The sequence below is a fragment of the Stegostoma tigrinum genome, chromosome 30, assembly GCF_030684315.1.
Source record: "Stegostoma tigrinum isolate sSteTig4 chromosome 30, sSteTig4.hap1, whole genome shotgun sequence".
Classification (NCBI taxonomy): domain Eukaryota; kingdom Metazoa; phylum Chordata; class Chondrichthyes; order Orectolobiformes; family Stegostomatidae; genus Stegostoma; species Stegostoma tigrinum.
The window spans coordinates 12428236-12572414 of NC_081383.1; the positions used below are offsets into that span (position 1 = coordinate 12428236).

General features: G+C 40.8%; 1 protein-coding gene across 1 annotated transcript; it reads right to left on the bottom strand.

Moving 5' to 3' along the window:
• Window positions 1-6146: 6146 nt before the first annotated feature.
• Window positions 6147-117340, bottom strand: LOC125465704 (guanine nucleotide-binding protein G(q) subunit alpha-like). The gene is made up of 7 exons (XM_048559445.2): window positions 116719-117340; window positions 40263-40447; window positions 31005-31159; window positions 16130-16258; window positions 13180-13309; window positions 12700-12853; window positions 6147-9439 (listed from the first exon to the last, which is right to left on the bottom strand). Exons 1-7 carry the CDS (start codon window positions 116852-116854, stop codon window positions 9249-9251), a joined length of 1080 nt encoding a protein of 359 aa, XP_048415402.1. The 5' UTR covers window positions 116855-117340; the 3' UTR covers window positions 6147-9248.
• Between the last annotated feature and the right edge of the window lie 26839 nt (window positions 117341-144179).

The window sequence follows — 144179 nt, forward strand, 5'->3', positions numbered from 1 at the left end:
GTGTCAAGAGGCGATTAAGTGTCAAGAGGCGATTAAGTGTCAAGAGGCGATTAAGTGTCAAGAGGCGATTAAGTGTCAAGAGGCGATGATGATTAAGCTAGCTGAACAACAGATGTAACACTACTCCCACGATCTAACCATTTACATTCCAAGTGGCATTTATACTATTTTATAGTTCGGGAAGCTCTATGCCTTCCTGTGACATACAAAGTGCTAAATAGATTATCCTTGCTAAACTGCACTTGGTAGCAGATAAATATTACTTTATTCTGTGCAAGGCCAGATACTCTGCAAAACATCCCAACACAAAGCAGGCTAATTTATTATCCTTTAAGAATCACACCTCATCAGTAGATGTCAGAATGCAACACACTGCTTGTTCAGTGAGAAACTGGTTTTCCTAGAATCAATACAAAATCTAGTTAGACCACAAAATACTGATCAGTTCCTGTATCCAACTATAAATATGGAACGTAAAGATAACTTCAGACAGCTTTTATCTCCTGCCAGTTTTCTTAGATCCTCCTGCCTTCTCTAACCTCACTAAGTGCAAGAGTTGCTTGTGGATTTCCAACAGGTTCCATCCAATTAGTTTCCTTTGCTGCTTCCCTCATTTGAGCAAGTCAAACATCCTCAAAAATGTCCCCAACGCCTACCATGAATTGGTATCTTTCTCTAGATATGCTTCCATCTTCCCCCTCACCCTTTCAAAGCTCGTCTTGCCCGTGAAATCCACCTCCTTGGCGTGGCTTCATGCTGCTAAATGACAGACCATTCAATTTCAATACCGGACTCTTAAATAGCTGAACAACAAACAGTGGAGCATACTTTCCTTGCATGTTGGTGTTAGAAAGTGGGTACTCACTACAGTTTGATCGGAGTACTGGGACATTTAACTTGTGGTCTTTTTTGGCTACTGTCTAGCCATACTGTGCTCTGTTTGCTTTGTTGATGGTTGTTCTGTGCATGGTCACTGGAAGTACATGTCTATTCATACTCCCAATTTCATCTTTGGGATTTCACATCAAGCTCCATTGTATGGCTCTTAAATTACGAGCAATTGATAACAGTTCCCATTGACAACTGAATATTTATTCTGATTTTTCTTTCAGAAGTCTAGAGGATGTTGTGAAATGCTGCACCAGAAAAATCAGAACATGAAACATGACTGACAGAAGCACTGAAACAGAGCACCTTTGAACCTGATTAAAAGCAGGAGTCAGACTATCCAGTTAAATCTTTAAACAAACTCAAACCCTCAGTGCAGAATAGCATATTTCTACAAAATATGGTCAAAGTTAATGGCTTCAGTAACTTCCCAATTAAAATGCTTTGTTTAAAGTGTATGTACATCACAGGCAGTACAGCTCAAATGTTCAATTTAACACCTAGAGAGCTTCACACAAACAAATGTTATGTACTTAAAAAAAGTTAAGTAAATAAAGACAATATTCAGAAATAGAGGCAGGGAAGACAGATTTCAGAACAGCGAGATTAAAACATTTCTTGAGAATGGACAAAAGGTTTCACATAAAACAAAAATTGTCGATGGGGGCATCCAAAATAATCAATGCCCACAAACATTTTTCTTGGCATATTTAGAAAAACGTTTAATAGGATAGACTCGTCAGTAAGATAATGATTGCAATGTGAAATAAATGTCCACAGCCTATCCTACCTTGTGTCCACAAAATGTCATCATGCTTCATAACATTTTGGGATGTTTGAAACACTGAAATCTTTTTCTTCTTGATCAGCAAGTGCTGACTTCTAACATCTTACATAATTGTGTAGTAAAATAATGACAACTTGCAAGCGATATAGGAACAAAATTTATTCCAATTTCAAACAGAGAATTTCAGGAGAAGGATATGAAAATCAAGTCCATGTTTCCATGAGGGTCAAGCAACAGAGGTCAAATTAAACTATTACAAAATTATGGCCAAAAAATACTGTATTAATAACCAGTAAGACCCTTCTCGGGTAATTATTGTACAAGGTTTGTTTTGTTTCAAAAACTATGCCCCTCCCAAACAACAATACATGCATTAAAATGACAAATTTAAAAACAGCAGTTATAGCTCTTAAATAGTTTAAAGTTTCCTTTTAACAGGACTTAATATACAAGTCCAACCTAAATTTCCACCACATTGGCACTTGTAGAGAGTCTGGCACTACAAAGAAGGGACTTGGCACACTTTAATTCATTATTCTACATAATTTACATTTGGTTTACTTAAAAAAAATCTGTGAAAGATCAGCAATACATATTTCAGTTCAATACACCACTGCCGATGGCTGCCATGCTTCAATTTTCTTCAAAAAGTTACAAGCATAGAAATACACAACAGAAGATGAAGTTTGAAGATTCCACCAAATGAATACTAAAATGTTAACAACTCAGATCTATGGCAGAACATTTACTTTGCATGAGGCCAGGACATCTACAGAGGTATAATATTCATACACAACTTTACTGAAGCCCAAGATGACTTTTCAGCTCAAAATGCATTATTCCCAAATAACTGAACAGGCTTATTTTTCCACATTTAGCTTTTAGTACCTTAAAAAAGCAAGGATGTTTCTATATGCTGCGTTTAGGCCAAGTCAAGTAAGATTGTCACCTCCAAAGTCTCCCTTCTGCATATATCTCCATTGACGATGATGCCCATTAGTGTTATTTGCTGTCTGGGCAATAAGCTACAAAGAAAGATTTGAGTTCTCCTGTCATCCCATTGTCTGGCTTACAAAATGTCCCTATTTATCAATGCAATTTTGAAAATGAAGACAAACCAGTTGTTTTGTGGCTTTTCAGGAGCTAGCAATACCATTTTTATATTAAAAAATTCAACCAGAGATGATATATTAAGAGTTCTCTCCCACTCACTCCTTTCTCGATAGCTAAAGAAAAATGATATGCAATTGTTTGCTTTTCATACGCACAGCACAAAGGCGTTCGGACAAATTCACATCTTATTACTAAACTTATTAGTTAAGTTCATGTCTTGCTCCTCAAATGCTGCGTTTATAACAGTGGTGCTCACTAACATCCCCACACTCTACAACCTCAGTCCGACTTACTCTTTTTACATTTCAACTCTCTCTTTATAGCCTTCAAACCTTGTGGAATGTTGTCACATTCACATTTAGTGCTGTTCCCTTTCTAAAATTGCAAGGGGAAAAAAAAACAAGCTATACTAGTATTCACAATACAACTGTAAAGCTAACATTCAAACAATGTTGAATGTCTAATATCATAAAATCATTCTTAAACGTCCCCGTGCAAGCTAGCATGGCTATGCCCCTAATTATTACTGCTATAATATCACTGTACTTAAGTACATGTGACAATAAACCTATTTCTAATCCTAATACGCAGAAGCAAAGGCGAAATCCAATAGACAGACCAGGAATGTGGAGGGGGGCCTGGAAAATAAGGCTACTACAAAGAAAGTTAAATGAAAGATGCCAGTTGCTAAACGAGAAGAATAAGCAAAATAAATACTCATTTCACCACTGTTACCAGGAACATCAAATTTCTCTCCCTCTTTTTTACGTATCTTCTCCATTCAGGACTGTGGGCTTCATACTTATTCTAAGGTAGCACCGAAACATTCTATTGAGACACTGAACTACAGACAAGTCAATCTGATTTATTATTAATTTCACTCTTTCTAGTGGGTGAATTGCTCGACCTTCATTTGGAAACTCTTCATAACATAATAAAATTGAGAAATTCCAGGTACAGGCCAATGTTTCAACACTCAGATGCAGTGCTTTGAATCCTGATAAAGTTAGTAACTCCTTTTGCAAAAGGCCATTTGGCACTTTTATTAGTAAATATCTTTCAACATAATAAATGTTACACTATAAACATTACCATCGAGTTCACAGCAAAACAGTCATCTGTAAGTTACAATGTGTAAGGACAACTTCATGCACATGAATTAAACATGGAATTAGACTTAAGCTTAATGAATTCACTGTTCCTGATGGAACAGCTAATGTGGAGGTGAGGGAAGAGAGATTGATTAGTGCTTAAATTGCAAAGCGAATGAAATTTTCAGCAATTATTAATCCCAGGTTATAAAAATGATTTTTGACAATTAACGACATAATAAGACAAATTAAAGTTTTTAAAAGTTAGCCAAAATAATTAATTGTACAATAGGTTTTAAGCTGCACTCATGTGCTTAAAAATGAAATTTTATTAGTCCAACAAACTGAATGCTTCAATTAAGGAACATAAAAACTTACATAATTGACTTTACCATTGTATGAAATGCTTTCACATATTACAGAAATAGTCCCAATCCTCTAATGCTTGCCTTCTTGTACACCAGTATTGCTACATGTTTATACCAAGTATTCCTTCCATCACAATCTAGATATTTCTGACCAACCTGTTCAGGGATGTGATTATACACCTCTGGAGAAGGTATGACTCGAACCGAGGCCTTCTGGCTCCAAGGCACTGATACCACCACTGTCACAAGAGTCCCAAAGCTATCAAATATGCAAGCAGTAAAAGAACCATGGCAGATGCAGTTAACACAGCTACTCAATCCCAAGTTCCCAAGATATTCACAAAAAAAATGGCAAAAGCTGAAGTTTGCAATAGCGAAAGCAATGTGGAAAAACAGCCTAGACAGTTCTCAATACTGTAGAACAGACAGCCAGGAAGATTACTACTATAATGCAATTACTAATATGCTAGTATATTTTTAAAAAATCAAGACGTTTTCTCGTTCTCAAATAAAACAAATTAACATAGGATTTCTGACAAAAGCTTGGTCCCCTGGTTAAAATACAATACAAAAAACATTTCCCATTTAATTTCCTATATTATGCAAGCAGAAGCTACATACATTTTATACATTTTTTGCAAATCTGGCTAAAAATTAAAACTACCTATCACCCTCAATTTGTTAAATTATTTCTCCTTGTACAGGGACCCATATTCACAAAAGTAAATGTGCAAAAAGTGTAAATTGGAATCCCAACTCTATGCATTCTATATAATCTTTTCTGACTATGGGCCCATGTTCTCAACAACATGCTTACAAGTGATGCGTAACAACAATATTACAACTGCACTGAACCCAGGCCAAATATGGATCACCCAGTTAGTTTAGAATTGGTACTTTTTCAAAAAACTTTTGCATCCTAAATGAAACGAATTCTTCCTTGGAAACTCTAGACGGCAATGGGTATAAAGTGAATTAAAATATTATTTACACAAGCTGGCTGGCTTGAAAGATAAAACAAGTTGCGCTTAGTTGTCAAATATTAAGAGTGAAAATTAATGTTTCGCTAACATTTGAAAATGAAATTTGAATTTCAACTGTGACATATATATGCTGACTTCAACGGACTAATCCTGACTGGAGATGGGAAACTTATTCAAAAGCTATATGTTCTGAAACTATCCATCAAATCCACAACTACTGTAAACATACTATTTTCTTTTTTAAAAAGTCAGTTTTTTCTTTCTAAAGGGACTTGGGAAGATGTTGGTCAGTCACTTTCAGGTAAAAATTCACTAACAGTCCAGAGTAGAACATTGCTTAGTGTAATTTAAAAATGAGATCATTCAAGAACATTTTTCTGCCCTCTGAGATTAAAATAAAACTCTATGCACAAAGTTCAGCCCCCAGAATTTTGCTAACTTTCTCTGAAATGAATACTCAATTAGAAAAAAATTATATTCTGAATTGTTAGATTTTGAAACAAGAAACATAATGCTGCTGCAGAAAGTCTAGAGTGATCTGAAGCAGTTATGATGCACTGCAAATTTTAGTTTGTCCAATAGCATTCAAACAAAGGCATGCATACGTATTATACACAAGATGATACTCATTTTTAATTAACTCATTACATGTGAATGGGTGAAAGGGCTCCTACCAACCAAAAGAGATGGCGGGGAAAATAAGCTCCTACTGCATTGAATTCTGAAAAGAAAGTCAGCTGTAACAAAGTGGATGCAGGTAACATATGTGCAAATATCTAAAAAGGTATTCTCAATTACAGGCATGCACATTCCATTATGTGGTATGTTTAACTGAAACTAAATTATATTACACGCTGACAAAAAAAGCTTTTACTGTATGGTAAGTTTGAGACATTTAGCTCGCTCACAGTCAGGATAACATTTTGAAATTTTATTGATCAAATCCAGTTTCCACAAATCTCTATTAAACATTCCACATCCCCTCAGTTAATTCAAACTTCATTACATTTTGGTTTCGCTCTTGAATTGCACAGATATCTTACAGTTAAATGTCAATTTCTGGATCGTTACACTTACAAGTTTAAATACAGGAGGAATAAAAAAAAAATCAGGGTAAGAATTTTGTTCTAGCCCCATAAAATAAAACTTAAGGGTGTATATTTACTGGCAAAAAAAATTAATTTATGATTAGGTAAGGCACTCTCCACTTCATTGTCACAGAATTCAACACAGATAGACACTGGCTTTTCTCTCCCCCAGGCAATTTCCAAATGTTCATTTTAAGGTTAATTTCCTTTAATTGAGCAAACTTAAGTATTCACTAAGTCTAGTCCTGTCAAAACTTCCAAGGTCTTTCATGTAAACTTAAGAGTAAGGAAACCTAAAGTCATAAATCCATTTTTATTTAGTAAAACAATGGCATTTAGTTTTTTACATGATATTTTTGCAGGATACTGGAGTGTTTAGCAATGGTATGTAGTGTACAGAGTATTTGGCTGTTTTAGCAGCAGCATAATAGACTAAAGACAAATAAGACTTAGCAAAAACAATCGGAATTCCCTTCTATCATCAGCCTTACCTGACAGTGAAGGTATTTTAAATGAAATCAAATGCTTATGGCAGGTACTATTCCCATATGAAAGAACTCTGGAAATAATTTTTTGCAAAGAGCTCTATCAATGTTGTCTTGGAATTTTCAGATTGCTTAGATTTTCTAAGGGTAGGCCTACAAGATGTGGCAAGGTAAGTCAAGTTAAACGGTGCCCCATTTATACTCTACGTGCATCTGTTCAGATATGGCATACTTCTAATTTTAGAAGACCGTTTGCAAAAGAGGGGATTGAACTTAGTGACTGTATTTACAATGAATCATAATACTCAAAAATAATCAGTAATATAAACATAACTGTTACTAGATTTGACAGTCAAATACTAATCATATTTAATAAAGTTGAATTAATATTATGGGTAGGAATGACAGGTTCTTGCTGCCGCCTGTTTTAGCACAGATCTGCCAATCAAAGCCTTTAGCACCTGTCTGCTCTTTCATTCAATATAAATAAATTATGTAGACATGACAAACATTTTGAAACAGAGTAACTCACTCACCATTAAATTTCATTGTATTAATTTCACAGCTGACAAAAATCATAATTTCAACCACATTTGAAAAAATGTCTACAATTTGAGATTAACTTATTGTTTGAATCAATCTGGGATTCCATTATTACAAAGTAAAACAAATCAATGAGCTAAGGTTATATTTTTGAACAGTGATACTTGAAAAAGCACTTGAGATTATAGTCAAACGGCAAAATGCTGCATCTTTTAACAACTGCTGCTCTACCTCATCCTAGTCTTCTTTACATATCCCAGTTGTTTCAGTGTGATTAAAACTATTCAGTACTAACTCAATTATGATAATTTTGGATATGAAGCCCTTTTTGTTGCCAAATACCTGGAGCAATGACAGGGCACCTCCTGCTGGTGAAGTCAGTAGCTACAATGAAAAGGTATCATTAAGGAGTATACATGAAGTATACTGGATAGGTGGCAGCATAATGATTTGAATGCAGGACAAATATGCATCACCAACTACATTGAAAGAAAGAAAAGAAAACCCACATGTATCAGCATTTTCTTTAGATGCCATTTCTGCCCAACCGCAGTATTTAAATCACTAGTGTGTGATGTAGCAATTTTACCAGAAAGGCTGCCTACAACTTTTAACATTACAAAGTAGTCCTGATATTTGTCTGGTGAGGTCAAACCTTCTCAACTTAAGGTACAATATATTTATGGCACTCTGCAGCATATATAAAAGCCATTCTTTCACTTTTGTACAGAGAAATCACACAAATTAAGAGCTGTGTAGTGCAACTTTCTTGGCACCTGCATTCCTATAAAACATAGACCGAGGTCTTCTTTTCAAACAGGCCTGATATCATACCTATGCTTTTTAAAAAAAACAATAAAAGTACCTGACCACTTAAAACTAACTTGCTATTAAAAACTTTCAAGGTTAAAACCCCTCATCTGACAAAAAAAAACAAACTGTCAACTTTAATTTAGCAAGTCACCCTAAAAAACTCCACAACTTGCCACTGTAGTGTACAGCAGTTTAAAAAAAACCGAAGTTTGGCAACAGCTAAGTATCTGTAAACCAACTCGTATAGAAACATTCTAATATGAAATCAAGCCTAAGTATACTGGTCCATAAATTAGATAAATACACTTATTTCTTTATACTAGATTGGCTTCATTTGTTTGCCAAGTAATCATTATTTCCACATCTCAGGTTTCTAAGTACTTAAGCAAATTCCACCCCCCCTCCCATTTCCCATGATATTTGCTCAACCTGCTATTGCTTAGTGAGCTCCCATCTTTGTAGTCCATGGCTGAAATACAGCAAGTAGCAAACTATATGTATAACATCAATAATTTACTTTTTTAAAAAAAATCAAAAAATAAATCACAGTATCAATACGTTCTCATTGATCAGAAAAAAAAACAAATAAACCAGAAACAGTACATCAATTATGCAAGTGATGGCTTGGTTTCTGTCAGACAGAGCCCTGAAACATCATCACTGTGCATCACACAGCATATCTGTGATCAGACAGCAGAGTGCCAGCAAAACTGAAAGAGCAGAAAGAGGGGATGGCATTGCATTTTGATTTGGCAAGTGGAATAACACCTGCTATTCTTCATTTGAACAAGCATTAAAGAGACCATAGCTCAAGCCAACTATCTGTTATACAGCTAGTTATTAAGTGACATTTGAAAACATGGAAATGTAGATTGGCACCCAAAAAGATGCACATTAAAAAGGTGTCTCCCTGCCCCTCCCCAACCCTGCATTGAATAAAACCATTTTTTGTTTTAAAAGAAGCTACAACTCTGTGGACACACACAGACAAGAATCCAGGATGACAATTAGCAGTTTGCAAACTTCACAGATCATAACAATTGCGGTCATTACGGTTTAAATTTTCTTTTCTCCTTTTCATTGGTCTGATCAGACCAAATTGTACTCCTTCAGGTTCAGCTGCAGAATTGTGTCTTTGACAGCTGCAAAGACAAAACGGATGTTCTCTGTGTCTGTGGCACATGTGAAGTGAGAGTAGATGATTTTGTCACTATCTGGATTCAGGTCAACAAACATCTTCAAAATGAATTCTCGGGCAGCTTGCGCATCTCTCTGTGGACCTATAAAACACAGACAAATGGCAACTGTCTTTCCTTTTTGGCCAGAAGTAGAAGAAAATAAAATTGTACTATTCTAAAGTATTACATACTTAACACTAATGCCCGGTAAGCAACCAATACTTTCTTAACGCAAAGCAAGGTCATCTCATCTCAACAAAATTACTGGTCTACTATGGTGCAGTTCAAATTGTGGAAAGCTAAGCCTGAAAGCTGTTTTCCCCGTTTATTTTGTAACATGCAGCTTGCCCTCCAACACATCAGCCATACCTTGAGACGTGCCACTCCATGCATTTGCAAACTAGCTATGTGGGAGATTACGGCACAAGAGACGTAGAAGCAGTATTGGCACAGACAGCATCGTAACATGCATGTTTGACAATGCCAGCAAAGCAGTTTGCCTATTGACCTGTTGTCAAAATAAAAACCCAATAGGAAACAAATCATTTTTGCTGTTGGCAAGTAGATTCTGATTCGTTGGGAGACAGCCACATGAAATGAACCAGAAAATGGATATCACCTAGTCCCATGCATTGGAACAGACTGCCAACAACAGGTCCTGCGTATTAGTGTATGAAGTCTCCAGTATATTTAAGCAGACCATACTGCAAGTCCAGCTGATGGTCCTACAGTTATTTTCCGCATCATGCCTCACATACTTAGGATTACGGAACAAATGATGTCCAGTTGCAGAATGACATTTACAGTTGGACAACGTTGAACGTTTCCATGAAGGAGCTAGTTTAGGTATGGCCAACACCTTGTATTGCCCCCAACAGCAAAAGTGATTTGCTATTTGATATGATATGTCTGTCTTTAGAATACATGACACACTTATCTGGGATCACACCAGCACTGAAAATACAGATGTGTATTGGGCAGAATTCCTTATTGGCTTGACAGTAGCATTAGTTAATGGCTAATATCACTCATGTTATTACTGCATGGTGGGAGCAAGAAACAGCTTCACCTGCTGCTGAAACTTTTAAGATACCTTATCTTTGCATGGTATCTTGAGGGAGACTGCACTTTCCAGGGCCAAGAGTCAGTCTTGGGGTCATTTATTATTCTATGCAAAAACAGAAGTGATCCAATCATGGTGGCCATTATCTCTCAGGATGGTTTTGACTTGCCATATATTAGCATCAAACTAACACAGTGAACAAATGGCTCATTTGTTTACGACTTTCCTAATAATGTCATAGCACATTGAAATGTAGGAATCTCAACACCAGTTAAGGTAAGTTTACGGTAGACTATAGTAGAGAACTTCCTGGCTAGTTTCTTAACTAGGATATCAAAGAATTTAACTATTTGATAACTGTTTCAAAGATAAATTTGAATACACAGCACAGAGCCTATTAAGACATGAAAGAAATTCCTAAATGCAACAGTTGATTCAAATGTAGCGAATCTATTAGAAATATGCAAGACCTAGGAGATTTGATGTCATTCAATTGAAGAAGTTTCTCATAGAACCTAACAAAGGTGTTTGACTGTGCTGGGATCTTTGACAACACTATCTCGTCAACATACATGACATTGGTAAAACTGAACTGAGAGTTGCACAAGTTGAGAGATGCACAAGTTCATAAATTCTCTCAAAAGTGGCGGGTCTAGATCACCATAGCATGGTGTCGCATATAAGTGTCTGTAGCTTTCTCTAATGGTACACTGCAAATAGGCTAATGATGTTAAATGTGCACACGAACAGTGCAATGTTATCAATGTCTTTTATAGTCTTTGCAAATGTGAAGGAATCTTTCACTATATATCTGGAAAACTTGCTCAAAACTGATTTAGCAATTCACCCAGTCATATGGCCAGTTCATGTTGTGTGGAACCAGTCATAAATAAGCTCATTGTTCTTACACTAATCCAAACTGTTTTCTTTTGGCTTACTCAACAGGTTAAATGGATAAAAAAAATTGGACCAGTCATCAAGATTGTGTTTCTATAGGCATGCACGTTAAGGATGACATTTTAAAAAACAGATTCATCGGAGCACTGCTGGTCAGGTGAGCATTCGTTGACCAGAGGACAGTTAAGCGTCAAGAGTCAACCATACTGCAAAGAATTTGGAGTTGCATGGTGACCAGACCAGGTAAGGCTGGCAGATTCTTGCCTCCTCCCCTTGCCAAGAACATTTGTGAATCGTATGGTTTTTAAGATAACTGACAGTAGTTTAATGGTTGCCATTGTGCCAGTGTTTTATTCCAGATTTTGAAATGAATTAAAATTTCACCATCTGCCAGGGTAGGTTTCAAACCAACCATTAGAGCGGGGTTCTGGATTATTAGTACAGTAAAATCACGACTATGCTTCCCCCTCCCATTAGTTCCAATCCCACTCTCATGATTTCTGATGTCTCAGTTGACCTATAAGCCAGTCAGCACTGTCAAACATTTAAACTGCATTGGAAAATCAGACGAGAAATTTGGAACTCTGCAATATGTATTACTTAGTTCAGCTAAGCATGTTTTCCAAGATTCACCATCTTCAATGGATATAGGATGATGGCTAGTGTGCCAGGAATAGAGGAGTTAAAAGTCAGTGACAGTGCAATTCTTAGTTTGTAGACCATGTGTCCCAAAGACAGACATTGTATCAAATAGCACATCCCTTTGGCTGCTCAAAAGTTACTGATCCTACCCAAATAGCCCACACTTGTGAAACTTACTACAAAGTTTTCCATATTGGAAGCGATTCTGCAATTGGACAACATTTCCTATATAATCCTGTGTGCAAGGAATTAAGATTACCAGTTGGACTTGCACTACGAAACATATGCAAATACTGCAAGCTGCATATATTTAATACACAAGGCTCTATTCATTGCAGACAGAATGAACATGCACATACTGCACTTGTTTGAACATGAACAAACCGATGACACTGTCATTTTGTGGTTCAGTTCTTAGGGCAATTGCCAAAGTTTGGCCTAAACAAAACTTTAATTATTTATACGAAATTTGCAGTGCAAACAAGTGGTTCAAAAAATACAAAACTAAGGCTGAGATCTAAAACTAACATTTTCAACATCCTTACATTGATTTTTCTATACCTATAACTCCTTGCTGTCTGATTCTACAAAATTTACTTTTTTCTCCCATTTATCACTTGAGTCATCACGCAAGCAGCAAAACTCTGAGCCTTTAAATTCTCAATACACTATTTTCTGTTAAAGACCATTGCTATTTTTCTCTCCCCAAACTCTTCCAAAATCTCTGAAGAAAACTGACATGCAGAGAAACACTACTCACCATCAAACTCAGGGAAGTAATCGACCAAATGGGAGTACATAATCTTTTCTTCCAAGAGATCCTTCTTATTTAAGAAGAGAATGACTGAGGAGTTCTGAAACCAGGGATATGTAATTATCGTCCTAAATAGTGCTTTGCTCTCCTCCATTCGATTCTGGAAATATGGTTATAAGAAAAACAGTTGAAAGTTATACCAAGTGTTGTTCTGATGTCCGGTATTGTAAACTTCCATTCATAAATTTTCCGAAAGGTTTCAAGTAACAAGCAAAATTCAAAACTTATGCAATATTTAGCATATTATCACCACCACAGGGAATTAGTTTCCTTACATTTAAATACTCAAGTAAGAAAGCCTAAAATTTACAAGTACCAGACCACAAATAAACTATCTTCTTACATTTTCAATCTATTACTTTTCCCTTGACATGTTGGCATCTAATGCAACACTGGTTTTAAGACAGTCTTTAAAAACAGACATACCTCATTGTCAGATTCTACAAGAACCTGGTCGTATTCACTAAGTGCCACTAGAAACATGATGGATGTCACGTTTTCAAAGCAATGAATCCATTTCCTTCTTTCTGATCTCTGGCCTCCAACATCCACCATTCTAAAAAAGTTTTAATAAAGTAATATTTAGGAGCACGCACAATATTAAGTTGTCAATCAAAATCCTACAATACATTAAATACAAAGATTATACATTCACTCAGTATAGAGTGAGTGATCAGCTTTTCTTTTGAAAAATATATTACACAATATTTCTGGCTAGTTTGCCCAGAAAGATCTATCAATTGATAAAATAAAAGAGAACTAAAACAAAACAAAATACGTCAATTTTAATTCCAAGTTAAAGTTCTGTCTGCAGCACAGAGCTCCACATAACAGGGAAAAATGTACAGAGTCTTTAGAATATACATACTGTGAATGGTTGGTGAGAGAAAACATGAATATGAAAACTGAATGATCAGTTCTGATTTTCAGTTGAAAAATGCGCATAAGTGTGAGAGGAAAGTGTACAATATTAAGAAAGGATAAGACAAACTAGATAAAAGTAAGGCATTTCCAGTGTTTTAGGGGTCAAAAACAAGGAGCCACGGATAAGAGACATTAAAGGCAGAGTAAGGAGACAAAAAGTTCTTAAAATGATGGTTCTTACAAACATGGGGCTAATAAAAATCCTGAGGATAGAGTAGAAATCCCAAACAACATTAGCAAATACTCTAAAATGGTGGCCTCTACTTTTAGGACCTGGAATAGGACTAACTTTTTCTTCCTCCTGACTGAGAAGACCAGCTAAGGCTATCAAATTCTTCACATCTGCTCCTGGCTTCACGTTGTCATAATTCCTCATAAATTGCTCATAATTATTAACTCAAAATACTCAAGGAAGTGTAAACAATCAAATTCATATGAGAATGTGCCATTACATGTGAGCACGAGCAGTATATGGGACTTATAACGTGACTTAAGTGTATTTTTCAATTACCAATGCAGAGCAGGTCAAAAGGCACAGATTTTATGTAAGGAATTATTTTAACATCATAGTAAACATTTCATTTGGAGATACTATGAACTGTAGATGCTGGAGTCAGAGATAACAGTGTGGAGGTGGAGGAGCACAGCAGGCACCAGGGCAGTTCAGCTGACTTTTTGGGTTGGGACCCATCTTCTGAAGTGGGTGGGGCAAGGAGCAGCAGCTCTGAAATATGGGCTGAGAGGATAGATGGGATGGTGACAGGTGAGTCAGTACAGGTGAGTCAGTGCAAGTAGTCAATGGTGGGGATTGGTCAGTGAGGTGGCAGCAGAGGATAGGTGGGAGAGATGATGGACAGGTTGTGTCAAGTCAAGGAGGCAGGGAGGAGAGGGAGGATTGGTCGAGGGAGGAGGCTGGGGGTGTAAAGATTTTGAAACTGGTAAAGTCCATATTAAAACCATTGGGTTGTCGACTTCCAATATTCCATGTGAATTTAATTACTGCCAACATTAATGTTGGCTGCAAAATGTAAAATCAAACTTTTAATCCAAGCAGTTGATGTATTAAGAAAAAAAACTTAAATGTAACAACTTTAGAATTGTCTTAACACAGTCATATTAAATTGTTTATTCAATGTGAAACACCAAATGGAAGCAACACGAAATAAACATTTACGTGGTCTAAGATTTTGAGATGATTTAAGATTCTAACCCACAAATCTATAAAACAGCACAGCCAATTCTGTAATCATGCCAGTATCAAATAAAAAGCTTGAATGGAACGGAATTATGTTCTTTTAAAGTTAAATGCCCTTAACATTCTCATCTCTTCTTTTTCAATAATCTATTATTTTAATGTGTTGTTAATCAATTTCCTATAATTAAAGAGAAATACAGTTAGATTTGAAGCCTTTTGCCCCAGCCATAATGACATATTCCAAGAAGAATGCATTAGGTGAATGGTGGGCGGATACTTCATCACACTAAAATAAAGATGGCACGAAGTTCCACTGATCCTGTAAGTTTCCAAAATGAAACTCAAGCACATGTTATAAGTTGCTTGAATTTGTAACATGAAAAGGCAAAAAGGAGAAATCCATTCCCAATTTTTCTTTCAACTTTTTAGCAGCTGTTGCTTCATATATGGAACATACGGGACAGCAGCAGAAGTTGTTATATGTCCGCAAACAAAACCTGGCACAAGGTCAGGCCCTGTAATTTAAAGATTTCTTCAAGCTCTATTTATGATTAGGTGAAGCACCACTTTTTCCTCACTTTATACAAAACAATAATGCTGCCCACACATTTCCACCATTAATAGTACTATGCAAGAGGGCAGGCTAAACTTTCATCTGCCTGACAAAGTTTTCAAAAGCCAGAACATAAATGAAAACCAAAATTTCAAGAGTTTTAAGGGCAAAGAACAAGGAAATTTCAATACTAGCGTTTATTTTTTAATAAAGGAAAGAAAGCTTCTGGGCAGAGTGCATTTAGTCCCTGGTGTTTAGGACATGACAGCCTACAGGTTTGACAAATGATGCCTTGTAGTGGTAGACCAAAATAACACTACTGTAAACCAAATGACCTCATTTTCAAGGCAGACGTGTCCTATTTATCCACAGTACAGTCAACTTCAGTATTTCCAAACTAGTACAAATGTGAACTTAGTTATTATACTTCATATCGCTTGGTCAAATATTTTGACTTGAACTTTAAAAATTTAAATCAGTACGTAAATCAGCACCCAAATTAGCCAACTTACAGAAAATGACAAAGAATTAGGCATAAATTCACAGCAATATTTTTGTTTCCTTCTTAAAAAAGAAACGATGAAATTTGATATACAAAGCATTAAACTTATTTCAGTAATAGCACTTGCTTCCAGAATGAACATGCACAAAAATGCAATGCAATAGATAAAATCAGTTATTGATTTTCAGGAACCACCTTCTACCTGAAGATGATGCTTTGTAAGTCGAATGGGTATTCAATGATCCCTGTCGTTGGGATTCGAACTCTAAGGACATCCTGCTGGGTAGGCAGATAGGCAGGATCCGAAATACGATCCAAATCACTAAGATAGCTATAAATGAAGGAAAAACATATGAATATAAAAATTCAAGCATATGAACTCCCAATGATAAATGTGCAAATGAGCTTCCCAATTTTATTTTCTAAGAAACGTGGGGAGGGGAGGAGGGAATATTTTACTTTGTACCATTCATGAGATAGAAGTCACAAATACATCCCATGATACAAGAAGTATTCTCTCAGGACGACTCATCTACACATTTTGTTTCACCTGCAGCCACATACTCCATCACAGTTGACAGTCACCTCGACAATACTGTGCTCAATGCTAAGAAAAAAATCCTACAAGCTTTTAAAATTTTCCTGTTCATTACCCACAAAACAAATTTCTACAAAAATGAGACAGTACCAAAAAAGTTCAATGGAGAATTAGCTTTTGGCTAAACCAACATGAATGAATGTTGAGCAAAACTTTGTGGGGGCAAGTCAACTGTAAAAAAATTGATGTAGCTATAACTTGGATAAAGCATTTAGAATGGCCAAATAGCACAGCAGTTATCAGCTTTATCCAAGTAGCCACAAGACAGAATGAGAGAAAACAGGCTAGGAGTTGGTTCATCTTCTCACATGATCAGCTTCATTGAGTGAAATATTCTGCCATTCAGTTAATCAAATTACTATCCACATCTTCTCCCATGACATGGCTGTCACCTGCAATATTAGCCTATACTACCCATTATCCAGTGAAGGGGATGACAAATGGGGGTCATCTTCTTGAACTGTTACAGTACAAATAATGAATGTGCTGCTACATGTTTCTATTTCAAGATTTTTGACTCAATGACAGTGACAATGAAAGAAAATCAGCCCATGCCAGTATTAAGAGAACACATGCAGAACAGAACTTGGAAGTGCTGACGTTACCATGTACCTACTGCCTTTTTCCTTTAGTTGGCAGTGGAGATTCCCATTGAAAAGGAAATTTACACTGCCGAAAACTTTTCGTTGAAGTTGCATTTCTTTAACCAACAGCAAATTTCATAATATCTGCAGAATCACTGTCATATTTGAGCTTAAAGTTAGAGGGTTAAATGTTGACCATGCCTATGCACCCAGTGTAAGTGATTAGTTTGCACTAGAATAGTGCCCAGTCCTTGTTATCTAAAAATGTTCCAGAATCTGCTCATTAAATTTATACATGTAGCGCAATTTTCCAATATTTTGTTTGAGCATGGAGGTAGGCGTGAAAGGCAGTAACATGCCATCCTTATCATTCAAATTCTAACTGTTGTGCACTAAGCAGCTTAAGAGCCAAATGATGAGCCTCTCAGCCTATCGTAGGCGTCAACACATAGGTGTACATTATGGCACAATGGGCACTAGTTTCCCCTCCCTAGAGGTGACAAGTAAGTGAAATAATTGGGTAGGTTGGCTCAACAACAAGGCAATTACTTTTTACATTCATCTCTCTAGGTGGGAATTGCAAGGAGAATGAGTAGAGATGGTCAAGTGGTGGCTTTCAGAGGCCAAATCATTATTCTCCATCTGTCTCACCAATTACCCTGTCTGGGCAGTTGATAGAATCCTGAGGTAGCAGACAGGTTGCGATAGTTTTACAGTCAAGAAACTAGTCACCTGTCTTGCCTGCTAGGGAAGTGTGTCATTATTGGCAAGCTGAGGCATTTAGATTGCTATTATTTGACCACTTGGACTCTTAATTGATTTTTTTGGTGGGGTCATTCATGGACCTTCTAACTCAGAGCTTAATTAATTCGTGAGCGGGCAACAATCTCCAGGGCCAATGTGCCCAATTATTTCACTCACTTCCCACCTCTGGGGAGGGGCAATTAATGCTCATTGTGCCATAGTGTACACTACAGAATATTTTTGAGTGATAATGACATTGCTTTAGTCGTGTTAACTTTATAGTTCCTGGCAATGTAAAATGGTCTCACTCCAACCAAGCTGTTGATTTAGAGGAGAGTATATACATAGCTCCCAGCCCTTAATTGTCCTTTGACTATGTCTCAAGGCAATGGAAACCAAACCATTGAAGGGAAAACAAAAGGACCACAGCTACGCCAAATAGACCGTGACTTAAACCAGGGATGTCGACAACTAGAGATCAAAAGATCAAGTTTGGAGCCAATGGTCTTTCCTTATTCACAATGATCAGAGGGGTTCCAGGAGAAAATATTTGTGCACTGGTAACCATCAGAAGGAGGACTTAAACTGGGTCTATAATTCAGATGACCAAGACAATAGCTGACTATCCCAGTACATGATTCACATGCCCTTCTGCAAGCCTTCCAAAGGAGTTAAGAACACGATCAGACTGTTTGCTCAAACCACTCATCACTATGGTTTAGGGCTCATGTTATTGACTCAGATGGGGGCATGGGCGGCATATGGGATTAATAGCTACATGCTAATAGCTAGGTTGCATTGTGATGTGAAATTGCATATCTCAACAGGGACGAAGACTGATCAGAATTCAGCTCCATTAAGTCCAGTTCAACCATGGCTCTGTATATGGTCTAGAACACAGAACATAGAAAAGTACAGCACAGTACAGGCCCTTCGGCCCACAATGTTGTGCCGTGGAATAATCCTAATCCAAAAGTAAAATAACCTAACCTACATTCCCCACAATTCACTGCTGTCCAGGTGCACGTCCAGCAGTCGCTTAAATGTCGCCAATGACTCCGCTTCCACGACTACCACTGGTAAACTATTCCATGCGCTCACAACTTTCTGGGTGAAGAACTTCCCTCTGACGTCTCCTCCATACCTTCCTCCTAACACCTTAAAACTATGACCCCTCGTGGCAGTCAATCCTGTCCTGGGGAAAAGTCTCTGGCTATCGACTCTATCCATGCCTCTCATTACCTTGTACACCTTGATCAGGTCACCTCTCTTCCTCCATCTCTCCAGAGAGAAAAGTCCGAGCTCAGTCAACCTCTCCAGCCCAGGCAGCATCCTGGTAAACCTCCTTTGCACCCTCTCCAAAGCCTCCACATCTTTCCTATAATAGGGCGACCAGAACTGGACACAATATTCCAAGTGTGGTCTCACCAGGGTTTTGTAGAGCTGCAGCATAACCGCACGGCTCTTAAACTCTATCCCTTGTTAATGAAAGCCAAAACACCATATGCTTTCTTAACAACCTTATCCACCTGGGTGGCAACTTTGAGGGAGCTATGCACTTGAGCACCAAGATCCCGCTGTTCCTCCACACTGCCAAGAATCCTGCCTTTAATCCAATATTCAGCATTAAAGTTCGACCTTCCAAAATGCATCACTTTGCATTTATCCAGGTTGAACTCCATCTGCCATCTCTCAGCCCAGCTCTGCATTCTGTCAATGTCTCGCTGAAGCCTGCAATAGCCCTCAATACTATCAACGGCACCTCCAACCTTTGTGTCATCAGCAAACATACTAACCCACCCCTCAACCTCCTCATCCAAGTCATCTATAAAAACTACAAAGAGCCGAGGCCCGAGAACAGAGTCCTGTGGGACACCACTCAGCACTGACCTCGAGGCAGAATACTTACCATCTACAACCACTCTCTGCCTTCTGTCAGCCAACCAATTCTGAATCCAGACAGCCAAATCACCCTGTATCCCATACCTCCTGATTTTATGAATGAGCCTGCCATGGGGAACCTTATCAAATGTCTTGCTGAAGCCCATGTACACCACATCCACTGCTCGACCCTCGTCAACCTGTCTCGTGACTTCCGCAAAGAACTCAATAAGATTTGTAGGGCATGACCTTCCCCTCACAACGCCATGCTGACTCCCTTTAATCACGCTATGCTTTTCCAAATAGTCATAAATCCTATCCCTCAGAATTCTTTCCAAAACCTTGCTGACCACAGACGTAAGACTGATTGGTCTGTAATTTCCAGGGATTTCCCTATTGCCTTTCTTGAAAAGAGGAACAACATTTGCCTCCCTCCAATCTTCCGGTACGACTCCCGTGGAGAGTGAGGAAGCAAAGATCTTCGCCAGCGGCTTAGCAACCTTTCTCACTTCCCGGAGCAACCTAGCATAAATCTGGTCTGGCCCTGGGGACTTATCAATCTTAATGTTTGCCAAAATTTCCAGCACATCAACTTGCTCAATCTTTATCTGTTCAAGGCTGTTTTCCTGCTCCTCAAAGTTCTCATTCACAACAAGGTCTCTTTCCTTAGAGAAAACCGAAGCAAAAAACTCATTTAGGGCTTCCCCTATCTGCTCAGGCTCCATGCACAAGTTCCCTATGCTATCCCTGATCAGCCCTACCTTTTCCTTGATCATTCTTTTATTCCTCACGTCTGAGTAAAATGCCTTCGGGTTCTCCCTAATCCTTCCTGCCAAACCCCTCTCGTGCCCCCTCTGGCCCTCCTCAGTCCACTTTTGAGCTCCTTCCGAGCAAGCCTGTAATCCTCTAAAGTGGTGCTAGACCCTTGCTTCCTCCATCTTACGTATGCTGCCTTTTATCTTTTTGACAAGACGCACCTCTGTACCCGTCATCCAAGGCTCCTTAATCTTACGCCTTCTTACCTGTCTCAGAGGAACAAATTTATACATCACTCACAACAACTGCTCCTTAAACAGCCTCCACCTGTCTGCTGTGCCCTTTCTGTGGAACAATCACTCCCAATCTGTACTTCCCAACGCCTGTCCAATAGTGTCATAGTTTCCTTTACCCCAGTTAAATATCTTCCCCTGGTAACTGCTCCTTTCCCTTTCCATGGCTATGGTAAATGTGAGGCTGTTGTGGTCACTGTCACCAAAGTGTTCTCCCACTACGAGATCTGACGCCTGTCCTGGCTCACTGCCAAGCACCAAATCCAAAATGGCCTCCCCCCTCGTCGGCCTGTCCACATACTGGGTAAGGAAACCTTCCTGAACACACCTGTCAAAAACGGCTCCATCCAAACCATCTGCACTAAGGAGGTTCCAATTTATATGGGAAAGCTGAAGTCACTCATAATAACACGTGCCACGTTTGCACTTTTCAACGATCTGCCCGCCCATGAGTTCTTCGATCTCCCTACTGCTATTTGGGGGTCTGTAGAAAACCCCCAGTGAGGTGACTGCTCCCTTGCTGTTCCTAACTTGCACCCATACTGACTCAGTCGATAAACCTTCCTCGGCAACCTCAGCCCATACCACCTCAGTAGACGAATCCTCATCAAAAGTTCTTTTAGCCACCGTTATACTGTCCTTGACTAACAAAGCCACACCTCCCCCTTTTACCACCTTCCCTGACCTTAATGAAAGATCTAACCCTGGAACCTGCAACATCCATTCCTGACCCTGCTCTATCCATGTCTCCGAAATGGCCACAACATCGAAGTCTCAGGTACCTATCCAAGCTGCAAGCTCAAATACACTAACCTCAGTAAGTTCAATACATTTCTTATAGTTAATCTCACAAACAATGAGAAGCAGCTTCTCAGCAAACAAAGTGAGATGACTACAACCTTGGATATTATAAATTGCCAACAAATTGATCAACACCCTGAAGACGCAAATACACATTACATTTGATGCTATTGAAAAGTACTGTTACCCCACCAATTGTATTCTTAAATATATCTTGCTGCTCTCCCCCACTGTGTTTTGTACTTCAGTCACCACTGACACCTTTTAGTTGGTGCTTTACTCTGCTTCATTTTAGACTATAGCCCAATCTCTTCTATTTGCAGCATTGAATTGTGTATGTGTTTCCCTATTTTAAAAAAGGTTTTCCAGTCAAATTTCCTTCCACTTCAACATCAACCTTCATTAATACCGTACTGTGCAACAGTAGTTGGTATAAAGACAGCACAAGTCAGTCTTCCCAGGACTACAGCACTCTTGCATGAAATGACAGAATAGTTGCTACTGATAACATCAGAAAATTGTACTATGATCTTCCCTCACTGTAGGCATATAAAATGTGCATGCTTCAAGTTTGAACAGGACTACTCAAACTGACTGAGTGTAAAGAATTAAACAGTCTGTTAGAAGTGCTCTTTGCTCAAAGCAAAAATAAACAGATTGTATCTGCACAATATTATTGTGTGGCTTGTCGCAATATTTTCTTTGCATACGTGCAATGTGCACATGCTACTGGAAGCATGAATTAATTTAACACATATTGCAGTACAGAAAATGAAATCTGATGTAATGCCACTTTACAAGGCTAAGAGTGATGATTTTTGGTGGAGGATTATCTAAAAGTTTTAAAAAAGAAAGATGGACCCAAATAACAAAAAAGGATAGCTTGAGAAATAAAGACTGGAATTTTAAGCATACATATTTTCCTACATCATATTTGAATAAATACATCAGGATACAAAAATCTGTGACATAAGGAGGTAAGTTTGTTAACTGCAATTTAAATTTTAGTTTCCTATCGTAAGTCAAAAGTCTATATTTAAATGCACAAAATTGCAGTTTACAGCTGGATGAGCTACAAAGAGACCAAGGAAATCGTTTTTTTGCAATTACTGAAATTGGAGTCAACTGGTTTTAAATTAATTTGTAATAATTTATCTTCAAGTTCAGAATGTTCAGTTTCCACTGCTCTTTATGATAATTAAATGACATCACTTGTAGAGATGGTGCTACAAAAGATATGGCGAGTTTCATCTTCCTAAAACAAATGGGTTTCCAAATTGAGGTGAATACTTAAAATTTGATCAGAAAGTAGGAAGGCATTCAACATGACAAAGCAATTACCAAAGGCCCAAAGGACAGTGTATAAATAATCTGATTCACACAAATTCAATGTTCAATTCAATTTTAGCACATCTCTTAGGCAAAATAAATCATTTTAAAAAATGCATAAATCAATCAGCTCACAGAAAGCCAACAATACGTATGCTGCGAGAGCTCAGACACTAAAGCAGTCCATATCCAAATGCAACAAGATCTGGACAAATGATTCAGACTTAGAACATAGAACGAAGAACATAGGACATTACAGCACAGTACAGCCCCTTCGGCCCTTGATGTTGCATCGACCTGTGAAACCAATCTGAAGCCCATCTAACCTATACTATTCCATTATCAAAATGTTTATCCAATGATGCAACCTTGAGGGCTAAAGGGCCTGTTCTGCACTGTATTGTTCTATGTTCTAATGACCATTTAAATGCCCTTAAAATTGGTGAGTCTCCTACTGTTGCCGACAGGGCGTTCCACGCTCTTACAATTCCGGTCGGGATGCAATGCTTCTAGGAATTCTCGTGCGTGTCTGTTTGGCTTGTCCTAGGATGGATGTGTTGTCCCAATCAAAGTGGCGTCCTTCCTCATCTGTATGTAAGGATACGAGTGATAGTGGGTCATGTCATTTTGCGGCTACTTACGTACATACAGATGTGGGAGGACACCACATCCATCCTAGGACAAGCCAAACGGAGACACGCACGAGAATTCCTAGAAGCATGGCATTCTAACCGGAACTCCATCAACAAACACATTGGCTCCAAATCAATCTACCATCCTCTGAGAAAAAGAACAGGAAATGACATCACCAACACAGGAAGTGACATCACCAACCCAAGGGAACCTAACCAGATAAATAGAAAGCGGGACATAACACCAGCGCTTCGTCAGAGGCTCACTGATCATGTTACCTAGAATGGTGATGAAACGTCTGAAAACTAACCTTCCAGCTCAGCGAGCAAACTCACATCCAGAACTCTGTATTCCTGTTATTCTTTCTAAAGTGAATCATCTCACTTTCCCACATTAAACTCTCAGCCCAGCTCTGCAGCTTATCTATGTCCCTCTGTAACCTGCAACATCCTTCTGCACTATCCTCAACTCCACCGACTTCAGTGGCATCTGCAAATTTACTAACCCATCCTCCTACACCCTCATCCAGGTCATTTATAAAAATGACAAACAGCAGAGGCCCCAAAACAGATCCCTGCAGTACACCACTGGTAAATGAACTCCAGGATGAACATTTCCCATCAACCACCACCCTCTATCTTCTTACAGCTAGCCAATTTCTGATCCAAACCGCTAAATCACCCTCAATCCCGTGCCTCCGTATTTCCTGCAATAGCCTACCGTAGAAACCTTATCAAACGCTTTACTGAAATCCAAATACACCGCATCAACTGCTTTATCCTCATCCACCTGTTTGGTTACCTTCTCAAAGAGCTCAATAAGGTTTTGAGGTACAACCCACCCTCCACAAAACCATGTTGACTATCCCTAATCAAATTATCGATTATGAACCTCAATCTTGTCTAGTCTAATAGCGTGTATCTCAGTATTCTCCTCGACAACACTGTCTTCTTCCTGTGTGAATACTGACGAAAAATATTCATTCAGCACCTCTCCTATCTCTTTAGACTCCATGCACAACTTCCCACTACTGTCCTTGACTGGACCTAATCTTAATCTGGTCATTCTTTTATTCCTGACATAACTATAGAAAGCTTCAGGGTCTTCCTTGATCCTACCTACCAAAGAATTCTCATGTCCCTTCCTGGCTCTTGTTAGCTCTCTCTTTAGGTCCTTCCTGGCTAACTTGTATCTCTCCAGCACCCTAACCGAGCCTTCACGCCTCATCTTTACATAGGTCTCCTTCTTCCTCTTGACAGAGAGATTTAACTTCTTTAGTAAACCACGGTTCCCTTGCTCAACCACTTCCTCCCTGCCTGACAGGTACATACTTATCAAGGGCACGCAGTAGCTGTTCCTTGAACAAGCTCCACATTTCAATGGTGCCCAGCACCTGCAGTTTCCTTCCCCATCCTATGTATCCTAAATCTTGCCTAATCGCCTTTCCCCCAGCTATAACTCTTGCCCTGCGGTATATACTTATCCCTTTCCATCACTCAAGTAAACATAACTAAATTGTGGTCAGTATCACCAAAGTGCTCCTTACCTTCAAATCTAACACCTGGCCTGGTTCATCAGCCAGTATCAAATCCAATGTGGCCTTGCCTCTTGTTGGCATATCTACATATTGTCATGAAACCCTCCTGCACACATTGGACAAAAACTGACCCATTTAAAGTACTCTAACTATATAGTGTTTTCAGTCAATATTTGGCAAGTTAAATTCTCCCATAAGAACTACCCTGTTACTTTCGCTCCTATCCAGAATCATCTTGGCAATCCTTTCCTCTACATCTCCAGAACTTTTTGGAAGCCTATAGAAAACTCCCAACAGGGTGACTTCTCCTTTCCTGTTTCCAACCTCAGCCCATACTACCTCAGGAGATGAGTCCTCATCAAACCTCCTTTCTACCTCCGTAATACTGTCCTTGACAAACAATGTCACACCTCCTCCTCTTTTACCACCTTCCTTGATCCTACTGGAACATCTAAACCCCGGAACCTACAACAACCATTCCTGTCCCTGCTCTATCCATGTCTCTGAAATGGCCACAACATTGAAGTCCCAGGTACCAAACCATGTTGCAAGTTCACCTACCTTATTCCGGATGCTCCTGGCACTGAAGCAGACACACTTCAAACCACTTTCCTGCCTGCCGGTACACTCCTGCGACCTTGAAACCTTACTCATGACCTCACTACTCTCAACCTCCAGCACACTGGACCTACAATTCAGGTTCCCATCCCCCCCTGCTGAATTAGTTTAAACCCTCTCGAAGAGCATTAACAAATTCACCCCCCCCCCCCCCCCTGGATATTGGTACCCTCTGGTTCAGGTGTAGACCATAGCATTTGTAGAGGTCCTACCTGCCCCAGAATGAACCCCAATTATCCAGGTATCTGAATCCCTCCCTCCTGCACCATCCCTGTAGTCACGTGTTCAACTGCTCTCTCTCCCTATTCCTTGCCTCGCTAGCACGTGGCACGGGTAACAAATCAGAGATAACAACTCTGTTTGTTCTAGCTCAAAGCTTCCACCCTAGCTCCTTGAATTTCTGCCTTACATCCCCATCCCTTTTCCTACTTCTGTCATTGGTGCCTATGTGGACCACGACTTGGGGCTGCTTCCCCTCCCCCTTAAGGATCCTGAAAACACGATCAGAGACATCACGCACCCTGGCATCTGGGAGGCAACACACCAAGTGTCTCTCATTCCCACAGAATCTTCTATCTGCCCCCCCTAACAATGGAGCACCCAATTACAAATGCTCTCCTCCTCTTCCCCATCTTCCGTTCTCAGCAACAGGGACAGACTCTGTGCCAGAGACCTGTACCCCATGGCTTACCCCGCTAAGTTCCCCACACTCTCTCTTCCCCGCCCCCCTAAACAGTATCCAAAACGGCATACTTGTTATTGAAGTGAATGGCCACAGGGGATCCCTGCACTATCTGCCTGTCCCCTTTCCATTCCCTGACTGTAACCTACCTACGTTTTCCCTGTACCTATGATGTGACTGCCTCCTTGCAAGTCCTCTCAATTACCACGAGCCTCCCAAATGATCCGAAGTTCATTCCCTAACGCAGTTTCCGAGGAGCTGGAGTTGGGTGCACTGCCTGCAGTTGAAGTCAGTGGGGACACGAGTGGTGGCCCTTACCTCCCACTTTCTACAAGAGGAGCATGCAACTGCCCTAACATCCATTCCTACTGTTCTGAATTCCCAAACAAACTATTGAAAAAAGGAAGAAAAATAAACCGGTAACCTTACCAATTCGGTGCTCAGAACCTTTTTTTTTGGGTTAGAGGAGGAGGATGGGTGGGAGACACTACCTAAGTAGTGTTTCGGGTAAAGCAGCCAGCCAAATATATTACCTCACTTACTCAGCCGTCCCGTGTCTACACCTGCTCAGCGTGCACTCTGCCTATTCATGAGATAAGTTTTTAAATAATTAACTTACCTTCCTGGCAGCCCCCTGGTCCTCACTCTCACTGCTCCCACTGCTTTCTCCTGGACTCCCGCCGCTGAAACAACTGAAAGGCCGCAGTCACACGGAGGTAAGACTTTTATAATCGAAAAGCTTACCTTCCCGGGATGCCCTCACGCTTCCTCCCAGACTCCCGCCGCTGAAACAACTTAGGCTGGCACAAGGCAAGTAACATTTGTGCTACACAAATGTCAAGCAATGGCCACTTCCGCTAGAGATAATCTAACCATCTATTGGTATTTAATAGTGTCAGCATCACTGACTTGCCCTATCAGCAACACACTGGGGTTACAGTGGATCAGAAACTGAACTAGACTAGCCATACAGAGTGGCGACAAGGTGGGCGAGAGGCTAGGAATCCAGCAGCGAGTATCTCACCTCCTGACTCCCCAGAGTCTTCTGAAACCAAAAATCAGTATTGTAATGGCAGACTCCTCACTTACCTGGATGAGCGCAGCTCCAATAGTCAAGGAGCTTGACCCTAAGCAGGACAAGGCAGCCTGCTTGACTGGCACCATAATCACTAACATCCACCTCCTTCTCTGGTGATTCTCAATAGCAGCAATGTGTACCATCTGTAAGGTGCACTGCAAGACTATTAAGACAGCACCCACTAAACTCACGACTAACTCTATCTGGAAAGTCAAGGGCAGATCTATGGGAGTACCACCACCTGCAAGCTCCCCTACAAGTCATTCGCCATCCTGACATGGAAATTTATCTCCATTCCTTATGGACAAAATCTTCAAATTCCTTGTTTAGTAGCATTGTCAGAATAGCTACAGAAATGGACTGCGCAGTTTTTGGCACTAACTCACCACCACTTTCTCAAGTGAAACCACAGGCTGGCAATAAATGCTAGCCCAACCAGCAACACACATCCTATGAATAAACTGCCTTCGCAAACAGTAGCGAACTGAGTGCAGTACACCCACAGTATTGTCGGCAAAAAGAAAGTCATTCAGGATTTTGATCTATCAGCAGCGAAGCAGCAGCAAAATAATTCCAAGATAGGATTGTTTTGCACTTGTAGTTGGCAAGGCTCCCATGCTGCCATTGATGTTTCAGGTGGTAGAAGTCATAGCACTGTTGAAAGAGTCTGACTGAGATGCTGCAATACCTCTTGTGGATGGTACACACTTTGCCTTAATTGTCCTGAAGGTGCCTTTTTGGGTGTTGCCAGAGCTGCACACATTTAGGGAAATGTAGAGTATTCCATCACTTCACTGTTTTGTTTCTTCTGGATGGTGAACAGGCATTGAGGTGTAAATGATGCTAAAGATTGCAAAAGCATCAACAAACTTCCCTAGCTCTAACGAATGATGGAGGACAGGTAATTGATGATGCAGCTAAAAACATCTGAACCAGGATTCCACACTGAATAACTCCCACAGTGATATCGTAGGACTACGGCTGACCCCCAACAAATGCAGCCACATTGTTATGTGCCAAGGATGGCTCCAATAAGCAAGGAATATTTCTCTACCCATCTCAAATGCTAATGACCAGTTCTGCTAGGGCTCTTGGATACTATACTTAGTCAAACGCTAACTGAATATCAAGGGCAGCCTCTGTCACTTCACCTCTTGGTCCACGTTTGAAGCAAGTCTGCAACGAGGTCAGAAAGTGATTGGTCTTGGTTGAAGCCACATTCAACAGTTTCTTCTGATAAATAAATGCCAATTAATAGCACTGGCAGAGACCCTCATCATATGGGGAATAACTGGGAATAGACTGATGAGATGGTAATTGACCAGATTGGATTATTCTTGCATATAAGGATATCTTAACTTAAGGCTATTTCACTCATACTGGCATTGATCAAGACCAAGTTCTCCTCAAAAGTTGAAAATTTTATAAAAGGAGACAAGTGCATGGTCAGTGTTTTTGGATATGTCACGTATTTTATTTGACCAAATCTGTTTCTATCACAATCTTTAGCAGTGTGACTGTCCCACTGTATTTTAAAATGTAATTAAAATTAGAGATGCACAGAGAGAAAACAGTTCTGTGAAATAATTAGATCATTGTTAAGAAAATCAAGCAAAGTATCCAAAAACTCCAAACCAACTACCAATAATAATCAGAGATAATGAGAACGGCAGATGCTGGAGAATCCAAGATAACAAAGTGTGAAGCTGGATGAACACTGCTGGCCAAGCAGCATCTTAGGAGCACAAAAGCTGACATTTCGGGCCTAGACTCTTCATCCTCTCTGATGAAGGGTCTAGGCCCGAAATGTCAGCTTTTTTGTGCTCCTAAGATGCTGCTTGGCCTGCTGTGTTCATCCAGCTTCACACTTTGTTCACCAGAATCCAATGCTTACTCCTTTCAGGAGCCAGAATATCTAGTTCAAGAGGGTAAAAGATACAGCACAAGAAACCAGCTTTCTAAATGTCAAATTACAAAGCACACATTTTTAATATCCACTTGAGATATCGACTGACACCAATTTTGACAATTCCAAACAGAGTATCCCCTCATTATCTCTTTCCTTTATATTGTTGATACCAGAAATGCATAGAAGTTATTTTTCAAAAATATAAAAGGTAGGTATTACAACTGTCTTGATAACGTGACTTAGCAGGCATCACTCTTCATGACTGTATGAACAGTTCATTCAATATCTATTCTCTATTTGAAATGTATTGGCATAATTTTAATCATCTGCCATTTAGGGGAGCCCCAAAACAAAGGTCACCTCACCTCGGCATTGTTTGGGAATTGAAAAAAGATCAGAGAGAAACTTTGGAGGAAATGATTGTTGGTTCTATGAATGGACTTGACAGACATGTGTTGTTCAGGGCAACTGTAGATCTAAAATAAATGTAACAAGTCTCTGTACAAGAGAAGTGAAAAATAGACAATCACACCCAAGTCCATGTAGGACTTGTGGTTATATTATTTAATAAAACCTTGTGTGCCAAACTGATCCTATAGATGTAGTCCAAATTCAATAGAGTTTGCGATGTATTGTCTTCTTTTTACCTAAAAAGGTATTACTGAAAACAAAGCACATTTTGTCAAGCCCTTTGGCTTATACTTGTCAGGGCAATTTGTATGAAATAAGAAGAGAAACAATGACACTGTACTGTTCTGATGAATGCAATGTGAAAAACACCAACAAAATGCTTTTTTCCAACTGTATTCAAGTTCATTACTTTGGGTACAAAGCAGCAGATTCAAAATTATATTAACAGGTGAAACATTCTATATTAATTTTATGCTATCTACTTTTTAGGAATAGATAACACACTATATAGAACATGTCACACTACTCAATTAACTTATGAAGTTGCTATATGACAACTTTCCTGGTCAATTTCCAAATAATCATACATAGCCACGACTAAGAGGCTATTTAATTAAGTCTAAAGCCAAGTTATACCAAAATATTCTCAATGCAAAACTTGCTGCTCTTTGTTCCAACACTGAGGTATCAGCTCATTTTTAGATATTTACAATCATTTATGAAATTGTTATATTTGAAGTTAAGTCTATCACCAGACAGGGAATAGGACACATCACTTTCAATGGGTTTCATAAAATTCTTCAGACTGTGTTCCTTAAATCAAAGGAATGAATTCAGAATTATTGTTCTTAAAATTATTTGCAGTACTTTTTAGCCTCAAGTATTGCATTAAGGTTAAACTAGGAGATGTTGCGCATGTTTGAATTTGGAGCCTCATCAGATTGGTTTGTTTTCTCTATATATTTAAGAATGAATCAATTCTAAAACCAGTTCAGCGCTAAAATGCTGGATTTCACAATTGTGCAATGCAGATGACCCTGGCATACATCTATTCAGGTCAAAATAACAAAGTTACATAATTAAAGCAGTTACAAATATATTAATACACATGGGGTTGATCTTGTATTCAAAGCATCCAGAGATCATACTTATTGACTTTAGAAGTCACAAGAGTCTCAACTCCTGGTTTCACTCAAGTTGCTCCAAACAAGTCACGTACTTACTATTTAGCAGAGTCTGACAATTGATACTCTCGCCTTCGATCATAGCATTCTTGAATTCCTGGATCATTCCACAGAGTTTTTATTGCACTTGGATACGGGCTATTGAATGAGGCTACTTTTTCTACATCAACCTCTCGAATCAATTGGGCGTTCGCCTACAAAACAAAAAGAGCACATATATTAAGTTCTCTATTTGGCTCTTCAATGTAAGGAATTATCATCTATCATCCAAACTAAACACATAAAGCAGTGATTATGTAAAAGAAAAACTTAAGCATAAAACCACAAGTGACAAGGGCTGCTTCTTTGACTGCAGAACAGACAGGTATTTATTATCTAACTACACTTGTTTTGTCTTGGCCTTAAGGTTAAAAACACTTGTATGCCTGACATAGTCCAATCCTGCGTTAAGACCACTTGCTCTACGCTCTTACAATCTCAGTCAAGATCAAACTTATGTTACCATGTGGTTAGGGGCCAGTATCTTTTTAGGTTTTTAAAAAAAAGTTAAAAGTTTGAGACCCATCAAGAGAATAAAGTCACCAGAGCCCACAACTGTGAACAAACAAAACAAATGTGATTATGTCGGGGGTTAGAGGTGTGAAACAACATGCAACTTGTGCTCTGACATCCAAAATTAGACAAATATGTGTCAACAGACAAATCATCTAGAAAGGCAATGGCTTGGTGGCATTGTTGCCACCAAGTAATCCAAAGACCCAGGATATGTTCTAGGAGCAATGGCTTGAATCCCAACATGACAGATGGTGAAACTGACATTCAATAAAATGTCTGGTTTTAAAAGTCTAAAAGATGTCTCTGGGACCAATGTCGATTGTTGTAAAATCCTAACTGGACCACTCATGTCCTTTAGGGAAGGAAAACTGCCATCCTTACCTGATCTGGTCTACATGCGGCTGCAGGTCCAAAACGTGGTTGGTTGACTCTTAACTGCATTCTGAAATAGCCTAGCAAACCACTCAGTTCAAAGGCAAATGGGGATGGGCAACAAATCTCCCAAATCTTATGAACGAACAAACAATAAAAAAACAACCCACATACCACTTCAAGTAGGAGATGCAGTCTCAACAGACTCCATGGATTTCTTTGCAATCTACCAAAAAGTTAAGTGACCAAATCTTGGCCTCGCTCATTGTGGATTTCGATTCTTTAAGTCCAAAAATCCATCTTTGAAAGTTTCACAAAGCTGCTAATCACAGACTGATTGCTCACCTTCCAGTGATTGAATCTTTTTCCCTGCACTCCTTTGAATTCTGAAGGCTGCTCTCTAACATCTACTAACTTCCCAATTCCAACTCTTCACAAAATACTAGTTTCGCAAAGCCAATGCTTTCCTTGCATTTCTCTAAATCCCATGTTTGTGCGGGGCAAGTACCATTTGCAGCCTGCCTCCACTCTATCTTTAGCTTCTAAACATCTCCTGGGGCTTCAACGAGGTCCCCAGCTCTTCAAAGCTAACCACAACATTATGTTTGCAGAGACACTTTCGTTGGCTGCTCCTCTCTCTCTCCCAACACAGATCCAACAGTATTCCACCATGTCCTCAATGTTCCTCAAGCCCTGGTGGACTGAAGCCTGCTAACAACATGTATCTGCTAAGCGAAGCTTTTTCCTCTGGCTTATAAGTGCCTGTGTGAGCAGCAACCCGAAGGAATGACATTTTGCTTCGAACACCTGACTAAGTTCAATGAATTCCCCCCTTCAGTTGCTCCCCAGTACCATGGTCTCTTCTTTCATGTCAGCCTCCACAAGACATACACTACCATTTTGATCTGTAGGCCTTTCAGCTGTTTAAAGACAAAGCATGAACAATCTATCATGTTGCCACTCTGCATAATGCCAGAATTATTTGGTGGAGCCTGAAAGAATGCAAGTTCAACTGTCTTAATTCTATTACCACAGAAAATGTTTTTCCTTTATTTTAATAAATCCATTTTCTTTACAATTTCTTCCCCTCCAAGGTCATCAATCTTTTGAAGACAAGGCAAGGAATGGCAGCCAGCCAAGAAGCACAACGACACTGAGCAGAAGAATAAAGCAACTGCCAAAGGGTATCACAGACCCCACTAAGTTACCACCAAGCAGCAGACACTGCCACCAGGGACAAACGAGGGCCTCGGCAGCTGGCCCTGAGCATAATGAGAAAAGAAACCCTTTGGTGCAGACCCCAGATAGCAAAGCCACCATCCTGGCTCCACTCTAAGGGTTCACTGCAGGGGGCATAGTAAATAGAACTTTTCTTAACTATTTTTAACTGCATTTTATTTTAACCGTTATTTCATGTAGCAATGTAGGACTTCAGTCATTTAATGCATTGATGGTACTGCATTTCAAAGTAGTGTATTTTTTAAAAATTTTGACAAAGATCTCGAAGAACCTAACTCTGGTTTTAACATTAATTCCTATGGAAATCAATGCTTCACTTAAATTCTTTTCAATTAAAATTAATTTTCAGGACAACAACCCTGATTTTAAATAAGAACACCCTTAACTAAAGAAATAATTTCTAGTTTAAATAGACAGACATAGGCCACATACTAGATCTACATGATACTTCATTGCAAAGCAGTTAGTAGCTTGACAATGATTTTGATTGAAAACACATGGAACTTAAGATCAAAAGAACTACCACTTTTAAGAACATACAAAACAATAACAGCATTTAGGAAATGTTACCTCTGTTGTTAAAAAAAACTGCCAGACAGTTATGAGACAAAAAAAATACATCCTTTGCAAAAATTAATTTAAACAGAGGAATTAGCGTGGATTCTGAAAGCAGGCTTAAACTCAATGATGTGATCAATTTGTAAAAGGGTCATTTGGCAATTTCTTGCTCTCTCAGGAACTAAACTGACAGGTACAACCAGTTGAAGAACCAAGATATTAGCCATGATTCTCTAATTTGGAGTCCCTTGAAATTTAACTCAGTTCTAAATTCAGTATTGATAATTGGGATGTTTTAATGGCATTATGTCTATGATTGTTTATAAGTGCTATTACTAAATTTTGTATTAATAAGTCCAATAATGTTTTACAGGTCTACTCAAACCACTTGTTAAAAACAGTTGATTCAATAAATGCCTGGTGTGATTACCTAAACCCACCTCCTCTCGACAAAAAGAGTAAACTCAATAAGCAGGGGTAAATTTTGGTTTTCACGTTTGTTGCTAGATTTATTGCAGTTACACTAATCATCAGGTCCCGACAATTAAGTTTTGGAAAGCTTTGGACTTGTGGATATTTAGTAACTAACATACAAATTGCAAGAAAAACCATTAAACCTGACATCTTTATAGCAAGAATGAAAGACCATCTTCCAGCCAACTTGCAGGCTAACCTTTGCTTCACTTTACAGTGCATGTTTTATGAAATGCCCCCATTTCCTTACAATACACTGATCTGGAGTGGACTTTCAAATCAGCACAGACTAAAGCTGTCAAGAGAGCGCCTCAGGAAGTAGCACCAGTGAACAATGAGTACAATACAGTATCTGCCTTCAGGCCCAGCACATATATGCAAGGTATCAGAGTAGGCTAGTGGTAATCCAATAAGTGTAGATGAGCTAAATTCACACGAGCAGATGCAAGTGAATGCGCACTGTTTTTCATTATTATGTAGATCTCAATGAAGGAAAATATCTTGTCAATTTGTCACGGTGATATTAAAACAGGAATTTACTTACTATTGGTGACAACCTTTACGCCAAACATTAGTAAAAAAAAAAATCAGAGGGCAAACATTATTTACTAAAAGTTAAGAAATTCTTGAAATTTTTGCTCCTGAATATAACAACTTACCAAGTTAAACTGAAAATGAAAAGGTTCTAACAAGAAGGGTGTTATTTCAAACCTCATTACTGATTAAGAGATTAAACAGTATTATACAAACCCATATACCCTTAAAACTTCACATATTTGCTCATTTGCGATGTGCTTATGAATTTATTTCAGAGGAGGGGGTAAAGTGCAAAACACTGCTAGCTTATAACTAATTCCTTGATTCTTGAATATTTGTTCTGATTCATTTAAGTCCAAAACGAGATTTTCAAAGTTAGCCATCCAACTCTCAATTATTTAGATAACTAATCTACTGGATGGACTATGAGCCAGAGATAAGACAGGGGATGTCATCGGGCTATCCATCTATTGGAGGCACAAATTTTTGCAGTTCGACATTTTATTATTATGACGGGAATTGGCCGGACAGTCCAGACAGAATAACGTTTGAAAGCATGAAAACACCATCTGGCAACACCAAATTGAATGTTGATGATTTTGTCCTAATTACACTACAGCAAAAATGTTTGAGTGTTCTGGTGAAATTTATCAGTCCAGCTGATATATAGGTTTATCATATAGGAGATACAACTTGGAGGTTTCAAAACACTTGCACACCCCTCCTCACTTTAAGACAATAATTATTAATTTTACTCTTTGTAGAGGGCAAAGATGGTGAAGCATAGAAAGGCCCTGTTGAGTTAAAACAAGGATTTGGTGTAATTTTGGAAAAACAAACATTCCTGATACAACTGAAATAACAGTGCCTAGAATCAAAGCCAGGACGTCCTTCATTGGGGCTAAGGATAATTTAAAAATTAAGTATATTTACATTTGAGCAACAAACAAAAAATATATTTAAGGAGACTAAGTGCCTGAGAGTCGTTTGAAGGACAGTAAATAGGACTGCCTAAAGCAGACAGCAGCCCGGTGTTAAAAAGTCATCAAAAAGAGCATCCTGCATCATTACTAAGGAGAGCCTTAACTTCTGGGCCTCGTGGCGGACTTCCGCCACTCCAGAATCAGTATATTCAGTCAAATGTAATGCAGATGGTCATGTCTGACTTCAGCAAAGTTGTAAGTCTGCATTCTCATCATCTCTACAAATGGAAAGATGTTAACTAGAAGTAAACATGGTTGTGAATGTCTTAGCTGCAGTATCTCCATAGCCTAAGGAGATTCATTATTTAATTTCAGGCATGAAAAAAGGTCAGTTAAACAGAGGAGACTCATCTAGGAATGTACTGCATAAACAGATATGCATATTCTATCAATATATCAACAAGCTCATGAAACTAATCTTTTAAATAGTGCAGCCTGATACACTAATCCTGAAACTAGTCTTAATTACTAAACATTGTCAAGGGTAGGAAGCTAGAATAGGAAAACAAATCAAACTCAAACTGATATTTAATCTTCAAAAGGAAGCCATTGTTACAAGATGGTTAAAACATGGCACACTCCAGGTCCCCATATTCTATTATCCATTGACTTGAAGTCATCCAAAAGACTAGTGCTCATATTTAGCTCTGAGCTAGTCCTGTACTCCAATCTGCTCCTGCACCCATAGTAGCTCCCAATCAAGCAATGTCTTGGTATAAAAATTTTCATTCTCATTTTCACATCACCCATGATCATGCCTGTCTTCATAATCTCCTCTAACCCACAACCCTCAAAGATAGCTGCAACCTTCAAATTCTGGCTTCTTATGCAGTCCCAATGCTTCACCTTTGGTAGCCACGTCTTCAGATGCTTAAGCCCTGGAACTGTCTCCCTACATCTCTTGAACTCTCCCTCTTGCTCAACCTATAGAGGGAAAAGCTGGCACAACAGGAAAGACACTGTAGTAATTCACAGGCCCAGCGTCTGTAGAAATGGGTTCAAATTCCACAATGCAGCTAGTGCAATTTAACTTCAATTAAAACATTTGGAAATGAAGTTTTCATCTCAGTAACAGTGTCATAAAAAATGTAGACTTGTTGTACAAACCCATGTGGTTCATTAATTGCTAGATTTGAGAGTTACTCTCAACTGCCCTCTGACAGATTTGTCACAGCTTTGGCAATGGGTAGCAAATGCAAAAATTGCCACAACATACACATCCTATAAAGAACAATTGATAAACCACTTTGAAGCAAGCTTTTGATCTGACCTAATTTCTCCTAATGTGTTCTGGATCTGAGTTTGCTCGCTGAGCTGGAAGGTTAGTTTTCAGAAATTTCGTCACCATTCTAGGTAACATCAGTGAGCCTCTGGTGAAGCGCTAGTGTTATGTCCCACTTTCTATTTACCGGTTTAGGTTTTCCTGCACCGGTGACGTCATCACCAACACAAGGGAACCTAAACAGATAAATAGAAAGCAGGACATAACACCAGCGCTTCGGAGGCTCACTGATGTTACCTAGAATGGTGACGAAACGTCTGAAAACTAACCTTCCAGCTCAGCGAGCAAATTCACATCCAGAACCTCAACCTGAGCTACAAATCTTCTCAAAACTCGCTACCTCCTAATGTGTCTTGGCATACAACAAGCCACAATCATAAGTCATGACACCAGGTCATAGTCCAACAAGTTTATTTCAAATCACAAGCTTTTGGAGTGCTGCTCCTTCATCAAGTGAAGTTTTCGTAAGTTTGAGATTTCAAATAGACGTGTCGGACTATGATCTGGTGTCATGTCACTTCTGACTACCTACCCCACATCTCCTCAGAGGAGAGATACCTACAGATAATTGGAAACCAATGTGAAACAAAGTATCAAACAATACACTTTGTTTTCAGCCACTGAGCAAGTTTTCAATATTTAGAGAAGCAGATAGAGAACAGATAGAGAAACAGAGACCTTCATGGTAACCTCAACTGATATAGGAATTGAAGCCATGCTAGTGGCATCACTACATTATTGCACCATCTGTCCAGCCAAATGTGTTAACATCGAAGGTTAAGTGCTACAAGATGTGGAGAACCAATAGTTATGGGACTGAGCTACCAGACAATACAAGTTTAAATCCAACTAACACTTAAAAACTTGAAATCAAATACTAATCAGGGAGTTTTTGAAATTTACAAAGCCTCATATAGTTTACTACTGTCCTTTAGGAAAGGCAACTTGACATTGTTATCCATTAAAAGGATAGATTTCTATGGCGCAGCGAGGATGACACTTACAGCCAAGTGCTTTGCTAGACGACTTCTGAGAATTGTAACAAACTGCTCAGGGAGAATTCAAGGTCACAGTCATGTCCTAAAAGAAACTACAGATGGGCAATAAAAGCCAGCGCTGCCAGAAATTATATTTAATAAATAGATAAAGAGAACCCTGGCCAAAATGACATGATTCATTCACAAGAAAACAAAGCCAATTCAAACGTTACCTAAAAATTATTACAATCCCACTCCAAGTGGACAGTTCTGGTAGTGTCCCTACCCAAGTCAAAAAGCCTGGGTTCAATCCCTGCTGCTCCAGGTGCATAATATCTCTGAACAAGCTAATTAAAAATATGAACAGAGTCTTTCGTTAGAGATGTGAGGACATCACTATGGTGGATCGCAGAATTGTTACAATACAGAAGGAGGCCATTTAGCCAAAAATGTCTACCTTCATCCTCCAAATGAGTATTTGGCTTAGCATCATTCTCCCGACTTTCCTCATATCTCTATACATTAAACGATTCCATGAGCAGAAACTAGGTCTCTCTCAAGTGCCTGGACTGAGCCTGCCTTCACCACTCTTGCAGGCAATGCGTTTCAGATCCCAACTGCTTGCTGTGTGAGGAAGTTTCTTGCATGAAATCATTAAATCTGTTACCTCTTGCTGTTGTTCTTACAAGTGTCGTAAGTCTCTCCCTGTGGAAGCTGACAAGATTTCTCTGGATTTTGAAAGATTCCACCAAATCTCCTCTTTGCCTTCTCTCTCATGAAAACTGTCCCAACATTTCAAATTTATCCTCATAACTGAAGTCCCTCAACCTTGAACCATTTCTTGTAAACCTTTTCTACAATCTCCCCAATGCATTTGCATCCTTCCTTGAGAGCGATACTCAGAACTGCATTTCTCAGAATTTATTAATAATTCTGGATAAGGTCCACTTAAATGACAAATTCAATGTAACTTTTGCACTCTCTCATCTACTCTATGCCTGTATTATGACGACCTAAAGCACCACGCTGTTAATTGTTCTCTCCATCAACAGATGGTGGCGAAGGAGGACATTTCGGATGGAGCTCATCCATTTCCGTTTATCACCCCCACTTTTTTCCTTGTGTTTTGTACTTTTTTTGTTCCCTCTTCTCAATCCTTTTTCTTCTCCAGCTTGAATTCAGCACCGACCCAGGATGCTGGCCTCCCGGCTCTGTGTGGCAGTCTTTTGGCAATGTGTGGCAGTCTCTCAGCCCAGCCTGGCTACATTGTCGACCTCAACTCGAGGCAATTCCTTGAAGTGCAGTCCCACCATTGTTAAATACTTACAGACTGCAATGTTTTAACTTTCAGGTTTTGCTTTTTTATTTTCTACATAACACTAAGAAGGTGTCACTGTGATAATTACTGTGATATTTACCTTTTAAATTTGTTCTTTCTTTCTGCCTTGTTCTTAAGATTCTGTACCTACGTGCGTGCAGTGACATTATACACTTTTCACTGTGTCCGTGTATTACTTTTACTTCAGTACCCAAGGCAACAAAATCAAAATATACCTGTCCTGCCACCTTTGATGACTGGTGTACATATACATCCAAGTCTCTGCTCCAGTACACCTTTAACAGTTATACAATTTAGTTCATAATGTATCTCATACGCTTTCTACACAAATGCATCACCTCATACTTTGCTGCAGTGAACTTCAACTGCCACAAAATTCCCATTTCATTATTGTGCCAATATCCTTTTGAAGGAATACACTGCCTTCCCAAGTTTACAATGGTTCCAAATTAGAGGTCAATACATTGTTAAATCAATGTTACATGTGCACAGAATGTGAAGTGATTTTAATTCTAGATACCAGTTCCAGTGATCACTGTTCGGAGATAAATGCAAATGGCATAAATTCAAACATACCTTTATTACCATGCCATTTTGAGCTATTTATCACGTGGTCAATTTTTGACGAAACATGTTTCTGGCATCAGTTACATTGTCACATTAAGGCATCAAGTGAATTATCACGTTCTTGTAGGAAGGGGGAATAGATTACTCAAAAAAAGTCTTCAGGTCCAATTTTGTATAGTTCCTACCATTTAGAAATAATATTAGCTAAAACCTGGGAGTAAATTTGCTATCTGTCTGCTTGAAACTAAGAAAGCAAGAGTAAACTTTACTTTCATCAAAAGGAAGATTGATTAAAGAAAATGGTTAGCCAAAGTGAAAATCAGTGCAATGAGCAGGCTTTAACATTGTTCTTTTTATGGACAGTTGAATATGAAACACTGCAACAAGTGCTCTACCTGCATCTTAGAAATTTACCTTATTTTGCTCATATTTGTATTGGATTTTAAGGGTTTCCATGGCTCTGATCATGGATTGCATGGCAGTGAATATATTCTGGTAGACTAACTTCGTATAGCTCCTTTTGTCTTCGTCTGAATATCCACTCCCATGTATGATTCGCATCTGTTTGATGAATGTGCTCTTGCCACTTTCACCAGTACCTAGAAAGGAACAATTGCATAAGATCAGCAAAACAGACTGAAAATTTGAGTATATGACTATATCATCATCACTTCAAAGACAGTGGCCTGTTGATTACATTTATTAAAATCTATCCAATAATGAAGACATCGTCACTAAGATATTTCCATGAAGAAAAAATTAGAAGAAAAATAATTTGAGTTTACCACACAACATTTTTTGAAAATGTTGGGGGTTAAAAAAAAAAAATCAAACCAACTCTTACACATTACTTGATGGAACTGCCCAGCTCTGTCATCACAGACATTGAAACCTGACTAAATTTGTTTCCTCCAGAAAACAATACATTAAAAGTATTTTGAAAACAACCAAGAGCAAATTCACAGCAATCTAAGAGGTTCAAACAGTTAGATGTTATGATTAGTCTTCTTGTAGAGAAATAAACCAGGCTGGCGTACAGTCATTACCTCAGTTTCCAGAAGAACACATTCCAGTGTTACCAAGTTATGTACTTCATTTACATTAATCACTCATAACCCTAAGCATTGAAAAAAAACACAACTGACTATGCAAACACCACAAATTTGTTTCCCACCATACCCTGGCATAAGGCAAATATACCAACTCAGTGACAATGTAACATGAAAGCTTACTATAAATATCAAAAGTATTTTTTAAGCACTTTACAGACAAAAAAGTCAAACTGCTTTGGCCAGACATCTATTTGTCCTCTGGTAGTTTTGGATTACCACTGTCACAAATTCTACTAAACTGCATTTATACACAATGATACTCTTGAATGGGATTTTGTGTTACTGAAATACTGGCAAAATTCGAAGTGTACATTTTGGCTGCTAGAAAATTTGACGAGAAATAAATCTGCAATATTCTGGTTTGGCATTACGAAAGGCATTGAACGGGGTTAACGAACTGTGGCAGGGTGAATGTGGATAATGTTGGAGAGAAAAAGATTGACAGCATTTGCAATCATTAGGATCATAGATCAGAAACCCAACATAGATTGCAAACAATCTTAATGCTTTATTCTTCTGTATCGGGTGTGGGCATCACTGGCAAGATTAATTGTTATTACCCATCCCATAAACTGAGTGGCTTGCTGGGGCACTTTAGGAGAACCATTAACTGTCAAAGACATAACTGTGGATTTGGACTGTGTTACAAGTCAAGCTGATGGCAATACTGATTAAGTCAAAAGTCAGAATGAAACATGGCTTGATAGATCAAGTTTTATTTTTGCAATGTGGTTGCTGTGGAGGTCAGTCACTGGCCAATTTCACACAAGTCTGCTAATGTTTTTAAAATAAAACAGCTTCAGAACTAAATGAGATAATTTAGAAAGATCTTCAACAGCAAAAAGAAAATGGTAATCCTTTTCTCAGCACTATCCTTCATAGACAACCAATCCCAATGAAGCATCACTCATCTTCATGCTTTAGTTTACAGAATCAGAGTTCATTCTACACATGTACCATCCTCTGCGTAAAAATATTTTCCCCTTGTCTTTTTTCCAATCTTGCCCGTCTCAACTTTAAAATATGCCCCTTAGTCTTGAAATTCTCCATGCTTGGGAAAGACCGACCGCTAACTCTAGCTATAACCCTCATTATTTTATAAGGTTGTCTCTCAACCTTCTATGCTCAAGTGAGTCAAGTCCCATCCTATCCTGCCTTTGTTCCACCCTCCATGCGCCCAGTGTTTATAACGTGGAGGTTGTCTTCTGTCAGGATTATTAACTAGTTGTACCATAGGTACCTTTGATTTAGACGGTGGTTCCTCTAAAACTTCAAGACGACTACAAGAGTCAACGATTTTAATCGAGAATTGTTAACTCTGACAGATGGCAGTTCAGTTCAGTCTCCTGTCTTTGTTGAATTGCCTTTTTTAATACCCTTGATGACATTTAAATTTATTACAATAGGATTGGTCCTGTGTTGTCAAAACTATCAGACTTGAAATTTTCTTTTGGTATCTAAGTGCCTGGTTCAAATTAATTGGCTAAATTCAAAACTTGTCGTCTTGATAATGAAACAAAACTGCTGCTTAGCCTGCTAACTGCATAGCCTTTTGATACAAATGTTTCAATTCAGGTGCTCTGTGCTCCTGCAAACTTTCAAACTGCTCGGGCATCTTTCATAAATCTATAAGCACGGAAAAAGCACATCTTTTAAAAGGGACCAAACGTTCCTTTCCCTCCTAACATTTTACAAACACCAAATTGTAATGTGCTGCCTCCCAATCCACAAATATACCCCTCAACTTCACAACACCAGCAACATCCTGGTAAATCTCTTCTGAACTCTCTCCAGCTTAATAATATCATTCCTCTAATTGGGGGACCAGAACTGGACACGGTTTTTGAGGAGAGGCCTTACCAATGTCCTGTACAATCTCAACATGACTTCCCAACTCGTATATTCAAAATGACCCAGCAATGAGGCAGGCATATCAAAACACCTTTTTAACAACCCTATCTTAGATGTGATGCAAACCTCAAAGCATTGTGCCTGCACCCCTAGTTCCCATTGTTCTACAACATTACGAAAGCCCTACTGTTAATTTCTTAGATAAATGAAAGCTGCAAGCTTTTCTTTCCACAGTCTTTTTATACCATAAGATTGTCAAACATAGGAGCAGAAACAGGCCATTTTTCCAATCAGGTCTACTCCACTATTCAATTAGATCATAGTTAATCTGGTCCACCTCAATTTCACTTTCCTACAACTATCCCCATAAATCTTGACTCCTTTACTGATTAAAAACCCATCTATTTCAGCCTTGAATAGACTTATGTTTGTTTCAGCCTCAACAGCACTCTGATGAAGACTTCCACAAATTCACTAGTCTAAGAAATCCTGTCTCATTTCTGTCTTAAATGGGTGACCCTTTACTCTGGAATTAAGATCTCTGGTGCTCGCTACATCTACCTTATCAAGTATACCGTTCAATCTGGCAAATCTTCACCCAGTCACATAACCAGTCTGTATTCTGGGTGAGCACCATCCTTGAGCATTGCCTTCCGCCTTTATGGTATCCACAAACTTGGCTACAATTCTTTCACTTCCTGATCCAAGTCATCAATATATATTGCATATAATTTGGCTCCAGCACTGATCCCCCTGGCACTCCATTACAGATTGCCATTTTCAAAATGCCCTCTTATCCCAATGCTTGGTTTTTTATTCAGCCAATTCTTTAGCCATGTTAACACATTCCCTACAGCAATACATTAGCTCTTACCCTAATAAGTAGCCCAACATGCAGTACTTTATCAAATGATTTCTGAAAATCCAAATATATTATGCCTACTGCTTCCCTTTATCCTACCTGTTACTTCCTCAGTCGTCTAACAAACTTATCAGGCATATTTTCCAAATCATGATGCTATGCTGTTGCTGCTGCTTAGTTATTTAATTTTTTTCTAAATGCTCTGCTAAATAATTCCCTTTAATTGAGTATGATTTTTGTATTTTGCCTCCCTTCCTTTCTCAGTAAAAGCGGCAATTTTCTAACCATCCAGAGTCTAAGGGTTTTTGGAAGATTTTTCCCAGTGCTTCTGTAGCTTCTGCTTTCAAATCCAAGGATGCAACTCTCAGATCTAAGAAACTTGGCACTTTTAGCCCATTTTTGTTATTGTATTTACTTGCTCTCTTCCTTTTGTCCCTTCATTAACCTTATAAAAATAATGAATAATTGTATATTCCACTGCGAAAACTGAAGCAAAATACTCATTCAACTCCCCTGCCATTTCCTAGTTCCCCAGCCTCATTCTCCATGGGGTCCGTGTTCACTTTGGCCTTTGTCCTGTCATATAATTAAAGCTCCTGATGTCCATCATGTCGTCATCTGTAAATTTATCATGAAACTTTATGCCAGTTTTCCCATGGGTTCTCTCACTATTGTTTCTCTCCGAAATACATAAACACTGGATATTTCACTAATGTTCCTAACGTAGAACATAGAATAATACAGCACAGAACAGGCCCTTCGACCCTCGATGTTGCGCCAACCTGTGAACTAATCTAAGCCCCTTCTGTCTACTTAAACGACAGCATAAAGTTTGAAGACATCTTTCTTGCTAAGAAAGCCTGAACTGCCACAAACTAAAAAATTTTTCTGTTGGTATAAAACTGTTCTACTTGAAAGAAACCAGATTGTGTCCCCTGGCCTGTTATCCAGTATGTCAAAGATTTTCAACTTTGTAAACCTCATGAATCAACCCCCCCAGGTAGTTTATCTAGTCATTGAACTTCACACATGCTAAATTGAAAATTATCTTTGAACAGTGTTCATGAAGTTATTTTGAACAGTGAGCTCAAAGAAAAGGTCACCTTCACAGAACTAAAAAAAAATCAATTTACTTTTCCTCTACATGTGAATCCACACTCCCCAAATAACAGTATTCTTCAAGAACCTGAAACACAAGCGAAATGTGGGCTAGTCCAGGTGAAGATAGCAGATTTCCCTCCCTGAAGGGCATTACTCAATCAGCTGCAATTTTTTTCATCAAAAGTAATGCTGATGCACCATTGAGACTAGCTTTCCACTTTAAATATATTCATTGAATTATTAATTGTTCTTATTATTTAAATTCCACCAGCTTTGTCATGGTATTTGACATACCCCAACAGAATAAGTTTGAGCCTTCAGATTACTAGTCCAGTGATGCTACTGCCTCCAGAGCTAACTGTGCAACCTTGGCTGCCACTACTCCTATATCATAATTACTACACTTCAGAAGTACTCCATTAGCTGTGAAATCGCAAGTTTCTGAAACTTCTAATGTAGAAGCAATTTTGTTTTCAGAGATTGTAAATTGCTTAAAGTCAAAATGAACAAATTTCTTCACTGAAATGTGAATATAATGGATTTTTATGAAATTATTGATGGATGTTCATGTCTCTAGTGATTAAGGACATTGCATTGAATTGCAGGGTTCAAGCAATTCAGGATGGGTGAAGTAGCCACACCCACAGTGCAAGTTGGAAGAAAGTTTCAGGTTCTGTACAAAGTGGCAATAAGAGAACAGTTATACAGTTTCAGGTCCTAGGGGGATGGCAACACAGCACTGGTGGCTACGAAATTACCTAAGTTTTTTTTTACAGCTACCTGGTCGACTGATAACCTCTAAACAGTCGAAGGAAATTCAGACAGTATCGGCATAGTAATAAATAGGATCAGTGACTGGGCTGCAAATGAGGAAGCAAGAAGCAACAAAAGTCAAAAGAACTCCATGATGGCTTCATGCTTGTTGCAGATGAATGCAATCAGGTGAAAGTAACGATAAATCAATATGTGGGTTCATAAGATTTTTACAGATCAGTAGTTCCAGGGAGTCCCTTGGGGGAGCGTATCACTGGATGCCTTGATGGCTCGCATTTTTCATGGAAGAGCCAAGAGAATTGATCACAAGTACATATTTATCCAGGACCAGCAGAGAGCATGGAATGGCCTTGACGATGGGCATACAGCAAAAGATTCAGCACTGGAATAAATGGGAACATTGCAAAAAGCAGCAAAGCACATCATTCCGTAGCTTGAAGAAAAATTCACAGCAGAGTTGAAACCAGCAGGGACAATTCAGTAATATCATAGGGAACAAAGAGAGGAGTAATAGGCCATTCAGCCCCTCTAGCTTGTTGTACCATTCACTAAGATCAAGGCTGATCTACGGTCCAATTCTATATATCTGCCTTTGACTCATACTACTTGATATATTCACTTCACAAAAATATATCTACCTCAGCTTTAAAATTAACAATTGACCCAGCAACAACTGCAGTTGTGGAAGAAAGCTCTAAACATCTACCACCTTAGGACTCAAGCAACCTTGGAACGAAATGAAAACTGGCGGTATTAAGGTTCTCTGGATACAACAGGTTGAATACCCAGAAGGAGCAGGGTTACATTCATCCAGTTATGTATTTAGTTCATTTTTCTTTTACTTTGATTTCTCACAAGTTTGTCCATCCATTACTTTTGAGCAAATCTAACAACTTTAGGAGATTACAACTTTTACCTGTAAATCTTTGAAAAGAATAATAAAAATTAATTCTCAGCAAATTATAGGCTCTACAACTGCTAGCAAACTGACGATGTTTGTATTATCACATTAAAAATGCGAACTAAACAAAAATGTGAGACATGCTAAGAAATGAAGCAAGAGCAGAGAATGTTTAAAGAAATCCCTAGGACAAACAGCACCTGCGCAGAACACATTCTGGAGTGTGAACACTTGTTCAGAATTATCTTAAAATTCTGCACAAGGGCCAAATGCTTCCCTAACAGCAAGACCAAAGAATGCACAAGGAAGTTAGGGTGATTTTGGAGTCAGTTTACGTTAAAGATGTGACCCGGATTTTCAAACGTACATGCAATTCTCAAACTTCACATTAGTCCCCAAACATCACATTCAGAATTGAAGTTGATCATTTTCTCTCACTGGCTGTATACCTCCAGTATAAAAATATGCAATGAAGGTGGTGTTAGTGAAGGTGTGGGAGGTGTTTTCACTAACCCGCAATAATCTTCAATAAAACCTTTGCCTCTACAGTTTAAAAAAAAATCAGTTCATATATGGTAGGATCCATGGCCACATAATCGAGTTCGCGTTTTATATATTAGTTTTTCTGTAAACTCTTTGAAATTACTAGCATGTCATTTCTGTTTCTGACTACAAATCTACCTGAGCAGATAACACTGGAAGTTCAAACTATTTATAGTTACCAGAAAAATATTAACGCATTCAGGTGAAAAAACAAACATAGGTAAGTCAGTAATAGTTGATTAATAAAAATAGTAGCATATTACATTTGTCTCGCCTGCATCATCAATGCAAAGTTAATCTTGTAGTCATGCAAAACTGATGTAAATAACTTACACATATTTAAAATAGAACCAACTGCATGCCTCAAATCTACAGACACAAACTTCCTGAAAATTATCCACCGCATGATGTAAGCACATAGAAGAAAATGTTACACTTACAAAATGTAAACTTCTTATTCAGACCTGTTTAGCAGGATTTCCATGCAATTAAAACTGTTTCTGGCCTTTGTAGAACAAACCTTGATCATGTTTACAGGTACACACAAACACATTACTATCTTAATATATTTGAAGCCCTCTATGTATAGCGACAATTGTTCTGCAGTATTATTCTGCAACGCTTGTGGGTCACTCAACTCTCAAGCATCATTGTATTTGATTAGGTTATTTTTCCCAAATAATCAAGTGCAGCATTGTGAGGGCGCTGAAACATATGCATTCTTTTAATAAAAATTGAGAGAATAGAACCTGTTGGTGTTTCTCAGCATCTCTAAAGCACTTCATAAATAATGAAAAGGTTTGAAGTGCTCTCATTACAGTAATGTGGTAAATTGCTAAATGATGCATTGGAAACTCCTACAAACAGCCATTAAATAACCAAAATAATTTATTTTAGATGTTGACTGAGGACAAACATTAACCCGAGTGCCAATGGAACACTTACTGCTCTTTGAAACTTACTGTGGGATTCTTTTATACGTCACGTTAAACGTACATCTGAAAGATGGCACCTCAGAAGGAAAATTCCCTCAGTACTGCACTGAGATGTCAGCAGGTCACGTGTTCAAATAACTGGAATATGGTCTGACACCACAATCTTCTCAATCAAGCAGCAAACATGCCACAACCGAGCAAAGGTTAACTACCAGTCATTTCAATTGTATCTTCAAGGATTGATTTTCTGCTTTGTCAGTTAAGGATAAAACCTATGCTCTGTTGCATAAACGATTCAATTTTCCTCTCCTTTCATCTGAATAGAAAATTTCCCCAAATTGAATACTGGCAAGACGAAAGCCACCATTCTTTGACCTCCCAACCATTACACAAATAGTTGTTACCTTTGTCACCAGTTACATTACTCTCCCTGAACATGATGTCTTGCTGAAGTCAACTGTACTCTGAATGAGACTAAGCTGAAATTTTGAACACAAACTCTCCATTACAAAAGCTGCCCACATCCATCTCTGCCTGTGTCCATCCCTGCGTCAACAGTGCTGAAACCCCCACTCTTGATGTAGCTACATGCAGGCTAAAGCTCTCCTGACCTGGCTCCTTCCTTCCATCCCACAAAACTACATCTCATTTCAAACCTGGCTATTCCTACTTTAGTGAGCATAAAATATTACTCAATCTGCTTACCTCTGTGGCACTGATGGACCTACCTCAGCTGCAGATTCCTAATTTAATTCAATTTAAAAATCAGTATGCTGTTCAAATCCTTTCATGGCCTCATATCTCCTGATCTTTGCAGGGTCTTGCAATATAACCCTCCAGGACCTGGGCATTCCTTCAATAATGGTCTCAATGACAGCACCAGCTTATTTTACCCAGGAAGAGCCCAGCAAATCAGTGCAACAGATAAGGCAGTGCAGAAATCTTCAGCCAGAAGTGGCAAGTGGATGATTCATCTCTGCCTCCTTCAGCAGCCCCCAGTCTCATAGACATCAGTCTTCAGCCAATTTGATTCACTCTACATGATAAAGAAACAGTTGGAGACACTGCACACTGCTGAGGTTACAGACTCTGACAAAATTCTAGCAATGGTATTGAAGGCTTGTGCTCCAGAACTTGCTGCTCCCCTAGCCTGCTGTCCTCGTACTAGTTGCAAAACAGGCAACACCTGACAATGTGGAAAATTGGCCAAGTACGGGTTGTATGTAAAATTCAGGACAAATCCAACAATGGCCAATTATCTTCCCATCAGTCAACCCTCAGTCAAGTGATGGGAGGTATGATAATAGTATGATCAAGCAGCACCTGCTCAGCAATAACCGGCTCGGTGACACCTAGTTTGGGTTCTGTAAGGGACACTCAGCTCCTGAATTCATTATACCCTTGGTTCAAACATGGACAAAAGAGCTGAATTTCAGAAGTGAGGAGACAGTGACAGACTTTGACATCAAATCTACATTCCACCAAGTGTGGTATCACGGTGGCCTGGCAAACTGGAACTAGTGGGTACTGGGGGAAATCTCTCCAGTGGTTGCAGTCATTCCTGACATATAGGAAGATTGCTGTGGTTGGTGGAGGTCAGTCATCTCAGCATGAGTTCCTCAAGGTAGTGCCCTTGGTCCAACCATCTTCAACTGCTTCAATAACCTGCCCTCCCTAAGTTCAGAATTGGAGATGTTCGTGGATGATCATACAATGTTCAGCCCCATTCTCGACTCCTCAGATACAGAAGCACGTCAATGTCCAAATGCAACAAGATCTGGACAATATCCAGGCTTGGGCTGTCAAGTGGAAAGTAACATTTGCACCACACAAAGGCTAGGCAAGGCCATGGCTATCAACAAGAGACAATCTAACCACTGCCCCATGACATTCAATGGTATTACCATCACTGAATTCTCCACTCATCATCCTGGGAGTTATCATTGATCAGGAAGTCACCTGGACTCACCACATAAATTCAGTGGCTACAACAGCAAGTCAGAGTATCAGGATACTAGGGCAAGTAACTCACCTCCTGATGACCCAAAGCCTGTTCACCATCTACAAGACACAAGTCAGGTGTGTGACTGAATATTCACCACTTGCCTGGATGACTGCAGCACCAACAACACAAGAAGCCTGACACCATCCGGGACAAAAAACAGTCCACTTGATTTGCACTGCATCCACTGCCGATGCTCAGCAGCAACATTGCATACTATATACAAGATGCGCTGCAGAAGTTCAAAGATTGTCAGAAAGCACCTTCCAAATCCATGGCCATTTCAAATCAAGGAGGACAAGCGCAGCAGATATATGCGAACACCACCACTTTCAAGTTCCCCTCCAAGCCACTCTGTTCTGACTTGGAAATATATTGCTGTTCCTTCACTGCCAGGGTCAAAAACCTGGAATTCCCTCCCTAATGGCATTGTGGGTCAACCCACAGCATGTGAACTGCAGTGTTTCAATGAGGTAGGTCACAATCACCTTCTCAGGGCAACCAGGACAAGCAATAAATGCTGGCCAACCAGCGACGCCCACATTTCACAAAATGAATAAGTTTGGACACCTAAAATCTCAGAATTATGTAGTACTGAAGTGGGTCTTTGAAGGTGCATTGATTAAAAACTACTCTAAATCTATACTAGTCCCACTTTCCAACATGCGGCACATAGCTTTGAAATGTTATGGCATCTCAAGTCAGTATGCAAGTACTTTTTTAAGGCTTTGAGATTTCCTGCCTCAACTACCCTCCCAGATTCTTCGCATACTCCAGGTGAAAATAAAGTTCCTTAAATCCCCTCTAAACGTTTGGAATTTTACCTTCAAATGGTGCACCCATAATTTCCTCCACAGCTTCCTACAGCAACTTGGAAACGCACCCATGTGTAGAGAGTTTTGTCCACTTTTAAGCCTACCAAAGTCTTCAATATCTTCTCACTCCCACCATAAGACCATAAAGAATAGGACCAGAATTAGGCCATTCAGCCCAATGAGCCTGCTGCATTATTTGATCATGGCTGAGATGTTTCTCAACTCTATTCTCCTGTCTTTTCTCTAGAATCCTTGATCCCTTTACCAATCAAGAATCTATCTCTATCCAAAGTACAGTCACTGACCTGGTCCCCACAGCCTTCTCCAGCAATGAAATTCACTACACTCTGATTGAAGAAGTCCCTCATTTCAGTTCTGAAGGGTTACCAGTTCACTCTGAAGATGAACTCTCAGGTCCAAGTCTTTCTGTTGTAGTGGAAACATCATCTCCAAGTCTACTCTACCTAGGCATCTCTGTATTCGGCAAGTTTCGATCAGATCCGCCTTCCCCACCCATCCATTTAAACTCCAAACAAGTACAGACCAAGAGTACTCAAGCCGTTCCTCATATGACAAGCCCTTCATTCCTAGATTATTCTTGTAAGCCACCTATAGACTCCCTCCATTGCCAGCACAACATTCCTGATATGGCATCCAAAACTGTTCACAATATTCCAAATGCGGTCTGACCAGAGCGTTATACAGCCTCAGTAGAACATTCCTACTCATGTATTCTCGACCTCTTGAAATGAACACACTTGATCACCTGCAGAGACCTGTTGTTAATCCGCTCACAACATTTGTATGATCTTTTGATCTCTTGGGTTATAAAGTTTGTGCCTGGGTGCTCTCTTCATTTCACCTGATGAAGTGGCAGCACTCCGAAAGCTTGTGATTTTACATAAACCTCTTAAGACTATAATCTGGTGTTGTGTGACTTATGACCTTGTCCACCCCTGTCCAACACCAACACCTCCATATCGCCTTGAAATAAATGTTAACATTACATTTGCCTAACAGCCAACTGATCCTGCATATTAACTTGCAAGTCCTGAACAAAGTCCCTTTCTGCTTCAGATTTCCAAAGCATTTTCCTATTTTGAAATTGGTGCATGCCTCTATTCTTCCTACCAAAAAGTGCATAACTTGAAGGATCCCAATCTGAAATGTCAGCTTTCCCGCTCCTCTCATGCTGCCTGGCCTGCTGTGTTCCTCCAGCTCCACACTTATTTCTAAAGCACATAACCTCATCCTTCCATATTGTATTTCACCTGTCACTTCTTTGTCCATTCTCCTAGCCTGTCCGAGTCTTTCTGCAGCCTTTCTACTTCCTCATGATTGGTCTCTCCATCTATTTTTGCATCATCTGCAAACTTAGCAACAATGCCCCCAGTTCCCATGTCCAGATCATTAATGTGTAATGTGAGTAGTTGTGGTCTCAACATAAATCCCTGTGGAACTCCATTAATCACCAGCTGCCATCCTGCAAAAGAACATTTTATCCCCATACTCTGCCTTCTGCCAGTCAGCCAATCCTCTCTCCGATGCCAATACCTTGCCCCTAACACCATGGGAACTTATGTATGGCAGACTGCTGGACAACATCTTGTCAAAGGCTTTCTGGAGATCCAATTGGATCATATCATTGACAGGTATACAAATAGAAAGGGTTGAGGGATATGGGCCAAATGCTCGTAAATGGGACTAGGTTAGATTGGGAAGTCTGGTCAGCACAGATGTGTTGGACTGAAGGGCCTGTTCCCATGCTGTCCGATTATGTCCACCATATCTCCTTTGAGGTGGTCACAAGTAAGGTAGACAAAGAATTCCAACAAATTTGTAAGGCTTCATCAAGGGCAGATGATGCCACATTGACTCAGCCTTATTTTACCATGCACTTCTAAGCACTCCACAATCTCTTCCTTAATAATGGACTCTAAAATCTTACTTACAACCAAAGTCAGGTTAACTGTCTTATGGTTTCCTGTCTTCTGCCTCCCTCCTTTTTTAAACAGGAGTGTTACAAAAGCCGTTTACCAGTCCTCTGGGATCCTTCCTGACTTCAGTGATTCCTCAAAATCATCACCAATGCCTCTACAATCTCATCTATCTCTTTCAGAACTTTGGATATAGCCCATCAGGCCCACGCAATTCATCCACCCTCAGGCTTTCAGCTTCCCCATTACTACTTATCCAACTCACTGTCCAGGGGTCCAATGGCCATAGTTGTCTCCCTCACTTTTTAAGACATCTAAAAAAACTCTTGCAATCTCCTCTTCTATTATGAGCTAATTTATCCTCATATTTCATCTTCTCTCCTAATTGCTTTTTTGTCATCCACTCCTGAGCTTTAACAACTGTCCAATCCTCTTGTTCCCCACTAATCTTCAACACATTGCATGCTTTATCTTTTGCTTTTATCTTGTCCCTGACTTACCTTGTTAGCCGTTGTTACCTCATCCTTCCATTAGCATATTTCTTCTTTCATGCCTTCTGAATTACCTCCAGAAACTCTGGCCTTTGCTGCTTGGCCATGTTCCCTCCAATATATTCGAGCCAGTTCCTCCCACTTGTTTTTGTCACCTTTACTCAATTGTAATAACATTACATTCGATTCCAGCTTTTCCCTCTCAAATGGCAGGATGAATTCCATCATATCACTGACATTTAGACCTCTCAGGAGTCCTTTACCTTAAGCTCCCTAATCAAGTCTGCCTCATTACCCATTAACTAAATCCACATCTGCCTGCTCCCACGTGGACTCGACCACAAGCTGTTCCCAAAAAATTCTCAGACATTCCACAAGTTCCTTTTTTCGAGATTTGCTGCCAACCTGATTTTCCCAGTCCACCTGTAAACTGAAGAACTGAGATTGCTGGGATCATGTCTTTCTTAGATGCCTAATATATTTTCTACTCCACTTCCTGACTATTACTCAGAGACCTGCATGCCACTGCCATCCAGGTCTTTTTCCCTTTGTAGATCTTCAACTATACCCAAACGGATTCTATGCCTTCTGACTTTACATCATTTCTTACTATCAATTTAATTTCACTTCTTACCAATAAAGGCACTTCACCTCTGCCTGTCCTTTCAACAGGAATGTAACCCTCTGGTATTTAGTTCCCAAACTTCATCTCCTCACAGACACGTCTCTGTGATATCCCCACGCTACTTACCAACTTCAACCCACAAGTTCCTTTGCCTCGTTTCATACACTATGTATTTGTAAGTAGAACACCCTCAGTCCTACATTGACTGCGCACCCCTCCAACCCCTTCTCATTGTGGCCTCGTTATCTGCTGTCCTTACATTCCTGATCCTTTCCATACACTATCCTATTACTTGTTCTGGAAACGTTAACTTCGGCAGTCCCTATCCCAGTTTAACTTTTTCCATGCAACTGAACCTACCGCACTACATGTTCTGAAGAGCAGCCACCAGGTTTGAAACATAAATGCTGTTTTAGTCCTACTGCTGCTGCCAAACCTGCTGAGCTTCTCCAGCAACTTATTATTTCAGCATTTTACTCATGTCCGCTCAAAGGAATCTTCTCAACACTGAGTCTTTGGAGTTCTAGTTACAATTTCATCTCTAATGATTGAAAAGTGATCAGCAAATAAAGTGAGAGAAAACTGTCAACAGTGACCTCTGGGGGTTCAATGTCTGGAAGAGCAGTGAGTGAAGCAAGGCAAGTTCGAATGTTCAAAAGGTCAAGAATAAAGCAGAGAGAAAAGACAAGCCAGCAAATCTGCACCTTCTCAGCCTGCTGTCTTCAGCTATACAAAATGCAACAGAGACTACCACAGCAGAGTGCAGTTCCTTAATGGCAGACATTCAACAGATTTGACCACCAAGGTATAAACCACCAGCTCAAGATTGAAAGTAACCATCTCCCTCTCCTATCTGATCCTAAAATCTGTACCCTCACAGACTCAATTGCAGTTTCATGTGACAACTGCAAACAGCTTGGTAGATAAGTGATAGCTTTCTCTTTCAAACTGTGACATTTAGTGCTGCGTCACACAGAAGACAACAGCCCACCACTTCATTTGTGGCACATTAATCCTCAAGTATGTGGAAATGCATCTCAATATTTACAAATGCTTATATTTTTAACAAAATCATGAAATGTTATATACCATACTGCAAATTAGCCTTTTGTATATTATGAAATCATACACAAATATTCAGGATTTTTAAAGACTACACATAATGTTAACCCCTTTACAAAAATTTTCCATTATTTGGGTTTTTGCAATCTTTAATGGATCCCACACCCATTTTCCTGAACACCCTGACAGGCATTTATTTTCTCTTCTTTGGGTGGAGAAAGTTGAAAACAATTCCAGAAAGAGAGAGAGAGTTAGCAGAAATTTGCTCAGATGAGGAGATTATGTTATGTTAATTATATCCATAATCAAAAATACAGCTTGCTTGCAAAGTACAGACAGTGAATATTAAAACAATCAACTGTATAGTATTTTTCACAGGAAAACCACAAGCATCGGAAGTGAAACTGCGGTTTATTCAAAATGTAACTACATACTTCCTTATTGAACCATAGTTGAAAACCACATTTAACAGGAGTATTTCAGCAAACCTACCACTAAAGTCAATCGATAGGGAGAAAATCATGAACAAAATCATGAATTACAGTAGCACATACTACTCACTGGAAATAAACAGAAAAGACTTCACATCTTAAAATTATGCTGCGTATTGGTCATTTTACTTCGTCACTTACAATATCTATCATACAGAACACTTCCAGGTCACAGACAGTATAGTAATACAGTGTGAGGCTGGATGAACACAGCAGGCCAAGCAGCATCTCAGGAGCACAAAAGCTGACGTTTCGGGCCTAGACCCTTCATCAGAGAGGGGGATGGGGAGAGGGAACTGGAATAAATAGGGAGAGAGGGGGAGGCGGACCGAAGATGGAGAGTAAAGAAGATAGGTGGAGAGAGTATAGGTGGGGAGGTAGGGAGGGGATAGGTCAGTCCAGGGAAGACGGACAGGTCAAGGAGGTGGGATGAGGTTAGTAGGTAGCTGGGGGTGCGGCTTGGGGTGGGAGGAAGGGATGGGTGAGAGGAAGAACCGGTTAGGGAGGCAGAGACAAGTTGGACTGGTTTTGGGATGCAGTGGGTGGGGGGGGAAGAGCTGGGCTGGTTGTGTGGTGCAGTGGGGGGAGGGGGCGAACTACGCTGGTTTAGGGATGCAGTAGGGGAAGGGGAGATTTTGAAACTGGTGAAGTCCAGATTGATACCATATGGCTGCAGGGTTCCCAGGCGGAATATGAGTTGCTGTTCCTGCAACCTTCGGGTGGCATCATTGTGGCAGTGCAGGAGGCCCATGATGGACATGTCATCTAGAGAATGGGAGGGGGAGTGGAAATGGTTTGCGACTGGGAGTTGCAGTTGTTTGTTGCGAACTGAGCGGAGGCTTGCAGCAAGCCTCCGCTCAGTTCGCAACAAACAACTGCAACTCCCAGTCGCAAACCATTTCCACTCCCCCTCCCATTCTCTAGATGACATGTCCATCATGGGCCTCCTGCACTGCCACAATGATGCCACCCGAAGGTTGCAGGAACAGCAACTCATATTCCGCCTGGGAACCCTGCAGCCATATGGTATCAATCTGGACTTCACCAGTTTCAAAATCTCCCCTTCCCCTACTGCATCCCTAAACCAGCGTAGTTCGCCCCCTCCCCCCACTGCACCACACAACCAGCCCAGCTCTTCCCCCCCCACCCACTGCATCCCAAAACCAGTCCAACTTGTCTCTGCCTCCCTAACCGGTTCTTCCTCTCACCCATCCCTTTCTCCCACACCAAGCCGCACCCCCTGCTACCTACTAACCTCATCCCACCTCCTTGACCTGTCCGTCTTCCCTGGACTGGCCTATCCCCTCCCTAACTCCCCACCTATACTCTCTCCACCTATCTTCTTTACTCTCCATCTTCGGTCCGCCTCCCCCCCTCTCCCTATTTATTCCAGTTCCCTCTCCCCATCCCCCTCTCTGATGAAGGGTCTAGGCCCGAAACGTCAGCTTTTGTGCTCCTGAGATGCTGCTTGGCCTGCTGTGTTCATCCAGCCTCACATTTTATTATCTTGGAATTCTCCAGCATCTGCAGTTCCCATTATCTCTGATAGTAATACAGTAGTCAATTTTGCCCTGTAAAATTGTTGCACCATTCAATTAAATAATGACTGGCTTGTATTTCTACAATCTTTATATTAATGGTAATTTTATTCATTAAGTTAGAGTAGGTTCTGCACACAGGTTAACATTTTAGATCACGGATATAATGAATATTGCATTAATCCTTTCTGCCAAGTTTCTCTTTGCACCGCAGCCCTCGACACTCACCGAATAAATATCTGTTGATCCCAATCATGAAGATTCCAAGTGATTCTCTCTACAGAATGTTGCAGATCACCAACATCTTCCTGCGTGAAGTATATTTTCTAACAATTTCTAAACACCTCAGCTCCAATCTTATTATCCATTTTTATTCTGGATTCCCCATGAGGAAGAGGCCCTATTGTATCTACCCTACATAACTATCATTTTCAAGATCACAATTAGATTATCTCTTAATTTTGAACTTCAAAACTGATGCAACCTTTTGAGACCTGATGTAATTTCAGTGACTCTGTTGGAACTCCAAGAGTCTAACATGGTCACAAATTTGTGCAAACATGGATAAGATGTATTACCTCAAAGAAAATATAACTTGAACAACCAAAATCAGAAATCTTTTAGTCTAACAGAACAGTTCATACAAATCATCAATAGTTAAAATTACTGCTTTCACATCTTTTATCATGTGTTCCAGAGAATAGATTTGATTTGATTCGATAATAGTTGATGGGAGCCTTTAACACTAATACACACACACACACACACACACACACACACAACTTAAAGTATAGTTGATCAACTGCCAAAGTCTATATTTCTATTACATTCTATTGTTCTGGCTGCAATTTATGTTCTGAGTGGGTGGTTTCTTTTAGGGGTAGACTAAGGAACAAATTTAAAACAGCATCCCACTAAGGGCAACGTTTTCTGCAAATGCTGCTGGCCCCACAAAAACCATTCTTTTTCCCCATTCTTATGTCATTTGTTCTGATAGCCTCTGACAGCATTTATTCTCTCGGTTGAATTTCATGAACAGTTCTTTTAAAGTCATTAAGGCCTTGTTACTTACTGCATAACCGAACTGCAGCTCCTCTTCAACTTCACTTACTGACCTCCACCTCTCAGCCAAGTTCGTTGATATTGCTTTTTCCAATAAAGTCATAGGCAGGTACAGCACGTAAACAGACTTTTCAGTCCGATTCATCCATGCCAACAACATATTCTGAATTAATCCAGTCCCATTTGCCAGTATTTGGCCCAAAGTTGTCCCTCAGGTCCCTTTTAAACTTCTGCCCTCTTGCCCTTAACCTAGGCATTCTAGTTTTGGATTAAAAGACAGGAACAAATACAAAGTTGCTGGAAAAGCTCAGCAGGTCAGGCAGCAACTGTGAAGGAGAAAACAGAGTTAACGTTTTGGGTCCAGTGACCGTTCCTCAGGGCAACTCCAGTTCTGAGGAAGGGTCATCAGATCCGAAACTTTAACTCTGTTTTCTCCTTCACAGTTGCTGCCTGGCCTGCTGAGCTTTTCCAGCAACTTTGTATTTGTTCCTAGTTTTGGGTTCCTTGGCTATTCGCCCTAACCATGCCCCTCATGATTTTATAAACTTCTGTAAGGTCACCCCTCAGCCTCCAATACTCCAGAGGAACAAAAAGTCCCAGCCTATTCAGCCTTTCCCTATAGCTCAAACCTTGCCAACGTCAGCAATATCCTTGCAAACCTTTTCTGAACCCTTTCAAGTTTGAAATCTTTGCTATTGCAGGGAGACCCAGAATAATGTGTTCAATTCTGAAGTGGTCTCAAAGTCCTATGCAGCCACAACATGACATCCCAGCTCCTATACTGAATGCATTGACCAATGGAGGCAAGCATGCTAAATGCTTTCACACCACCCTATCCACCTGCAACTCCACTTTCAAGGAATATGCAATTGCACCCTAAGGCCTCTGTTTGGCTGCCCAGGGCCTTACCACTAGCCAAAAAAGTCTTGCCATGGTTTGCCTTACCAAAATGCAACATTTCTCACATTTATCTAAATTAAACTTCATCTGCCAGTCCTGGGCCTACTGGCCTATTTGATTAAAATCCTGTTGTACTCAGATAACCTTCTTCACTGTCCAATAACACCAATTTTGGTGTCACCTGCAAACTTACTAACCATACTTCCTATATACACATCCAAATCATTTATATAAATGACAGAAAGCAGCAGATCCAGCCCCAGTCCTTGCAGTACACCACTGGTCACAGTCTGAAAACAATCCTCTACCACCATCCTGTCTCCCACCTTCAAGCAATGATGTTCCTTGCACAAAGCCATGTTGACTGTCCCTAATCAATCTTCGCCTTTCCAAATGCATGTATATCCTGTCCCTCGGAATTCCCTACAACTTACCCAACACTGATGTCAGGCACACTCGTCCATAATTCCCTGGCTTTCCCTTACAAGCTTTCTTAAGCAATGGCACCAGATCAGCAATCCTCCAGTCTTCTGACATCTCATTCGTGGTTGTTGATGACACAAATTTCTCAGCAAGGGCCCAGCAACCTCTTTCCTAGCTACCTACTAAACACATTTTTGGATACTTTCTGACTTCAAATGGTGGTCTATTGAAAGGTGTGTAGGTCAGTCACAGGAGTCAATTCTATCACATTACAATATACTGCAACCTCATTACCTAGCTGTCTTGCTCTATGCCCCTTTAGCAAACAGATTCAACAAAACACCTTAGCCCAGAATTCACAGCCTTTTTGGAGGAACAGGATCTGCTGCACTGTGGAAGTAAATTCCAACTTCACTACTGAAAGAGTAGGAGTTAGACCACAAAATATCAGAGCACTATTAGGCCATTTGGCCCATTAAGTCCACACTATTTTTCAATCATGGCTTATAGGTTTCTTAACCCTATTATCCTGCCTTCTCCCTTTAACCCCTGATCTCATTAACTCAATAATCAATCAATCATCACTATCTTAAAGACACCCAATGACTTGGCAATTGGGGCAATGAATTCCATAGATTCACCAGACACTAAAAATTCTTCAACATTTCAGTTCAAAAGGGTCACCGACCCACTCGGAGACTGTGCCCCAGTTCCCTTCCTACTAGTGGAAAGATCTTCTCCACGTTCACTCCATCCAGGCCTCCTGTCTTTCTGTTTCAGTGAAATTCCCACCCCCGCCCCCTCACATCCTTCTACACTGCAAATAGTACAGACAGAGCTGTCAACGGGTCCTCAAATGACAAGACCTTCAACTTCAGAATCATTGGAAACCACTTCTGGACATCTTTCAAGGCTAGTCCACCCATCCTTTCGATACGCAACCCTAAACTGCTCTCACTAGTCCAAATGGAGTCTGGTCAGACCTTTATAAAGCCTCAGCAATACAGTTCTTCTTGTGTATTCCACAATTTAAGATTGTGCCATCTTGTCAGGAATCCCCTACTGAGAGAGAATCATAGTTCGACTGCATCTAACTCAGAATCTGTTTACCTGCCTCAAGTAGGTACTCTTGGTGATTCCATCTGTTTACTATCTTTGCATAATCCAATCCTCATTCAACATCAAGAATGTATACACACTAAAGCTGTCTACAAGTAATTCAATACCATGAAAAATAATCAGTATTATCATACACTTTGTGCATAACATGTGCAACTGTGAGGGAAGTGATCATTTAATTTTTTTGGTATTGCTCATTGAATACGTTACCAGATCAACTCCTCAGCTCTACTCCATACACAAAGTACTTGAACAAGCCATTACCGGCTTTCAGTTCAACATCTCAGATTACAATAATTTGCAGAGGTCAGCCATCACGCTGGCAGAGATTTCTGTTTATTTTTAAATGAGTGTCCCCGCTAAGGGATTAGGAACTGAACATTAAAGTTACTTTTACACAGGCCATAAATAGATGTTTTCGGCACCCATGTACACAGATCCTTGAAAGTTGCCACCCAGGTTGACAGGGCTGTTAAGAAGGCATACAGTGTTTTAGCTTTTATTAATAGAGGGATCGAGTTCCGGAACCAAGAGGTTATGCTGCAGCTATACAAAACTCTGGTGCGGTCGCACTCGGAGTATTGCGTACAGTTCTGGTCACCGCATTATAAGAAGGATATGGAAGCTTTGGAAAGGGTCCAGAGGAGATTTACTAGGATGTTGCCTGGTATGGAGGGAAGGTCTTATGAGGAAAGGCTGAGGGACTTGAGGCTGTTTTCATTAGAGAGAAGGTGGTTGAGAGGTGACTTAATTGAAACATAAAATAAGGGTTAGATAGGGTGGATAAGGAGAGCCTTTTTCCTAGGATGATGACGGCGAGCACGAGGGGGCATAGCTTTAAATTGAGGGGTGAAAGATATAGGACAGATGTCAGAGGTAGTTTCCTTACTCAGAGAGTAGTAAGGGAATGGAACGCTTTGCTTGCAACGGTAGTAGATACATTTAAGTCGTCATTGGATAAGCATATGGACGTACATGGAATAGTGTAGGTTAGATGGGCTTCAGATCGGTACGACAGGTCAGCACAACATCGAGGGCCGAAGGGCTTGTACTGTGCTGTAAGGTTCTATGTTCTATTTTGTCTTGGCACATATTCACTACTTGGTAGATAACAAGTAGTTCTATTTGCTCTTTTTACTGAAACTGCTTTCTGAGATAAATGAATTTGGTCAACCAGCTCTCTGAAGACAACCACAGTTCACCCAAACTGATGCAATCTGAGAATGACTTGATCTTTAATACAAAAATAATGCAATTGTTTTAAAGTAGGCCTATCCTATGATCGTATTGTCACAGAAGGCTGTGGACGCTAGGTCATCGAGTATATTTAAGACATAGATAGATAGGGTCTCGATTGTTAAGGGGATCAAGGGTTACGAGAAGAAGGCAGGAGAATGGGGTTGAAAAACTTATCAGCCATGGCTGAATAGCAGAGCAGATCCAATGGTCTGAATGGTCTAACTTCTGCTCCAATGTCTTATAGTCTATTTACAGTTCTTCTGTGATATTGACTTCTAGTAGTATGAGATGGCATTGCTCTTCTATTAGGCCATTCGTTGCTTAAGGTCTTTCTCAAATTTAAGATAATTTACCCTAGTGGCTTGGTAAATCTCTATCACTTGATCTACACACAGGAGTCAGTATTAAATGAATTAATGAAGGTGATTTATTTTTCTTTCTCATGCATCAATTGAGATGATTCATGTTGTGTCAATCTTAGGAAGCAAAGGTAGAAATTCCGTAAAACTCATTAGCAAAAATCATTTTCTCCCCTTTGCTGCAGAAACTCATGTTAAAATATATCCTCATCCTCTAAAACATTCCTGGTGAACCATGAGTCATGTCAAGCAGTTTTGGTATTTTACCCCATAATTTTATTTCCAATTAAAATTTTCTAAACCTAGTTCTTCCTCAATGTGAATGTAAACCATCCGTGACCGAAAGGATTTTGAAGTACAAGCCACAAGCTGGCCAAAGTGCAGGAAACATGCAAGCAGTCTTTGAGATGCCTGATGTTGTAAAATTACATCCTATTGAGGTCAAATTATTTTAATGCTGGCACTTGAAGGTGACAGATGAGGAGTAAATCCAGATAAAGCTGAAAGTCCCATGTAAAGTCAGTAGTTGCCACAATAACTTCCAAAATACCTTACGTGACTGAGAAAGCATCATAGACATTGCTTCAGCTATTATACAGAGTTGAGGACTTGTATGTAAACTTTCTTCTTGAAGTTCAATTGGTTAGGGATATATGGAAAACCAAGCACAACAACAACTTGACCATTTCAACACTGAACCACAAAGATCATCAGTAGATACTCTTCATCTAGAATAGTCAAGCCCTTTCAGCAGATCTACAATGGTATTTGTCAGATGCTAGATTAAAAGATCTCTAGTTTGAAGCGGACAGTGATTCCATTTAAGGGTTGTTTTAAATGTTCAAAGTCATCACATGCAAGCTTTACCATTCCCTTGAAAGTGGAGAGTAACTTCTAACATTTTTTTAAAAAGAGGACTTAGTGTTTAGGAACATGCTGTATTATTCATATTCAACTATCAGTCGTACTGAGGAGGTGGGAAAGCTGCAGAAAGATTGAGAGAGTTTAGGACAGCGGTCCAGGAAATGGCTGATGAAAATCAATGTGAGCAAATGAGAGGTTTTGCACTTTGGTAAAAAAGAAAACAGGCATGGGCTATTTTCTAAACGGTGAGAAAATTCGTAAGACAGAAGTACAAAGGGACCTGGGAGTGTTGGTCCAGGATTCTCTAAAAGTTAACCTGCAGGTAGAGTCCGTGATTAAGAAAGCAAATGTAATGTTGTTGTTTATCTCAACAGGGTTGAAAATATAAAGGCAGCGACATGCTTCTGAGGCTTTATAAAGCTCTAGTCAGGCCCCATTTAGAATACTGTGTCCAATTTTGGGCCCCACACCTCAGGTAGGGCATACTAGCCCTGGAGCGTGTCCAGCGGAGATTCACACAGAAGATCCCTGGAATGGTAGATTTAAACGTATGCTGAATGGCTAAGGATCCTGGGATTGTACTCATTAGAGTTTAGAAGGTTCAGGGGAGATCTAATAGAAACTTACAAGATAACGTATGGCTTAGAAGGGGTGGACGCTAGGAAGTTGTTTCCGTTAGGTAGGAAGACTAGGACCCGTGGGCACAGCCTTAGAATTAGAGGGGGTAAATTTAAAACTGAAATGAGACAACATTTCTTCAGCCAGAGAGTGGTGGGCTTGTGGAATTCATTGCCACGGGGTGCAGTGGAGGCCAGGACGTTAGATGCCTTCAAGGCAGAGATCGACAAATTCTTGATCTCACAAGGAATCAAGGGCTACGGGGAGTGCGCAGGGAAGTGGAGGTGAAATGCCCATCGGCCATGATTTAAATGGGGGAGTGGACTTGATGGGCCGAATGGCCTTACTTCCACTCCTATGTTTTATGGTCTTATCAGTTGCATCTGCTGAATGACTCAAATACCTAAAATTGGTATGCATCAGGAACTTATAGATGCGGGAGCAAAAACAGGCCATTCAGCTTATCAAATCTTGTCCAGTATTCAGCTCGTTAATAATTTAGTTAATCTGCTTGCTGTTACAGTTAGATAACTTGTTAATTGTAAAAGAGAGCGTGCACCAGGTTTATTTTATTTAACTAGAATTTGTTGAAAGCAGGTTACACTACTTTTCACACTCGTCAACAGATTGAAGTGAAATTACAGTTGATTTGATAATCTGACTCCTTCACTGCCTTTTCCCCCCGAGCATTCAAGAGTCTCATTGATTCAAAGGAACTGTCTAATTCAGTCTTGAATATACTTATTAAAGCAGTCTCTGCAGCCACCTGCAGTCAACAGATTCACAATTGTTGGAAAGAAATTCCCCCTAATTTCGATCTTTAATGGGTGTGACACTTACTTGGTCCTCAACTCTCCTACATGGTAAACAATCCCTCTGCACCTACCCTGGCAATTATGTTTTGCTAAGGTCACCTCTCATTCTTCTAAACTTCAATGATACAGAACCAACTTACTTCACCTCTACTCAAAGTCTCTTCAACCATGAACTCACAACACGGTTCAATGAAACTTCCAAAACAGATACTAAATTATTCTTCATGGCAACCTTTGCCAATTTGATTTTCCAAATCTGTGAAGCTTTAAGTCATCCATGATGTATGTTCTGCCTTTTGTGTCCTCCCCCATTAACTCACAATGTATTCTTTGCCCTACGCTGCAGGTATTGTTTGGGGGCCTACGAACTACTCCGGTGTTTCTGCCCCTTGTTATTTCTTACCTCCATCAATACGGATTCTGCATTTCACAATCCAAGATCATTTTTGTTGCATTTACTCTTTCAGTAACAAAGCTACCTCATGATCCTTTCCCAGCCATGTGATCCTTTGATAAGTCTTACAGCCAAATATTTCTGTTCCTAGTTCAGATATACCTGGAACCGTGTTTCTGCAATCACTTTAAGATTACACCTATAACCTCTTTTTGTGCCATTAATTCATTTATTGTACCCCAAATACTACATGCATTTCAGTAAAAAGCCATTAATTTTACCTTGTTACACCTGCTCTGACCTGACTTGTTGCTTTTTTCCTACGTTTCTACACTTCTCTCATCTTGTCCAAACTCTGGATATCGTTACCTAAATAACTACACTGAAGTGCAACCAAATTATGGGCGGCACGGTGGCACAGTGATTAGCACTGCTGCCTCAGCGCCAGGCACCTGGCTTCAATTCTACCCTCAGGCAACTGTGTCTGCATGGGTTTCCTCCCACAATCCAAAAGATGCGCAGGCTACGTGGATTGGCCATGCAAAACTGCCCATAGTGTTCAGGGATGTGTAGATTAGGCAGGTTATAGGGGGATGGGTCTGGGTGGGATCCTCTGACAGTTGTTGTGGACTTATTGGCCTGAAGGGCCTATTTCCACACAATAGGGATTCTATGACACTTTTGCTTTGTAAGGCAACCTTTCCCATCACCCAAATCCTCCAGTTTTAAACCATCTCTGCAGCCCTAGTTATTTGATTTGCCAGGACAGTGACCCCAGCATGGATCAAATGAAGGCCATCTCATCGAACTGCTTTCGACCAGAACTGGTGCCAGCGCCCCATGAAATTATATTCAGTTCCCCCACACAAAACTTTCTATGCATTTAACTCCTTGGCTTTGTTTACCCTATTCAGTTTGCTGTTTGTTCAGATAGCATTCCTGAGATTCGATTGAGGTTCAGCTTTTCAATTTAGTTCCTAAACGCTCAAATTCTTTCAGAAGCATCTCCTTTCTATCTGATCAAAATTATTGGTAGATGAGAGGTATGGGAAGGACAGATTCCCTCAATTCCACTCTTAAGTTCCTCTGAAATATACTTAATACAGGCAGACAACATTCCCACTGGGACAGATGCATGGCTGCAGACAAAGATTCCTATCTCCCTAATTGCCTTGTCGCCTACCATCAAAACACTATTTTCTCCACCAACTTGAATAGCTGACTGTACTTCAGCATTGTGGCCAATGTGCCTAGCCTCCCTGCAGTGTGTGCTTTCTTTCAAACAGCCGACAAGAACCTCACAGCTGTTGGGTGGTTGCAGGATCTGAAGCTCCTTGAATGCTATCCCTGGGGCCCCAAAACTGCCCACCCATAGTCACACCCTCCTTGCACTGATCACAGGCCAAATTTAAATTAGCTCTTCCGAGGGGGTGTGACTGCCTCTTGGAGCAAAGTGCCTACTTATCTTTTCTTATCTGATGTACCTCAGACTCCAGCTCCTCAACTTGGATCCAAAGTTCCTCAAGCTGCAAAACACTTACTACAGATATGTTTGCTCTTGATCCTGGTGTCAAGCAGTTCCAACATGCCGTAGTGGCAACACAGCAGCATCCTACTACCACTGTAATATTTCACTGAATTTATTCATTAATTGCTCTGGTATTCCTGTTCTTGACACTTGTAAATCTTCCGCTCTTTACACCTGATTGTAATTATCTTTTTGTTTTCATACAAATATCAATTTTATTCTGAACCAACTCTTTTTAAGACAAAGGGGAAAAATTGACTAGAGATCTAAATATAGAGTAAAAACTTTACTTGTAATTTAAATACAATAAATATTTGCCAATTCTATTTACCTGTCAGCTACTGTCCTTGCCCTGGTATCGGGTCAAAATTCATGTCATCACTCTACCACGGTGTAACTTCAGGTCGGGTCGCATTTCATGCTTTTCACCTTCTGCCGCTCAGCTCTCATTCAAAAAATATACTATTTGATTCTTAGGAACAGAATATACCTTAATGAGATATTCATTAACTGACCAGCTCCTTCTTTTGGAGCACTCTGAGAATTCTCAGAGGTTGAGAACAGTCAGACAAATACAACCAAACACCCCTTTGCCTTCCCTGCTTTAATTCTGTGCAGTGCTCAACTCTCGCACCGTTTTAAGTTTTACTCAAGTGATAAGCTTCACTTATTTCGCTACTTACAAATTATTTTTAATCAACCTGTTCGATTATGTTACAACATATCTCCAGAACAGGGGAAGTCAGATCTGGTATAGAGGTAGGGATGCAACCAATGTGCCACAAGATCCCTCCTTAATATACTAATACAAAAGGCCTGAGTCAGTTAATGAGGATCCAGTGTCAGCTGATTATTGATTACACTGCTCTCTTTCACCAGAACCCTTGAAAAAAGTCCTGGTTAAAGTTGGCAGTCATATAGAATTTCAAATGCAGCTTTCAGTCTATTGTCAACTACAACCTACAATCAAAACATATACTTTCTTATCCAATCTGAGGAAGGGTCACCAGACCTGAAACGTTAACTGTTTTCTCCTCCACAGATGCTGCCAGACCTGCTGAGTTTTTCCAGCCACTGTTTTTGTTCCTGATTTACAGCATCCACAGTTCTTTTGGTTTTTACTTTCTTATCAAATGATGCCTTCAGCTCTTCAAAAAAAACACTTTGCAAGTAGTTCTGTTCTTTGCATTTCAATTTAATTGAATATGAACAGAGAGCTTGAATCCACCGCCAATTTGGGATATCAAACAGCCTCAAGACTTATGGAAGTGCTTCCCAGAATGTTGTGCAGGGACACAAGCATATTGATGAACAAAAAAACAAACCAGTGTGATGTTAAAAAAAATTGGATGGTCATCAAGAATTGGAAAAAAAAACAGCAAGATGGAGAATGGAGAAGTTCAGAGAGGAATTCCACGTACCAGGTGATTGAAGGAGCAACAAATGCTCAGGCGAACAAGTTCTGCTAAAGAAAAATTAAGGCATCATGTTGGGAGATAGTTTAAAAGACAGCGTGGGAAAGTCACAGATGGATTTTAACACCATACATAAATACTTTGTCTTTTACATTATGTAGTGCATGAAGGCACTTCAGAGGAGTGTTACAAGGCAAAGTATAGCTCTGAGCTACAAGTCCATATTGTGGCAAATCATTGAAAAAATATTGGTCAGATGTAGATTTGACACTTTTCTCTCCCATACATAGAACCAGATTACAAAGTTGAATGGTTCAGGCAGATAATTCCAGAATTTAGGGTCCAGACCTCTGGCAGCATAGTTAGCATATATCACTTCAACATACCAGTGTTTTCTGGCTAACATTTCTATCTCAGGCCTGTTGTAGTGCTCCAGGTGATGCTCACTGCAAACTGGACGAACAACACATCTTCCACCTAAATACCTTATAGCCCTCAGGACTCAACATTGCATTTAACAATTGTAGAATGTGAACAACACCCACCCCCAACAATCCCAAGACCCTTTTTGTACAACTAGACCGTTTTGAACTATTTTCATTTCTCATTAGCACCTGCTGAGCATTTCTCTCCCTCTTGGCTTATCATCAATTGAACCAAGGATGTTCAAGAGGCCAGAAATCTATACGCACAAACTGTCAAACTGGAGGTGGTTAGGGAGATGGGATGAGCCCACAAAAGGAGTTTAAAGACAAAAATTAGAGTTTCAAAGTCAACCTGCTTCCTAAAAAGTAACAAAAGTGGTCAAGGAGCAAAGAGGCGATGGGTGAAAGGGAACTGACGAAGTTAATAGCATGGACGACAGTTTCGGATAATCTTGTTTATGTAGGGTACAGTGCGGGAGGCTAGTCAGGAACGGTTGGAAATAATCAAATTGAGAGATTACAAAGGCATCAATGAGGCTTTCGGAGTAGGTTGGCCAAAGCAAGTTGAGTCAGATGAGTTAGAGAGATAGAAATGGGTGAACTTAGTAATGGTATTGATGACTGTGTGACCAAAAACCTCACTTGGGGTCACAGATTACCGAGGCTGCAAATGGCCTGGATGAGCCTCACAGTGGTGAGGAATAGGAATGGAGTTTGCAACTACAGAACAGAGTCCATGGTGGGAAAGGAGATAAGAAAGACTGCAGATGTTCTATGATGGTAAAAGTATGCTTGACCTTGCTGTTGGATATTTCTACTCATCCAGAAGTCAGATAAGCAGTTGGGCAATTTAGCTACAACGAGAGATGTGTTGAGGGGTGGTGGGGCAGTAAAGATTCCCACTCAGTCAAATGACAATTAAAAGGAGAAGGTGGATGGGTGTGGCCAAAGGCTACTGACAAGGTGAAACGGATGAGAATGAATAGCTTACCTTTCTCACAGTTACAGTGGATGTAATTCATGACTTATGCAACTGTGAATTTGGCACTACAGCAAGGTCAGAAACAAAACTGAAGGGTTTCAGAAAAGGAATTCTGTTAAAGTTGGAAAATGGCTTTTGGAAGCAACAAGACGTTCAAAGGCTTGGGAGAGAAAAATAAGATTGGACTGTAGAATACAGGATGACTGAATCAAAGGGTTTTTTGAGGATTCGGTGAACACAGGATCAGACAGAGGGATACTACTTTAAAAAAAACTTTTTACCGTATCATTTAATGCTGAACACAAGTAGAGGAATTAGACAATCAGCAGCTCGGTGGGAATAGAATTTAAAAGACTGGGCGGCATGGTGGCTCCATGGTTAGCACTGCTGCCTTACAGCGCCAAGGACACAGATTAGATTCCTCCTCGGACAACTGTCTGCGTGGAGCTTGCAGTTCTCAGTGTCTGCGTGGGTTTCCTCCGGGTGCTCCGGTTTCCTCCCACAGTCCAAAAATGCACAGGCTAGGTGGGTGGGCCATGCTAAATTGCAAAGATATGTAGATTAGGTGGGTTTGGGGGAATGGGTCTGGGTGGGATGTTCTGTGGGTTGGTGTGGACTTGTTGGGCTAAAGGGCTGTTTCCACACCGTAGCGATCCTATGGAAGACGATGTCCATGAGCACCTTGCACTTTGATTTCAGGTGACAGAAGAGACAGCCTTCAAGGAGGTATTTAAGAACTGTTTGTTATTTTAAAAAATCTTGGGATTATCCTTGCACTCCCAAATATCTTGGAGTAACAAGCAGTTCTAGCAGACAAGAAAAGGACCCTATAATCCTTTACGTACTGCAGTCAGATCTGGCAATGAGTGTCAAAAGAAAGTTGTCCACTATCCCCTTTCATGCCTGCCTTCCTTGGATTTACAGGCGAGAGAGAGCGAGCGCCATCCCAGTAGATTTACTGGGGCTTGAGCACGAAAAAGGTGGAAATGAGAGTGCAGTTGAACAAATGCAAAGCTGCAGAAATAATACGGAAAACACAGGCAGCAATAAAAAGTAGATTCAAAAAAGCCTTTTTCAGGACACTGACTGAGAGGAGGTTGGGTTAGGACATTAAAATGGAAAAGTGAAATCACACAAAAGAGATTGTATTAATTTCAGAAAAGACTGCCTCAATGCAATTACTAAGGATACATGAAAAGTTATTGTTCAAGGGGTTAATATCACATTTGGGCCAGGAAGTTTGCATAAATACAGAGATGAGGCAGAAGAGGGTTTGCAAACTCAGAAGAGAGAGAGAACATGACGACGAGAGGTGGAGGCTATAACCTCTAGGGTTGAAAAGTCATTCAGTGTAGAGGCCACATGTGAAAAACCCTGAAGCTATTTCGGCAAGAAAATCATTTTTACATTTTGGTCAGCCATAGAGATGGAGCATTTTCAATGAGCACAGATATGAAACTGTAAAGAATTAATATGAATTTGCAAATAAGGTAGTGTACATTATCATGGGACGTAATCCAAAATCACATGACTGCTAGAGGATTCTCTCTCGCAGCCCTTTGGTGGACACAAAGTCTTGCTCTGTACTCACTTTTATTTATGATGTGTAAATAAAAAGGAACGTCTGCTGACAACAGACTCTTGCAACATTTTCCAAACCCTCTCTTAGGCCCAACCAAAGTAGAATAGCAGAAGCTCAAAACAGAAAAAAAGTTGAAGGGCAGCATGCGATAATTTGGTGCTAAGAGCCATACTGCCATTACGGCCTTGGTACAACAAGTGGTGAAAAGTATAGCAAGATAGGGATGCTTCATTTATGGTCTTGTTTCCATGTGAATGAACAGTCTGGGAGACATGTAGAAAAGGGTGCAAAGAACTGATCTATTATCAACAGGGCCAGAGTGGGAAGGTGACAGCAAACAGAGAATTATAAATGAGATACTGGAGTCATGTAAATCATTGAAAATTAGTGATGGCTGAGTAGGTATTAATATTGGACAGGATATAAACAACAAAATCTTTCATAAGTTAACATTTAGAAGTTGAAAGATGGTAGCAGCTCAGACTGGACATGACAAATGCAGTGACAAGGGTTTAATCAGAAGACGAATTGACATTGCTCATGGAGAAGGTGCACATTGACTTGTTTGGTGCATTCCAATATTGATATTCATCTTCTATAGATGAAAGGTCAACAGAGAGAGAAAGTGATCTTCTACAGCACTTCATAGCCAGTTTCCCTTTAGTTCCATTTTCTGAACTTCGAACTGAAAATCAGCTCTGTTCTCCACCACTTTACATTTCTGATCCCTAACAACAGCTCTTTCCAGTTTTAACTGTTCTCGACAACATAGGAGCAGAAATAGGCCATTCATTGGACAATTCAGAACTCTAGTTTCCTGGGTTTTGCCCTGTAGCCTTTAGGTCTTTTAAAAAAAATCTGTTTATTGCCGACTTGAATACACCATGACTCAGCCTTTACAACCCTCAGATGCACAGGTAGCTCTGTTATAATGCATGTTTTGTTAATGTGAGATATAGCAATTTTCTACAGTGATTTCCCGATAATGCAATTTTATATGGTGATTTTCTATACTGCAAGGTGACACAAGAACGCAACCATTGCATTATAGGAAAACAATCTGTAAAGATTTAAATAATAAAATGTGAGGCTGGATGAACACAGCAGGCCAAGCAGCATCTTAGGAGCACAAAAGCTGACGTTTCGGGCCTAGACTCTTCAGAGAGGGGGATGGGGAGAGGGAGAGGCGGACCAAAGATGGAGAGTAAAGAAGATAGGTGGAGAGAGTATAGGTGGGGAGGTAGGAAGGGGATAGGTCAGTCCAGGGAAGACGGACAGGTCAAGGAGGTGGGATGAGGTTAGTAGGTAGATGGGGGTGCGGCTTGGGGTGGGAGGAAGGGATGGGTGAGAGGAAGAACCGGTTAGGGAGGCAGAGACAGGTTGGACTGGTTTTGGGATGCAGTGGGGGGGGGGGGGGGGGGGGGGGGGGGAGAGAGAAGAGCTGGGCTGGTTGTGTGGTGCAGTGGGGGAGGGGACGAACTACGCTGGTTTAGGGACGCAGTAGGGGAAGGGGAGATTTTTGAAACTGGTGAAGTCCACATTGATACCATATGGCTGCAGGGTTCCCAGGCAGAATATGAGTTGCTGTTCCTGCAACCTTCGGGTGGCATCATTGTGGCAGTGCAGGAGGCCCATGATGGACATGTCATCTAGAGAATGGGAGGGGGAGTGGAAATGGTTTGCGACTGGGAGGTGCAGTTGTTTGTTGCGAACTGAGCGGAGGTGTTCTGCAAAGCGGTCCCCAAGCCTCTGCTTGGTTTCCCCAATGTAGAGGAAGCCGCACCGGGTACAATGGATGCAGTATACCACATTGGCAGATGTGCAGGTGAACCTCTGCTTAATGTGGAACGTCATCTTGGGGCCTGGGATAGGGGTGAGGGAGGAGGTGCGGGGACAAGTGTAGCATTTCCTGCGGTTGCAGGGGAATGTGCCGGGTGTGGTGGGGTTGGAGGGCAGTGTGGAGCGAACAAGGGAGTCATGGAGAGAATAGTCTCTCCGGAAAGCAGACAGGGGAGGGGATGGAAAAATGTCTTGGGTGGTGGGGTCGAATTGTAAATGGCGGAAGTGTCGGAGGATGATGCGTTGTATCCAGAGGTTGGTAGGGTGGTGTGTGAGAACGAGGGGGATCCTCTTAGGGCGGTTGTGGCGGGGGCGGGGTGTGAGGGATGTGTTGCGGGAAATACGGGAGACGCGGTCAAGGGCGTTCTCGATCACTGTGGGGGGAAAGTTGCGGTCCTTAAAGAACTCGGACATCTGGGATGTGTGGGAGTGGAATGTCTTATCGTGGGAGCAGATGCGGCAGAGGCGGAGGAATTGGGAATAGGGGATGGAATTTTTGCAGGAGGGTGGGTGGGAGGAGGTGTATTCTAGGTAGCTGTGGGAGTCGGTGGGCTTGAAATGGACATCAGTTACAAGCTGGTTGCCTGAGATGGAGGCTGAGAGGTCCAGGAAGGTGAGGGATGTGCTGGAGATGGCCCAGGTGAACTGAAGGTTGGGGTGGAAGGTGTTGGTGAAGTGGATGAAGTGTTCGAGCTCCTCTGGGGAGCAAGAGGCGGCGCCGATACAGTCATCAATGTACCGGAGGAAGAGGTGGGGTTTGGGGCCTGTGTAGGTGCGGGAGAGGGACTGTTCCACGTAACCTACAAAGAGGCAGGCATAGCTGGGGCCCATGCGGGTGCCCATGGCCACCCCCTTAGTCTGTAGGAAGTGGGAGGAGTCAAAAGAGAAGTTGTTGAGTGTGAGGACGAGTTCAGCTAGGCGGATGAGAGTGTCGGTGGAGGGGGCCTGGTCGGGCCTGCGGGACAGGAAGAAGCGGAGGGCCTTGAGGCCATCTCCATGCGGAATGCAGGTGTACAGGGACTGGACGTCCATGGTGAATATGAGGTGTTGGGGGCCAGGGAATTGGAAGTCCTGGAGGAGGTGGAGGGCGTGGGTGGTGTCACGGACGTAGGTAGGGAGTTCCTGGACCAAAGGGGAGAAAATGGAGACCAGATAGGTGGAGATGAGTTCGGTGGGGCAGGAGCAGGCTGAGACGATGGGTCGACCAGGGCAGGCAGGTTTGTGGATTTTGGGAAGGAGATAGAAATGGGCCGTGCGGGGTTGGGGAACAATGAGGTTGGAGGCTGTGGGTGGGAGGTCCCCTGAGGTGATGAGGTCGTGAATGGTGTTGGAGATGATGGTTTGGTGCTCGGGTGTGGGGTCATGATCGAGGAGGCGGTAGGAGGTGGTGTCGGAGAGTTGGCGTCTGGCCTCGGTGATGTAGAGGTCAGTGCGCCATACTACCACTGCGCCACCCTTGTCTGCAGGTTTGATGGTGAGGTTGGGGTTGGAGCGGAGGGCTGCCCGTTCTGCGGGGGAAGAGGTTGGAGTGGGTGAGAGGGGTGGAGAGGTTGAGGCGGTTAATGTCTCGACGGCAGTTGGAGATGAAGAGGTCGAGGGAGGGTAGGAGGCCTGGGGGTGGTGTCCAGGAGGAGGATTTGTGTTGGAAGCGGGTGAAGGGGTCAGTGGAAGGAGGGTTAGGTTCCCGGTTGAAGAAGTAGGCATGGAGGCGAAGACGGCGGAAAAACTGCTCTATGTCCAACCGTGACTGGTATTCGTTGATGTGTGGTTATAGGGGGACAAAGGTGAGCCCCTTGCTAAGGACTGACCGTTCGTCGTCAGTCAGTGGGAGGTCTGGGGGGATAGTGAAGATGCGGCAGGGCTCAGTGTGGCTTCTTCTCAGTCAGTGGGAGTGTAAAGATTTACACAGGTTCACAACCCTCAGACGAACTTCCTCCTCATCTTAAGTGTACAATTTCTTATTCTGACACTATGCCCTCTGTTGAACCCTCTGTATTTTAAGACAACTGCTTATGAAAAAAATCACTGACTAATCACATATGACATAGGAGTTTTTCCCCCCTCGGGTAGGGTAGTTCAAAACTAGGGAGCATATTTTTAAGGTGAGAGGAGAATGTTTTAAAAAGGTCACGGGGGGCAACATTTTTTACACAGTGGAATGAACTGCCAGAGGAAATGTTAGATGCAGGTACAGTTACAACATTTAAAAGACATTTGGGTAAGTTTACAAATAGGGAAGGTAGTGTTTTATACCAATAAGTGTCAAATTTCAGTAGAAAATGCCTTACACACACTTAAATAATACAAGTAAATATACTTCATGTTCATTTTACTTAATATCTACCACTATTCAATAACCAAGTAACTAAAGCACTTGGTGGTCAAAAAGCAGTTGCACATGGTTTATTGCACCTTGCCATTTATCCAACACATGCACCGAGTACACACGTGCAATTTAAGAAAAGTACTGAGACCACTTGTCCTATAAAAGCATTTTAAAATATATTTATTTACTAACCAGAAATGTAACTAGCTCCTTTTGATCCTCAGGTGCTGGTAATTAATGCACTGGACAACAATTTCTGGTAAATTCACAGCAAATGGTGTTTAGTTCTTCTACCTTGCAACAGTTATGTTCAGTCAGTGACAAACTTCAGAGATCCTTAATGTTCGGTCTGTTCAAAGAGTTGTACGCTTACCAATTTTACAAAACCTTCTAAGTGAGAAAGCTCACTCTTCCGCTTGAACGCAAAAATCAGGTCAGGCACTTCAGTGCAATATAGAAGCAGTGATGCACTGTTAGGAGTGCTATCTTCCAGACAAGACATTAAATCAAGGGCTAAGCTGCTTGCTCAGTTAAAAGATCCGAAGGCATTATTTTAAAAATAAACAGCAGTATCCAAACAAATATTTCTCTCTCAATCAATATTATTAAATCAGAGAGGATGCAGAAAAGATTAAGAGGATATTACTGGAACTGGAGGGCTTGAGTTATTAGGAGAGGTTGGAACTTTTTTCATTGATGGAGGCTGACAGGCGACCTTATAGAGGTTGGTAAAAATCACGATGAGTACTGATGAGGTGAATAACAATGGTCTTTTCTCCTAGGCAAGGAGATTTCAAAACTAGAGGGCATAATTTTACGGTGAGAGGAGAAAGATGTAAAAAGGGACCTGCAGGGCAAGGTTTTCACATGGGTGGCTTGTATGTGGAATAAACTGCCAGAGGAAGTGGTAGATGCAGGTACAGTTACAAATACAAATTTAAGACATTTAGGCAGGTACATGAACACAAAAGATTTAGAAAGATGCAGACCAAATGCAAGCAAACAGGACTAGTTTAGTTTGGGGAAACTAATCGGCAGTGATGACTTGGGCCGAAGGGTCTGTTTCCGTGCCATATGACTATAATATCACAAGATAGACTAATCGGGTCACAATCACATTGTGCGAGTTTGCCACGCATAAGTGCTGTTGCTTTTTCTACATTATAACAGTGACTTACAGCAGTTTAGACAAGTACTTTGTTGAATGAAAAAGTACTTTGAGGTGTGTAGTGGCCATAAAAAACACTATGTAAATGCATCTTTTCTCTTTTGAGATGAAACAAGGCAAATGTTTTGTCTGAAGGACAAAAGCTTAAACTTGTATCAACGTAGCTGCAGACAGGGCAAGCATTGCATAAATTGTGTTCAAAAACTATTTTCCAGCCAAACTGTTCAGAGATGTTGTTACACACCTCTAGAACAGGCAGGACTTGAACCCCGGGCCTCTTAGCTCAAGCATGTGAATACCATTGTATCACAAGAGCCCTGGAAGTTGTTCCCACAACTAAGTTCCCAAAGAGGTCCAGTGCATTTTACTTATGTTGGAGTGGGATCCTGCGATAGTCTCAGCTCAAGAGCTCAATGGAAAGTACCAACTCTTGTAAAGGATCTGATGGGTTGTGGATGAGAAATGGCTTAAGCACCACCCACTACAGTATCTTCATTAAGACTTGTGGACACAACTGCTTGGAATCTCAAAAGTAGTAAAATCAAGCATCTGATCCTCCTCAAATTTTCTGTAAGTGTCAACCATATCAACGTGACTTGCAACTTGTTACTAACATACAATAAACAATATCGTGTTAGCTTGTTAGATGAAGCCACTTCCTTGTCTAACATGCTAGACCTGTTAAGGCCCTGACAGTGATGGCTGCCACCTTCACCTGCCAGCTTGCTACAGCACAATGAGGTGTCATGCCCATATAACAGCGCCCTCTTTTTCACCTTTTAGACAGCAAAGGAGCTATTGTGGTAATGGTTCTATCATTTTGATATCAGTTCATCAGTTTAACATAAAAAAAATCTGCAGGTAGACTTGAACACAAAAGGGTAAATGAAATCTTGGAGCAGCAACTATAAATGATAGTTAATCATCTCCTATAGATAACAAAATAATGTCCCTAAAATAAAATTCACAAATGCATCAACTATGATTATGAAGGAGCAGTCAATTAGAAATAGTTAATTAAAAATAAGCAGCATTTAAATGACAAAATTTTGCTGAACCAACATAAAGTTGACTTCATAAGGTATGAATGAATGGTTTACAAATGGAAAAACAAACTGCACGTTCTGAAACTGTAATTAATGTTCTGCAAGTACAATAAGGACTGAAAAGTTCAAACCATACTGATGTAAAACAAGCATCATGTTAAAGACTTTGAGCATAGAAATTGAGGGTCTTGATTCAGTATCAAAGCGTACTGACTTTTGACAACATGTACATGAAAATCTATTCCTTCAAATCTCTTTTAGATATTGATGTTGGTTTCCATTTATTTTGTGGCCTCTGCTCATATTGATACAAGACATACTAAATAGCAAGTGAGTGGTATTTTGGAAATATCCAGTTACCTACAAAGCAAACATCAGCACAATGGCAGATGATACATCATCAATATTTTTCTGGATAACTGCCTTTCTTCCGACAGAACATAAACAACAATTGTGTTTCCGACAGTCAGATTATCAAATTAGTGGACCATCAAACTATTTATCATAGTGTTTGTTAGTGCAAGGAGAAGCCTAGCCAGGCATTGACACAAAAATTAACCCTAATCCAACGAAGTACACGTGGCTGGAACTTTGCAATTTAATAATGGCAAAACTGTCAGTATTTGCCATCTTTAGAGCTGTGAAAATGGCAACCATACATGTACATTCCATGCTGGAATCTCAACACTCTTGTTGTGTTGCCCTTGATCCTACAAGCATGAAGTCTGCACAAATGATAACCTTGGACATAATTTTAATAGACACATATTTCCGAGTTAACGCTCTTAATTTTGCTGTAAAATGCAGGAACAGTCGCAACTTTTGTTGAAAGAAGTGTAGCTTGGTTTTAACTCAGGAAGAGGGCAGGCATTGAGAACATTCAAGTCAAAAATGAATAGATTTCCATGAGTGAACGGCAAAGACATTGGATAGTGGGAGCCACTGGCACAGAGGTGAATGATGAGCCAAATCTAATTGATTAGAGGAGCAATCTTGATGAGCTGAATGGTCTTTCCTGATTTCAATGCTCTTATCTAAAAGGAATTAATTTTCCCCTAAATTTCATAGCTTGCAAAAAATAATTTCATCACACTGTCAACTTTTCTTACAGCAGTCTACTTTGGTAAACAATGAGCAATACATTTCATACTCTCAAGCTTCTTGGCAGAAAAAGACTTCATAACACACTGCTCAAACCACTATTCAGCAATATTATGCAAAGAGTCATCAAGCAGCACTTGCTCAGCAATAACTAGCTTGTGGATGTGAGTTTGCTCGCTGAGCTGGAAGGTTAGTTTTCAGACGTTTCGTCACCGTTCTAGGTAACATCATCAGTGAGCCTCCGGTGAAGCACTGGTGGTATGTCCCGCTTCCTATTTATCTGTTTAGGTTTCCGTGGGTTGGTGATGTCATTTTGCAGGAAATGACATCACCAACCCAAGGAAACTTAAACAGATAAAGAGAAAGCGGGACATAACACCAGTGCTTCACCAGAGGCTCAGTAATGATGTTACCTAGAACGGTGATGAAACGTCTGAAAACTAACCTTCCAGCTTAGCGAGCAAACTCACATCCAGAACCTCAACTACAAATCTTGTCAAAACTCGATAACTAGCTTATGGACATGCAGTTTCAGTTCTGCCATGGCTACAATGCCTGAATTCACTCTGGCTTTGGTCGTATCATGGATATAACAGTGGAACTCGAGAGGTGAGCTAAGAGCAATCAATGAAGCATGAACTATTACGGAGTTAGGGAGCCTTGCAAAATCACGTGCCAATGGGAATCAGAACAAAACATTCCACTGGTTGGAGTCATACCTAGGAAAATGGCTCTGGTTGTTGGAGGTCAATCATCTCTGTCCTGGGGCATCATTGCAAAGAGTCATACGAGCAGTGTCTTAGGTCCAACTACTTTCAGCAGCTTCAATGTTGAAGCATTGATGCTTCATCAGCTTCTGACTCATCAGGTACTAGAAGAGTCCAGTCCTACATGCAGCACATTGTGCACAAGATCTAGGCTTGGACTGATAAGTGACAAGTAAAATTCATGCCACACAATTGCAAAGTCACAGAGAACTTAACAATATCCCTTACTGACCACCAACAGCAATTTTGCGTTTTTATTGGGAAGGTGGGTGATCACTGACCAATGCTGTGGCTACAACAGCAAGTCAGATACTCAAGTTTTACAATGGGAAACTCAATTCTTGTCTGTCCAGTCCCTGTCCACCATTTACCAGAACTGTGATGCAGTATTCTCCACTAGGCTGAGCGCAGCTCTGACATTATGCAAGATGTTCTATCCCACCCAGGACATGGTGGCCTGCTTGAATGGCATCTCATCCACCACTAACTTTCACTCACTCCACCCTCAAGACACAGTGGACACTGTCTACAAGATGTGCTACAGTATTTCACCAAAGCAAACACTAAATCCATGACCTCCACCACCCAGAAGAACACAGCAGGAAGTGTAGAGGAACATATGCCTCCCATAATTTTGTTTATCTTAAATCAAATTCTTCCTTAGCCTCCTTTATTACAGATAAAACAAATCGGCAGGAACTTAGTAGGCTGCATAAGAGGCTTTTCATCCCAAGCAACAATCTGGATGAATCACCTCTGCACCCTCTCCATAGCAATCACTTTTCACTGATATAGTGTGGCAACCAGAACTAAGTACAGAATTCCATCCCTGGCTTACTCTACACTCAGGCTAATGAAGGCAAACATCCACTAAAGGTCTATCATAACAAAATGTGAAGCTGAATGAACACAGCAGGCCAAGCAGCATCTCAGGAGCACAAAAACTGACGTTTCATGCCTAGACTGTTCATCAGAGAGGGGGATGGGGAGAGGGTTCTGGAATAAATAGAGAGAGGGGGACGTGGACCAAAGATGAAGAGAAAAGATAGGTAGAGAGGAGAGTATAGGTGGGGAGGTAGGGAGGGGATAGGTCAGTCCAGGGAAGACAGACAGGTCAAGGAGGCGGGATGAGGTTAGTAGGTAATAAATGGAGTTGTGACTTGAGGTGGGAGGAAGGGATAGGTGAGAGGAAGGACAGGTTAGGGAGGTGGGGACAGGCTGGGCTGGTTTTGGGATGCAGTGGGGGAAGGGGAGATTTTGAAGTTTGAAGTCCACATTAATACCATTGGGCTGCAGGGTTCCCAAGCGGAATATGAGTTGCTGTTCCTGCAAACTTCGGGTGGCATCATTGTGGCACTGCAGGAGGCCCAAGGTGGGCATGTCGTCTGAGGAACAGGAGGAGTTAAAACGGTTCGTGACTGGGAGGTGCAGTTGTTTATTGCGAACCGAGCGGAGGTTTTCTGCAAAGCGGTCCCCAAGCCTCTGCTTGGTTTCCCCAATGTAGAGGTAGCCACACCAGGTACAGTATACCATGTTGGCAGATGTGCAGGTGAACATCTGCTTAATATGGAAATTCATCTTGGGGTCTGGGATGGGGGTGAGGGAGGTGGAGTGGGGGCAAGTGTAGCACTTCCTGCGGTTGCAGGGGAAGGTGCCAGGTGTGGTGGGGTTGGAGGGGAGTGTGGAGCGAACAAGGGAGTCATGGAGAGAGAGGTCTCTCCAAAAGGCAGACAAGGGTGGGGATGGAAAAATGTTTTGGGTGGTAGGTTTGGATTGTAGATGGTGGAAGTGTCGGAGGATGATGCGTTGTATCCGGAGGTTGGTGGGGTGTTATGTCAGAACAAGGGGAATCCTCTTGGGGCGGTTGTGGCGGGGGCAGGGTGTGAGGGATGTGTTGCGGGAAAGGTCTATATATGGAGGGTCAAGGAGATTAATTTAAAACCAAGCAGTAAAAGCAGATTCCTTGTTTTAAAAGAAAACAGGGATCAAGGTTAAAATGCACTATTGGAATTACCGATTACAACAAATGCCCGTGAACATTTGGAAAGTGGGTTAAATGGATGAATCAAGGAGAGGGGAATAATGGTTAAAGCAGGTAAGTAAATAAATGAAGACAGTGATCCACATAAAGCATAAATGTCAACACATCTCAATGATTGAAAAAGCTTGCTGCTGTTGCAATATTTATCATCCTGTGCAGTAACTTTATTAAATTTCATTGGCCAGGAGATCAAAAATGCAGTTCTTAATTTGTCAAATGTGTTGAATTGTTGCAGCATTCCTGGAAACTAGGAAGAGGGGGGAGTAGAGAAAGGAAAGGTAATTGTTCATGTTTCTTATTGTTATCTACCAAGTTTTGGTATTATCAGGTGATTAAACAGAAGAATCAAAAATCGGTGGTGATGGACCCCACAAAACAGTTGGCAACAATTATCTACTCAAATTTCACACAACATTCTTCTGGTATCAGAAACTCAAACTGTTCTCAGCAGAGCAAACAGTGGGAATAGTGATCACCAAAAACAGCAAGTGTGGAAAGAATAAGTGAGAATTTTAAGCCACTGGCATGTTTTATTTTCTGACTCAGTTGATCAGCTTAGCAAATACTTACATTGTAAACACATTAACATTTAATATATAGATAAAAGCCAAAGCTTGCCTGCAGTATGTCATGCTTAGAATTAATATACAAAGTCAATCATTTGTTATACAATTTAGTGCTCAAAGTCTCTCATTTAAATATTTTTACTGCTTCTGACAATTTTAGCATAAAATTGTAGTTCTTGAGTACTGAAGAGCACAACGTATTGCGAACTTGGATGTTCATTCGATTCACAACATCACTTAATAAAGGTCTTACTGATTACACTGTATAGTATAGATCGATGACAAAAAGTGTTATTTTAAAACTCTCAAAATCACAGAAGGACTGATACACAGTCTGCTTTCTAAAAGTTCAATAATTTCTGCACTGACAGCTCGAGTGACTCTACGCACCCATGCTTCTCTTATCTCCTGTGAAAAAACCCAGAGCTATTGATTCTGCTTTTCGTGAGAAGCCACTTCTGCACCAGGTTCACAACCTCCTCTTCAAGTGAAAGAAGACAGAACAAAGCCCTCTTAAAAGGGAAACATCGTCACACAACCATCATGCAGCATACAAGAATTCCCTACAATATTCTCACAGCATAGTGCTTGCTTTTGTAAATATTTAAAAATGAATTGAAGTATTCAATTAGTTATATCTTTATTTTATAGGGAGTGTGTGTAACAGGGCTTTGAGTTAGAGAAAAATCTGGGCTTGGCCTTAAAAAATTTAATTCTGTGTAAAACAAACTCAAATGTGTATTTTATTTGTCCAGATCATGCCTAAATCAAAATACATTGTTCACTCCATGCACAACAATATTGATTAAAACATGTGAATTTGTGTACAAACAGTAAAAGAAAATTCAACAGCAAAACGACAATATATTGCATGATATGTACAGTATTGGGATAATTTGTAAAGCAGTACTTAATTCTTCTCCCACAATGACCGTTAATCCTTCAATAAACAGCAGTGCAAAAACATCCCTTATTTTGCTGCAAAATAATAAGTAAATTGCTTTTAATATAATTAATTTCAGTAACACCAACACAAAAACCTGAAACAGTCGAGGTTTTACAAATTATTAGTTATTTTGTTAATATTCACTTTGGGTGCATCTTATATTGGATGTTGAGGAATGGGAACCCTAGTTGTAAATTAATAATACTGGACAAGTTGGGCCAAAACATCTACAAAAGACAGTCCAACTTCAAAATTTAAGAAAAAGGTTTACAGGAACGTAATCTAAAAATTTAAATTCAAGGTAATGACAATTTAAAATCAAAGCACAAGATGAAATTAGTTGAATTTTTATATCAATTCAGGTTTTGCTTTGCACTAGAAGCAGCTGACAATGATCCTAAATGCTAATATGTTCTGCATCACTGACAAAAGACATTCACACTGCAATTTTAATGAGCATGGCATCGGTAGTCAGTGTCAAATAGATTTGGAGATCCTGCATTGAAATTGCAATGTCCCAAATTGACAGTTGAGCAAATATTGAAGACTTCATCAGACATGCAAAAGAAAACAAATAGATACATGTCACTATCCAAAGTCTTGGTACTTTTCCTCATCAAATCATCAGGAACAGAAATCATGGCATACAAAATCAACAAGAGTTCCGAGACAGAAACGCAGGGCATATATTACTGTTAGGTGCTGCCCTATCTTTTATTCCTGCAAGTTGAAATCAGGTTTAAGGCCAGCCTGGCACAGCTAGAGAATCTGAACCTCAGAGTAAGTACATTTTGACTTTAAGCCTTAGTCGAGGTTTTGAGCGCATAATCTAATGATTGGGTGCTACATTGTCAGGATGTGCTGTCTTTCGAATCATTAAGATTTCACAGTACATGGAGGCCATTCAACCCATCAAGACTGTACCAGCTCCTGCAAGAGCTACCTATCCAGTCCCATTCTCCAGTCTGGCCTCATCACTCTCTAAATTAAATCACTTTCAAACGTAATTGCAGCTCTCTTTTGAAAGCTATGAAATCAACCTCCACCACTCTCCCAGGCAGCAGATTCCGAATCCTAACAACTTTCACGTCAGAAGTTTCATCAATTGGAAGATCTAATGATAGTTTCCAAATACAAGAACTCTCCCCATATCTTGGTCACCATTCATCCTCAACCTATACTGCTAAAATAGATCATCTAGTCATCTGTCTCACTGTCACTCAAAGGGAGCATGCTATACACAAATAGCCAGTAACCAAACTGCAGAAGCATTTTATCAGCCATGAAGCATTTCTGCATGTAACAGGAATAATCTAAACGCACACATTCTTCTCAGTCAAGACACCCCTGTATCTTCATAATTATAAGCACTTGAAAATAACAGCACATTTATGAACACCAGGGCATTTTTGCAGAATACTGAATTTTCAGTATCATAATGCAGGGGGTCATCTGACTCACTGTGCCTGCACCAGCTCATTGAACGACCATTATGAAGTCCCAATAGAAATAACAAGGTGTAGAGCTCGATGCACATAGCAGGCCAAGTACAAGAGGAGCAGGAAAGCTGATGTTTTGGGTCAAACTTCTTCAGAAATGGGAGAGGGGAAGGGGATTCTGAAATAAATAGGGAGAGAGGGGGAGGCAGAAAGATGATGGAGAAAGGAGCAGATAGGTGGAGAGGAGACAAACAGGTGGTGAAGGAGGCAGGGATGGAGCCAGTATAACCAGGAAGTGCTACACTTGTCCCTGCACCTCACCCCATCCCAGGCCCCAAGAAGACCTTCCACATCAAGCAGATGTTCACCTACCCGTCTGCTAATGTGGTGTACTGTATCTGCTGCTCCCGATGTGGCCTCCTCTACATTGGGGAAACCAAGTGGAGGCTTGGTGGCCGCTTTGAGGACCACCTACACTCAGTTCGCAACAAACAAATGCACCTCCCTGTCGCAAACCATTTCAACTCCCCATCCCACTTCTGAGACGACATGTCCATCACGGGCCTCCTGCAGTACCACGACAGTGCACCCGAAGCTTGCAGGAACAGTAGCTTCTATTTCGCTTAGGAGCCCTGCAGCCCAATGGCATCAGTGTGGACTTCACAAGCTTCAAAATCCCCCCTCCCAAAACCAGCACAGCTTGTCCCCACCTCCCTAACCTGTCCTTCCTCCCACCTATCCCCTCCTCCCACCTCAAGCCCCACCCCCATCTCCTACATATCAGCCTCATCCCGCACCAGCCCCCCTCCCCGACCTATGCATCCTCCATGAACTGACTTATCCCACCCCTAACTCCCCACCTACACCCACATTTACTGGCTCCATCCCCACCTCTGACTGGTCTGTCTCCTCTCCACCTATCTTCTCCTTTATCCATCTTCTATCCACATCCCCCTCTCTCCCTATTTATTTCTGAATCCCCTCCCCACCCCCCACCATTTCTGAAGGAGGGTCTAGGCATGAAACATCAGCTTTCCTGCTCGTCTGATGCTGCTTGGCCTGTGTTCATCCAGCTCGAAACCGTATCACCTCAGATTGTCCAGCAGTTCCCACTATCTGAAATACCAATATCCTGCTTTCCCCCATACCCCTGTATATTTCTTTTATTCAAATAATTGCCTAGTGTCCTTACATTCCTCAGTTGAGCCTCAACCACTGTTCCAGGCAGTGCATGCCATACATTCATCCATCCACTTGCCAAGTGAAAAGCTTTTTCCTCACTTCACCCTTGCTTCTTTTGCAAATCACTTGAAGTCTATGCTTCCTTTTACTTTCTTATTCACGATTATTTGTGAAATGTTATTTGCATCCTCCACAGTGAATACAGATGCAAATATTTATTTGCCATTCCCTCATTTTCCATTATTAATTCTTCAAACTTACTCTAAGAGACCAACACTATGTTTTTTCCGATTTGGAACATCCGTAGAAACTTTTTTTTAAAAAGCATTTCTAATATGTTTTCTGTTTTACTCTAATTTCCCCTTCCTTATAATCTTTTAGCTAACCTCTGCTGTTATGTAGTTGATATCCAGTATTCTGACTTGCTACTCATCTTTGTAAAATGCTACATTTTTGCTTTCTGTTTCTTTAACCTCCTTAGTAAGCCAGGGATGTATCTTTTCTGTGCATTCTGAAATATTTCCTCAACCGAAGTGTCACTGTATCATTGCCAACTCTTAATCTAGTTTCCCAGTTCACTTTAGCAGCTCAGTCTTGATATGCTTGCAACTGTCCTCCAAGCATAAAATCCCTTTTTGGTCCTACTCTTCCTCTGAATCCTATTTTAGTATTTATATGACCATAGAAAACTCTGTGGCACCCCTATGATGGCAGACAGTCTTTTCCTCATAATTTCTCTTTGCCTCATTTGTTTTCTCACCTCCCCTCTGAGCCTTCCATATTCCTTTTACTTCTCAAGTTCAATTTCTACTTGACATGTCATAAGTACACCTTCTTTCTCATCTTTATTTCTAGCTCCTTTGCCATCCAGAGAGCAGTGGATTTCTTCTGCTTTTCACATTGCGAGAATGTATCTTGGCTGTAGCTAAACATCTTTGAAGGCAAATCATTGTTAAGTTACTGTTCTTACTGCCAATCTCAGTCCAGACAGCCTGGCCTACATCTTTTCCTGCCCCACTGAAGTCTGCTCTCCATAGTGATTTTTCTCAATAATTTAATGGCAGTCTTATGGAAAGTTTTTTTCCACAGTTAAAAACAATTAAGAAATATGCAAATTATTAATAAATCCTTACACCTTATTCTTTGTCTGTTGAATATTTCGGTGATCGCCCATGCAGACAACTCTATGTCATTTGGCTTGGAGTCTCTAACCACAAAAGTGCAAGCTAGGTACCTTTAAACAACAATGAGCACCCTAATGACAAAATCTAACATTAAAATTATCTTCATGCCTTACATTTAAAAAAGTTAGACTAAATATTTATTATTGCTTTAACTAAACCTAAGAAAAAAAGAGAATACTAGGTTAAGAATCTGTTTGATATAGATATTCCAAAATCATGACAAGCACAATGGTGAATGAAAAATGCTACAATGGAAAATTGGATGCAGATTTTAAGTGTGCAGCCATCTCAGTCCAGTAACTTGTTCCACAAAAGTATCCTAATAGGTTTAACATAACATTTCAAATTCTCCAGGCAAATCACAGTATTTGTACAAAGGAAGCACAGATTACTGAATATATTCAAACTCTCAACAGCATTAGAAGTTGCCCCAATGGAGATTTAATGTGTTTCAACTATTGATCATGACCAAGTGTTAGCGGGCATGAAAGTAGGTGAAGGACAGAAAGAATCAAGTATTATTTATACCATTGTAGGAATGAGAACAGAGGGACAAAATACATACTAAAAACAAAAACATGCTCAGCTCAACTTCAAAGCTGTTCTCTAGGAGCAAAATTTAAAACTTCTCTGAAAACCAAAAGGCTTTTTGGAAAAAAGATTAGCAAAAACAGGAAAATTTGATAATTTGTATTTAAAGTAAGTTTAAAAAACGCTAGAATGTCATATTCAATCATAATGAAAAAATTTGAAATTTTCAGACACTGCAGATTGAACAAGTCAAATTGAATGCGGGTTCATATTCCCACTGTTCAGTGAATTGATGACAAAGCAACATGAACTCAAAAACAGACTGTTTAAAATATTCAACAGATCTGGCAGCACTTGTGAATAAATGTTTCAGTTGTGTTTTTTTTCAAAAGATTTGCATTTTCAGGTTCGGTGTCTTTAATTCCAAATATCAGCATCGACAAGCTAACTCAACCATAAAGATGATTTTGATAAGTACTTGAGACTACAGAAAAATCTCAAGAAAACAGAATCCAAATTTTCTTTCTGTGAGGGGATTGAGTGGGGTAAGAGAAAAGACAGAGGGAGATGGGAAACAGATGGAATGATGGCTTACATAAAATTTCAAAAAATTTCTGATATTACACTGTAAATTACTTTCTTAAACACAACAATGTTCAATTTAAATTTCATACTATTTCAAAGTCAAAGTCAGTGTATATATATCCATAACGGTCAAGAGACAGTCATTATGCATCATAAAATAAAATATACAAAATTTTTAAAGCTAGTAACATGTGTAAAATATTAAGGAATGCTGACTCAGCAGCAAGTAAATTTATTTGCAATAATTAGTGACTCAAGTATCATTGCACACTTACAGGCATATACATACATTAGTTGCATACTTGTACCACAATCCCGGTGAGATCTGGGACATGCTAAAAGCTGACAAAAAAACAGTCAGCCTACAGACTTCAGCTGGTCTGCAGTACCGATTTTCAAATTATCTGTGCAATTATTTTACCAAACTGATATAGAATTAATATCCATATCACAGCAAAATCTCTCAAAATTGGCAATGTAACACCATTGTTTTGGTTAGAAAGGGAATCAAGATCAGAGTATTTTGATGCATCATTGCAGGAATTAATTTCTAGAAGGTACTCAGTTACTAACGGCAATTTATCATGTACCTGTGTTATTTACTTCAATTCTACTGTTTCAAACCATGCAACACATTAGAACCTTTATTTACAAGTCAGACAGTATCTGTGTTTGCAGAACATGATGATATTCAAATTTAGTATCCTATGCAAACATCACTAGGGCCCAATTTTGTAATTATGTACCAGCACAAAAATTGGTAAACTATATACAATACTGCAAGTTTACTTTTCATTTACAAACACTGTATCAAGAAAATAAACAATAAATGGCAATGCTCATGAAGCAGACTAGCATATTATGTTTGACAGCTAGACAACAGCTCAAATTCTCTATTGGAAATCACATATATGGGGGATAAAATAAAATAATTTAAAACTTCTGTCAACCCCTAATTTTATTTCGTGAAGGTAGCAACTATTAAATAACTTGAAGACAGGTAGAACAAAGCACAAGGTGTCCTAAAAATCATTCCAAAAGCACTTCAAGATGCAATTCAAATCAAGCATAGATTTTAAAAAAATGTAAAAAATCTTTGTGATCAGAGATAATGGGAACTGCAGATGCTGGAGAATCCGAAATAACAGAGATGCTGCTTGGCCTGCTGTGTTCATCCAGGCCCACGCTTTGTCGTCTTGTAAAAAATCTTTGACCATTTACTTACTTTTACTTCAATCCGCCCAACAAGTTCAACACAACCACTAGAACATAGAAACACAGAACAGTACATCACAATACAGGCCCTTTGGTCCACGATGTTGTGCCAGCCTATTATCCCACGAAGATCAAACTAAACTGCATACCCTGCATTTTACTATCTCCACGTGCCTATCCAAGAGTCGCTTAAAAGTCTCTTAAAAATGAGGTACTATTGTTCCAATTTGTGCTGAGCTTCTCTGGAGCACCGCAGCAAGCCTGATACAGAGATGTTGGCCAGGGAACACAGTAGTGTGTTAAGTGGCAGGTAACTGGAAGCTCAGGGTCTTCTATGCAGACAGAATGTAGGTTCTCTGAGAAGTGGTCACCTGATCTATGCTTCATCTCCCCAATGTAGAGGTGGCTACTTTTGAGCCGTGAATACAATACAGTAGATTGAGTGAAATGCAGGAAAAGTGCTGCTTCACCTGGAACGTGTGTTGGGACTTTGAATAGTGAAGAGGGAGGAAGTAAACAGCAAGGTGTTACACCTTCTGCAATTGCATGGGAAGGTGCCATGGGTCTGGAGATTGTTTACCCTCCCCCTTCCCCAACTCATCTTCTGTATAAAAACCAGCATTTTCTCAGGTACCTTCAGTGCAGAAGAAGGATCACCGAACATGAAATATTAACTCTGATTTCTCTCCATGCTGCCAGACCTGCTGAGATTCTCTAACAATTTTTGTTTTGTAAGGAGTTTTTTTTTAATTCATTCATGGGAATGAGGCATTATTGCTAATGTCAGCACTTATTGCCCAGAGGGTAGTCAAAAATCAACCACACCGCTGCAGGCCAGGAGCCACACGCAAAAACAGACCAGGCAAAGATGGCAACCTCCATCCCCACAGAACACCAGCGAACCAGGTGGGCTTTTAGAACAACTGACCATGTTTTCATTGTTATCAGACTCCCAATTCCAGATCCTCACTGAATTCAAGTTCCACCACCCACTGCGGCAAGATTCGAACCCAGGTCTGTGATGGATCTCTGAGCTAACGGTCCTGGGAAAGCAGCACTCGGCCATTTCCTCCCTGTGATAGCATCATATTATTATATTTTTGATACTGGCTTAAAATGGCAAAGGGACTGTTTTAAATTCAGGATTGTGACGGTTGGACAAAGTGAAATTTAAGTTGAAGCAAATTAATTAAGCCTTTGTCTGTAACATGCTCAGTCAAGTTCATTAACTCTTTCAAGTGCACTTTCAATGAAGAAAAATATTTAAGAATAATTCTACTTAAACTTACGACGTGGGATTCCAGTTAAGGGACTTATAAACTAGTATGAAATGCAAGATAAAAGCCAGCACAATTTCTCTTCATCTGAACCAGGTCCTTAAACTTACTGTGATGTAAAACAGTTCCCTACCACAAGCAGGGTCATAAGAATCATTTTTAACTTCAAACATCACCGTGCAGCAATAGGCTCCGTCTGCACGCGTTTTTGCTGACACGCGTGTGGAAGAGATCTTGAGAAAGACTTATTGAATTACTCTGCAGCATTATGTAGTAAGTTTTCGCCAGCACAGAAGAATGACTCAGGTTGATTCAAATTGGATAAAGTGGATCCAAGACTCCACTGGGAAAAGGAACATTAATGATCATGTTCTACCTCCAATATTACCAGGCTATTTGTGATATCATGTTAACTTTTCTGCAATTTGCATGATGTCATAATTTGAAACAGAACAAGTTATTTTACTGTTGTCTTAACTGTCAAAAAACCCAATAAAACCAACTTGTCATTCAAAAATTCCTGCTTGCGGCATCTAAACGGTAACCTACTGCATCACAGAATTGTTACCATGCAGCAAACAGCGATTTGGTGTCTGCACTGGCTGTCTGAGCATTTTGATTTAGTGCGAATTTCCCACCTTTTCCTGTAATCCTGCAGATTATTTTAAATAATCACCCAATGCTTTGTTGAATGTCTCAATTTCCAACAGTACGTTCTGTAACCTACTTATCTACTGTGGGAGAAAGTCTTTTTCTCACCTCGAATTTCTTGCTTTTGCCAAGTACATTATAGCTGGGCCCTATGGTTCTGTTTGTTTGAGTGGGAAGTTTTCCTCCATCTCCTTTGTCCAGATCCCTCAACTTTCATTAATTATCAAATATCCTCTTAGCGCTCTCTGCAAGGAAAACAGTCCCAACTTCACCAATCTAACGAATAATTTGAAAGTGACTATTTCAAAAAGCTTCAGATGAAGTGGTTGGGGAATTCTAGAAAGTACAAGTGAAATGAAAGCCACGAACTGTACTGCACTATTAAAACTCAGTAATTTTATTGTATTGGTATAGTACAAGAACATAATCTCAACACTGCTGAACAGATGTATTCAAAACTTAAACGACTAGAAATGCTTTTGGGGAACCTGTGGATGTTCTGTATGTTTCTAGAAGGTGTGTCATAAAGATGCCAAAGAGATTACTAAATAAATAAGTATGCAAAAGGGCAAAGGCAACACATGCATGGGAACACTAACATTTGCAAGCTCCCCTCCAAGTCATATACCATCCTGATTTGCCACATAATTGCTATTTCTTCAGAGTGGCAGGGTTAAAATGTTGGAACTCTCACCTCAAATGCACTGTGTGCATCCATTTGCTGCAAATGGACTGCAGTGGTTCAAGGCAGCCACTTTCCATCACTTTCTCAAGGGTAATCAGGGAAACGCAATAAATGCTACACCAGCCAACCAGTAGGCTTTTGCAAAACGAGAAAGGCTAAACTGGCTCGGCCTGTATTCAACACAGTTTAGAAGAATGAGAGGTAATGCTTTGATAAACAAGATCCTGAAAGGCTTCAGAGTTGTTGCTAAAACTTTTTCCCTTTGGGGGACAGATTACAGCTAAGGCGATACATGTTAAAATAAACAGACTTCCATTTAAAATAGAGATAAAGATAACTATTTTCTCAGTAAGTCAAGAGCATTTCCCCAGACAGCAATGGACACAGAGTCATTGAGGACTTGGGACATTGAATCTGACATTAGCAGGGAAGTAGGCAGAAATATGAAGTTTAAGGTAGTAATCAGATCACCCAGTCTTCATGGACTCAATGGCTAATACATAAGCAAGCTGTGTACAAATCAACCATCAAGATTGCGAAAACCACCATCGTATACGTCTAATTTCATTAAGAACATCACATTTTCTTTATGAATATCTTTTTTCCCCCCCTCAATTGAAAACAAACATTACAATACATCTTCTGTACAGGCAAAGGGAAGGGAAAGTGTTATCAAAAATGCCTAGTGGTTTCAATTATATTTGATATTGCATAGCAAATATTCATTAATTAGCTTTTAAGCAAACTTTCTGCAATGCTTAAAGTTAGTAAAATCCAAGTGTTCAATTGAAGTCTATATATATAAAGATCACAGTCAAATTATATCCAAAGTACTAAAACAAAGCCAGAAAATAAACAGAACAAGTTTTTAAAAAGCAATCTTCTGGCTTTCTTAATTGTAATCAAGTTATCGGTTTTAAAAATGTACCCTTATTAAACAAAAAAAAATGTGGAAAGTTCAAAAGGAGTTAACTAGTGGGTGCTTCTAAGAAAGCTTGTGGGCATGAACAGGGCTGTGCAACACCGTTCTCTCTCTCTCTCTCTCTCTCTCTCTCGTAATCCTAAATGGTCCAAAGTCCAAAGCATTGCACTTATAGAGCTCCCAATAATGATCAGTACCAGTTTTAGATAGCTTAATAAAAATCAACCAGCTCAGAGGTGTTAACCAATGGGACTTCAACAGAGTCTTCTGGCTGAGACAGAGGGACACTACCACTGCATCACAAGAGCCCCAAAGCATCTCTCATATGGATAGATATATGTCAAATAACATGTTCCACAGCGTTATTCACAAATAATTCAAGCATCCAGCAATAAAGTAAGAGTCATTCATCTGAATAATAGTCAAGTTTCTAAAGGTAAACCTCAAGTTAGTCAAATTTACATGGAAAAAGATACAGGCTTTTCAAATACGTTTTTAAGGCTATTTGTATACTTAAAATTTAAGATGCAAGTGACTGGTTTCCCTTCTCTCCAAAAACAAATTCTAACACTTATTTTTCTTCAAATCACAGCAAAAACTGAAAATTAAATTGGATTTGGGGTTGGAATGAATCAGAAATTGAAGGCAAGTGCCTCATTAAAATTAGCAGTTGAGTTTGTGTTATTAATTTGTTAAAATCCTGGGAATTATAGTGGGAGTTAATTTATAAATTGTTGTTATTGACTTTACCATTAGTAAAAAAAGATAGAAATTGCTCCCTGCCATAAGGTTCACGCCACTAAACTTAACAATTATTGTGGAACTGTTGCATTTAGAACAATTACAGATTATTCGCACTAAGGGAATTAAGTGTTTTTACCTGATACTAGAGAGGACTCTGTAAACACAAGATTTATGGCTTTGACACAGGTAAACTCGGAGGTTCAGAAAGGAATGGTGAAGTTGAGGAGTCTATGGCAGCAAATAGTGAATTCTTGAGTCCTTTTTAAATTAAATGTTTTATATTTATTGCTGATTTTCTGGCATCATTGCGAACAAAATCCTGAGTGTCATGAAATAAAATGAAGAACTGTGGATGCTGGTAAGCTGAAACAAATTCAGAAATTGCTTTTGTTCACGTTCTGAAGAAAGGTCAGTGGGCTTGAAACTTTAACTGTGTTATCTCCAAAGATACTGTCACACCTGCTGTGTTTCTCTAGCAATTTCTGTTTTTGTTCCTGTTTGTGTCAGATGGTAATCATTGAGGACACAGACGTATTCAACATTTGGAAAAGAGGCATTCAAAATCAGATCTTACTCTTTTAACAGAGAACATAGAACATTACAGCACAGTACAGGCCCTTCGGCCCTCAATGTTGTGCCGACCTGTCATACCGATCTCAAGCCCATCTAACCTACACTATTCCACGTACGTCCACATGCTTATCCAATGATGACTTAAATGTACCTAAAGTTGGCAAATCTACTATCGTTGCAGGCAAAGCGTTCCATTCCCTTAATACTCTCTGAGTAAAGAAACTACCTCTGACATTTGTCCTATATCTTTCACCCCTCAATTTAAAGCTATGCCCTCTCGTGCTCACCGTCACCATCCTAGGAAAAAGGCTCTCCCTATCCACCCTATCTAACCCTCTGATTATTTTATATGTTTCAATTAAGTCACCTCAACCTTCTTCTCTCTAATGAAAACAGCCTCAAGTCCCTCAGCCGTTCCTCGTAAGACCTTCCCTCCATACCAGGCAACATTCTAGTAAATCTCCTCTGCACCCTTTCCAAAGCTTTTATTTTACTCCAATCCACAATTTAAAATTTTATACCTAGTTTGAATATTTGACATTTATTTCAGTTCAGTGGCTGATTGACGTGCATTAGCATTGATTCTGTAGGGCTAAACATTCTTCTCTAAAATTGGGACAGCCATGCTTTAAAAAAATACCATCTCATCCTGTAACTGTAATTTAAGTATTCATTTGGCTGGAATTTATTGATGACCCAAATAATGCCTTGACTGTGAATGGAGTCTATCCTGACAAAAGCCAGAGAGATCCCTTCTGTATAAGTGATGTATATTTAGATATGTCACCATGTTCTCAGGGCGAAAGATACCATACATTAAATGTACACCACACTTGCCGCTAACGCATTACACAATGTTGAAATATCCTAGCGTGCTGACAGCATATTATTTAAAGAATACAGGTGTTAATAGACAATATCACCCATACCATTAATTCAAACAGAAGCCCACATGCAACGAGGAAAAAATGCCAAAATGCATTTTTGTTCAGACATGGCTCCAGTCAAGAGAAAGGAGACTTACAGCAGATATAGGCAACTGGGACCGAAGCAATCCATCACGAAGTACAAGGGCAGTAGGAGTAAACTCAAGATGGCAAAAAGGGGACATGAGATCTTTTTGACAGATAAGGTTAACGAGAATCCAGAGATTCTACAAATATATTAATGGCAAAACAGTAATGAAGATAATAATAAGAGATAAGAGATATTAGGGTCTCTGAAAAATCAACAAAGTCATTTGTATGAAAATATAGAAGATGGGCAAGTATTTTGCTTCACTACTTATGCTGGATAAGGATATAGAAGCTAGAGAACTTTGAGAAATAAACAGTGATATGCTGAAAAGGGTTCACATTACAGAGGTGACACTCAACGTCCTAAAACACAAAGGTAGATAAATGCCCAGGGGCTCATCAGGTGTATTCCAAAAACTTAATGAGATGCTAGGGAAGAGATTGCTAGGCTCCTTGATGAGATATCTGTATCAATGGTAGCAATGGGTGAGGTGCTGGAAGAATGGAGGGTGGTACTTAAGGTGGTAAGGAAAACCCGGGGAACTATAGACCAGTAAGCCTGATGTCAGTGGTGGGTAAGTTGTTGGGAAGGGATTCTGAAAGACAGGATTTACATGTATATGGAAAGGCAAGGGCTGATCAGGGATAGTCAATGTGGCTTGGTGTGTGGCAAGTCGTGTCTCACTAACTTGATTTGAGTTTTTGAAGCAGTGACAAAGATGATTGATGAAGGCACAAAGGTGGACATTGTGTTTACCTGAGGCAGAGTTTGATCTAGACAATCACATATAGCAGTCTTCAATTAATTTTTATTTTTCCACACTATGCAATGAAGTGGTTGAGCACACTACATTCAACAAAGATTTAAGGGCTCCATTAATGTCTGAGCTGCGGTGCTGAAGGCCTGGGCTCTGGAAATCACCATGCCTCGAAACAAACATTTATTTTAAAAAAATCAAAAATCAACCTGTTAAGTGATGTTATTACACACCTCTGCATCAGGTGGGACTTGAATCTGGGTCTGCTGGTTCAGACGTAGAGACATTGCTGCAAGACAAAAGTCCCTAGAAAAGTTGCTCCACTGCAACTAAATTAATTGCACCGGCCCAAGTCAAAGTAGAAAGCTACCTGCATGTGTCCTGTGTATATAAAAGCTGAAAACTAATCTCTCCTTCTGAAGGGTCCAGACACAAAACGTCACCTTTCCTGCTCCTCTGTTGCTGCCTGGCCTACTGTGTTCATCCAGCTTTACACCTTGTTATCTATCTACAGTTTAACCTGCTTCTCAACAACCACTGAATTCTCCACCAACAACACCTTTAGGGGCTACCATGAACCAAAAACTTAACTGGACTATTCATAAATAACGTGGCTAAAAGAGCAGTCCAATGACCGATCAGGTGGCAACTCATTTATCTGCTAACTCCCTGTCATCATTATCACCACTTCCCTGAATGAATGAAGCTCCTGTCATTTCCTGTTGTATCTAACTGTGCCAGATTTTCCAATAATCTGAATTTTAACAGACCATACCCAGCTCCAAGGTGTGATTATCAAGCAACTTCAATTCTGTCCAACCACAAGACCAAGATTTACTGAAGATTTCAGAAGATCACTCAGGACAGACTTGAGCACACTGACAAAAAAACTGAAACATTAAAAGGAGCTGAAGAACCGCTCAGATACAGAGAAACAGATTCCTGGTTAGGCAGCGTTGCATCCAGTTGCACTACTGAAAAGGTAAACGAAATATACAGACTGCATGTGAAGGATTCAATGAGAAGCCTCAAGAGGATGTGGAGATCTCTGTGCAATTAGACAGAGCTGCAGAATCATTAGAGATGTACAGCACAGAAACAGAGCCTTCATCCAACTCGTCTGTGCTAAAAAGATATCCTAAATAAATCTAGTCCCATTTCCCAGCATTTGGCCTCTTATTCTTTAAACCTTTCCTATTCAAATATCCAATCAGATGACTCTTAAATGTTGCAATTATACCAGCATCCATCATTTCTTCTGGCAGATTGTTCCATTCATGCACCACCCTCCACATGAAAAAGTTGCCCTATTGGTCCCTTTTAAATCTTGTCCCTCTCACCTTAAGCCATAGAAGTATTAGGAATTAGCCGTCCACTGAGTGTTGGAGTGAGGGCTCTGAAAACGTCTTGCAAGCTATCAAGGATCAGAAGAAATCCTATCCCACTATTAGGTCATATGTGGAGGTGCTGGAATTGGACTGGGGCGGACAAAGTCAGAAGTCACACGACACCAGGCTGTAGTCCAACCGGTTTATTTGAAATCACAAGCTTTTGGAGCACAGTCCCTTTGTCAGGAGCACAGTGAGAAGAGCACACAGACAGACTTTATTCGCAGAGAGATCAAGGGCTGAGAGATCAAAAGATCATACATGGAGAGATTTGATAATCGCTTCCACTTAATTTGAGGTGGGGGTGGGGTGGGGATGGATTTGCTTAGAAGCCTAACGGATCTATTTGGAATGCCAGTATCAGTATTACCCATATGAACAACATATTTTGTGTAAAACATTCTGTGTTTAAAAAGCCTAAAGAACTGCAAGTAATAGAAATCTGAAACAAAAACAGAAATTGCTAGAAAATCTCAGCATGTCTGGCAGCATGTGTTGAGAACAGATAGCACTATGGAATAATATTCACCACACAGTAGTGTTCTCAAGAGAAACTTGTGCACGCCCCCCACGCCAAAATAAATGTTGCCTATAACACTGACCCCATTACCAAGTGTTATTTTCAACTCCTGTAAATAGCTGCAGAGGAAAAAAAAACACACCTTTCAACTCACCTGCACCACATTCTCGTGAACACCAAATTATCACTATCAATGTGCTTAAAACAGATTATGCATAGAAATCTGATTTGGTTTTCTGGATGTCTAACACCATAAGCTAGTCATCCCCCAGTCCTATTACATTTGGAAATGTGGTGGACATGTCATTTATGATGTTTGTTCGTTTGGCAATGATAGACTAACTTGTTGCTATAGAACCCCTCTGGTACAAAAAAAAAGGTGCAACTAACTTTACATAATTGCAAAAAACACTATTTTAAAAACACACAACTGTGGAGATTTGAAGTGTGTATCTCCTGAAACACTGACATTCCAATTAACTCCTCTTTCCAACAACTTGGTGTAAATGTCAATCCTTCAAAGAATACAATACTCTATTATAACCCCTGAATACTTCAGTAATTTATATGATCTTGAATTTTCTGCTTATTTTCTTCCTCTATGGGGAAGGCTTCAGTTTCTTGCATGGGAAGTCGTTCTTTTAACCTTGTTCCTGAGGCTGTCATGAACCTAGACTATGAACACACGTACTCTTACAGACCTCAGAGTCAGCACCAGTCTGGGCTACCTGCAGCTTCTCAATCAGCATTTCAGATCAGCAAGTGTGGCATTGGCTATAAGGTATATTTTCTGATCAATCGATTAGCTATTCATTGGTGAAACAGTGCCATCAACACAACAGTTCTGCCCATTTAAAAACCAAAAGAACTGCAGATGCTGTAAATCAGGAACAAAAACAAAGTTGCTGTATCGAGGGCTGTAGGGACCCCAGGCGGAAAATGTGTGGTTCCTCCAGCTTGTGTTGGGCTTCACTTGAACACTGCAGCAAGCCAGAGACAGATGTTGGCCAGGGAACAGGGTGGTGCATTGAAGTGGCAGGCAACAAGTAGTTCAGTGTCTTTTTACTCGTTTTCTGCTTGGGGACCCTACAGCCCTCCGGACTCAATAATGAGTTCAATGATTTTAGAGCCTAAACTCTCCCATGTCCCCTACCCCGCCTCACACACCAGGCCTTGTTACCACATGGGCTGCCACTACACAACCCCTGTTGTTAGTCACTAACAGTCCACATTAACAACTATTCTCCCTCCCAGCCTGATCATTAGCAACTCCTTTGTCTGTCCAACTGTGTCTCTCTCTCTCTGTCTCTCTCTGGGCTCTATCCTATCGTTTACTCCCTACCCCACCCACCTCCCTATTTTCTGCACATAAACTAATGTTTTCCCAGACACCATCAGTTCTGAGGAAGGGTCACTGGACTTGAAACGTTCGAAAAAAAATGAAAGAACTGCGGTTGCTGTAAATCAGGAACAAACACAAAGTTGCTGGAAAAGCTCAGCAGGTCTGGCAGCATCTGTGAAGGAGAAAGCAGAGTTAACATTTCGGGTCCGGTGACCTTTCCCCAATTCTGAGAAAGGGTCACCCAACCTCAAAACGTTAACTCTGTTTTGACCTTCACAGATGCTGCCAGATCTGCTGAGCTCTGCCTATTTTCAGGTTTCCACATATAATCACAATGACATTATAACCATGTTATTGTCCCCTTTCTTTGTATCTGCAGTATGCTGCACATTGACACGTGGGTCATACAGCAATTGCTATTTTGTTTCTCAAGTACAATTTATCACATCCGATGCTAGCACAACTTCAACTGTAATTATAGTAACATTACCAACTACAACAATTCTTAACTGCACCCATTTAAATGCCTACGTTTCCCAGATCATATTGCGATCCAAGAATGACAGCCCTTGACTTCAAGGCCTCATTTGAACAAGTGTCATATTAAGGAGCCCTAGCAAAACTAGCATTTTTAAGGAATCAGGGCAATCTTTAATTGGAGTCATACCTGGCACACAGGAAGATGGTTGTGGTTGTTGGAAGTCAATGATCTCAGCTCCAAGACGTGTCTGAAGTTTCTCAGGATAGTGTCCTAGGCCCAAACATCTTCAGCAGCTTCAATGATTTTCCCTCCATCATAAGGTCAAAAGTGGGGATGTTCACCAATGACTGCACAACGTTCAGCATCATTCGTGACTCCTCAGATGCAGGAGCAAAGTTCAAATGTAACAAGATCTGGACAATATCCAAGCTTAGGCTGGCATTGAGCAAATAACATTCATGCTACACAAATGCCAACTGAATTGCAGAGTATAGGTATCACTAGCATTTTATTATTCAATATTGACATCTTTGACAATGTGATAGAGGGCCATCCTGAGCAACTGCATGTCAGATCACTCCAATATCTTCAGAATTCTGTTTGGGCAGAAATCCTTGAAATCCTGAAGAATAGGGAACTGAGATACATGCCCACTAGAAAATGGTGTGCAACATGAGTGAGAGGTGATAGTACCACAATGCAACAACTGTCTTTTTACTTCGGTCATCACTGTCTCATGAATTGGTACCAAGAAGCTTTAGAAAAATAACAGTGCACGTATTACATGCCAGAACCATGGTACGCTGATGAAAGAAGCAGAGAATGCTTTATCAAAGTGTTTTGTTTTGATAAGGATGGAGTCAAGCTTCTCAACTATGCTATATCTGAAACCAGCTCAGGGTTGCATTCTTGAGGAGCCTTGTAGGCCAAATTTCTTTGGGAATTAGGGATAACCTAGTTAGACACTGAATATCTTGCCCCTTACTTGATTTAATAGCCATAATAGTTATCTATATTGTCCATGTGGGTTTCTTGTCAATACTGAAATCTATCACATAGCCTCTCACATTTACAACTTCAATCCTTTAAATAGCCAGGAAAAAAGGATTCAAAGAAAAATCCAAAAGCCTTCTTTTCCAAGAAATTCAGATAATAGGATAAGGAATGACTAAATTTGATGCTTTTGTCCCCACTGATTAGGCTGCTTTAAAGTTGATCCCTGGGTTCTTACTTGCTAATTACGTTTTTTTTTAAACTATATGGAGTGAGATACTTACCCTGCTTGCATCAGTATCTGCAATGTGATGCAGTCACGTCATATACAAGACTGAGCATTAAAGGAGCGAGCAAAATCTTCGATCTGGAACTGCAGATGCTGTAAATCAGAAGCAAAAATATAAAGTTGCTGAAACAGCTCAGAAGGCCTGGCAGCATCTGTGAAGAAAAAAAAATCACAGTGAACGTTTCGGGTGTGGTGACCCTTCCTCAATGTTCTGCTGCCAAACCTGCTGAGCTCTTCCAACAACTTCTGTTTTTGTACATTCTGATCTGGGTTGGAAATCAAGATCAAACTGAAAATTATCCACCTCCCTTTGATGCAGTTTTTAAAACAAACTTCTGAGCTGAAGCAGAGGACAAGAATTCGGAGTAGACTGGCGTTGAAAAGACAGAGGAGGCTTAAGATGGGCTTGTGTGAGGGCATGATCACATCGGCTGTGTGGATAAGCCAGGATGGTGAGTCAAGGGGTTCAGTTATATAATGAGCCAGGAGTTAAGTAGGTTTCAATTTCTGTGACAATTCCTGACTAACTAGTCATATAACTGCCAGAAGTCCCAAAAGAAATTGACAGAGGATCAAGGACAGGGCCTAAGTAAAATTACCTTTAATAAATCAATAATGGGGAGACTAATGGAACTGAACAGTGACAAATACCCAGAATTCGATGGTTTCTATGTTGGGGTATTAAAAGAGGGTAGCAAAGCACATTGAAAGATTAGGATTAGGGCATTGGCAGAGTTCCTGGTTTCAGGAACTCATGAAACTCCATTCTTTAAGAGTGGCAGGGAAACCAGGCAATTACAGACCAATTAACCTGGCATCAATTGTTGGAATCTATAATTAAGGTTATGGTAACTGATCATGTTGAAACATTTCAGTTAATCAGAGGCAGTCAGCAAAGGCTTACGAAGGGTAAGTCATGCTTGGCAAATCTCAGCTTTTTCAAGAGGTGACAAAGGTAATGGACGGAAGCAAGTTGTTAGACATTGTTTATGTGGACTGCAAAAAGGCTTTTGATGAAGTCCCACATAAGACCGTTAGCTGAGGTGGAAGCTCATGGAATTAAGGGCAAATCACTGACAAGAGGCGGCAATTGGTTGAACGGCAGCAAAACAGAGCTGGAACAATGGGTAATTACCCATATTGGCAGGACATGGCTCGTGATGTCCTGCAAGGACCTCTGTGGGATCTCAATTATTCACAATATTAATAAGTTGGATAATAGCATAAAAAGTCAAATGTCCAAATTTGCTAATGACAAAAATTGGGCAGCAATGTAGACAGTGTTCATGACAACAAAATTACAACAGGATATCATCGGATTTGGTAAAACGGCAATGGGTAAAAGCTGTGGCAAATGGATTTTCATGTTAGCATGTGAGAGAGGTTATCCATTTCATAATGAAGGATAAAGCAGGGTTATTTTTAAAAAGGCGGCACAAAGTTAACTTCAGCGGATGACCTGCAAGATTTGGGGTATGGGGTGTGGTTCAGGTGCACAGCTCTTTAAAATGTCATGAACAGGTACAGGAAATATTCAAGACAGAATGCTGTTCCTCATAAGGATGCAGATGTTATGCTGCAACTGTACAAAACCCTTCTTGGAGTACAGCGAGCAGATTTGGGCACCACACTTTAGTGAGGATGCTTTGGCCCTTGAGGGAGTACAATGCAGGTTCATAAGGAGCCCTGGACTTCGGGGGGTTAAAGTGAGGCGAGATTAGAGAAATTAAGGCCTTTATTGTCTGGAATTTAAAAGACTAAGGGGTGATCCAATTGAGATCTTCATGTAGTAACAGGGTAAGATCATTTACCTTTAGTACCCTATTTCCACTGGTTAAAGATTCTAGAACCAGCTGACATAAGAATTAGGGCCAGACCATTCAGAAGAAATATTAGAAGTCACTGTTACATGCAAAGAGTAGTGTGGATTTGGAACTCTTCCTGAAATGGCTGTCGATACTAATTCAAATTTTAAATTTAAATCTGAGATTGGCGCATTTTTATTAAGGGCATCAAGGAATATCTTAAGGCAGGCATATGGAATTAGGCCACAAATCAGCCATGATCTTATTGAACAGCAGAGTTGGCTCAAGGAGCTGAGTGGCAGAACTGGCTCAAGGATGTAAATGGCCTACTCCTGTTCCTAAGTGTGTTGCAACAATCTAAAGTTTCAACTCTGTGTGCCACGTAATGGCCCAATTTTCAACTTTCCAGGCAATTACCATGGAACCAGCCGCATCAGGCTTCCACATGGCCCTGACCTGCAGCTCCTGTTTGCAATGCGGAAACAACCATCTGTCCAACAGCTGACTTAAGTAAACACAAAAAAAAACACCCAGCTGATTTACCAGGGAGGTATACAAAAGGCTAAGTCTTAAAAAGTGTGATATCAACAACACAAAACAATTTTCAGTCATGAGATTAACAATGTGAAAACAAACAAAACCCTTTGGGAAGGTGAAGAAAAATATTTATCCCCATGCTTGCGCCCAGCACTTGGATCAACACTTCTTTCATCAAACACAAAAACAGAAATTGTTGTGAAGCTCAGCAGGTCTGGCAGTATCTGTGGGAAGAAAGCATCACTGAAGAGTCAGTGAATTGAAAACATGACTCTGCTTTCTACCAACTGATGCTGACAGACTTAAGTTTCACCAGCAATTTCCATTTTTATTTCCGGTCTCCGACATCTTATCGTTCCTTGTTTTAGTTAATTCTTCCATCAATTTGTTTGCTTTCATTTTTAGGTCCACACATTTGAATTTCTACTTTTCCCTCTCCTGCTAATGCATTATTGTAACATTTCCCAAATTCGATACATTAAAAAAGAAAGGGAGGAAATCTCTAAGTGTCAATTTCACTGGCAGCCAAGCTAGCAGAAAGTGCAAAGGAGATCACATTCCCTAAGACAGAGTTTAAACATTAGATTTTGTTATGCAGTCTCTTCCTAGGAAAATAAACCTTTTATTAAAACGTCCTGGAGTCATTCTTAGTGTTAGTATTAAATTACCTACTGCATTGTTTTTTGTAAGTGCTCCTCCATTTTAAAGAATTTAGAATTACTTAATACACTAATATCACCTTGGACTGTTAGGTTCATTTTTCGCAGACCCTCACGGACTTGATGCAATAGCAAGACACTGACCTGGCTACGAAAACACAATCCTTTATTATTAAGCAAGTTCAAGGTGTGGAGGATCGCTGTACTCAACCCGGCACAGTGCTGAGTTCTGTAAGCGATTCTCCCCAAACAGCTATCAGTCCCTGCTTTTTATACTCTATTTTGGCTGATACATAAAACAATTACTACATTTGGAACATAGAGAACTGGAAACAGCACTGATTGTTCACAAAGTGGCTGCTAATGACGGGATGCAATTTCAAGTTGCCGAAGTGTCTGGCTTGAACAAAAGGTCACTGACCTGGCGACTTCAGTAGAAACAGAAGTCTCACACCTTGATAAACGCTTCCCACCCAATCCTTTTGGGCAGGAAGTTTGAGACAGTTTCCACATACCCCTGTGTGAGAAGATAAGGAGCATAAAAATTAATGGGATGTTATCCCATTAACATCTTATTCCCTCCTTTTATCATTCCATGATAACCTATAATCGGGGCTGAGAAGGGAGCTACCAGTCTGTCGGCAATAACTGTGCAACAGGAGTTCGGGTATACCATGAACACACAACAAACAGTTATGACAATCATTAAGATAACCAACCCATGCAGTAGGTATGAGCCCCAAGAACCGCCCAGAAGCCAACCCAACCATCGTTCCCCAGGTCAGGGTTCCTCTCTATACGGATCCAACTGTCCCTGTACGGCTTGGATGGCCTGGGTAATATTATAGGATTCATTGGTTACATGGGTAATGCATTAATGCCCTCTAACCGTACATTCTCCTCCTTGTTGAGCCAGCTGATAGTCCACTGCATACCGGGTTTGCTAAACAAAGAGCCGAAGTTCGGCTAATTCTTGATTTACTGCTTCCAATGCCAACATTGTGCTATTTCCCAGGGTGGTGAGTCCACATAGAAGGTAGTTTCGTTTTTTAGCAGACGCCACCCAGTGCAAAACTCCTCACTTACCGAGTGAGTGACAATTCAACGTTGAGCACGTGCTCGCTGGGGCAAGGGACCGTGACAGGTCCAATGGTCCCAACAGTAAACAGCACCGGTAAAGTTGGAGTAGTAGAAAAGGTCCCATTGAGAAGGAAAACAAATCCCTTCTTAGCACGGCAGCAGGTAACGGACTCACGTACTGTCTTGTAACTATTCCAGGAGGATTGACTTTTAAATGGTGGGAAGTCCAAGGAGTGAAATGGAAATGTCCCATTCCCCATTTCTAAATGGGGGCCATTACATCTCCCGCAAGTCCATTGTATGCCTGAAGGCACATTCACTGGTTTCGATTCCAAACAGGGGCAGTCCTCCTTTAGTTGTGCAAGTTCATTTCACACACTTATGGGGCCAGGAAGCATCATGGGGATGGTTAGTAACATTTACTAAAGCATGTACACAACAAGTCTCAGTACCAGTAAAACAAAGCAGATAGCTGTCAGGGTTCGTACAGTTAGTCCCTTCCTTCCCAGGCTTAGGTTTAGTACCTGTACAATCCGAGGGGCCATTAACCATTCTACGCATTTACCCTGCACACCCCTCTTCCAAGTTCCTCCCGCCCCTTGGCAAGGCCTACTAGAATAATCTACTTCATAGAGTTGGTGAGGGTTCCGTCCTGGTGTTGAGACAATGAGCAAAGGCAAATAAAGCCTCTATAGACAGTGCTAGTGGATAACATGCTGTTCGATTACCATGCAGGTGGATATGTGTCATCTAAAACAAACTGTCTTCTGACCCACACACAGTCAGAACAAGACTCAGTCCAACGATTAGTTGCAAGCTGGTGAGGGGATCCATCGCTTGCAGTCACTTAGGTGAATCCAGTGATTCTGTCCCTTGACAGAAAGGGCTGTCGGAGTCTGGAGAAGCACTTGAAATGGCCTTTTCCACCTTGGTCCAAGCTTGGGACATCCCAGTCCCGAATGAGCATGAAATCTCCTGTGGCCACAAGAGAGCAATTCTGATTCTTACAGTCCTGGTCTGATGTCCGCGAAGGCGGTCCGAAGGCGCACTTTACCTGTGAATGGAGAAACTTTAGAGACGACGTTAGCTGCTGGAAGTACCTTTGCATTTCCTCACCCATAACATTTAAGTCTATCTGGGTGGCTGGGCCAGTACGGGCATCCCAGGGTGTCCTATTGGGTCGGCCATAGACTCTCTCTGCCGCCGAGAGTCCAGTGGTAGAGTGGGGTGTTATTCTCATGTGGTAGAGAGCTAGTGGAAAAACCTTTAACCAGTTAAGGCCGGTTTTGGATGTTAGCTTAGTCAATTTAGCTTTGAGAATTCTATTAGCTCTTTCCACTATCCCTGCTGCCTGAGGGTGGTAGACACAGTGGAATTGTTGTCAGATGTGTAACGCACCACACAATTCCTTATTAATCTTTCCCACACAGTGTCTGAACTAGTTTGTCGAGGCACTTCAAACCTTGGTATAACCTCAGTTAATAACAATTTTACTACCGTTGAGGCTTTGTCGTTAGGAAAGCCTCTCTCCGCCTACTGAATATAATCAATCACAAGACAATACTTATAACAATGTATACACTGTAATTCAATAAAATCTAGCTGAATGCATTCTAACGGTCCACTTGGCAAGGGTATTCTTCATGGTGAGCATCTCACCCCCGACCAACATTGTTTTGCTAGCATGTTAAACATGATGCTATACTAGACTGGCCTGCCTCAGCTAGCCAGGGGTGCCACCAAGTACGGAGCATGATACCACTCATTCCCTCTTTGCCAAGGTGGGTGTCAGAATGAAGACAATGAGCAAAGGCAACAAAGCAGCAGGTATACACACTTGGCCGATTGGAGTAAGCCAAAGACCTGATTAAGCAGAATGCGACCATCCATGCGCCTTCCAAATGTCCTTTTCAGAGGCAGGGGCGTTCCCCTGCCAGCGCTGAACGGTGACAAATATCTGCCATGCCTGTGGTGTTCAAAGAAGGCGAGCGATCTATCGCCTGCTTGTTCATGGAGGGCATAATTAAAGATTGATCTGCAGCGGCCTGTTTGGCAGCACGATCAGCCCGAGCGTAGCCCCGAGTAACTACAGAATCAGAGGCACGGGCAGTGCATTTGATAACTACCAATTGTCTAGGGAAGAGGATTGCCTGAAGAAGGTTCTTGACATACAAGGAATTCTGGATGGGCGCAACTGAGGGGATTAAAAACCCACACTGAGGCCAAAGTTGGCCAAAGTCGTGGGAGACGCTGAAGGCACACCAAGAGTCAGTGTAAGTATTTGCTGACTTCACTGAGGCTAGGATGTAAGCACGGGTGAAGACAAAAAGTTCTGCCTTCTGAGCAGTCACCGGGGGGCTCAAACGCCGATTCTAATGTGGAGGCGGCAGTGACAATCAAGTATCCAGAGAGGGGGATACCCAAGGGGGACATGGAGGAAGTGCCATCAACAAACAAATAAGGTCCAGAGAAGGGAGTGGGCTGTCAGTAAGGTCCAGGTGGGGAAGACATTAGAAATTGGTTCCTTAGAACCCCCACATGACTGCTTATTAAGAACTCATCTAGCGGGGTGCTCAAAAATGTGGCTGGGTCAATAGTGGAGCAGAAAGAGAACGTCAAGAGGGGACGCTTAAGGAAGGCGACTTTGTAGCAGCTTAAATGCGCCTGGGTAAGGTGTTGAGTCTGGTGGGAGGTGAGGAGGGCTACAATGGCATGTCAGGTATAGACAGTAAGAGGTTGGTGGAGAGTAACATTAGAGGCCACAGTGACTAAAGAATAAATCACAGGAAGAATCTGAGAACCCTGAGCTACACAGTCCAGGCGGGTAAAGTAGTAGGCAATTGGTCGTTTGCAATCGCCGTGAGTCTGTGTCAAGACTGCAGTAGCGCACCCATCCAGAACGTTAACATAAAGCTGGAAAGGCCTGTCATATAAAGGTCTTCCCAAAGCCAGGGCAGCAACAAGGGTGGGTTTTAAGTCTGTAAAGGCTGACTTTTGTTCGTTAGAGAGGGTAAAGGTTTTTGGGGCTTTACAAAGAAGCCAAAGGGGTCAGTAGTTTAGTGAGTAAAGTTATATTAGGGAGCCATGGTCAGCAATAATTAACCAACCCTAAAAAGGCCCTCATTTGTTTAGAGGTGGTGGGTGAGGGGGTCATGAGAATAGGGGCAATGTGCTCAGGGGTGAGCGTTCGTTCTGAGCGCTGAGCAGAATTCCTATGAACTGTACCTGCCGTTGGGTATGCTTAACAGTTAAATGCTCCATTCCAGGTTGATAATTTCATATAACCTTAAGCTAACATTTAAATTGTTTACATCTATAGGTTTCAGTCAATACCAACATTCAAAATAGTCAAAAATCTTACTTCTGAATCAGAATCTTATTTTTCCTATGCAAGGTTAAACATTACATCAGTCACCTGTGCCTCAAAACAAGTGAAATTGCCTGAAATTTTACATGTAATTGGCATAGCTCCAAAATTAAGAACTAGTCAGGAATGAAGCAAATCTAGAACTAGCACATTTTGAACTCTCATACTTACTACCCCAGTCAAAGCTGATTTTATTCAAAACATTTGGCCCTTACACAAGCCAATTACTTTGTTGCACATTTTTATGCAATCATCCAAGAGAAAATTCCATACTCAAATCCACAGGCTGAATTTACAAATCACAAATGCATTAATTGGCAAGGCATGATTCTGACATTCCTTTCTTAACCAAAATGAAATAAACAATTACTTGTAGATATGTTGAGATAAATATTTCTAAAAGTTAAGAAATACGTTAAAAAATTATATACAGAGGGTTAGTACGTTCATTTTCCATCTTTACACATTGTTGTACCCTTAGAAGACGTTTTGCAGAATAGGTTGGAGTCACATCGTGTTCAAACTGCTTGAACCAAGTCATGAGTGCTTCTTCTGTGGCCAACAAGTTATGGAATGGGACTTGAAGCCATAATGTTTGGTTGTGAGGGATGCTGCCACTGAGCCACTGACCTTGACAAAAGTACATTTAGTCACCAAGGTAAAATTCACTAATTGCAGAAGAAAGCTGGATCAATTTATGGTTTGATTTATTAATGTCACATGTACCTAGGTACAGTAAAGTGATTTATTTTGTGTGCAGTACAGCAAGATCATACCATACATACTATAAAGGGCCATAGAATAAGGGAGGAATACAATATTGTTACAGCTACACAGAAGGTGCATAACGAGCGAGATCATCAGTAATTTTGAAGTTTGAAAGACCCATTCAGAAGTCTAATAACAACGGTGAAGGAGTTGTTCTTGAATCTGTTGGTCTGTGTGCTGAAGCTTCTCTGTCTTCTGCCTGCAATAAGAGGGTGTAAGAGATCATAACTAGTGAGAGGTGGATCTTTGACCGTGCTAGCTGCCTTTCCAAAGCAGCAAGGATAGTTAGAGTCAATGGATGGAAGTTTGGCTTGCGTGATGGATTGGGCTGTGTTCACAACTCTCTATAGTTTAAGATCCTGGAAAGAGCAGTAGTCATATCACACTGTGATGCATCTGAATCGAATGTTTTCCATGGTGCATCTATAAGAGTCTTTGCAGACATGCCAAATTTCCTCAGCCTCCTGAGGAAATAGAGGTGTTGTTGTGCTTTCTTGACCGTCACATCATGTTGGTGGACCCAGGAAGATTGATGACAGTCGCTCTTAGGAACTTGACACAATCTTCCATGTCCATCTCAGCTCCACTGATGTAGATAGGAACATGCATTCAACCTTGCTATCTGAGTTCAATGACCAGGTCTTTAGTTTTCCTGATTTAAAGGAGAAATCGTTATGTTTACAACATGCACTCTCTTTCCTGTATTATGTCTTGTCATTGTAGGCTGGACCTCAAACAACAGTGATGTTGTCAACAACTTGTCACTGGAGTGATGACAAAATTTAGTCACACAGTCTTGTGGGTACAAGAAATATAGTAATGGGTTCGAATATGTGGTATTGTGGGGTCCCAGTGTTGAAGATCGTCATTGAGGAGTACTGTTGCCTATTCTCATCTGTGGGTCAAGAAGTCGAGGATCCAGTTGCAGAGGAAGGAGTAGAGGCCTAGGTCTCAGACTTGATGAGGCCAACATCAAGAGAACTGGCGTGGACTTGAAATAAGGAGAAAAGATGTAAGAGGGGAAACTGGAGATGAATGGGTTAAATGATAACACAGCATGACCATTCTTACTTCCACAAAGTCCTTTTCAACTTTTGTCTTGATTTGTCTTCTGGGAGACTACTACTTTCGCGTATTGGTGCATACTGTGAGAATGAACAATTTTTGATCTTTTCCCATTCAAGCTTCATTTAAAATGTATTAACTGACAATCTAACCAAGACATCAGCTCCAGCTCTATGTATTAAAAAAAAACTTAACCTCAGAATCCACTTCAAAGCCTACCAGCTAACCACAGAACAGCATTCGTGAAGCATTCATAGTTCAAATCTATCCTGGAACTAGTGCTCATAGTGTACATTACAGAAGCTAAACAAATGAGAATAACTACATTTTTTAAAAAAAACTAATTCACCTGGGAATAAAACCTTTGCACGCTCTTGAAAAAACCTCTTTTTCCAGTGAGCAAAATCCAAAAAGGATTCATAAAAATACCAGATGGGAAAACTGAAATCTTTCAGCAGGTCAAACAAGCGACAGAACAGTTGAAGCAGAAGAGAGAATTGTAAGTAGCTTTTGGGGTGGGAAATAAATAGTTTATGAAGCAAGGGGAACTACAATGATGTTGTTACATAGTCATTTACAAGAAAACATTTACGCAAACTTGTTGCATTCTCTGTAAATCATAACTTTCATACTTGTCATAGTCCTAGAGGACCACGGGGGTACTCTCATTGTAGAGAGAGAGAGTGTCATCACATCCCAGGATAGGAGCAAGGTTGAGAAGGCATGGCCTCCATGGTGACTTCAGCCAGTCCAGGAAATGAAGCTATGCAGTTGGTGTCACTCTGTATCAGAAATCAGCCATCCAACTAACTAAGCTAACTGACCCCCTCAAATCCTAACGAGTAACTCATGACCAGTAAGAGGTGGTCATCTCCTTCAAGGGTAGGATGAATATATCCAGTCTTGCTCAAATCAGCTGACGTGGACTACAAAACAGATAATGCTATAAGTCATCATGGATGCCAACAAGTAACATTAAATTACTTAGTTACAACATTCTGCCAATAGTACTAAATGTGCATGTATAGTAGTAATTGCATACAAAAGCTCACTAGTGCTACAGGGAAACGCTCAACTGCTTAAAGTTTTCTTAACTTCCACTGACTCATGCAAAAGTTATTTCAAGTATTAGAGAAGTATTTTAAAGAACAGAAACAGAGTATTATGTCAACACTTCTAGGTCAGCATTTATGTTCCATGTGGGCACTCTCCTACCATTCTTTATTTAACCCTAAATTCAGACAGCATAATACATACAAGCAAAAAATACTGTGTCCACTTATATAGATCAAGGCCTGATAATGTTGCTGCATAATTAACATTTAACTCCTTTACGCAGGAACTATCTATTTGAAGTTATTCACGTACAACTGTGAAAGTGCTACATTTAGACAGCATCCAATTTTTCTTCATGTATCTTAATTTTTTTTAAAAAAATATACCCATACTCTCCAAACACTGTCATTCCTACTGGAAGAACTTCACACTTACAGACATTCAATGTCTACAAACTCATCTCCTCATTCTACTTTCTATACTTAAAACATTGTTCTTTTATTCACAGAGTCCCTGGCATGGAAACAAGCCATTTGGCCTAACAATACAAGGCCCAACTGGCAAATTTACATATAACTTTTGACGTATCCTCAATTTGCCATTATTATTATTTATTAATGTGAAAATTATCCAACACATTTAAAATCGTCATGCAACAAATGAAAAACTGACTTAAGTTACAGGCTACATAGAGGTGCTAGCAAATGCCTAGAAAAAAATTCAATACCAAGGTAGTAATTGAAAATTGTAACCATGAAATTATGCCAAATCCACTTTCCTGGGATTTTTACAAAACTGGTTTATGTTTCAATTTGTAAAGGCTCTCTAATGATACAATCATACCCTGTGGTAAATCAAAAACATTTTCAAGCACTTGCCCCACCTGTGAGCATTTCGATCAAAATACAACATAATGCACAGTACAATACATTTCATTACAGCAACTAAATTGATGGATACAACAAATTAATCCTCAATACTGAGGAACATCTACTATAATAGAACATCCCTTCAGCACAATTTATTAAAGATAGTTTTCAACAAATCTAAAGTACACAATTGTTTCACCATAAGCAAGTTCACCAAAAGTTCAATCTGCTGAATTGTGCAAAATAACTACACTTGTGAAAGACAATCACAGGGAGCACTCACAGTCCATATCATTGCATCAATATCAATGACTCACAGAAAATGTTATTCTACAACTCTTTGGTCCCCACTGACTTACTAATTCCCCAACACCTTTTCTATATTTCTAAATTCTCATCCAAGGTTGTAGGGTTCTCCACAGCTTCATTCAACCCTGCCACTGAAAACTTCCTGAAACTATTGATTTTGGCATTCCCTTCAGTGAACCATTGGGTCGCTGCCTTTTTTTCCCCCCCAAAATCCTCAATTATAGCACATTTTGATCTATTTTCAAAGGTCTCTGTACACATTATACTTTTGCCCATGACTCTGACAACTTCTCCCACCTTTTCCTCAGATTTGATTCCCATTTAAATGAAACACTTTAGAGAATTTTGCCTCAGCTTATCTGCTGCTGAAACTAGACTTGCTGCCCTGAACCATTACATCATATTTTTTGACCAGCATCCCACCAAACCTCAAATCGGGGTTCCTATTATTCAAGACACTGTCCATAAACCAACTCATACATGGTTCGGTGAATCCATCATCGCTATGCAGAAAGAACTTCCTGACTCTCCAATTTTAGTCTTGAACATTCTCTATTTTAATTGCGGCACTAATGACGGCTACGCCTTCAGCCCGAGGCCCTAAAACTCTAGAAAATCCTCCATAAACCTTTCTATTTCACTTGCATAGTTTAAAAATTCTGCTTGAAAGATACACCTTTGAGTAAACATTTGGTCACGTGTCCTCAATGTGTTTCCCCCCCCACCCCGAGTTCCTTGGACATTCAATTACAAAGTGCAGCAAAAATGTTTTTTCGAAGAAGGATTCAGACCCGAAACGTCAGCTTTCCTGCTCCTCTGATGCTGTGTTCATCCAGCTCTACATCTTGTTATCTCAGACTCCAGCATCAGCAGTTCAGACAATCTCTCTCTCAGTAAAAATGTTGTTGCTCTTGTTTACTCCACCAAACACTGTATCAATACAATCTCCTTTCTCCCAATGTTGCCCAATCACTGTCGCTGCCAATCTCCTTTTTGCTGTCCAGTCAAACAAAGTACATATTACTGTCACTAAAGTTTATGCCTTCGCTTTAACGCCAACTCTCTGTTCAATTGGCAGTTGTACAATGCGGGAAATTGAAAACATTAAATCCTCAGTGGGTGCAATCACAAGCAGATCTGCAATTCATTCTATGATGGAACACATATTACTCCTGAGGCTGACCCCAACAATGAGCAAATAAGCTCAATCCAAAACATCTATGTTCCATGTAAATAAGTCTTTTCAATTTTCTATATAAAACAACCCTAACCTTTCTCAAACATCAGCAAGCTTAAGGGCTTCAATCTTAGGAACAATGTGTATCGCTTCTAAACAAAAGTGTGTGTATGTATGTTCCAACCTATCCACAATACACTTGAATACACATTTTCTTGTCCATTGCACTTTTAAAAATACAAATACGGTAACCTGAAAATATTGCATTAAATTCAAATTTTCATTGCCACAACTTCCAAAATGCCCAAAAACTTATTTTACAAATGAAGCCAACCTCAAAGCCCAATTCCACTTTTTAAAATACTTTAAAACACCAAATTTATACTATTTCGTGATCAAACACAACCTCATAAAAATCAATTTGTTTACAGAGATCTTCCCAACTGAACATTTATTTTCTGATGTTTGCTAAAATTTTGTGTTATTAGAAACTTAGATTACACTACAAGAATCAAATCTTAAAGGGTGCCAAAGTTCAGTTTTTCTCATGATACTTCTAATTTCTCATTTCAAACTAGTTTTCCATAATCATAAAATCAACAGTAACCATTTGTGTTTCACTCTGCGTTATAACATAAACATGGGATTACCATACGACTTCAACTCGGAAGAAAAAAAAAACTAACTGGGATACCAGTAGATTCCTAGTAAGGAGGGTTTGTATGTGAATTTCCCAACAATGCAGTATAATGATGACAAAACTGCCCATTTAAATCACAATAATTTTATACTAATTGTGTCATTTCATACTAAAAATATTTGATTTTTGATTCTGCATTTGTCTTTGACATGCCACATGTTACTACTCGGAATGAAACGGAATATTTTGACATTAGTCACAAGTCAGGGAGTGCATGATCAATTGGAGAGCAAAACTCCCCTTTGCACAATTTAATAACATGCTTCAAGCTCAACTTAGAAAGTCATCTCAACGTAGTAATTAAAAATGCTTCCACTGCCCACAACCGCTATGTCTGTAGTTTAAAATGAGAGTACCCATTTACAGGAACAGTTTGCAATTCAATTCCTTGTGGTGGACAGGTTTGATAGGCTGAATGGCATACTTCTGCCCCCACATCTTATGTACCTCAGACATAACTCAATTGAAACATGCTCCTTAAAAGATCTCTTATCATTCACTCACTTGTCTGGAATAGATTTGAAACTGGGTTCTAAATATCTGAGTAGAAAGCAGAAACATTCCACAAATCACAACATGAATCTATCTTCTGTTCCTTCCCTGAAGGCAAAAGCAGCACTTGCACCTCTTATTCATTTTCTAAAGTACATAACTGTAATTGTGTTCTGAAATATACAACTATGACAAACAATAACAGATTGGTGTTGGATATAATGGACAATTTGCAAACATCAAGTTACAAATATGCTTTTTTTTTCTTTACTCATTCACAGGATGAGTGCATCACTGACCAAACAGCATTTATTGCCCATTCTGAATTGCCCAGAGGGTGGTTAAGAGTCAATCACATTGCTGCAGGTCTGGAGTCACACGTAGGCCAGACCAGGTAAGGAGAGCAGTTTCCTTCCCGAAAGGTCATTAGTGAACTAGAGGAATTTTTCCAAATACGGATGACAGATTCATGGTCGTCATTAGATTCTTAATTCCAGGTATTTGTTGAATTCAAATTCCACCATCTGCCATGGCAGGATTTGAACCCAAGTCTCCAGAGCATTATCTGGGTCTCTGGGTTAACAGTCCAATTGGAATAATTTATATTGGTTCATGGTGCACATAATCCAATGAGATCCAAAATGTATTTCCTATTTATCAAAATGACAGTTGAAACCAAACAAAAAAGCCAATAAACTTGTATTAAAAGTGGACAAATACTGATCAGAAATTATTAAATTTGGTTTGTAAAACAGAGTTAAATAAAGTGGAAGAAAAATACAACATGATGTGCCAGAGAGTGGGGTCTGTAGCTTCTTACTCAACTCAATGCACATTCATGCCATTAGCTGGAAGACAGACACTAAATATTTCCTTTACTTTCAGGGTTGGGGGAGGATTCAGATAGCATTGTTCCCACAAAACTACAGTCACGTCCACGTCCAGTCACATTAACAGAAACCCAAAAGCAAGCCGTATGCACACTCTTCTCCAAACTGTATTGTGCATCAAGGAACTGAAAGGGAAGAAATGTAAACTTTAACCTAGAAAAAGGAAATTTTGAATAGATTTGTTTTTAATTATTGCCACAGATCCACACAGTCTGGAGTCACAGAAAAGATAATGAGAATATGGATCCTATTTTAAGTTGAGTAATGATGCAAGGAATGGGCTTTACAATCTCAAATATTTATATAAACTGAAATATATGTATGTAACATTGCATTCACAATAAGCATCTGGTAATGTTATCAGTTGTAAGTTGAAGGAAGGCAGTACTCCTCACACTTTCAAATAACTATTGTGATCATTGACCTGGACTTAAGTCTATTTTCTTCAAGTAATTCTTTTTGATCACCAGACACACAAGGGTAGTCTGATTTATTAGACCTCTTCACAATGGCATGTTAGAGAACTTTGTTTTTAATTTCTATAGCTACTGTAAAAAGATCTTTGTTTGAAAGCAGTCTCACTTAGTGGATGCTCTAGAACGTAGCTCTTTTGGCACCGGTACATCAACTAACCCTGGTATGGCAATACTGCAGTATTGTAGGCACCATCTGCATCAGGAAGACATAGGTCTTCTTGCATTTTCACATTTTCAAAAATTAGGCTAGAACATTGGAGAATAACATTTACAAATCTTGTTTGAATTAATTGATTTAATGGCTAAATTTAAAGTTTTAAGATGCTATCATGATAAGTTTAGTAAGACCGAATGGATCATAAACCAAAATCTACTGTTTTCCTTCGAAAAACCTAAACTACTTTTGTACAAATGAAAAAAATACATTGCCAAGTCTTTAAACCTTTACTATTTTAAGTGGCATAACAAGAAACTGATCTCAAGCTACAACAAATCTCTAAACATCAAGAAAAAGCCTTCACCTAATTTTTTTAAGTCTAATTCAGCATCTCAAAAACATAACGTAAGGACAGTTTTACAGAAAGAATAGTGCAACCCCTACCAAAACAAAAAAAAACGCACAGATCACTACACAAAAATTACATCCCAAAGAATTAAAGTGTAAGTTACAAAATATCAGCTAGAAATATACATTAATTTAACTTCAAGCAGAGGAAAATTAACTTGACAAGCAAAATAATTAAATATTAACCTAACCAGTTAGAATTAATTTTATTCCCAAAACAATTTAGAAATGACGAACAAAATTAAAATGGAACTGATTACATTTTAAAATATAACTACCTTAAATTAAAACAAAAGAGAAACGAGCTAGGTAGCTATAAACTGAATGCTCTGAAAGCCCCAGGCCTTCCCTAGGCCTTTCTTAGACTTGTTACCAATCCCCTCGGCTGCTGGAGGAGGGGTAACAACTCAGTTGCAAACACCAAGATGTGGTGAGATGAAATGAAACGAGATGTCAAAAAAAATCAGATGAGAACTACTCTGGATTTATTTATTTGGAGGGAGTCCGTGTTAAATTCCAAACTGGAAAATGAAACCAGGGCGATGGTGAGGAAAAAAAAGAGGTGGGGGCGGTGATAGGTGGACTAAAATCATAGGGATTTCTAGCAACAAACAAAACTAAAGATGCAATATAACATGAAGGAATCAATGAAGGTATTCCCCCCCCTCCTCCTTTACAATTCTCTGCACACCTTATTCCTCATGGCCTTTCTTACCCAAGAGTAGCAGTTTCAGCTCCCTGCGTGCATCCCGCTTATCCCTGCGAAGCTGCCTTTCTATCTCGGCGTTAATTCTCTTGGATTCTTTCGCCTCTTCACTAAGGCAGCACGCCATGATAGAGTCGAGAGTCATGAAGCCTGAGGTATGTTGGGGATGATTTTCTCCTCACAGAAAGGCGAGCATGAAGGGAAGAGGGGAAGGGGAGGCGGAAGAAATTCCAAAAAAATACTCCACAAAAGACCCCCGGGTTATTTCTTTTCACTGTGGATACATAATCCTCCTCCAAATATTTTTCCCTCTCAAACTCTTGACCACCTCCTCCTTTCCCTTAATATTTTTTCTTCAGTTTTTTTAAAACGTCTTTTCTTCTAATGATCTATATATATAAATAAAAAGCAAAACAATAATAAAATTTCTTCACCCCCCCCTCCTCCTCGTCAGCGGACTCTGTCTCTCTCTCTCTCACACATACACATACATATACATACACCCCCCCCTCCCGCTCGAGCCAACTTGACGGCCGGAAGCGAAGGCTGATGGTTTTGGGTGGGGGGGGGTGTGGTGGGGGAAAGTGAGGTGAGTGCGCAGGCGCGTCGGTTGGCACTGAGCGGGAATGTGGGCGGAGGGGGTGAAAGCCGTGGGTAAAGAAAGGAAGGGAGAGTGAGCGAGCGCCTAAGTCTGCGGTGGGCGGGGAAACCGACCGACGTCACGTATCGGCCAATGGCACCGAGGAATCGCGCGCGCCCACCGGCCAATCGGGAGGGGGTAGGCGGGATGTCCGCCGCGCGAGCCCTGACTGTTGCCATCTAGCACATGCGCCTCGGTTGGAGGGGTGTCCCTACCCGTTTGAGCAGGTGAAAGTGTCTGAGGGTGGAACTTTGATAGCTTTTCGACTAGGAGTCCCTGGGATCGAGTCCCAGCCTATTCCCCAGGTGTGTTACAATATAAAACAGAACGGCCATTGCTGGAAATCTGAAACAAAAGTAGACATTGCTGGCGAAGTCCAGCAATTCTTAGCAGTCACTAGATTTGGAATGTGAAGTCTGTTTCTCTCTCCATACGTGCTGCCAGACCTAAGTGTTTCTTTGTCTGTGTAACAACGTATCTGGTCTATTTGATTTAAGAAAAAAAAGTCTATGCTGCAGCCAGCAGCCAGCTTCCCTTGTAACTTGAGTCGTTACTATATTTTCATGTCCCAACATCTTGTCAATGTGTTGCGTCTGTTCTGGTTAGTGTTCGTTTTCCAGCCTGAAGAGTGTTGTTTGATGGTGAGATTATCCCTGAGCAATACTACTCTTGATTCACCTGTAACATGTTGACCAATAATTGCTGCCATTGTCTCCTATAAATTGCCCTGAGTAAAGGTAAAATCACCAGAGACCTTCCAGACCAGAGGGCTGCTCTGTCTCAAGACAGAGATGACTGGTGATAACAAAGCGTGAAGGTGAATGAACACAGCAGGCCAAGCAGCATCTCTGGAGCACAAAAGCTGACGTTTCGGGCCTAGACCCTTCATCAGAGAGCTGACCGGCAATGGTTTAACCTGAAGAACACACCACACCTCAGGTGAGCAGGAGAGGTTGAGAAGGAGGGTCTGTTATAATAGCCTCAGCCTATGTGGAAATTGAACCCATGCTGTTGGCATTCCTCCATGTTACAAACCAGCCACCCAGCATTTGTTGGAATTAAATGTCATGGAGTTTTCATAGCACAGAAAGTGGCTCTTCAACCCATCATGCCCATACCAGTCATTGAACATCTGTCTGTTCTAATCACATTTTCTAGCATTGACTCAAGCCATCTATGCGATGGTGTTTCAAGTGTACATCTACTGCCTGCTGCTTACCTTCAACCTCAGCCCCTGATAATTGACCCATCTACAATGGGGATAAATTTCTCCCTGTGTCCAGTCTATGCCCTTCAGAATTTCATACACGTACATGTTTTGTACACATCCTGAGCAACGGTATCTCATAACTGTTGGACTCATCCTTAATATGCCTATTAATAATTCTGTTTCTCAACTAGTAGCTACATCTCTTATTATTTGCTATGTGTAGCAATCAATGAGAAGGCAGAGAGATAATGGGAACTGCAGATGCTGGAGAATTCCAAGGTAATAAAATGTGAGGCTGGATGAACACAGCAGGCCAAGCAGCATCTCAGGAGCACAAAAGCTGACGCTTCGGGCCTAGACCCTTCATCAGAGAGGGGGATGGGGAGAGGGAGCTGGAATAAATAGGGAGAGAGGGGGAGGCGGACCGAAGATGGAGAGTAAAGAAGGTAGGTGGAGAGAGTATAGGTGGGGAGGTAGGGAGGGGATAGGTCAGTCCAGGGAAGACGGACAGGTCAAGGAGGTGGGATGAGGTTAGTAGGTAGCAGGGGGTGCGGCTTGGTGTGGGAGGAAGGGATGGGTGAGAGGAAGAACCGGTTAGGGAGGCAGAGACAGGTTGGACTGGTTTTGGGATGCAGTGGGTGGGGGGGGGGGAGAGCTGGGCTGGTTGTGTGGTGCAGTGGGGGGAGGGGACGAACTAGGCTGGTTTAGGGATGCAGTAGGGGAAGGGGAGATTTTGAAACTGGTGAAGTCCACATTGATACCATATGGCTGGAGGGTTCCCAGGCGGAATATGAGTTGCTGTTCCTGCAACCTTCGGGTGGCATCATTGTGGCAGTGCAGGAGGCCCATGATGGACATCTCATCTAGAGAATGGGAGGGGGAGTGGAAATGGTTTGCGACTGGGAGGTGCAGTTGTTTGTTGCGAACTGAGCGGAGGTGTTCTGCAAAGCGGTCTCCAAGCCTCCGCTTGGTTTCCCCAATGTAGAGGAAGAAGCACCGGGTACAATGGATGCAGTATACCACATTGGCAGATGTGCAGGTGAACCTCTGCTTAATATGGAATGTCATCTTGGGGCCTGCGATAGGGGTGAAGGAGGAGGTGTGGGGATAAGTGTAGCATTTCCTGCGGTTGCAGGGGAAGGTGCCGGGTGTGGTGGGGTTGGAGGGCAGTGTGGAGCGAACAAGGGAGTCACGGAGAGAGTGGTCTCTCCGGAAAGCAGACAGGGGAGGGGATGGAAAAATGTCTTGGGTGGTGGGGTCAGATTGTAAGTGGCGGAAGAGTCGGAGGATGATGCGTTGTATCCGGAGGTTGGTAGGGTGGTGTGTGAGAACGAGGGGGATCCTCTTAGGGCGGTTGTGGCGGGGGCGGGGTGTGAGGGATGTGTTGCGGGAAATACGGGAGACGCGGTCAAGGGCGTTCTCGATCACTGTGGGGGGAATGTTGCGGTCCTTAAAGAACTCGGACATCTGGGATGTGCGGGAGTGGAATGTCTTATCGTGGGAGCAGATGAGGCGGAGGAATTGGGAATAGGGGATGGAATTTTTGCAGGAGGGTGGGTGGGAGGAGGTGTATTCTAGGTAGCTGTGTGAGTCGGTGGGCTTGAAATGGACATCAGTTACAAGCTGGTTGCCTGAGATGGAGACTGAGAGGTCCAGGAAGGTGAGGGATGTGCTGGAGATGGCCCAGGTGAACTGAAGGTTGGGGTGGAAGGTGTTGGTGAAGTGGATGAACTGTTCGAGCTCCTCTGGGGAGCAAGAGACGGCGCCAATACAGTCATCAATGTACCGGAGGAAGAGGTGGGGTTTGGGGCCTGTGTAGGTGCGGAAGAGGGACTGTTCCACGTAACCTACAAAGAGGCAGGCATAGCCGGGGCCCATGCGGGTGCCCATGGCCACCCCCTTAGTCTGTAGGAACCGCCTCCTCGACCATGACCCCACACCCGAGCACCAAACCATCATCTCCAACACCATTCACGACCTCATCACCTCAGGGGGCCTCCCACCCAGAGCCTCCAACCTCATTGTTCCCCAACCCCGCACGGCCCGTTTCTATCTCCTTCCCAAAATCCGCAAACCTGCCTGCCCCGGTCGACCCATCGTCTCAGCTTGCTCCTGCCCCACTGATCTCATCTCCACCTATCTGGACTCCATTTTCTCCCCTTTGGTCCAGGAACTCCCCACCTACGTCCGTGACACCACCCACGCCCTCCACCTCCTCCAGGACTTCCAATTCCCTGGCCCCCAACACCTCATATTCACCATGGACGTCCAGTCCCTGTACACCTGCATTCCGCATGGAGATGGCCTCAAAGCCCTCCGCTTCTTCCTGTCCCGCAGGCCCAACCAGTCCCCCTCCACCGACACTCTCATCCGCCTAGCTGAACTCGTCCTCACACTCAACAACTTCTCTTTTGACTCCTCCCACTTCCTACAGACTAAGGGGGTGGCCATGGGCACCCGCATGGGCCCCAGCTATGCCTGCCTCTTTGTAGGTTACGTGGAACAGTCCCTCTTCCGCACCTACACAGGCCCCAAACCCCACCTCTTCCTCCGGTACATTGATGACTGTATTGGCGCCGCCTCTTGCTCCCCAGAGGAGCTCGAACAGTTCATCCACTTCACCAACACCTTCTACCCCAACCTTCAGTTCACCTGGGCCATCTCCAGCACATCCCTCACCTTCCTGGACCTCTCAGTCTCCATCTCAGGCAACCAGCTTGTAACTGATGTCCATTTCAAGCCCACCGACTCCCACAGCTACCTAGAATACACCTCCTCCCACCCACCCTCCTGCAAAAATTCCATCCCCTATTCCCAATTCCTCCGCCTCCGCCGCATCTGCTCCCACGATAAGACATACCACTCCCACACATCCCAGATGTCCGAGTTCTTTAAGGACCGCAACTTTCCCCCCACAGTGATCGAGAACGCCCTTGACCGCGTCTCCCGTATTTCCCGCAACACATCCCTCACACCCCGCCCCCGCCACAACCGCCCTAAGAGGATCCCCCTCATTCTCACACACCACCCTACCAACCTCTGGATACAACGCATCATCCTCCGACTCTTCCGCCACTTACAATCTGACCCCACCACCCAAGACATTTTTCCATCCCCTCCCCTGTCTGCTTTCCGGAGAGACCACTCTCTCCGTGACTCCCTTGTTCGCTCCACACTGCCCTCCAACCCCACCACACCCGGCACCTTCCCCTGCAACCGCAGGAAATGCTACACTTATCCCCACACCTCCTCCCTCACCCCTATCGCAGGCCCCAAGATGACATTCCATATTAAGCAGAGGTTCACCTGCACATCTGCCAATGTGGTATACTGCATCCATTGTACCCGGTGCGGCTTCCTCTACATTGGGGAAACCAAGCGGAGGCTTGGAGACCGCTTTGCAGAACACCTCCGCTCAGTTCGCAACAAACAACTGCACCTCCCAGTCGCAAACCATTTCCACTCCCCCTCCCATTCTCTAGATGAGATGTCCATCATGGGCCTCCTGCACTGCCACAATGATGCCACCCGAAGGTTGCAGGAACAGCAACTCATATTCCGCCTGGGAACCCTGCAGCCATATGGTATCAATGTGGACTTCACCAGTTTCAAAATCCCCCCTTCCCCTACTGCATCCCTAAACCAGCCTAGTTCGTCCCCTCCCCCCACTGCACCACACAACCAGCCCAGCTCTTCCCCCCCACCCACTGCATCCCAAAACCAGTCCAACCTGTCTCTGCCTCCGTAACCGGTTCTTCCTCTCACCCATCCCTTCCTCCCACACCAAGCCGCACCCCCAGCTACCTACTAACCTCATCCCACCTCCTTGACCTGTCCGTCTTCCCTGGACTGACCTATCCCTTCCCTACCTCCCCACCTATACTCTCTCCAGCTATCTTCGGTCCGCCTCCCCCTCTCTCCCTATTTATTCCAGCTCCCTCTCCCCATCCCCCTCTCTGATGAAGGGTCTAGGCCCGAAACGTCAGCTTTTGTGCTCCTGAGATGCTGCTTGGCCTGCTGTGTTCATCCAGCCTCACATTTTATTATAATGAGAAGGCATACTTTGGATCTCCACAGAATTTGATTTGTTTTTCATGGTTTGTGTGTAGATGTCAACTAGTGTTGCTGTCCATGAGTTAACAAAATTCCTCTTGTCATCAGTGACTTTTAATCAGAACTCCCAACAAAGACACCCTTACTTTCCCGCTGGAATCTTCGCAATCTTTTTAAGCCAATCAACTAAATGGATTATGCTGAGAGCACTGCTGTAGACATTACACCGCACTAATTCACTATCCCAAGCAGCAAACTTCCCCAATCAGGTCTCCTTGTTGACTCAGTTTTATGAAGTTTTCTTGCATTTCAAACTGCTGTAATCAAGATACAATAAAAGAAGTTGCTGGAAAATCAGTTGTGGAGAAGCGTCACTGGACCCAAAATGTTAACTTAATCTCTCTTCGCAGATGCTGCCAGACTTGCTGAGAATTTCCAGAAGTTTGTTTTTGTTTCACATTTATAGCATCTGCGGTTCTCTTTGTATTTTTTTGCTTCAATTAAATTTTTGCTTCTTTTAATTCTCTGATCACGTGTGGTTTTTCCCTTCAGCTACTGTAAACGTACCAGCAGTTGGTGAGACATTTATGGACAACTTTTCAAGCCCTTCGTACTGACTGTGAGCAGCATGCTACTAATTAGGATTGCTCAGTAGTCTGCAAACTTGTGTCAAAAGGAGAGCAAGCTTGTGTCAAAAGGAGAGCAAGCCCTTAGTAACACACTGCTGAAAGTGTGCTATTTCTGTTTCAGTTCTAACTTACATAGGAGAACTTTAAAAGGGACATTTGTGCTGTCATCATCATTACAAGCCCATAGATGCTCCTAAACAATGTTTCTTCCCATTGTCATTCCTACAAAATCTTGATGCATTGAGTTGATAACTTTCGACATATTGTTCACTTTATACATAAGTTTCTGAAATACACTGTTTGTTCTGTTTTCTCTTGATTTTCTCTTGACTGTAATTGATATGTCATGGGTCTATCTTCTTTCTTATCTGATTATCATTTTTTTCTTATTTCACATTAACAGTGTTCCTTCTGCACTCATCTTGCATCAACCCATTTTCATGCATCCCATTTTAACAAAATTTATTATCTACACAGTGACCACAATCAGGCGGATCTGTTTTCAGCTTTCTAATGGTGTATTTATCCCAGACTACCCTGCTGAAACTTCTGTTCCAGTAGCTAATTCCCCCACTATAACTGAACATACAGCACTTCCTAATTGCTTCTTTCCATACCATTGCTTGCAGTCCTAAATGTATTGTCAGTTTGCATTATGTACAAATTCTCCAAAGTATGCCTCTGTTTCTTCCATATTCTCAGAATATTTTGCCGACTTGTATACTGGTGAGATTGAAAGTATGAAGTGATTTACCAGCAAGTATAATTCAGACATCCCTCTGATTTAACCGTTCCTCCCATTACCACTCCTAAATTTCCACTATTAGTTTGAGTTACTTGTTTTGACTCAAGTTCAACGTAGACTTACAAAAACTGTTAGAAATACCAAACCTCAAAGGCACAGCTTAGAAGGCTTGTTAGCTCAGTTGATAGATACCAAGTGTATAGTTTGAAATAACACAAGAAAATGAGATTGCATCCCTGTTCTGGAGGAGTTTGGTTTGGAATCTGCCCCCTTACACAGCAACATTATAAAATCGTGGCATATATAGTGGCTCAGTAAACCTAAATAATCAGGTATGCTACCTGAAGACATGTAGTCATGTTATGGACACGTTGTTACATTCGATTTCATACAGTACCAATCTGTGGCATTTCCTAGCCAATTCTTTTCAGTTACATTAGAGTCAGTGGACAATGTCATTTTTGCCATGCTCTTGCCTGTAATTGATTTGATTGAAATGACCTTGCGTAACTTCCCTGTCCTTTCCAGATTTTGATAAAACTATGCAGTGCTTATTAGATGCATTTCATACCCATATTTAGAATACTTGAAACAAAAACAGAAATTGTAAAACTGAACTGGCAGCATCTGTGGGAAGAAAGCAGAGTTAACATTTGAAGACCGGTGGCCCTTCCTCAGAACTGAAATGAAAAGAATTGAATTAGAAAAAAATGAAACAATAGAGAAATGGAAAAGTCTGCTATGCAAAGAAAAGACTAATGGAATGGGAAGAGAAAGAAAGGAAACCGGCTAGAAATGAGAAAACTTCAACTGGAAAGAGAGGAGAAAGGAAAGCAAAAACAAATGGACAGAAGTAAACAAATGGAAAGTGAAACAGAATTAATAGTGCTTCAACACAGAAAGTAATGTTGCCTGACTTTCCTTGGCTCAAGAAAAGTTTACGGTAAAGAAAGAAAAGAGTAGTATTTCAGGGGATGATTCTGATTCCAGCTAAGAATTAAGTTGAACTAGATTTTTTAGTTACTTATGTTGGTAATAAGGCCTTTCAACTAGCTCTTATTTAGTGTGAAATAGTTTGTTGTTCTTTTTTCTTTTGTTGTAATAAACTTTGAGGTGCCCTGATTAAATGATGAATCTTCTGATTATGTTCAATGACTTATCACCATGGTGATCGAATTGAAAGTATAAAGCTTGTGGTTAATCAATTCAGGTTCCCACTCATGGATCTGGTTTGCCCATCAGCTGGAACCATAACAGTTCTCTGCACCATTAAGGGGGATGCCCGCCCTTTCTTACAGTACTGTCCTTAAACATTTTCTTCAGTTTTTGAAAAGATTGACTTACATTCAGAACTTGAGGTTGTGACTCGATTGTGGCCTGTTCAGTAGTGACTGACCACCTCATTACCAGGGAAGCTCACTGAATCAAGCTCCAATCAGTTGTCAGGAGCTGACTAATAAGCTTTTCAGGCAATCACTGGCCCTAACAGTGGAGACCCATCTTGTCAGAAGTTTCAGTTCAATCAGAGAACGGCAGTTTCTAGTTCCTAAGGATGACAGTGAGGCCTCGATGTGGCAGCTGCACACGAATTCCTGACCATCTGTCACTCATGCCACTAGGCCACCGGAGTAAATAGAACGTGCTTCAGACTTTGATGAACAATGCCATTAGTGGATGAGGGTTAGAGGTCAGTGATGTACAAGGGGGCGGAAGGCTGTGGCTAAAGGTTAGTGATACATGAGGAGGTGGGAGGATGAGGGTTAGAGGTCAGTAATACACAAGGGGTTAAGGTCATTGATTGGACAGTGAATGACAAGTAGAGGCCAATGAAATACAACAGGCAGTAGATAAGGGGTAATGGTCAGTGATACATGAGGGATAGTGGGTGACAGGTAGAGATCAGTGATATACGAGTATCAGTGGATGAGGACTAGGGATCAGTGATACATAAGCGATAAGAAGATGAAGGTTAGAGGTCAGTGATAGACAAAGGGTGGGAAAATGAAGGTTAGAGGTCAGTGATACATGAAGTGGTGGATGTGAATACAAGTTACAACATTTAAAAGACACTTAGATAAGTACATGAACAGGAAATATTTGGGCAATATGGGCCAAGCATAGGCATGTGGGACTAGTTTAGTTTGGGATTATGGTTGGCATGGACTGGTTAGACCGAAATGTCTGTTTTCATGCTCCATTACTATGATTCTATAACTCTCAGAAGGGGTCACCATAGTTATCAAGTCAGGATACCCTCTCCTAACTTGATGGGAAGTCAAGTAATTGTTCCAGTGATGAGTTAAGGCTTTTAACTGACCACTAATTTACCACTTCAGAACTTCAATAGTGACGAGTGAAGAAAGTCCCCAGCGGACCTTCTTTCTTGCAGTTAATTGCTGAGGTGGTGGAGAGGTGTCTCGATTGTGGCCAATTAATTACCCTTCTTGCCATCTTCCTTATCACTTGCAAAAAAGGGGAATGCGCACCCAATATTTTACAACTCTTGTGAGATTCGTAGATTGCTATCGCTGACACCTCAGTGATGCCTTGAATGATCAGATGAATAGAGATGGACCCTGTTTTGATCAGCGAAAGTCAAGTTGTGAGAGCAGACCAGTGATAATACTTTTGAATAGCTAGACAGACAGACAACTGGATTGGAAACACGAACATTTACTGTCCAGAAAAACTCAGTTGTCGAAAAAGTATATTTAATTTCTAATTAACTAATGTCAAGCTGAAATAAATTTTCTAGCACTGGAGCAATTGTTTTTACATGTAAGATTGCTGGTTAAGTTAGTCATAGTCATATTCAAGATGGGTTAGATTTATTTTCATCTTCAGAAAATGTGCACTTGAGATTTCTTGTAAATTGTAATTCACTTAAGCCCCTTAACGTGATTTTGGAATTGGTCATCCTCCAGTTATTAGCAGCAAGCCACTGGTTAAATTGTTGAAACACAATTACTATTAATACAGCTTAATACAGTATCTCATTACTTTGTAATTTGCAACACCATTTTCAACATAAAGCTTTTGCATGAAATATGAATTCTCAGCCATAAAATTGTTGTGTTTCATTTTTTCCACTAAACTTATTGATGTTTTTTACTTGTATGGGTTTTTTTTTTAGTTTTTGACCAAACAAATTCTTGTGCTCTTTTGTTTTTATACACAGTGTAAGATTGTGGGTTATCTTGTATTGAAGTCACCTCACTATGTGCATATATCAGTTCCTTTTAATAATTCCTTTATTAATCCCTTGAATCATGCACATTTTGTTTTGTGACAGTAACATTGTAACTTCTATGTACCTACTTACAATAGTTATTAGTCATGTTTTAATTTTACTTATGATCTTACAGATGGCTAAATTTGCTTGTTCAATTTTAATTACTGTTTAGACATTACTTCTGATCAGGACATCAAAAGTGGTTCTATTCCTTGACCAGAATGTAGATAATTGATCTTTGATCCTGGGTCAGATTAGTCAATGACTGAATTCATGTAAATAACAGTGTAAATAGCAACTTTTTATTTCAACCTAAATATCTGTCAGTATACACACCTGGCTACATCCCAGCAAGCAAACCCATTTGTCTCAAAGATTGATTAGGTTCAGAAATCCCATCAATAAAACTGGAGTGCTCTAGAATAGTTCTGATGAAAGTTGTTTGATCTGAAACATTAACTTTTCATTCTTGACAGTTGCAATCTGACTTAGCTAAGTACATCCAGCGTTTTCTTTTTCTGTCTCATATTTCCAGCATCTTCAGTGGTTTGCTTAAAAGAATTATGTTATGCATCCAAGTCAAGACAGTCGATTGTTTGGCAGGGAGTTTGGAAGTGTGATGGCATTCTATGACATTTCTACTCTTGCCTTTCTCTGCTCTGTAAGGGAAAAGAGATTCTGTCAAATTAATTGTAGTGAATTGTTATAAATGTGTCCTGTTGATGATATCTAGTGTGGTCACTGTGTGTTGGTCATGTAGAAAGAGGATATTGAGTTCACTGACAGGAAGTTGATCAAGAGAACAGATCTGTCCTGAATGCTATTAAGCTATTGAATACTGTTAAGGTTTCATTCATCCCGACAACTAGTAAGCTATGTAACAAATTAGATTTCGTTGTTATGCACTTTGTTTTTTTTTCAGGTTAAACTATTTAAGATGAAATAGCTTGTCACTACACAGGTCCCATCACAATCCAGCACCAAATCCATGAATGTGTACAACCTTGATTCTGGGCAATTACGATGAGCGTTCTGATTGATTTAATTAAATAATTTATTGTCACATGTATTCAGTGTAAAAATACAATGAAAATTGTGTACCTTTGCCATACATACATGGTGCCATTCACATTAACTTAGAATAACATAAGAAAAAAGACTTGAGAGTCCACCTTTCCTTTTTCACTGCTGCAGTCCCGCTCCAGGCTTTCCAGCCCTCACTTGCCTTTGCCAGAGTCCCTTTCTCGGCTGCCTCACCAGCTTGCTGTTATATTCCCTGTGCACATCAACTTTTTTTTTTCATTAGTTCATTGAATGCAGCCATTCTGGCCAAACTAAGTTTCTCTGAAAAGATGGTGGTGAGTTGATTCCTTGAACCATTACAGTTCTTGGTGTGCATGGTCACTCTCAATACTGTCAGAAAGGAAGTTCCAGGTTTGTGACTGAGCAGCAGTGTCCAAATGGCAATATTGTTCCAAGTTAGAATGCTGTGTGGTATGGGGAATGGGGGAGTCTTGCGGATGGTGGTATTGCCATGCATCAGTTGCCCTTATCCTTCTTGGTGGTAAAAGTTTGTTAGATGCAATTGAAAGAGACCTGATAAATTACTGCAGTGTATCTTGTAGATGGTACACAACACTGCCACTGTGCATCAGTGGTTAAAAGGAGTGAATGTTGAAGATGTTAAATGGGATGCCTGTCAATTAAGCTGCATCGTCCTGGATGACGATTAGCTTTTTCCATGTTGTTTGAGCTGTCCTCCTCCAGACTAGTGGAAGACAGTCGATCAGACTGTTGACGTATGCCTTGTAGGTGGTGGACCAGCATAGGAAGATAGGAAATGAGTTACTCACTGCAGAATACTTAGTCTCTGACATGCTGTTGTATCTGCAGTATTTATATGGCAATTCCAGTTCAGTTTCTAGTCTATGGGAACCCTGTTATGTTGATAATAGGGAATTCAGCAGTGGTAATGTGATTGAATGTCATGGGGTGATGGTTAGATTCTGTCTTTTGGATGTGATCTGGCACTTCTGCAGCACAAATGTTACTTGCCCTCTATCAGCCTAAGTCTAGATGTTGTCTGGGTATTGCTGTCTTTGAACATGGGGTGCTTCAGTAACTAAAAAATCAAAAACAATATCCAATCTGTGACTTTTGGATAGAAGGAAGGTGTTTGATGTAGTGGATGAAGATGATTGAACTTCGGGCACTAACCTGGGGATCTCCTACAGCAATGTCTGAGATGATTGATCTCCACTCTCATTATTATCTTCCTTTTTGTTAGCTATCTCTCCAACCAGTAGAAAGTTTTGTTTCTTAAATTCCTGTCAATTCAAGTTTTGCTAGGACTCCAGATGCCACATTGGTCAAATGCTGCCATAATGCCACATTAGGGGCATTTAAACAGTCCTTGGATAAGCATATGGATAATGATGGGATAGTGTAGGTGGAGGGGCTTAGATTAGTTCACAGGTCGGTGCAACATCAAGGGCCGAAGGGCCTGTTCTGCACTGTATTGTTCTATGTTCTATAATGCCAAGGGCAGTAAATCTCACTTTGTTGTACAATGGCTTCAGGACCTTGGAGAAACCCCTGTGAAGATCTCATAGAGCTACATCTCGCTGAGCATAAATAGCATATTGTGGACGCAGTTAGAATGCAATAAAAGGAACACTATGGATGGTGCATTCATGAGAATCTTGCCTGCATTTGACTGAAGCATAAATATTTCTGTTATGCAAGCTGTGAATTACTCCTGTCAGTTACAATATTACCGGGGAAGAAGAACGAGAATAGCTTCAATTTGTATTGGAATGTCAGTCACTGATCAGTCATCACCAGCATAAGTTAGGTTTAGTCTTAATATCTACTAGATCTTTGAGATACACAAGATGTGATGTCATGATGGAGTGCATATCAACACTTTTTTTGCTTCCATGTCAGAAATTCTCGATAATGTACTTTCTTTGATGGACCAAAGAGATGAGAAACTTCAGGAATGTAAAGTTCATGTCAAAAGAATTCCGCAGCAACAATGGATCCAGTATTGTGTAATTCTGAGCCTCAACTACCCTTATAGAGCCCCACCCCTGCGAAATTATTGTTCAGGTATTGTGCTAAAGAACATGAACAGAAGAAATAGGAGCTTAGGTAGGCCATTTGAGGCATGAAGATTGCTCTTCCATTTAATAAGATCATTGCTGATGTTGTAGCTTAGCTCCTCCATTGCATTCCCATTGCCCATAATTTTCTTAGTATCTAAAAATCTGCCACCATCACTCTTTACTACAGTCAACAACTGAACATTTGCAGCTCTTTGAAGTGAAGAATTTCAAAGATTGTCCATCCTTAGATGAGGAGAAATTTCCCTTCCGCCTCTGTCTTAAATGACTGATCTCTTATTCTGAGACTGTGATCTAATCTAAGTTTTGAAACCAGGAGAACCCATTTTGTCAGCATTTACCATATCAAACTCTAAGAATTTTATGAATTTCAATTAGGGAATGCATATTAGTCTTCTCATTTTCTCCGCATAGAACATGCCCTTCATTCCAGAAACATGTCCACTGAACCAATATTATGTTCTTTCTCCAGCAGGCTTTTCCAAAAAGAGAGAATGTTTGTCAAAATGTCAGATGATTGAACCAGTTAATTTTTTTAAAGCTGCCATTTCTCCAATCAGAAGCCAATTATTTTCACATTTGCTTTGAACTAATCAGCAGAAAAAGTAGGTGAGTATTATTGGAGGAGCAGTGAGCAACCCAACATGTGTGATTTGATTTACTTGAGGCCTGGGTCTGTGGTATTGAATCTGTGGAGTGGACACACATAGTGAGAAATGCCAGCTGTACCTGGAGGAATGTCTACTCAGTGATAGATGCTTTTTGGTCTGCCCAAACCATGTTGTCTTCCCAGTGTAAAAAATTAACTTGGTGTAAACCACATGTTCCACGGTCTAGGATTACAAGCTGGGGCATGCATTAAAGCTTGGAGCAGCTGCCACCAAAGCACAGTGGAGAAAGACTACAGTCTTATTGTTATTCAGGGTGTTGTAAGAATGACTGGGGGGCTGGATGAGGAGTGACTGACTGACTGACTGGGGAAGATCCTGAATAGGCGGATGGGTGGAGCTGGCGACTGACCAAGTGCTAGGTAGCGAGAGACTGAAGGGTTCTGGACAGGCAAGCATGTTAGTCATAAACAGAGGATACTTTTGGTATCCAGATGACTGAATGAAACTGAGTTCAGCCTGATCCCCAACCCCTTGCCCAGTGATCAGGATTTCAGACCTAGTCTATTTCTGTTTTTAGCTCTGCATCTTAACCAACAAGCAAAAAAAAAGGTGTTTGTTCGTCAACCCTGCTGATTTGGCATTATTATTGCCATTTCTATTCATTACTCATTTAAATGATCGATTTTATTTCTATGGATTTGTCTTTTTTTTCCTGCAGTACATGTTTACTTGGTGACAAATAATCTTACTGAAATTTGTTCACCTGCACCCCAGTTGAGAGAAGATTCTGCTCAACCCCACAGGGGAGCAAAGCACTTGCAGACCATGCCTGAAGTACTCTGTGTAATTTATATATCTTTACCAAAGGAAGGAAAGGAAAAATAAACTACCCTCAGTACTCCAGGTGTAGTCTCACCAATATCCCTTACAATTGTAGTAAGACTGTTATACTTCTAATGCTAAAATCCCTTTGTAGGAAATCCTAGCATACTCCTATTCTTTCCTAATTGCTTGCTGTGCTGGGTATGTTAAGTTTTTGAGATTCGTGTTAAGACAGCACCAAACAGTTTTAAGACATAACTGGTAATTCACTATTGGAAGACTGATGATCACAGGGTGCTAAATGAAACAAACTGTTTCTTGCATCTGCATGCATTAGTGAGTCACCACTAGAACATTTAACTTTTTTAAGCACAGCAATAAAATGCTTGTGATTCAATAAATGACTATAACTTACTCAAGGCTCAAGTCTCTGCTCTGTGCTCAATTAACGTATCTCAGCAGTACTTGTAATGCTAATCTCGGTGGCCCAGAGATTCTACTGTAGTTCTAAAATTCTGAGTGTAATTTTGGTGGGGCATCAGCTAAAGATCAACTTGCATTTAGTCATATTTACAATGTAACAAAAACATCCCAAGGTGCTTCATGGGAACATCATCAAACAAAATTTGACACCTTACCGTACAATGTGACATTAGGATAGATTTAAGGAGTGTTTTGAAAGGAGAAGAGAGATTGGGGTTGTGGAACTTTAAGGAGGAATTTCTAAAGATGTACATGCAATCATGCGAATTAGAAACAGGAAAAGGCTACTGTGCTCTCCAAGTCAGCTCTGCTATTTAATAAGATCATCACTGATCTGATTACTCCATAACCTAGCCCGGCTACAGTAATAATTCATCACCTTGCTGTTGAGAACCTGTCTACTTTTATCCTAAACTTCAAAGATCTGCCTCTGCTTCCACTTCCTTTCAAGGAAAATAGTTCAAATGATTATAGTCCTCTAATGTTGGGGCAAATGAAATTACAATCATGCAAAAGACCAGAACTGGAGGAGTAAGAAGTTCCTGGAAAGCTCCAATACCATAAGACATTGCAGAGGTGGAAAGGTTGATAGCTTGGAGGAATTTGCTCAAAACATTGGACTGAGAAAAGCATCATCTCAGTCTTGTGGCATGAGGTAGCAGTATGGAATTGTAGTAAACTGAGCATGGATTTGGGAAGTGATGATGTTTGAGAGCTTTAGAGAGGAAAAAGAGATGAGTCATGAGACAATGGTTTGAAAGCACACATTACCCAAGAGTGAGTCTGAGGAGCCATCTCATTATACCAAAACTGAGGTGGGGACAACACACTAGAAAAGAGGAAACTGTGAACATTTAACAGCTGAAATGTCAAACCAGGAAGAGAAGTTGGATGGTCAGAAATTCGGTAGCAACAGTAACTAGTTAGCGTCAGATGGACCCTACTGACAGCACCGCTGCCATTACTGAGCAAAGCAAGAGAACTCCGTATTGACTCAGTAAACCTCTGTCAGAATCAGGATAAATAGCCTGAGAAAATACGCCAAAGCACATATACCAGCATGTTCCTGTATCGTGGGTTTTTGGGTCCAGTGTGTCTGTTCGGCAAATGTCAAAAGAAATATCGGTCGGGACTTCCACTCCTGATTGCTTTGACGAATCATTGTGGGAAAGGGAGTTGTGTGAATATCACTTGAGTACAGGTTAGAACGCGAGTGCAGTACCTTCTTATTTTCATTTTCCCTGCTCGTCCTAGAAGAATACCATTTGAAAAAGATAGTGGAGCACCACAACATTGAGGGAGCCATATCCCAGTGGAGACTTCAAGGCATTTGAGTGACGGAGGCTGAATAAAAGCTAGACAGAAGCTTTCCTATATGTAATAGTTTATACAACCAGATTAAACGGACCAAGTTTGGTTAAAAAGTGCCAAATATTTTTCAAAATAGCAGATAATGCCAATGCTTCTTTTCTCTTTATAACTCATTTGTAATGATTTACCTCACTTACTTGCTGTCTGAAAATAACTAGTCATGTGCATTCATTCTCTTAAGTATGCACGATTAACAAATGGCCTTCTGTCATCTCCAGTGATTATGCTCAAAATTGACTTTACTGTATTTAATTTCAATATGATATATGCTGTATTTTTTTCCTCTCATAGGGAATGGACCGACTGTGAACCTGATGGTGATAATCGGAAACAGCTGTACCTTGTATGAACAGAATTCCCAGTGTTACTTGTATATATTTAATTAGCAATCATTTGTTCTCATTGAATAAGCTGTACTACTTTCCAACTGGAGAGCTATTCAGTCAATTTTCTTTTAAAGATTTCATAATAGCTGTATGACTGGTAAATATTCAGATGACACCATAGAAGCAATTGTTGACGTTGTGTTTTGTATTTCATGGTTAAGTGCACCCTTGGGTACTGCACATAGTTAAGTTTTACAAGGCCTGAAGCATTGTACTGTGCAGCACACAGCAATCTGCTGTAAAAGCTTAATCGCTGCAAAACTCACATCCTATAGTCTGAACAGTTCCTCTTGGGTGGAAGTCCGTTAGCTGGACAGCTGGTTTGCAAGGCAAAGTAATGCCAACAGCATGGGTTCAGTTCCTGCATTAGCTGAGGTCACCATGAAGGTCTCTCCTTCTTAACCTCTCCCCTCACCTGAGGTGTGGCAACCCTCAAGTTAAACTACTATCAATTGTCTGTCTCTAATGACAGAAGAGCCCTAGTAGGTCTTCGGAGACTGTTTGTTTTCACTTTACTTTTTATTTGTGTACATTCAGAAAGGAATCAATCCAATTTTCATTCTCACTTTCCACTTCTACCATCTCCCAATGAAGCTTATCTTAGAATCCCGACAGTGTGGAAGCAGGCCATTCAGCCCATCAAGTGCACGCCATTTCAAAGAGCGTACTACCCAGACCAGCATCCTATTGTTTCCCTGTAACCCTGCATTTCCCATGGCTAATCCACCTAAACTGCACATCCAGGATACTATGGGTAATTTAGCATGGCCAATCCACCTAACCTTCACATCTTTGGACTGTAGGAGAAAATGCACATAGGCGCCGAGAGAAGAGCAAACTCCACATAGACAGTTACCCAAGATTGGAATCAAATCTGTGTCCTTGGCATTGTGAGACCGCAGTGTTAACCACTGTGTCCCCAGAGATTCACCACCCACTGTGTGTAATAAAGGAGCAATTTTAAGCAGTGCCAGAGACTGAGTTTGAGAGTAAGTGAAGGGGTGTGTGTCAGAGCTGCAGTGGGTAGCCGTGACCTTGGGGTGGAAAAGATGTGAAACCAAATCCCAGTACATCAAATGTGCCTCCTTCAGGTTTAACTGCCATAGGGATTTGAACTAAGTGAGTAACCACCCTCGCAGAAAGGGGTCAGCCATTTGGATTGAAGTGCCATGGACTGATTGTTCAGGGCTCAGGAAATCTGGCCATTGAGATAGGTGGGAGCTGGAAGATCCAACAGGTGAGTATGGTGATTTTAAGCACTGTTTGTGAGACACCTGATAAGCCAACCCCATTGTTTTGTTCCACCCACAACTTTTGATCTCTTGGATCTCTCGCAATGTTCCACCCACCAGCCAAACTTTTCCCTCATCTCTACACACTCAGTTCATTTAGCCACCTATTGAATAAGGATGTAAGGGTTTGAAAGGGTTAATGCTGAAGAGTGCATTAAGTGCCACAAAATATGATGCTACAAGGACTTGAGCAGGGAAAAGCTTTGGATTTCGAAGGAGTAAGGCAAAACATAAAGGTACTCTGAGTAAAAATGCTATTCATACCAGTGCGTTGTTCCTCTCAGTGGAGAATACAAATATACCCCAGGCAAAGCAGTAAATCAAGAAATGGAAAGGAATAGAGGAACTCCAGATTACTGGGTAGTGGTACTGAGCAAATCAGAAGTATAGATAGAGTGGATAGCCAGAGATTTTTTTCCTAGGGTGGAGGTAGCTATTACAAGAGGACATAGTTTCAAAGTGAGTGGCGATAGATATAGGGGAGATGTCAGGGGTAGGTTCTTTACTCAGAGAGTGGTAGGGGCATGGAATGCATTGCCAGAGAAGGCAGTGGAGTCAGCCTCATTAGGGGCATTTAAGCAGCTATTAGATAGGCATATGGATGATAGTATAGGGTAGGGATGGAGGTTAGATAGACCTTCGGTTTAGGGTAGAGGTTCGGCACAACATCATGGGCCGAAGGGCCTGTACTGTGCTGTACTGTTCTATGTTCTAAATTGTGGAGTTAACAACCCTGGGTCCTGATGGACCTCTTCGTTGGGTCTTAATAGAAGTTGCGAGTCAGATAGCTCAGATGTTAGTATTACATTTCAAAATTCCATTAATTCGGGGAAGGTTCCATTAAATTAGCAATACAACCCCTTTATTCAGAAAGTGTGAGACACAAAATAAGAGACTGAGTCGGTTAGCTTAACACCATCATAAGGAAGACGTTAGATGCACTTATTAGATGAGTTATGGCAGGGCATGTGAAGAAGTTCAAGGCAGTCAGTTAGAAACAGCAATGTTTTATGAAAGGAAAATTACATTTCACCAACTGTTTGGAGTTCTTTGAAGAAACATAGAAAATAGTGGTCCTTTGAGCCTGCTCTGCTATTCAATTTGATCCTCCAGCTCAGTTTCCAGTTCCCACTTTCTCCATGTACCCTTTGATCTCTTTAGTCTGAAGAACTATTTAAACATTCAATGTTTTGGACTCACTTTCTATGACAGCAAATTCTACAGGCTCACCACTCTGTGGGTCAAGAAATTTCTCCTCCTCTCAGTTCTAGATGACGTACCACATACACTTAGTCTGTGATGCCTGGTTCTGTGAGCAACATACACTGTCATAAAACAGAACTAGTAGGTGTACTGTACTAAATTTCCAGAAAATATTTGAGATGCACATCAAAGGTTATTGTGGAAAATATAAGCATATATTATAGCAGATAACATATTGGCATGGATGGCTTGCTCACAGGAAATGAACAGAAATTGTTCATTTTCTGGTTAGCAAGATGTAATAAAATGCAATAAGCTCTACAATATATAAACAGCGTAGATGAAGGAATTGAAAGTGTGGCTACCAAACTTGGTGATAACACAAAGATAAGTGGAAAAGTAAGTTGTGTTGAAGACAAAAGGTGGCTGCCGAGAGATTTAGATAGGTTCAGTGTGTGGGCAAAGATCTGGCAAACAGACAGTCGTGTGGGAAAATGTGAAATCATCCAATTTGGCAGGAAGAATAATAGAGAAGCATATTGTTTCAATGTGAGAAATTACAGGGCCTTGAGATGGAAAGAGATCAGTATGTCCTACTGCATGGATCACAAAAGGTTAGTGTGCAGGTACAGCAAGTAATTAGGAAAGCTGGTAGAATTCAATGTTTTTTGCAAGGGAAATTGAATACAAATATTGGAAGGTTATACATAGCATTGGTGAGACCACGTCTTGAATAGTGGGTAGAGTACAGATCTCCTTATTTCAGGAAGGATGTAAATCAGTTAGAAGCAGTTCAATGAATGTTTGCTACACTAATATCTGGAATTGGCACAGGAGTTATGAGGAAAAGTTAGGCAGACTGTGTTTAGAAGAGTAAATGCCGATTTTCTTGAAACATACAAAACCCTGAGGAGTCTGACAGAGTGGATGTGGAAGGAATGTTTCCACTTGTGGCAGAATAAAGAGCCGTGAAAGCTGTTCCAAAGTAAGGAGTTGCCCATTTTAGACAAAGATCATAACTCTTTAAAATTCTCCACCTCAAAAGGCAGTGCATCTGAGCTATCTGACTTACAACATCTGTTATGACCCAAGGAAGAAATTCATTGGAATCTGGGGTTATTAACTCCAACAATTTGCTCAGTACCACTTCCCAGTCCTTGACTATTTTTAAAGCAGAGGTAAGTAGATTTTTAAGCAAGGGAGTAAATGTTATGACAGGTTAGTGGGAATGTGGAGTTATAAGATCAGTCATAGTCTTATTGCACCTGCTCCACCATTCAAGGAGCTGAATTGTGTTCAGTTGCTCCTCATTTGTATACATCCCCATGTTTGAATGTAATATACGTCACTTATATTTAGTGGCTATCGTTGAAATAAACTACATCTTGTTAAAGACAAAAGCCTCTTCTCACTGGAGTATTTGGTGATTTTTTTTTTTCTGTCACATTAGGCTGAGCTGACCTTGTAGATCCCTGCCAGGAAAGAGGATGGTGACAGCACGTTAACTGGATAAATCCTACACTATGCTTATGAGGTGAAGATTAATTTTGCAACTCCACAATACTTTGTTGCCCTGGCACTGTTTTCAATCCCTTCCTCAGCTCCTTGAACCTACCCCAAATAAGACTTTTTCAAGCAGCTATCAGATAGAAGCAGAGTAAGACATAATCGAAATTCTACATTGTTTCTGTTTTACTGCTATTTCTTGATTTCCTGGCAGCTGACTGGCATTCTAGCCACCCCTTAAATTGTGGAATCCATATTTATCCTGATTTTAAATGAATTTACCCAGCTTTAGATGGAGATTCGAGTCACCCAGATCTACAAATGAAACATCTTGCAATTGTCCATGTTATTTAGTCCCTTTTAAATTTTCAAAAATAACAAACCTATTATCCTTAATCTTTTCTTTTTCAGCTTCTCAAGGGCAAAGAGGAATTGGTGACAAGTGCTAACCTTGGTAGCGATTCTCACGTCAGGCAAGGCTAGCACTTGTTACTTATTCTAAATGAGAATTGAAGTAATGCACATTACCTTATCACTTACAATGCAACTCTTCTTCCCTTCAGTCACACTCAATGCTCTTTTTTGTTTCTCCTCAAAAGCCACAATGGGAAAGATTTTCAGCTTCAATGCAATTAGCAGAAGTTAGGAAAATTCTCGCTTGGCAGCTCTCACTTGTGCCTACAAAATGGAATTTTGAATGGAGCCAGTAGGAGTGGCTGATGGATACACACTGAAGTCCTGTAGAATAAAGCTTGGAAGCAGTCACAAAAGCAGCCATGGTGGGTGCTAAGTGGGCTTTTTAAACAGTCATCTCAGTGCTGTGGGACTTCATTCCTGTTATACTAGAAAGATAAAGGCCAGCTAGCCCTCGATCAACTTACTGCCTTACTCCCTGCATACTTCCCATGTCATCCATGCGGCCCTGATGGCCTCCATGCTGAGGATTGCCCATCGTCTATTTAGGAAAAAGTCTCTGGCTATCCAACATATGATATGGCTCATTCAGAAAGTGAGGAGACATGGGATTCAAGGAAATTTGGCAGTCTGGATACAGAATTGTTTGTTCAATAGAAGACAGAGGGTGGCACCAGATGGAAAGTATTCAGCCTGGAGCTTGGTGACCAGTGCGTTCTGCAGGTGGACTTGTGGATAGTGTGGATGGCTGTTGTAGGTTGCGATGGTATATTGATAGGATGTAGAGCTGGACAAAGAAGTGGCAGATGGATTTCAAACCAGCAAAGTGTGAAGTGATTTTGGAAGGTTGACTTTGAATGCAGAATCCAGAGTAAAGGGCAGGATTCTTGGCAGTGTGGAGGAACAGTAGTATCTTGGGGTCCACATCCACAGATTCCTCAAAGTTGGAAGATGATGTATGGTGGTTGGCATTCTTACGTAGAGGAATTGAGTTTGAGTGCAAGGTTATGCTGCAGCTCTATAAAACCCTGGTTAGACTACACTGGAATGTTGTGTTCCGTTCTGGGTGCCTCATTGTAGGAAGGATGTGCAAGTTTTAGAGAAGGTGCGGAGGAGATTTACCAGGATGCTGCTTGGACTGGAGGGCAGCTCTTATGAGGAATGGTTGAGGGAGCTAGGGCTTTTTTTCATTGGAGCGAAGAAGGTGAGAGGTGACATGATAGAAGTGTACAAGATGATGAGAGGCATAGATAGAGTGGATAGCCAGAGACTTTTTCCTAGGCCAGAAATGACTCTTACGAGGGGGCATAGTTTTCAGGTGTTTGGAGGAAGGCATAGGGGAGATGTCAGATGTAGGTTTTTTACACAGAGTGGCGGGTGCGTGGAATGTGCTGCCAGCGGTGTTAGGTACATTTAAGCGACTCTTGGACAGGCATATGGTTGATAGTAAAATGTAGGGTAGTTTGACCTCCGAGTAGGATAATACGTCGGCACAACATTGTGGCCAAAGGGCCTGTATTGTGTTGTACTGTTTTATGTTCATCTACTTCCAAGTGGTCCAAGTTATCCTCTGTACTGAACCCTCAACCAGCTCTTCTATGTCTTTTCACCCATTGCATATCATTTAGCCAAGAGTTCATAATGAGGTTTTGCTGAGAACCTAGACACCCATTAGAATGTTGCAACAGATGACCCCCAAAACCAGCATTGCTCGATTGGTCGCTGGATCGCTGTAATCTCTCCTGTAATTTGTACGTTTGTTTGCACAAGGTTAAGTAGGTTGAAGTACTTGGAGCTTCTGTCATGTGTTGTTTAAAGGATCTGGATAATTGACTCATTTCTTGGCCTGTAGTGAATGGAAAGTTTTCAAAGAAAGGGATATGTTTAATCTTGAATTTTAAAAAGGATGTCTCCTATTGTCATTGTGGACTTCTTTGGTTCTGTACAGTCAGTGAATAGACATGGAAGTGCTACAATTTGACATGGAGGATATGAGGAGCTACGAGGATGGCTGACTGGCTTGCTCAGGTTAGATGGTATGGGGGCCATGGGTGTGGGTAGAAGAGCATAATATAGCATGAAGTGCCTGAGGGGCCATGTTAATGGAAGGATAGCTGATGTACTTTAGAACTAGTGAGTTTTGAGAAGATTTGTAGCTCAGGTTGAGGTGCTGGTTGTGAGTTTGCTCGCTGAGCTGGAAGGTTCCTTTTCAGACATTTCGTCACCATTCTAGGTAACATCATCAGTGAGCCTCCGACGAAGCGCTGGTGTTACGTCCCGCTTTCTATTTATCTGGTTAGGTTTCCTTGGGTTGGTGATGTCGTTTCCTGTTCTTTTTCTCAGGGGATGGTGGATTGGCTCCAAATCAATGTGTTTGTTGATGGAGTTGCGGTTGGAATGCCATGCTTCTAGGAATTCTTGTGCGTGTCTCTGTTTGGCTTGTCCTAGGATGGATGTGTTGTCCCAATCAAAGTGGTGTCCTTCCTTATCTGTATGTAAGGATACGAGTGATAGTGGGTCATGTCGTTTTGTGGCTAGTTGATGAACATGCAATTGCACCAAGAAGTTGTAAAATAGATTATGGAGTATTCTAGCCTAATATCGACCAATGAATGCAATCAGAAATACAGTGTGATTTATTCACTACCATGGAGTATTTTTGTGATAGTTTCAATTGGGTGTTGATCAGGACTGCCAGATTTCTTTCATTTCCCATGCCCATTATTTTGTCTAAATTTAAAGCCTCTCTCAGACATTTTAACTTAAGGTTAACCACTTTACATTGCCCAATACTGAATTTCATGTGCTACCTTTCAGCCCAATTCAAAAGTCATTTCAAGTTCTTCAGTGTCATATCCTGGACATTAGTCATTGGTTTCAAGTGTAGCAGTATGAGGCCAGTTAGAAATCCTATCTTCATTTGGTGCATTCTCTCAAGACATAATTGCTCACTGTAATTCCAGAAAATAATACATCTACAGTAATCAAACTACACTCAGTGGTGAGAGGTCCAAGAGACCTGCTAATTAAGAATCAGAATCTCCCAGGCCTTGCCAATGTTGTTTCTGTTCTTGTTTTTTCAAAGTTCCTTTTGAGACTATACCTCATTCTACACAGTGCTACTTTACTCGATTAAAATTTTCTTAAGATTCTGTGACCAGGTGATGATGTATATTATCAAAAGTCAATGCCTTCAGAAAAGATAAGAAGGCTGTTTTCTCTTTCCTACTTTTATTCACCAAAGTTTTCAGAACCAAGTTTCAGGGCTAATATACTGAAGACACATTTGTAAATTAATACATCCAACTAATGCTTAATTCTGTAATTAGACACCACGGAATGAACATGAAGACTCAGAGCATTTGTGAACAGAAAAATATCAGCATCAGAAAAAGAAAGACGAATGGTTATAGTAAAACTCATTAGGCAAAGGCAATCAGAATTTTCAATAGAAGAATTGAAGATTAAATTTTATTGCACATTCAAAAGGTTTGTGGTGGTAGCAGCAATCGTTGTTGTGAATTAAAACTAGGATTAGAGAATGGTTTATGGTCAAAATGGGGACAGAAATTGATAGGATGCAACTAATATACTTCCTGTCTAGACAAGCAACATACAGAGAAAGGAAGCAGCATGCAATAGTATTGCCAGGTCTGCAAAGGATCAGAAATGACCCTCCTGAGGGTCAGAGTTAAGTAGCTACAGCAACAGAGTTAAGCTCACTCTGAAATCAATGTTTCTATGAAACTACAGATTGAAAAGGAAAAGGAACTGTTCAGTGATGCCCTGTTTGAGTTCTGCCAGGGCCACTCAACTCCTGACCCCTTTTTACAGACTTTGTTCAAGCATGGGCAAAAGAGCTGAATACCAGAGGTGAGGTGAGGTGAGACTGACTGCCTTTGACATCAAGCCTGCATTTGTCAAAGCATGGCATCAAGGAACTCTAGCAAAACTGGTTGGGGCATTATGTTGAGGTTGTACAGGACATCTGTGAGGCCCTTTTTGGAGAACTGTGTACAGCTCTGGTTGCCCTGCTATAGGAAGGAACGTACTAAATTGGAGAGCATTCAGAAAAGATTTATCAGGATGTTGCCAGAACTGGAGAGTTTCAGTTATAACAGGGACGTTTTTCATTGGAGCAGAGGAGATTCAGGGGTGACCACCATGTACAGGGTTATAAAATCACGAGGGGCACATATAAGGTGAAAAACAAAGGTCTTTTCCCTAAGGTATGGGAGTTCAAAACTAGAGGGCATACTTTTAAGTTGAGAGTAGAAAGATTTAAAAGGGACCTGAGGGGATAATTTTTTGTGTGGAAGGCAGGTACAGTTACAACGTTTAAAAGATATTTGGATAGGTACATGATTATGAAAGGTTTAGAGGGATGTGGGCCAAATGCAAACAATGGTACTAGATTAATTTGGGAAACATGGTTTGCATGGATGAGTTGGACCGAATGGTCTGTTTCCGTTCTACTAGATACTATATCTCCTGCTGTGCTTGGTCCTCAAATCTTCCTGGTTCTCTCAAGTGTTACAACTGTGTAATTTATCACATTTATGTAATAAATTGGAAAGCAATGGCCTCATGGTATTATCGCTGGACTGTTAATTCAGAGACCCTGATAACATTTTGGGGACCCAGCTTCAAATTCTGCCACAGCAGCTGGTCGAATTTGAATTCAATAAAATCTGGAATTAAGAATCTAACGATGACTGTGAAGCCATTGTTGATTGTTGGAAAAACCCATCTGGTTCACTAATGTCCTTTAGGGAAGGAAACTGTCATTCTTATCTGATGTGGCCTATGTGTGACTCCAGAACCACAGCCATGTGGTTGACTCTGAACTGTCCTGTGGGCGATTAGGGATGGGCAATAAATGATGCCGAGCCAGCAACACCTTCAATCTGTGAATGAATAAAAGGAAATCAGACCAGCCAATTCAATAAATTTCCCACTTACTATTTATTATACATCAAAAGCACTTTTAAAGAAAGAAAAATTTGCGTTATATTCATCATCTCATTATGGTTCTTCATCTAATTGCTGGCATGAGCACCACAGACCCTCAAGTTTATTGTGCTGTGACCAAATGAGGAATGGTAATTGGAGATAACAAACTGTGGAGCTGGATGAACACAGCAGGTCAAGCAGCATCTTAGGAGCACAGAAGCTGACGTTTCACACCTCGATCCTTCATCAAAAAAGAGGGGGTGGGGAGAGATTCTGAAATAAATAGGGAGAGAGGGGGAGGCAGACTGAAGATAGATAGAGAAGATAGGTGGAGAGAAGAGTATAGGTGGGGAGGTAAGAAGGGGATAGGTCAGTTCGGGGACGACGGACAGGTCAAGAAGGCGGGATGAGGTTAGTAGGTAGGAAATGGAGGTGCGGCTTGAGGTGGGAGGAGGGGATAGATGAGAGGAAGAACAGGTTAGGGAGGCAGGGATGAGCTGGGCTGGTTTTGGGATGTAGTAGGTGGAGGGGAGATTTTGAAGTTTGTGAAATCCACATTGATACCATTGGGCTACAGGGTTCCCAAGTGGAATATGAGTTGCTGTTCCTGCAACCTTCAGGTGGCATCATTATGGCGCTGCAGGAGGCCTAGGATGGACATGTCGTCTAAGGAATGGGACTCCCTTGTCTGGTCCACACTCCCCTCCAACCCCACCACACCTGGCACTTTCCCCTGCAACTGCAGGAAGTGCTATACCTGCCTCCACACTTCCTCCCTCACCTGCATCCGAGGCC

What these genes read in the sequence shown, in the direction of transcription:
- LOC125465704 (XM_048559445.2), bottom strand. Translation starts at nt 116,854, where the DNA reads ATGACTCTCGACTCTATCATGGCGTGCTGCCTTAGTGAAGAGGCGAAA. An exon ending in TTGTAGAATCTGACAATGAG is followed by an intron (nt 12,854 to 13,179) that starts GTATGTCTGTTT and finishes CCATATTTCCAG; the next exon opens with AATCGAATGGAGGAGAGCAA. An exon ending in TTACTTCCCTGAGTTTGATG is followed by an intron (nt 9,440 to 12,699) that starts GTGAGTAGTGTT and finishes TGTGTTTTATAG; the next exon opens with GTCCACAGAGAGATGCGCAA.